This window comes from Gossypium hirsutum, chromosome D07, assembly GCF_007990345.1.
Source record: "Gossypium hirsutum isolate 1008001.06 chromosome D07, Gossypium_hirsutum_v2.1, whole genome shotgun sequence".
Taxonomy (NCBI): domain Eukaryota; kingdom Viridiplantae; phylum Streptophyta; class Magnoliopsida; order Malvales; family Malvaceae; genus Gossypium; species Gossypium hirsutum.
Genome location: NC_053443.1, coordinates 54139983 through 54261878, shown reverse-complemented (window position 1 = coordinate 54261878; position 121896 = coordinate 54139983). Strand labels below are relative to the sequence as shown.

The 121896-nt window shown below is 32.8% G+C and overlaps 9 protein-coding genes, 1 long non-coding RNA gene and 1 pseudogene across 20 annotated transcripts; 8 read left to right on the top strand and 3 right to left on the bottom strand.

Annotated features, from left to right (window-relative positions):
* The first annotated feature begins 5131 nt into the window (after nucleotides 1-5131).
* On the top strand, nucleotides 5132-6457 carry LOC107925721 (uncharacterized). Its single transcript, XR_001692046.2, has 2 exons — nucleotides 5132-5450; nucleotides 6152-6457. It is a non-coding gene; the product is annotated as an uncharacterized lncRNA (long non-coding RNA).
* Nucleotides 6458-14157: 7700 nt separating this feature from the next.
* Nucleotides 14158-16652, top strand: LOC107925937 (RPM1-interacting protein 4). Its single transcript, XM_016856698.2, has 4 exons — nucleotides 14158-14466; nucleotides 15182-15745; nucleotides 15955-16149; nucleotides 16247-16652. Exons 1-4 carry the CDS (start codon nucleotides 14461-14463, stop codon nucleotides 16274-16276), a joined length of 795 nt encoding a protein of 264 aa, XP_016712187.1. The 5' UTR covers nucleotides 14158-14460; the 3' UTR covers nucleotides 16277-16652.
* A 2083-nt stretch (nucleotides 16653-18735) lies between these two features.
* Nucleotides 18736-21149, top strand: LOC121219556 (cell division control protein 45 homolog). 2 transcript variants are annotated; one of them, XM_041097869.1, is made up of 2 exons: nucleotides 18736-18927; nucleotides 19212-21149. In XM_041097869.1, the coding sequence occupies exon 2, from the start codon at nucleotides 19270-19272 to the stop codon at nucleotides 21067-21069; it is 1800 nt and encodes a 599-aa protein (XP_040953803.1). In that variant the 5' UTR covers nucleotides 18736-18927; nucleotides 19212-19269; the 3' UTR covers nucleotides 21070-21149. The 2 variants fall into 2 exon arrangements, with proteins under 2 accessions (XP_040953803.1, XP_040953802.1); XM_041097868.1 differs by having other exon boundaries at nucleotides 19094-21149.
* Nucleotides 21150-29764: 8615 nt separating this feature from the next.
* LOC121219557 (cell division control protein 45 homolog) lies at nucleotides 29765-32132 on the top strand (annotated as a pseudogene).
* Nucleotides 32133-36937: 4805 nt separating this feature from the next.
* LOC107925753 (uncharacterized) lies at nucleotides 36938-49601 on the top strand. Its single transcript, XM_016856476.2, has 2 exons — nucleotides 36938-38186; nucleotides 49077-49601. The coding sequence occupies exon 1, from the start codon at nucleotides 37107-37109 to the stop codon at nucleotides 37626-37628; it is 522 nt and encodes a 173-aa protein (XP_016711965.1). The 5' UTR covers nucleotides 36938-37106; the 3' UTR covers nucleotides 37629-38186; nucleotides 49077-49601.
* A 1682-nt stretch (nucleotides 49602-51283) lies between these two features.
* On the top strand, nucleotides 51284-54620 carry LOC121219555 (E3 ubiquitin-protein ligase RNF4). 6 transcript variants are annotated; one of them, XM_041097865.1, is made up of 6 exons: nucleotides 51284-51475; nucleotides 52143-52425; nucleotides 52542-52596; nucleotides 53522-53637; nucleotides 53851-54083; nucleotides 54385-54620. In XM_041097865.1, the coding sequence occupies exons 2-5, from the start codon at nucleotides 52195-52197 to the stop codon at nucleotides 54061-54063; spliced, it is 615 nt and encodes a 204-aa protein (XP_040953799.1). In that variant the 5' UTR covers nucleotides 51284-51475; nucleotides 52143-52194; the 3' UTR covers nucleotides 54064-54083; nucleotides 54385-54620. The 6 variants fall into 6 exon arrangements, 3 of the variants coding, with proteins under 3 accessions (XP_040953799.1, XP_040953801.1, XP_040953800.1); XM_041097867.1 differs by having other exon boundaries at nucleotides 51287-51475; nucleotides 52132-52425; XM_041097866.1 differs by having other exon boundaries at nucleotides 51288-51475; nucleotides 52168-52425.
* Nucleotides 54621-55040: 420 nt separating this feature from the next.
* On the bottom strand, nucleotides 55041-59061 carry LOC121219554 (uncharacterized). Its single transcript, XM_041097864.1, has 2 exons — nucleotides 58308-59061; nucleotides 55041-56601 (listed from the first exon to the last, which is right to left on the bottom strand). Exons 1-2 carry the CDS (start codon nucleotides 58565-58567, stop codon nucleotides 55203-55205), a joined length of 1659 nt encoding a protein of 552 aa, XP_040953798.1. The 5' UTR covers nucleotides 58568-59061; the 3' UTR covers nucleotides 55041-55202.
* Nucleotides 59062-64681: 5620 nt separating this feature from the next.
* LOC107925718 (dolichol-phosphate mannose synthase subunit 3) lies at nucleotides 64682-67065 on the bottom strand. Of its 2 annotated transcripts, none has more exons than XM_016856437.2 (4): nucleotides 66780-67065; nucleotides 65584-65716; nucleotides 65385-65492; nucleotides 64682-65089 (listed from the first exon to the last, which is right to left on the bottom strand). In XM_016856437.2, the coding sequence occupies exons 2-4, from the start codon at nucleotides 65683-65685 to the stop codon at nucleotides 65030-65032; spliced, it is 270 nt and encodes an 89-aa protein (XP_016711926.1). In that variant the 5' UTR covers nucleotides 65686-65716; nucleotides 66780-67065; the 3' UTR covers nucleotides 64682-65029. The 2 variants fall into 2 exon arrangements, with proteins under 2 accessions (XP_016711926.1, XP_016711927.1); XM_016856438.2 differs by having other exon boundaries at nucleotides 65584-65719; nucleotides 66780-66955.
* Nucleotides 67066-73480: 6415 nt separating this feature from the next.
* Nucleotides 73481-77041, top strand: LOC121219553 (FHA domain-containing protein FHA2). The gene is made up of 3 exons (XM_041097863.1): nucleotides 73481-74264; nucleotides 75688-75854; nucleotides 76612-77041. The coding sequence occupies exons 1-3, from the start codon at nucleotides 73601-73603 to the stop codon at nucleotides 76819-76821; spliced, it is 1041 nt and encodes a 346-aa protein (XP_040953797.1). The 5' UTR covers nucleotides 73481-73600; the 3' UTR covers nucleotides 76822-77041.
* A 1367-nt stretch (nucleotides 77042-78408) lies between these two features.
* Nucleotides 78409-80320, top strand: LOC107925717 (NAC domain-containing protein 83). Its single transcript, XM_016856436.2, has 5 exons — nucleotides 78409-78673; nucleotides 78765-79051; nucleotides 79136-79348; nucleotides 79425-79658; nucleotides 79745-80320. The coding sequence occupies exons 1-5, from the start codon at nucleotides 78520-78522 to the stop codon at nucleotides 80063-80065; spliced, it is 1209 nt and encodes a 402-aa protein (XP_016711925.1). The 5' UTR covers nucleotides 78409-78519; the 3' UTR covers nucleotides 80066-80320.
* A 14375-nt stretch (nucleotides 80321-94695) lies between these two features.
* LOC107925707 (ethylene-responsive transcription factor-like protein At4g13040) lies at nucleotides 94696-100750 on the bottom strand. 4 transcript variants are annotated; one of them, XM_016856424.2, is made up of 7 exons: nucleotides 100361-100750; nucleotides 99219-99332; nucleotides 98890-99020; nucleotides 97529-97613; nucleotides 95909-96089; nucleotides 95215-95336; nucleotides 94696-95123 (listed from the first exon to the last, which is right to left on the bottom strand). In XM_016856424.2, exons 2-7 carry the CDS (start codon nucleotides 99259-99261, stop codon nucleotides 95056-95058), a joined length of 630 nt encoding a protein of 209 aa, XP_016711913.1. In that variant the 5' UTR covers nucleotides 99262-99332; nucleotides 100361-100750; the 3' UTR covers nucleotides 94696-95055. The 4 variants fall into 4 exon arrangements, with proteins under 4 accessions (XP_016711913.1, XP_016711914.1, XP_040953796.1 ...); XM_016856425.2 differs by having other exon boundaries at nucleotides 99219-99325; nucleotides 100361-100748; XM_041097862.1 differs by lacking the exon at nucleotides 100361-100750 and adding an exon at nucleotides 99826-100227.
* Between the last annotated feature and the right edge of the window lie 21146 nt (nucleotides 100751-121896).

The window sequence follows — 121896 nt, the reverse complement described above, 5'->3', positions numbered from 1 at the left end:
AAAAAAGAATTACCTTCACCCGTGGAGTTTATAAGTATAGCCATAGGTCTCAACAAGTAATATAGAATAATTTTATTCCTTTTATTTAGATAAAATTCTTTAATTTTCAAAGAAAATTTGGATATAATATTTGTTTGGTTAAAATATGTCACTTTTTTATTATTTAAAATTTAAATCTCATATTTTTATTTTTAAGAACTTAGTCTTTTTATTTTTTAGATTTTAAATTTTAGGTCCAGTTATTAACATTGTAATATTTTTTGTTAAATTTGTTGGGGTGATATCTTGTAAAAGTACACTCACTTGGTAGCTGTGTAATTAAAAATTGATGTTATAATGAACTTAAATTTAACTAAAAAAATTAACAGTATTAAAAGTTGAACATAAATTTTAAAATTTAAAAAGTACAAGGGTTAAATTCCTAAAAATATATATAAACTAAATTTTAAATTTTTGAAAAGTATAAAAATTTACTATATATTTTAACTTATTTATCATTCGAAAATGCTGGGTGGAAAAGTACTTTTCATACCCATAAGTCATGCCAAATACGCCCCTGAAAGTTTAGTGGAAAACCACTTTTTCACCCAAACACAAAAGTTTTTGAGTCTTGCGTTTTGAACGGTAAATAATTAAAATATCCTTATTTGTATTAATTTTTTAAAATATATTTAAAAATTAAGATTAATTTAAATATTTTATGTATCATTATATTATATTATTTAAATATTATTTATAAATATAATTATATTAATTTGTTTAAATATGATTTATCATCATATTTAAAATTTTAATATATTTCATATATAATTAAATTTACAAATAGCTTATTAATTATTGGAAAGTATTTAAAATGTATATTTTATATATAATTATATTAAATTATTTAAGTATGGTTTAAATTAATTTTTTAAATTCTTAACATCACGTCTAAAATGAAAATTTTAACTTTCCATCGCAATTTTTTACAACAATGTCAAACATCTTAAATTACAAACTACACATTTTCACATCCATTTTCCATAACACTTTCTAAAAGCACTTATTTTAAATTGAACTTTTCAAAAACACTTCTCAATTACAATAGTAATGTCAAACTAGCCATAATACTCACTAATGTCGAGATCCACCGTATTGTATTTTGAAGTACTTTTATTTTGAGTATTGAATTGTAATTTTTTTATAAATATCTTTTAGAATACATATTTTGATAATAAATTAAAATTTTTACTACATTCAAGTGAAATTTTGACAAATTTAGGTATATATGTCGACTTAAAAGAAAAACTAGGGATTTAGGTCACTTTTTTTAAAAATTAGAGAAATAGGTTGATTTTGGAGAGAGAAGGCAAAAACGTACCTTGTAGGACACCCTTTTAGGTGACGCAAAGGAGAGAGGGTGAAAACGCATCCTATAAGGTGTGTTTTTGCCTTGCCCCATGCCAATTTTAATTCTGAAAAAACTAAGAATCTCGGGATAAGTTTCTAAAACCTGAGAATCTCAGGATAAAATTTACATCCCATCTTTCTGTGGCACAATAGGAATCTTCAGAAAATTTTCAAAAAAACCACTTCTTGTTAGAAGCGTTTTTTTTTTTACTTGTCATGCCCAATCTTTTTCAACAATTTGAAATTATGTTTCATATTCAAGAGTAGAGTTTCCTATAAAATGAATATTGATGTGAAGAGGTTTTCATAGTTAATTTTAAAGCAGAAGATTTGTATAAGGGGAAGATTGTTGATGTTAAAAATCCGAAGTTCAAAAATCGATCCAACAAAATAAATTAGTTCAAGCAAGTGTCATTGTTTGAATTTGGTTAATGAATACTTATTTTTGTGTATAATATTTTTGTTTTAAACATGTGAAACAAGTTTTTTTGGCCAAGATGAGTAGACAAATTAGAGCCGTTATTGATTACGATAGTCAAATTCATGAAATTGACATTAGGGTCATTTTTATATCATCCCAATTTACAGAATTTGCTTTCAATCAATGCATAAAATTGAATGAGCTTCGGTCAAGAATTAGAAGGAAATTATTGACTTCAAGTTAGAGGATAATTTCGAGCTTGAAATATAGATATCTAACGTCAATGAGCCTTGTTAGATATGATACATTTGAGCTCAAAGACGACATGGAAGTCAAAGCAATGCTCGATACGCATTGCTCTAGTGGAAATGTTATACTAGAGTTATATACTCAAGTTGTCAACGTTGTGGAAGGTGGTTCGAGTTCAACAACAATTCAAATAAATTTGTTTTTGGAATAGGAAGCAGAAAGTTCAATCACATGGTTGTGCGGCGATTTCACAGCGTTATTACAAAGCTCGTATCGGGAAATACTAGAATCATCAACGGGAAGGCATTCATCCATTTCAGCCATCGATTACAACTTTGGCATACAGTCAGGGTTAGTTGGTAACCCAAACTTGGAGACCCCAACTCGACACCCTGTGATTGCCTTTGATTTCAACTTCGGGACATTGAAGTTCTATGTTGGAAACACTTATGTGGGCATGCTATCAAGTTACACTAGTGGGCAATCCACAAGTAATATTGAGTTTTAACATATGATTGTTAATAAATGATGGTATACTCCCTACAACTTGCACTGGTGGCCTTATAAAACGCATTTTCACCCTTTCTTCTCCACGTCACTTGAAAGTGCATCCTATAAGGTGCATTTTTTACCGGACTTATGCCGCTTCACTTGAGAAAGTATCCTACAAGATGCATTTATACGTTCTCTCTTCAGAATCGATCTATTTCATTATTTTTCAAGAAAAAACCCTACTTTTTCTTTTAAACCGAGACATACGCTTAATTTTGGCCAAAACACCTTATGTTGATATTAAATGAATAAGAATTGAACTAGTACAAAGGAAAAAGTCTGGCAATGCGGACAAGTCACATCAACCACCCTTTCTCTAAAACAGCTTGCAACATAAATGAAGATTACTAAGCTTTTTTAAAACAGTTACGTCTCTCTCTCTCTCTCTTTTAATTTAATAACATAAAAACTTCAATACTAACATAAATTAATGTTTGATAGATAAAAATGTGAATTAAGTAAAATTAATGTATTGTTTTATAAAATATATATATTGAATTATAAAGGAGGATAATGTCCTAACAACAATGCGATTAATGTGACCCGAATTCAAGCCACACTTGAGGTAATGAACACCCTGATCATCAGATTTACAAGGGCGAAGCCAAAAAAACTTTTTTAGGAGGGCCGAAATGAAATTTTAATTTTTAATAGTCTATGTCTTTATAATTTTTAAAGGGTTAAATTAAATTTTCATAATTTTAAGGGAGCCAAAGTGCAATTTTATCTTTATTAATTTAAAATTTTAAAACTTTCTAAAAGATAAAAATAACAAAATTTCATTTTAGGGGGGCCGGGCCCTACAAGCCCATTAGATTCGCCTCTGCAGATCAATACAAAGGGATCACATTATTTTTATTTCTATTAAAAAAATTATAAGTCAAATATTTTTCTTTCCATGACTAAACTTAGTCATATTTTCAATGTCTTAAATATATATTTATTAAATACAGTCCTTTTATAAAATTACATGTTAAAAATTTTAATAAAATTTCTCAACGTTCTTGATATAAAATTAGGGCAAAGTACAAGAATAATCATTGAACTATCTGATTTGTTCTATTTTGTTCATCTAATTATTCATTTTTCAATTTAGTCATTTAACTTTTTGAAATTAAATATTTTGTCACTCTGGCTGATAACTTAGTAATGAAAATCTAAAGTGAGCTTTTTTTATTGGCATAATATAAATTTATACCTCCAATGTTTAGATAATTCTATCAATTTGATCATAAATTTAAAAAATCAACAACTTTAGCTCTTAATTTTTTCAAAATTTGTCAATCTAGTTCAAATTAAAACCCCAGAAGAAGCTCAAAATTAACAAATTTATAAACCTAAAAAAATGATTGGGTTGATGACACAAACTCCAACGGCCTTACTCTTTATTGAAGAGATAATATCAGCTCCAAGCTTAAGTGTTCTTGTGTCTTTATCATTTCTACCTAAAGTATTGGGGAGATTGTAAGTCAAGGTAATGACATTTGATATTTCTAACTTCGTCAATTGAACGAAAGAAATAACAAAGTAGAAGATATTGTTGAAAATCATTTTAGGTACAAAAGTCTTTAAAATATTTTTATATTTACCTTCTAAAAATTTAAGATTTTTTTTAAAATTTATAAATAGGACCAAAATGATAAATCTTGTAAATATTGAGGGTTAAATTTGTTAATTTTTTATATTTAGGATCAAATTGATAGAATATGTAAACATTAGAGGGTTACATTTCTTATTAGGTCAATAAAGCAAAGCCCGTGTTAGAGTTTTGTTAGGAAACTAACAGAAGAGTGACTGAAATGAAAAAATTAATAGTTCGATGGCCAAAATAGAATAGATTAAATAGTTGGGTGACTATTCTTATACTTTTTCCATAAAATTAATTCAACATTATTTCTCAAGTGAAAATATTTCATAAAGTAAAATCCAAACAAACTTTGCGGTATGGTTTTATCTATACTATATATAAAACGGTTGATTAAGTTGGTGTCACGAACCAACTTGACACCAGCCTAGTTATGAAAACACTAAAATAAAATATTTGGAAAACATTAACTAAGAATTAAACAGAGAACAACAAATTTATATAATTAATAATTATTTGTTTAAATGTTTTTATAAATATACTTTTAATATAAAAAATTTTTGTTCACTCACATCGTGGGTGTATAAAATCTAATATAAATAATATATTTGAAAAAAGACGAATTAAAATTAATTATTTAAAAAATAAATTTTATAAATTGGAAAATTATATAGTTTTAAAAAATAGAAAACAAATAAAATAGATTAATTAAAATTTTATGACGAGGCAGATTACAATATTAATTTGTCTAGAAAATAATTTGAAGGCCGAAATACCAAAACATGTCATTTAAAAAAATTATGGAAATAGATCGAAATTTTGAAAATTTAAGAAAATGGGTCGATTTTGATAAACGCTATTAGCCCATTCTCGTAAATTTTTAAAATTTCAGCCTATTTTTATAATTTTAAAAAAATGGTATTTTTTGAAATTTTAGGGTGCGTTTGTTTGCTATAAAATGGTTTCCCGAAAATATTTTACATCATTTCCGGTGTTTGTTTGGGCGAAAATGAATTCCTTTAGGAAACCATTTTCCAAAACACGGTAAAATCAAGCCCATTCCTCCGGAAATTGTCTTACGGCTTCAAAATTGGTAAGACATTTTCCATTCTTCTCTAAGCAGACATTTTCTGTTCTCTTCTAAGCAGCAGACATTTTCCATTCCTCAAAGCTTCCGCCTCTCCTCATCTCTGCCTTGCCATCTCTGTCTCTCAGCATCTTCCTTCTCCATCTTTCTGCTCCATAGATCTGTCGGTGAGTCAGCCAAAAGCTTCAAGTTTTTTATGAAATTGGTGGTTTTTTGCTGGATTTTCCAGAAATCGGAAGAAGGATGAAAACTCATCCTCTTCTTCCCTACACCACTCGACCCCCAATTCTTCACTACAGGGAAGCTTTCCCTTTTAATTTTCTTGCTATTTTCTGTATAAAAATCTCAACATTTCTACCTTCAAAGCTTCAGTTAGTAGATGCGATTGACCCGATTCATTTCTTATCTCTTATCGTTTTTTTATTTGTTTATTCCTTAGTTGGAATTTTAACTTTATTTTATCGCATTTTGTTGTGTAATTTTAGGGTTGCTGAATTTCTTAAACGAATTAAGCTTAATACTCTAATGTTCACTTCTTTTTGTATAGTTAATGATTATCATCATTTACGTTACCGTGGATTTTAGAAACCCCATAACTATTCTTACTATTGTTGTATTGTGTTTCCATTGTCGATTTTATTAGGCATTCATGGATGTCTGTTAACTTGCTTGGGGCGTTTTTGAGCTTTCATATAGGATAGCAGATTAGTAGCGTCCCATGTGGAGATTTTAGCTTCACCAGTGGTTAAATAATCCTTTTTTTTCATGGAGACAGTAGATGTTGAGCTGAAGTGGACTAAGAGCATTTCCAGTTCCTCTAATTTTTAAGTAGTTTCTGAGTACAATGATGTTCCTCTAATTTTTGCAGGGCTATTGAGCACCCAACTTTTTCAGCACTTACAAGACCATTGTGTGATCTGTATTCAACTTATTCCTCCCCTTCTAGTTGCAACGATAAAAGAAACTCAGGGTATATAGATGTTGTTGTAGTTCTGAATGCCGTGGGTCTTCTTTACTGGAGTAAATTGTTAATGCTTTTATTCCTTTGCATTATAATTGATTCCATGGTTTAGTTTTAGCATTGAGTTAATGGATTAAAAGGAAGTGTTGAGGTGATTATCCTTACTGTTAAGTTTTTGTTTAAAAATGTCAAATAGAGAGACTTTATGCTTGAGATTTGATCTTTTATTTCTTGAATATTAAAAATTGTTAGCAACTCATATATATAAAGTTTATGCTTGAGAAACAAACCAATCAAAAATACCAATAAGACTTTCAGTTCAATCCAAATTTCCTTAGAAAATTCAATGTTAAAATGACTACTAGAAGATCTCTGCCATAACCAGTTTTATTGTTTAGTTCAAAACTTAAAAAGTTGATAATTTTTTAACTTTTTCTTTAATTTTCTATTTTACTGATTTTTTTTAAATACTACATATAGGGTCTGTTTGTTTGGCAGTATCTCCTTTCTGTGCAACAAGCCAATATGCATGGCACTGTCTAATAAAGATATTTGTGACAGTCCCCTACTTTCTCAAATGATCTGAGAAGCAAAATTTTCCCCCATTTGAATCTAATTTAACCATCTTGATTGGAAGAAAGGAAGGAATAACTTTTAGTCTAATGGCTCTGCCTTAAAAACATGAAGTTATTATGAATTTTGGCCACTAGATTGAGAATTTTCCATCCTCCCCCTGTTTCATTTTCCCAACCTAGCATTAGCAAATCTTAATCCTTGTTGTGATCCCATTGTTGTTTTTAACATTTATCTTTCAAGCATTTTGGATACTGTCGTTTTGTGCAAATTTCTTGCTGATTTCTCTATCAATTAAGAGGAGCTCATCTCTTGTGTTTGGGGTCTTGTTTAGAAGATTTTTGCCCCTCATGATGTCTTTCTTCCTTATGAGCTGTTGTAAATAACCTGCTTTTTGTCATTTCTTTCTTCCTTACTATTTAAGCATACGTAAAACATTCAGGAATTGTTCTTCCAAAAGTTCAGTTTTTTAAAAAAAAAAATTAAAAACCAATGAACTAAACCAGGCAAAATTTAATTTCAGTCATGAAACTTCTCATAGTGTACTGGTTAATGGGCTTACAAGTAGAGAAAAATGTATCGCAATTCGCGACCCCGTATATTATAAATGGCAAAGAAAATCTGAACACAAAAAAAATTTGGCAGAAATAAAATATAGGCTTGAAGTAGCCATCTTCAGTCGACTATGGTGGCCCTTTACATTCTATTTTTATTCAAGTCACATTTGAATATATAAACTAAATAAAAATTTGGTATAACATTATTTAATTGTATTGTAAATGCCAATATTAGCATTATCCATACAACAATAGCAAAAGCAGCTTTTTTGCGTTTTCTTCTTTAACTAAGGCCGCTTTATGGACAAGCTTAGTCCAATTTTTAGCCTTAGAAATTGAAGTGACAGGACCGATTTTTTCATTTTTGAACTTTCAATGCTTTCATTTTTCATGCTTTCATTTTAAGTGGTACTTTCAATTATAATTAGCTTGATATGTATGTATGCACTCTTAGTCATGGTAACTTTATGTGATCTTATGAAAATCTTGCATCTTTTTGTAGTGATCATATATTTGTGTGGCATTATTTTGTGTAGATGGATCGTAATCAACATCAAACTGCAATTGTCGGAGTCGTGGCTTCAGTTTTAGCTTTTGGGGCTCTTTGGATTAAAAAATTAGAAACTAGGAAGAAAATTGCTTCTCGCTCTCGTGTGAATCGAGATTATGAAAGAGAAAATTATATTAATAGTATTTTATATAGTGGTGACCAGCATTGTATTGATGTGATAAGGATGAGACCGATCGCTTTTTTTAATTTGTGTGATATTCTTAGTATGAATCATTTGTTACAATCAACAAAATCTGTGAATATTAGGGAGCAAGTAATTATATTTTTACATATAATTGGTCATAATGTAAGGTTTCGAGTGATTGGATCTAGATATTATAGATCAACTGAGACAGTTCACCGTTACTTTAGGGTTGTAATGAGAGCTATTTTGAAATTGTATAGACTAGTTATTAGATTACCTGATGAGTCAACTCCTAGTGAAATTAGAAACAATCCAAGGTTTTATCCTTATTTTAAAGATTGTATTGGAGCATTAGATGGAACTCATATTCGTGCATCCGTTCCACTTAGCATGCAAGGAAGATTTCGTAGCCGTAAAGGGGGGACGACACAAAATGTATTGGCTGCCATTACATTTGATTTGAAATTTTCCTATGTTCTAGTTGGTTGGGAAGGTAGTGCACATGATTCTCGTATTTTAAGTGATGCACTTTCACGTCTAAGAGGATTAAGAATTCCGGAAGGTAATATTTATCATAAAATAGCAAATAGTTCTAATAAGCTCATAATTTATTAGTATTAATTATGTATTGTAAAATTGTAGGTAAATATTATCTTGCTGATGCTGGATATGGCATCCGAAATGGATGTATTACCCCATATCGTGGTGTCCGATATCATTTAAAAGAGTTCGGTGCTGAAGGGCCTGAAAATGCAAAGGAACTCTTTAATCTTTGTCATTCATAATTACGAATCACTGTTGAACGTGTTTTTGGGATTTTGAAGAAACGGTTTCGTGTATTAGATGCTGAACCATTTTGGAATTTTCAAACTCAAGTAGATATAGTTTTGGCTTGTTGTATCATTCATAATCATATAATGGGAGTTGATCCTAGTGATTTACTTAATCAAGGATTATACGAGGGGTCTGAGTCTGATTTGATAATATCAACTCTCACGGAGCGCGAAGAAAGACAAGAAGCAAGAGAATGGTCTGCTAAGAGAGATTGAATTGCACAAACTATGTGGACTGATTATATGGCTAGAAATATTTAGGTTTGGGCTTAAGGTTGTTATTTCTATGTTATGTATGTTTTAGTATTAAATTTTTTGAATGTTGTTTTGTAAATGTTGGTTGGATAATGATATTGAAATTTTAGTTTGTTGGATTTTGATATATGTCTTGAATTTGTTAGATATTGATTATATTTTAAGCTTGTTGGATATTGAATTTATTATTATGTTTTAAGCTTGTTGGATATTGAAATGGTTGAATTTATTTTGTAGAATGGGTAAGGGCAACAAAGAAGGGACCTCCAAGCAATTCAGGTGGACAAAACCGATGGAACATGTTTTCCTTGAAATTCTAGCAGAGGAGGCTCGAAAAAGAAATAAACCTTATAATACTTTCAGAGCAGTTTCTATTAATCGAGTTGTTGACGCCATTTTAGAAAGATTCCAAGTCCAATGCGATGCGAAGCATGTGGAAAATCATTTGAGGACAGTAAAAAACCAGTGGCAGATTATATGCAAAATTCGAGCTGAAAGTGGTTTTGGATGGGATGATAACATGAAAATGATCACATGTGATAGAGTGACATATGATGCAGCAGTGATGGTAATATATGTATCTATATATGTTAAGTATATTTCAATTGTTTTTTACTTGCTATTCTAATTGTGTATAATATCCAACAGGCACACAAGAAGTATGAACCATTTTTGAATAAAAGCATTGGTCATTATGATGAAATGGCTGTGGTTGTTGGCAAAGATATGGCAACAGTGAGTTTTGCCAGAACATTTGCTGACATAGATTTGGATGATGGTAATGAAGATTCAATGCCTGTAGACTGCAACAATGAAGAGGCTGAAGAGGTAAGAACAAATGTATCTTCATCTGGCACATCCAAACGTAAAAGAAAAAGTGGTCAAGAAAGTATCGTTGATGAACAAATTAAATTTGTGGGTGAACAACTTGGCAAAATTGCTAATACTTTGGAAAAATTTACTGCCGATAATACATCACAGCTTTACGAACAAGTGATGTCGATGGAGGAAAAAGGATTTGATGAAGACTTCTTGTGTTCTGCGCTTGATTATCTAGGGAGTCATGAATCAGAGGCCAAAATTTTTTTGGTTAAAAATAAGAAGCATAAAAAAATTTGGCTTCAAAAATTTTCTCAGGGTTGAAGATATTGATACATTTATGTGGTATAATATTATGCACTTGGACAATGTTCTTACTATGTGGTGTACCATTAATTATGTATTTGGATATATGTGGAGTAATATTATGCACTAGACAATGTTGTTACTATGTGGTGTACCATTAATTATGTATTTGAATAATATTATTATTTCTAGTACTCATTGTGGTTTCGTAGCAATTTATAATTATTCAATACTTGTTTTTTTAACACAATTACAAATAATTTATTTGATATTAGTTTTTTTCAATTTATAACGATTAATACTGTAGCTTAATAATTGAGTATTATTATAATTAAATCATTGCAACATATGTAAAAACAATTTATTAATATATATTAATAAATATATATTAATATATGTAAAAATAACTTTTCCAGAAAATGTTTTCAGGAAATCTGCCAAACAGTAAAAAATATTTTACACAGATTTACCAAACACCAGAAAATATTTTCCAGTAAATCATTTTACAGAAAAGTAAAACATTTTCCAGAAATCATTTTACGGAAAACATTTTACTGCCAAACAAACAGACCCTTAGTCTAATTTTAATTCTTACCATTATTTTTTTTTCAGGAAACTGAAATTTTACCTATAATGGAGTTTATATAATAATCGCATTGATTAATTTAATTTCCATTATTCTCAAATGCAGGGGTAGTTAGGGGATGACAAGCACCATGCACCTCGGTCCTTTTTAAGTAAATTAAAATTTTTAAAATTTTAAATTAATAAAGATAAATTCGTATTTTGACATTTCTAAAAATGATAAAAAATTAATTTAATTGTTTAAAAATTGTAAATAAATAGACTATTAAAATGATGAAATTAAAATTTTATTATTATAAAAATTACAATTTAATTTTAGCCCTATTTTTTTTTTTACTTCTCCCCTTCTCAAATGGCTGAAGAAAGTGTCAAAGATAAAAAAAAAAGTTAAAATATAATTTTTTTTGTAAAAATTTTAACTTCCAATTGCAAAGAAAATTTTGTTTTAAGTTCACATTAAAATCTAATCTATGATATCTATACAATTATATATAAAAGGTAGGCTCTAACACCTTCACTAAATTTCAATTTCAATCCCTTTATTTTTTAGATTATAATTTCAATCCCTTTATTTTTTAAATTATAAGAATGGTTAAATTTCAATTTGATCATTATACTTTATTTAAATTTGAGTTTTAATATTTAATATTAGCTTTTATAATGCTATTAGTTAGTCTAAATACTTTATTCTAATTAAAACGATGATATGAAATTTTAAAAATTGTTAGTACCGTTAAAATTCTTTATTAAATTCAAGTTCGTTACATTGCTATTTTTTCCTACATGGGGTACGAAGTTTTTTCTTCTTCTCAAAATGCCACACCAACGCGAAATTTTTTTAACAATGTTAACAAATAGACCTAAATTTTTAAACTCGATAAGTAGAGAGACTAATTTTTTTTCCTAGATGGCATTCTGTTTGTTTTATTGTTCATATGATCAAGTACCGGTACCTAGTTCCAAAGTTTTAAAATTTTTCAGATTGGTCCCTAATCATGCTCGAATCTATTAAACTATGTTTGTATGCTTGATTTAGTCCCTAGTTTACTAATAACTTCTATTATGCATGAATTTGGATTAATTTAATGAATTTAATTTAATTAAATTCAATGTTATAATTTGTGTGTGAATATTTTGGTGTTTGTTGTAGCATTCCGTAATTTGGGTCCGACAACCGAGCTGGGTGAGGGGTGTTACAATTAGTTAGTCTAAATACTTTATTCTAATTAAAATGATGATATGAAATTTAAATTTTTTTTAGTACTGTTAAATTTCTTTATTAAATTCAAGTTCGTCACAATGTTATTTTTTTCCTACATGGGTACGAAGTTTATTTCTTCTTCTCAAAATGCCACACCAACGCAATTGTTTTTAACAGTGTTAACAAATAGAATTAACTTTTTAAATTCGAAAAGTAGAGAGATTAAATTCTCAAATATACGAAGAGTATAAAATTTTAGAACAATTTGTAACATTTTAAAAGTTACACTATAATTTAATTAATAAATAAATAATTATGAAATAATAATCTAGAAGGGGACAACATGTGCTTATTTTAAGAAATATATAAAAAAGATGAAGGCTTAAGCCTTAAACAAGGATTAAATTGAAAATTTAGTTTAAAAAAGCAAAAAAAAAAAACTAAATTAAGCAATATTTTGAAAAGGTCTAAATACTTAGAAGAGAAATAGAGAATCTGGAATGTCAGTCTGGACATAAGCCGACAAATGAAATTAAAAAAGAAACGTTATTAACCGTAGCGAAAGGCGAACTCCCAGCTGTTATTATGAACAAGTCAGCCGCCACTAACAGTAACGGCGTTAAATATAAGACTCAGTTTGGGATTAATTTGAATTTCTTCGCGTTAATTTTAATACATTGGGGAATTTTTCCACTTACCCCTTCGGAGTTCGGATTACGAATAATTTGCTCCTATCTTGTTTTACTCAATCTTTTAAATGAAAAGATTGAGGGAGAAAATTTTAAATAAAATGGAGTTCAAGATGGTGTTGGAGCAGAATGTATAAAAATTAGGACGAGATTAGGGTAAGAAAAAACTGCCTCTTTTTTATTGTCATTTTTAGGCTTAGTTTGGATGCACGATGTGTTTAAAAAGAACGGCGACGATGAGATTAGATATTGTAGTAATGAGATTAGAAACAATGATAGAGTGTGTGTTTGGATTCAAACACAGCTGTAGCGGTAAGGTGAGAACATGAAATGACTATTATAAGGATATTAATTTAAAATATGTATTTAAATATAATAGATAACTAAATTTTATTTACACTGATTAATAAAAAATATATTAAATAAATATTAAGTATATATATATATATCAAAATTATATTTATGTTAAATAATAGCCATTAAAACTTATTAACTAATATTTATATTTAAGAAAACATATTTATTTTAAATAATAATCATTAAAATTTATGTTAAAATAAATATTAAAAATAAATGCAAATGAAACGGGTAAAGTGATTTTTTTTTACTCTAACTGGGTTTCAGGTTTTCTAGTAAAATTTAGGACTTCAATGCAATTAGAATTTCAACTACAGTGTTATCTAAATATATCTCCAATGGAAGCCAAATTGAGTCACGTTCTAGTTGAAGTAAATTTTGGCTTGAAATCTAAACGCGCTTAAGGATCAATTGTATCCAAAGGGGGAATTAGTACGAAGGAGAGAATTTTCTTTTATTAATTAAATTATAATATAAATAAAATTAAATTTAGAATAAGAGTTAATTGAATTATATGTCTTTAAATTATGATTTAAAATTTACATTAGTCTTCAAATTTTAAAATATTTTAATTTAGCCCATAAAATATAAATATCATACAAATTAAGTTCTTCTTCAACCTAATTATTTGCTTAGAAATTAAAAATAATCTCAAATATACATGTATTTATAATCTAGTTAACAAGTTTTAAACATACATTTGAACTACAAAAGAATATTATTGATAGGATAGGGATACTTTGAAGAATTAATTAAAACTTTTAAAGGATCAATTTAAAATTTATGCGATAGTTGGATGGTGTTTAATGGAATTAACCCTTTAAAGAATCATTACATAAAGAGTGCCATCTGCAGCACCAAATTTATACCTTCCCGTCTCGAATGACAGCAGTGATCTGGGAATCTTTGTTACATTTGGCGTGGAAGGAGTGAAAAATAATTTAAATATTGTTAAAAAAAAAAGGGAAATCGAAATTGGAAGATAGTGAACCCACGGCGACTTGGTTTTTAGAGACTTTGAGAGAGACAACTGAAAATGAGAGGAAGCATAGATTTTTACAGAGAGAGAGGGGGGGGGGGAAGAATGGTCAAACATTACCGGTGGCGCCGGTCAATGGTTGATATTCCCCCCCTCTCTCTCTCTTTAAAGCTCTCTTCATCTCTCTCCCTTATTTCTCTCTCTTTTTGTCTTTGAATTTGTGTTGAAAGGTTCTTTTGGTCGTAGAACTTTTTTTGGTTTTTGTTTGTAATTCGTTTGATTACCAAAAGAAACTGATTTTTTTTTTATTTTTTGGGTTATTTTGTGGATTTCTGGGTTTTCTTTCTCAAGTTTGCTCGAGAGATAAATGGCAGTAAGTTTTTTTTTCTCCTTTTAATCTCCTTTTCTTTCTCTGTCGTTTGTTGTTTTTGCTTTGGTTTAGTTTTCGCTATGCTTCTGTTTGTTTCCTGAGAAAATTTGCCAAAGACAAAATGAACGCCGAGAATTATGGAGTTTGTGGTTTTAACTTTTAGGCCATGTTACTGTTCACTTTTCTTATTCTCGATCTCCCCCGATCTTCTATAATTTGTTTGTGACTAAAACTCTTTTGGAATCGTATGAAGAAGCATGATTAGATTACTTAATTCTCATGCCTACTAAGCTCATGTTGGAATGTTAGCTTTCTTTAGTGTTCATTTGGTTTCCTCAATTATATTGAATTCCCCCATGGAAGATGAATTGGTTGACCTTGTATTTCTGTTCAACCTAAGGTTCCATGAATTGGCCGGCTTGATTCGAAAATTGATTGAATTAAAAAAAAAACCCCAATAATTGTAATACAATTGATTACATTCATCAGTTAAGAAACAATTTTTGTCTGATTTCTTTAAAGCAATAATATTATTGTTTCCAGCCTTCCTTTTCAATTGAACAACTTCACTATTTCCTTGTTTGATTCGTTTGAAGGTGATAAAGTGTAAATATTTTGTTTTTGCCTCATCTCTGATCTGCTACACTTAGTCCTCATTGTTGATGGAGGGGAATTTTGTTTGTGTTTTATCTGTAACGAGCTTTTGTTGCCATTTCAGCAACGTTCTCATGTACCCCAGTTTGGCAATTGGGAGAGTGAAGGTAATGTTCCTTACACAGCTTATTTTGATAAGGCACGTCAGGGTCGCAGTGGAGGAAAGATTGTGAATCCGAACGATCCCCAAGAGAGTCCGGAATTACATCAAGATTATGGAGCTCCAACTAGAGCTCCCCCTGCTTCACGACCAAAACCAGAATCGGATGAACCAATAGGACATGGACCTGCAAGAAGGGGACACGAACGAGGAAGGAGCAGGGAAGAAGGTGACCTCAGGCAATATGCTAACTCTCCAGCACGTAACGAGAATGTCAACCGCAGAGCTGCTGGAGACTCTACACCTTCTCGTTATGGTCGTGGAGTAAGTTCTGGTGAATCCCAGAAACGTTCCATGAGAACAAGTATTGGATCTGAAAACAGCATAGATAAATCACCACTCCACCCTGCACGGGGAACAGGGAGGGGTAGCATGGCATCACCTGCGTGGGAAGGAAAGACTTTGAATGATAGCAGCCATGGTACTCCTGGGAGATCCAAATTGAGGCCAAGTAAAGGCGATGAAAGTGTAATCATCTTTCTTATTCCCATCATATGCATAGCTTATCAACAACTTGAAAGTCTTCATGATTGGCAGCCTTCATGGCACTTCCTTCATGAAAGCCTTCCCTATCTTAGATCATGATTACATGTTCCTTGGAATTGATAATGCATTATGTCTGTCTCGCTCTTTGTGCCTTAGGCTTGTTGCTAATAATCTGGTATCTGGTGTGACAGCCTGATAAAGCTGCTGCTGTTCCAAAATTCGGTGACTGGGATGAGAATAACCCGTCATCCGCTGATGGCTACACTCACATTTTTAATCAGGTGCGAGAAGAGCGGAACAACGGAGGCAGGGTACCAGGCATGCCTGGTCAGCAATCTCCATACAACACTGGCCGCAATCGGAAACCAACTAACAACAGTGCAAAGGTACGTTGTTCGGGAACCTCATCAAGCAGTTCAATCGTCGTTTCTGAAAATGTCACATATATAAACGTTTAATTCTGTATTTCTTCATTTCCCCCAGGGCTGTTGCTTCCCATTTTGGAGGAAATAAGATCTGTGAATTCGCAGATTCCTTATCAGTTCGCGTGGAACACTGTAAATACATTGAAGGCTCCTTCAGAGAGAGTAATTTCACTGCAGTTGCGGATTATCATTGCTATGTATGTGTGTGTGTGTGTGTTTCTTGTAATGACAAACATAGTATTATGTTTGTTGCATATGTTTTGTTATGTTTTTGCTCTTTCCCCTTTCTCTCTTAGATTATCTTTTTTTGTATACCACTTCACATCGCAATTATGTTTTGGTTAGAGGAAAAAAAAAACAAAAACAAACAGCAGACGCATATTCTTTTATTTGTATTCTAAATGTATGGTGTCCATTGTTGAGCTTTCAAAACTGTCTGGCTAATGATAGTTGATGATTTTTAACTCGTTTGTCTGGTCAGAATTGTTAAGATTCTATGTTGTGCATACATTATAACTATTTAATGATTAGCCGATTGAGTCTTAGCTTAATTGGTATGAACATTGTTAGGACGTGAGTTCGAGTGCGCTGAAACGTATTATTTTACTATTTATAGGTTGGTGAGGGAAAAAAGAACAGATATGATAGATTTGATGAGATGGAATTTTAAATAAATCATTGTAGTTTAAGGCTTTTTAAATATATAAGTCATATACTTTTTATTTTTTATATACTAAATATAATTATAATATAACACATTCATGATATGAATGGGATGGCGGGAGGGAGTTGACGGGCTCCTGTGTCCCTAAAATGTGAAATTTAATTTTTAATCTTTTAAGTTTTATATAATTTTATGTTAGTAAATGGAAAAAGTATACACTGCCCTCTCCTAAAATGATAAATTTCAATTTAATCTTTTGAAGAATTGTAAGTATATAAGCTACTAAAATGGTGAAATTGCATTTTAAGTCTTATAAAATATACAATTTAATTTTTACTCCTTACAAAAATTTTCTAGTTTCGCCATTGTTTAAATATTTTTTTTTATAGAAAATTGATATAAAAAATAAACAAGATCTTAGTTCCAATGGTAAAGTATAAATGTTGAAGATTATGTATGTACAATTTTCTTTTTTAATTTTCTTATATAAAATATATAAATAGATAAAAAAAATATCTTCAATATAATAAGATTTACATAGTAAAGTAAATGTATTTTAATCATTAACTAATTGAGTTGGATTCGGTTGAATAGAATTTGAGAAATATATTCTTGAATTAGACTTAATTATGTATATATAATTTTAGTATTATATTAATCAGATCAAAATTTGATCTTGCCTGAACGCTTACCATATAAATATCTTTTTATCGAGATTTGAATATACTTAAATAACATTTTGAGTTTTATAAATGAAGAAAATAACATTAAAAATGTTTTATCTCTTGTATAAAGATCGATCAAATTTAATTTTAAATTCAGTTGAAATCTAATATGATTATTCAATATTGCAGGAGCTAAAAAAGGAAAAAATAAATATATTTATATTTTTCTAACTTAGGAAAACCTAATTTCTCTCCCAAAAAATTTCAAGCAGATTTAGCAAGATTAAGCTTTGAATCCCATTTCCAAAGCTTTTGACCTGCCGATGTATGATGAATTATGTACATTCCTAGAACAGATGCTTGGAAGTTTGAAATTATTGACTGGTCAACCAGAAAAAAAAAAGCTACAATTGACCAAATGACTTATTTTAAAAATTATATAAATAAATGATTCATTTTAAAACCCTAAATTTTAGTGTGGTTATTGTTATTGGAGACACTACTCGTCATAATCAATTAATGATTGGTTTGTGGAAATAAAATTTTTTTGTTGGAGTGTCGTTGTTGACATTGACGGTATCAATATAAGTACACATATACCTACCCATTTAAAATACCCGTATTCCTTAAAAAAAATTTTAATAGGTGCCGCCAATGTCAACGACAACACCAGTGTTTTTTTTAAAAACTTTTTTGGTGGTGTCGTTGCCATTGACAACACCTATTAAAAAATATTATCTTTTTCAACAAATACATGTATTTTAAACAAATGGGTATATGTGTACTTAAACTAATGTCGCCAATGTCAACGGCAACACTTAAAGAAATCATTTTTTATTCCAAGAGGCAAATCATTAAGTGATTATGATGGGTGATGCCGCCAATATCAATGGCGACACCGGGATTTATTATTCAACGGGTCATTTGCGCACATAATTTTCGAGATGTGTCATTTTTGTAAATAATAAAATTTTTTAGATATTTTTATAAAAAAGACATGTTACTAGTTATAGACAATCGAAACTCTATCACGTTACTGCCCTTTTATATTTTGCTGTTTTAAACTAATCATGTTGGACGCGAAGACAAATAAATCCTGACCGTTGAATTTTTTTTACAAAACAAACAAAAACCGATCGAAAAGAAAAAAATAATCCTACGGCGTCAGTGAAACTGAAGAGCGCCAAAATTTCGCGGTCGCTAAAAACAATTCAAAATTTCAACGAAAAAGTTCCACCAAAATTCAAAAACCAAATGAACATCACAAGCTAAAGCAAAAAGATAGCGCTTCCCCCTTCCGTTTCTCACTCTCTTTTCTTTTGCTCTCTCAGATCTGAATTTCAAAATAAGCAAAAAAGAGAAGAAAAACGCTGAGAAATTTCACCATTCCCTCTTCTTCTTCGATCCCAGGTACTTCAAAAGCAATATTTAATTTCAGGTTTATTTGTATTAGATCACCAATTGTATTGTTGGTTTTCATTTTATTGTTTGTTTGGAATTGCGTCTATTTTATGAAATTTTGATACTCAATTAAGCTTAATATGTATCAAATTATACTACGCGTTGTTTCTTTTAGATCTTGGATTTAGGATGCAATCTAGCGAAATAACGTGAAAAAAGAGAGGGAATTTTCTTTCTGGGTCTTAAGGGTTTTTTTTTTCACCATCGAAGCCTCAGTTTTTGTTACTTTCCAGAGAAAGTTTCAATACTTTCATCCAATTTCAGTACCGAAATTGAGGGGAACGAAAGAAAATGGTGAGGGAGGAAAGAGTGGAGTCATTTTACGCGAGGCTTAGGGAATCGGCTAGGGCATCGTCTCTCTCGCCTTTACTCATATTCCCGTCAACGTCCGATGTTGACTCTCTATGTGCTCTCAAAATCATTTTCCACATTCTTGAATCTGATTCAGTCCGGTACTCGTGTTATCCGGTGTCTTCTTTTCAAGAAATCAGAGAATACGCTGCTTCTGAGTTGAGCTCTTCATCTGAGGAGCCCGTTACTATGCTTTTGATAAACTGGGGGTGCCACCGTGACCTACAGGAGGATCTTAAGTTAGGGTCAGCTGCCAGGGTTTTTGTTGTTGATAGTCATAGGCCGATTCATTTGCATAATTTGAGTGATCAGAATGATCAGGTGGTTGTTCTTTATACTAATGATGATGAGCGGTTGGCTGACCTCGCATATGATTTTGAAGTTATGGAGTTGGCAAATGCTAGCTATTGTTTGCATAATTCGGAGTTGGATGGCGAAGAAGATGAAGATAGTGAAAGTGAGGATGATGATGAGGATGAAGAGGTGGAAGGGAGAGCCAGGGATGGTTCTAGGAAAAGAAGAAGACTGTCTTCAGAAGGTGAAGAAGAGCCACCGGCCCGGCGTTTAAAGAAACTGAAAAGGGAGTATTATCGGATGGGAACATTCCATGGGAAGCCATCAGGTTGTTTGATGTATGATTTGTCGCATTGTTTGAGGAAAAACACAAATGAGTTGCTGTGGCTGGCTTGTGTTTCACTCACAGATCAGTTTGTTCATGAGAGGCTAACAGATGAGAGGTATGAAGCAGGGGTTATGGAGCTTCAGCAGCATATTAACAGTTTAGGGAATCTGGATGCGGTTACTTCGGTGACACTTAAAGATGGTACCAAGGTTCGAGCACCTGATTCCTCTAGAATTGCCTATGAAGAAGAACCAAGACTTATGCTGTTAAGAGAGTGGAATTTATTTGATTCAATGCTGTGTTCCTCATACATTGCCCCAAAGTTGAAGACCTGGAGTGATAATGGCATGAAAAAGCTTAAGCTTCTCCTTGCAAGGATGGGATTTGCACTTGTGGATTGCCAGCAGAAGTTTCAGTACATGAATCATGAAGTAAAACAGAAGATGAAAGATCAATTCGAACAAATTTTGCCTGAATATGGACTTGATGATTTCTACTACAAAAGTTTCTTGCGTCTTCATGGTTATACTTCGAGGGTTTCAGCTGCAGACATGGTTTATGGGGTCACTGCACTGCTTGAATCTTTTGTGCAATCAGATGGCTCGTGTGCATTGAAGCAGTTTGGGGTGGCATACGATGCGCTGTCCCTAAGCAATCTTGATAAGCTGAAATCCGGAATGCAACAGGCGATCAAGATACAAAGGGCTATTCTTAGGCAAGGGAGTGCTGCAATAACAAAGAGTGGGTGCATCAGGAGTGGGAGAAAGTTTAGGTGGGTGAAGCTTGAAGATTCAGTAGATACAAAGCTGTTGGGTCACCCCCAGGCCCTCACCAAGTTCTGTTACTTTCTAATGGATGCCTTGAAGGAGAAAGGAGCTAAGTTGAAGCCTTTGCTTTGTGCTTGCATGTTGCAAGAGCCATCTAAGGTGTTGATTGTTGGGGTCTGCGGAAAGCCTCGTCTTGGAGCACTTCAAGGGAATGCGTTCGGTCTTGCATTCAGGAATGCTGCCGAGGAAACCGGAGCTGAATTCTTCCATGAGCTTTTCGAATCTTCATGGATTGTGTTGGATGCTGGCGTTGTTAATTCCTTCATGGTCAAACTAACTGAAAGGCTTTGATGTAAAGCTTTGGATTATGAGTGACGGTAATTGTAACTTTGTTTTTTCTTTTCTTTTTAAATGAAAACATTTGTTCATTACTTTGAAGTAATTTTTTTAGTTTGTTTAAAATGATTCAATAAATAAAAATCTAATTTGCTGCAAATGTAAATGATATGAAAATTTGTTGGAAATGTTGACTAACACTGTCAATATTGAGAGCGAACATTTCTCTGTCCATTTTTATTTATATTACTAACCCTTTTTGTGGGTAAAAAAGAATTTGCTATATCAACTTACAAACTAAATACGGGTTTCTACAAGAAACAAATGAACGAATGAATAAAGAAGTTAGGCACTAAACAGAGTCGTCATCTATCTGTTAAATGAGTCGGCATCTCGAATCGACAAATAGGGCAGTAATGGCTTTGGTGCAACCATTTTCCGATGCAATCGCCATGAAAAATATGAGAACAAGGCATCCGAGACGCTTCAAATCCAACCCCTAGTTCCTCCAAGCACACCATGCAGTCTTGCTGCTCACCATCTTATACTTTGAACCTCCTGAGCATCTCTTTAACAGAGGACTCAGTAGCGGCTACCATGCCGTAGTTATCGCTTTCGAACTCCGACTCAGATATGGCCAAAGCAGCTGCGGTCATCAAAGATTCCTGGTTGGTCGTCCTGGGTCCCACAAGTATCACAGACTGAAGATGCAAGGCTTTACAGTGATATCTTATGCTCAATGTCCCATTCACAAATCTGAGTCCGCGTTCCATGATTTCTTGAAGTACCCTTTGGCAATCCGTAGAGGATGGGTTGATTCCGAGCCCCGCGAGCGTGGGAGCAAGAACTTGGCGAAGCATGCCGCGGTGTTGCAGATGGGTGAGACTCAAACAAAGGGTTCGTTGTGAGAAGAAAGGATGAGTGGGGGTGAAAGTGGAACAATAGCCAACGTTGATGGTTAACACGATTTCCATCAAAGGGGGAGATACTGAACGGCACCGGGCTTGGGATATGATGTCGACTAAATAAACACGATGGGATCTAACGTAGAGTGAAGCCATTGAAGAAAAACTTTGGAAGCAAGTATGAGTGGGGTGATCTCAATTTCAACGAGGGAAGTGAAACTCAGACAGGGAATTCAAGAACGAACTCTTCTGCTTTTATAAACGCCCCCCGCCCCCCAACGGCTCTTTAGTTAAACCGACTTAGAGAGAATAGAATGGCGCCCTTTTTTGGTTTAAATTTGCTAGAGATTCCTCTACTCTTTTTAAAATTTAAAATTTAGTCCCTATAATTAAATTGCGACACATTGATTTCTCTTACTTTTTCTGATTTGAAATATTGACCCGTCGGCTAAATTTTTCATTAAAATTATTAATTTAACATTTACAAATGGTAAAATAATTTTTTAGCCTTCAATGTTTATAATTTTTTGTTAATTTGATCCTATGCTTTAAAACAACATAAAAAATTTTAAAAATCAAAATTTTCATATTTTATATAAAAGTTCTTTTAAAAAGAATAAAAATTATGAAAAAACAATATTTAAAATTCAAATTTAAAAAATAAAAATACATTCTAAAACTATCATTTAAAAAATTAAAATTATTTAAAATGCAAAAATGTTTCAATTTTTCAAAAAAAGAAATATGTTATTTACTCCTTGAATGGTTAAAAAAGGTGTTCATGGGCTATGTAACCCAGCATGTCCCATTGGCCTGACTCTTTTAGGCTTATATTTTAAAATAATTTAGACTTAAGGCCGTAAGTATCTTTTTGTTATTACACAAGTCTTGACATAGATCATCTTCAGACCCATACATCACCTTCAGACTCACAACTCAACTTTAGTATTATTGCAAGTTTTTTATAGAGCTGTAAATCTTCCTCAAGTTATTGTTACATCTCGTTAGCCATAATTATTTATGTGAGGTCTTCATAAGGCAACTTATATTATGCATAAATCCCTTGAGGGATACAATTAAATCTCTAACGTTGCCTACAAACTTGATCACAAACTAATGCTTCTATAGAATTAATTGAGTACAAACCTCAATGGGATACAATTAAATTTATGACATCTTTTACATCCTCAATTTGCTCATTTAAAGGTATATTTTGTTTGTTTTGGTCTTTATTGTAACGACTCGATTTTAGTCAGTGTCGAAAAATGTAATTTTGAGAATTAATTTTGCAAATCGAGTTACTGAAATGATGAATAAAAGAATTTATGTGTTTAAATTGAAAATATATTAGCAGTTGATCTAGTAATTAAATTCAGAAAATAGTTAATTATAGTACAGGGACTAAATTATAGTTCAAAGCCCGCATCCAATGGAGGTCTATTGCTTAGATGGGGATCATTTGGCCTACGAGAACTGGCCCGATTCAAAGAGCTATTGGAAAAGCCTGTTAGATTGAAGCCTAGTTGGCCTGATAATGAAGAGATGGCAACTTAAGCTAATATGGTAACTAATCTTAGAAGATAGAGGGAATCATATCTTGTAAAGATTAGATTAGATTTGATAAGGCTTATCTTGTAAATACCTAAAATTAAGGGATATGGTTAAATCTCATCCGTCAATGTAAATGTATCTTTACCGTCGGTTTTGGGGGAGTTCAACTATAAATAGAGAGCCTCTCCCTCAGTTGTACTCACTCCATTAATTGTTTCATTATTCTTTGTGAATAAGAGAATTGAGAGCATTTACTCAAATACTTTGCGAGCGTTCTTTCTGTTGTTCTTTGTTGTTCTTCTTTTGGCACAATCGCTTCCACTTTACAAATGGGTGCCTTGGAGGAGTTCTAAAGAATCCTCATTTTTGGGTGTAAAGGCTGACTTAGGCGAGTTTAGAGCAAACGGATCGTCTAAGGCCGCACGGTTTGCGAAATGAAAGGTCTAGCCCCGTGACAAGTGGTATTCGAGCCATGTTTTAAACCAAGTGATATTCGAGTTGGTTCGAAGGCACCGTTGGGATGTCAAAAGAAGAGTTCGAACAAAGGTGGGCGAGGAAGTCTTTGAGGGAGATGTTGTCGGCTGTTGAGGAACGCGTGGGTAAACTTGAGGAGTCCATGAAGGATGCAAAAGAGTTAGGCAATGCGCTTGGGGAAAGCATTGATGACTTGAGGGAGCAGTCCAGGGAATTTGTTACCACGTGTCTCACTTCCCAAAGGGATAACGTGCGAGAGTTGCTAGATTACCAAAGGAAGAAGCTAACGGAGAGAAACGATGCTCTCGAGGCCATGATGATGGCTTTGAAGGAGGAAACAATGGCCACAACGAGGGCTTTGAGCACAAGAATAGATGAGCTTGAGGGAGAGCTGGCCTTGTGCCAAGAAGCCGTGGGGAAAGGAGTGTCAAGTGCAGCACTCAGTAACGAGGATGTCCCAAAGTTGAAAGAGTTTGTGGGGACAAGGTCTGCATGCGATGTGGATAATTTCTTATGGAGAATGGAACGCTACTTTCGTGCCAAAGGCATCGTGGATGATGCGACTAAGGTAAACACTACTTCAATGTTTCTTACCGACATTGCGCTTTTATGGTGGCGAGGCAGGACCACAGATAAAAGACAATGTGAGATTGGGACGTGGCAAGAGTTTCAATACAAGTTGAAGGGACAGTTTTACCCAGAGTTTGCCGGGGAAAAAGCTTGGGCAAAGTTGCAAGGTATATCGTAACAGGGCATAGTAGGGGAGTATGTTCAAGAGTTCAAGGAACTCATGCTCCAAGTTTTAGATGTGACCGAGGAAGAAGCATTGCTTGCTTTTCAGAATGGATTGAAGCCGTAGGTCAAACAGGAGGTGGAACAAAGAGGTGTCCAAAAGCTGTCGAAAGCCATGACGGTAATTGAGTCAATGGTCAAGCTTGGTCTAAGAAAAGACAAGCTTGGGTCTTCCAAGTCTGAGGAAAGGGGCGTATGTGAAATGGATCACAAGGAAAATATTGTTGATGGCAATGGCAACGGCGACAATGGTGGTAATGGGAAACCACGAGTTGGGAAGAAGAAACCCAAGAGGAAAAGGGACAAGCTGAAATGCTTTCTTTGCGATGGTCTACAAATGTTAAAGAAATGTCTAAAGAAATCCGCGCTTAAGGAGAAGCCGGTGGGTAAGGCCTTGATACTTGGTTCGAGCGCAAAGGGGTGTCGAAGCCAAGGAGGCCGAAAGCGAGAAAAAGCCAATGGAGTGCTTCTTGTGTCATGGTTCGCCTAGGTTGCGAAAGTATCCGAGAAAGTCTGTCATCGTGGGGAACGATGGAGCAGACAAGGAGCCCAAGAAGTTTGTTCGAGCAAGGGAAAAGCCAAAGCCAAGATGGCAAAGAGGAGCAAAAAGAAGCGAGTAAAGTGCTTCTTGTGCCATGGTTCGCATGAGTTGCGAAACTGTCCAAAGCAAGCCGGAGTCAAAAGAAAGGCAACGTCTGAGCTTGGTGAGTCATCGGAGGGACTTCCACCCAAGGAAGAGGTGAGTTTGTCATCGGACTTAGAGGAAAGAGTTGCGATGAAAATAGTGAAGTTGGGACCAATGAGGCTCAAGTTGAGTAAAGCGTCGGAGTTGGCCGAGTCATCGACAAGGCTTCCACCTATGGGAGAGGTGGGTTGTGCATCGGACTTTAAGGAAAAGGAAGTGATGCATGTGAGACAGTTGACCAGAGTAAATGCGAAGGTACATTCCGAACACTGTGATAGTGTTTTGCATTCTAACTTGTTAACTTGGCAAGAACGTAGGGGCCCTTTCGAAGTTCTTGAGCAAAGAGGCCGAGAGACTATGGGCAAAGCGAAGCCAAGTGTGGTGAATCAAGAGGATTCTGTTCGAGTAAAGTTAGAATGTGGACAAGAGAGCGACATAGCTTCTTGTCATCGAGATGTACAAACGAGTAGGACGGTTCAAGTGAAGAAGCGACGTAAGCCAAGGCAAAAGTCCCGAAGGAAGGGAAAGGCTAAGGCGTCGAGATGAGACCGAGGTGAATCAAGTCAGTGCCATTCGAAAGTCGTAACGAGAACGTTGCGAGAATGGGTGGGGGAGAATGTCACGGGCCGCAGTTCAAAGCCCGTGACCATCGCACCAAATGCATCCAATGGAGGTCTATTGCTTAGATGGGGATCATTTGGCCTACAAGAACTGGCCCGATTCAAAGAGTTATTGGAAAAGCCTGTCAGATTGAATCCTAGTTGGCCCGATAATGAAGAGATGAAAACTTAGGCTAATATGGTAACTAATATTAGAAGATAGAGGGAATCATATCTTGTAAAGATTAGATTAGATTTGATAAGGCTTATCTTGTAAATCCCTAAAATTAAGGGATATGGTTAAATCTCATCCGTCGATGTAAATGTATCTTTACCGTCGGTTTTGGGGGAGCTCAACTATAAATAGAGAGCCTCTCCCTCAGTTGTACTCACTCCATTCATTGTTTTATTATTCTTTGTGAATAAGAGAATTGAGAGCATTTACTCAAATACTTTGCGAGCGTTCTTTCTGTTGTTCTTCTTTTGGCACAATCGCTTCCGCTTTACAAATGGGTGCCTTGGAGGAGTTCTAAAGAATCCTCACTTTTGGGTGTAAAGGCTGACTTAGGCGAGTTTGGAGCCAACGAATCGCCTAAGGTCGCACGGTTTGCGAGACGAAAGGTCTAGCCCCGTGACACTTACACCTAATTACTCTTAAATTAAGCAAATTCACCTAATCAAAATCTAATTAACCACACAATTACTATTAAATATTTACGAATCTATTTTTCAAAAACATAGACCTGAAAATACACTTTTCGATACCCGTGACTATCGGGTCGTTACACATATCATGAAATGAATTTCAATACACAACAATTCATCACATGTTCAACTAGTTCCCTTTGTGCTCCATATTTTTCCTTTTCATATGTTTATTAACATGAACCAATGCATACATACATCTTTCCATTAAATACCTTAATTTCTATTCAATTACACATATTACATTTCCATTCCATATTATCAATAAAATAGCTCTTTTCATATACTCATCCATTCATTAAAACTCAAATCGTTCGTTGAATCATATAAAAAACATCGAATACTTGAAAATTACTCATATAACCATTTAATTTCCTAAACATACCACAACATCACGAGTTAACATATTTATAGATGTATGAAGAATATAATCACTCCAAGGCATTAACATTCATTATCAAACTATACTAGTCAAATGTTTAACTCGTATTCATACTTACAATACATACCTTACTTGAAACGTCTTACTTGAATAACAAATGATCGAAGGGTGCCATGGTGTCTTTCAACCATGGTCTTATTTATTCTCGACTTGATGACATAGTGTCTTTCCACCATGGTCTTATTCATTTTTTCTTTTGTTGCCATAGTGTCTTTCAACTATAGTCTTATTCGTTTGGTTCATGATGCCACAGCATCTTTCAGCTATGGTCTTACTCGATAGAATCGTGATGCCATAACGTCTTTCAGCTATGGTCTTACTCAATAGAATCATGGTGCCATAACGTCTTTTAGCTATAGTCTTACTCGTTTCTGGTATGGTGCCATAATGTCTTTCAACTATGGTCTTATTTATTTCCGGTATAGTGTCATAGTGTCTTTCAACTATGGTCTTAATCATTTCCTTCAAACCAACGAACTCAATTCATATATAAACAATTAGATATTAAACAACTGAAACAACTACTAATTAATTTAATCAAGTTGTGAACTTACCTAGATAAAAACTGTTACAAAAACAAGGCCGACAACTAATCCGTTAATTTAGTTTTTCTACGATTCGAATCCAATTGCTTCGTTTCTTGATCTAAATAATAGTTTTCATTCAATTAATCCATTTGAACATAACAAATAATTAAACTTAAGCTTATAAGCCCTTTAATGAAAATTTACAAAATTATCCCTAAACTTTACGCTTTTTATAATTTAGTCTCTAAACCTGAAATTTACAAATTAATCACATTTAATCAAAACCTATGCTAGCCAAATTTTATATAATCCCCACTCAGCCCACATTTATCACAATTTCACAATAATTCCAAGAAGTTTTACTATTTTAACAATTTAATCTTTTAACAATAAATTACGAAAAATCACTTTACAAAATAGTCCTATTTAACAATTAAGCTTAATAATCTACCATTTTCTATAAAAAAAATCTAAGATTGATCAATGATAAATTTTAAAATCTTTAACAGTTTTGAAAATAAAGGTATGGGTTAACTGGATCTAACTGCAACAATCTCAAAAATATAAAATTATAAGAAACCAATAAAAAACGGCTTTCAAATTGAAGCTTGAAGCTAGACGTGAGCTAGGTCTTCTTCTCCGCTTTTTGATTCGATTATAAGATGATGAAGATGAATGAATTATCTTTTTTCATTTCTTTTCTTATTTTATTAACTACTATAACATATAATATAATGTTTTATAATAAACATTACTTTCTAACTAAATAATCCCGTCCAACACTTTTAAAAATGGTATATTTACCGTTTAAAACCTTTAAAAATCTTTAATTATGCTTTTTAGTTAATAGAAATCCTTAATTAATTATCCAAACGTCAAAATTTCTAAACCAAATTTCAATACCCTATATAATCACTCTGTAAATATTTAATAAAATATTTACGGGCTTGCTTTATAGAAGTGAGGTCCCGATATCTTATTTTCTAAAACCACTTGACTTTATGGACAAACCACTTGAACTTGACTATTCACTCAAATAGCAAAAATTATCAAATTAAAATTTAATATAATACTATAGTTGACTCATAAATATTAAATAATAATATTTACGGACTCACTCGTTAGAATTTTTTATGGCCGTGAAACCACTATTTTCGACACCACTGAAAAACGGGTTGTTACAGTCATATTCCATTTTTATTTTTCTCTTCACCATTTGCATAAAAGAACCAAGGGAAGCCATTTTTTTATCTACAAGCATTCATTCCATGCATGTAAGTGATTTCTAGGTCGATTTTTCCTAAATTTTATATTTTTGAAATCGTTGTAACTCGATTTAGTTAAACTGTACCTTCGTTTTCAAAATTGTTAAAAATCTTAAATGTTAACATTAATGATTTTGGAGTTTTTGATGCTATTATGTTAGTTGTTAAGCTTGGAGATGAAATAGGGACTAAATTGTAGAGTAAAATTTATTAAATTTGAGTTTAGGGACTAAAGTGTAAATATTTCAAAATTTACATAAAATTTCTATAAATATTGAATTTAGATGGCTGTACAAGGGTGAAATTGAAATCGAATTGAAAAACAAAGCTTAAATTTGAAAGATATATCTATTTCAATTTTAGAGACTAAATTGAATAAAATGTAAAATTTTAGGAAACTTTTATAAAATCAAAATAGAATTGATATGTTGTTGTAATAAGCTGTTAAAAGATGTTTAGAATTGATAATTTAAAATTAATTATTATAGATCGAAATTTGGATCAATCGGATGAAAATAGAGAGATAGGAGAAATTAGAGAAAAAATCTGATTTGTCATTCTCCTATTGTAAAGAAATAAGAATAACGTGAAATTACAGTTTCATACCATCATTTCTCGCATTATACTAATTTAACTATTTTAGTTACTAAATGTTTTCGCTTAGACTAATTGTAAAAAAAGAAATATAAATGGTATTCGTGATCAAATTATGATATGACATCATATAATTTTAACTTCGATGTAAAGCTTTGATTATGAGTGAAGGTAATACTTTACGGCCGATGACGATACCCTAGCCGATTCCCTAAGCTTTGATATAATTTAGTTTGTTTAAAATGATTCATAAACAAAAATCTAATTTGCTGCAAATGCAAATGATATGAAAATTTGTTGGAAATGTTGGCTAACACTGTCAAAAACAATATTCATTTTCACCATTTCCTTTTCTTCTTCGATCTCAGGTACTTCAAAAACAATAGTCATTGTATTGTTTGTTTGAAATGGCGTCTATTTTATGAAATTTTGGTACTCAATTAAGCTTAATATGTATCAAATTATACTGCGAGTTGTTTGTTTTAGATCATGGATTTAGGATGCAATCTAGCGAAATTACGTGAAAAAATAGAGGGAATTTTCTTTCTGGTTCTTAAGGGGTTTTTTTTCCCCAACAAAGCCTCAGTTTTTGTTACTTTCCAGAGAAAAGTTTCAATATTTTCATCCAATCTCAGTACCGAAATTGAGGGGAACGAAAGAAAATGGTGAGGGAGGAAAGAGTGGAGTCATTTTGCGCAAGGCTTAGGGCATCGTCTCTCTCGCCTTTACTCATATTCCCGTCAACGTCTGATGTTGACTCTCTATGTGCTCTCAAAATCATTTTCCACATTCTTGAATCTGATTCAGTCCGGTACTCGTGTTATCCGGTGTCTTCTTTTCAAGAAATCAGAGAATACGCTGCTTCTGAATTGAGCTCTTCATCTGAGGAGCCCGTTTCTATGCTTTTGATAAACTGGGGGTGCCACCGTGACCTCCAGGAGGATTAAGTTAGGGTCAGCTGCCAGGGTTTTTGTTGTTGATAGTCATAGGCCGATTCATTTGCATAATTTGAGTGATCAGAATGATCAGGTGGTTGTTCTTTGTACTAAAGATGATGAGCGGTTGGCTGATCTCGCCTATGATTTTGAAGTTATGGAGTTGGCAAATGCTAGCTATTGTTTGCATAATTCGGAGTTGGATGGCGAAGAAGATGAAGATAGTGAAAGTGAGGATGATGATGAGGATGAAGAGGTGGAAGGGAGAGCCAGGGATGGTTCTAGGAAAAGAAGAAGACTGTCTTCAGAAGGTGAAGAAGAGCCACCGGCCCGGCGTTTAAAGAAACTGAAAAGGGAGTATTATCGGATGGGAACATTCCATGGGAAGCCATCAGGTTGTTTGATGTATGATTTGTCGCATTGTTTGAGGAAAAACACAAATGAGTTGCTGTGGCTGGCTTGTGTTTCACTTACAGATCAGTTTGTTCATGAGAGGCTAACAGATGAGAGGTATGAAGCAGGGGTTATGGAGCTTCAGCAGCATATTAACAGTTTAGGGAATCTGGATGCGGTTACTTCGGTGACACTTAAAGATGGTACCAAGGTTCGAGCACCTGATTCCTCTAGAATTGCCTATGAAGAAGAACCAAGACTAATGCTGTTAAGAGAGTGGAATTTATTTGATTCAATGCTGTGTTCCTCATACATTGCCCCAAAGTTCAAGACCTGGAGTGATAATGGCTTGAGAAAGCTTAAGCTTCTCCTTGCAAGGATGGGATTTGCACTTGTGGATTGCCAGCAGAAGTTTGAGTACATGAATCATGAAGTAACACAGAAGATAAAAAATCAATTCGAACAAATTTTGCCTGAATATGGACTTAATGATTTCTACTACAAAAGTTTCTTGCGTCTTCATGGTTATACTTCGAGGGTTTCAGCTGCAGACATGGTATATGGGGTCACTGCACTGCTTGAATCATTCGTGCAATCAGATGGCTCGTGTGCAGTGAAGCAGTTTAGGGTGGCATATGATGCGCTGTCCCTAAGCAATCTTGATAAGCTGAAATCCGGAATGCAACAGGCGATCAAGATACAAAGGGCTATTCTTAGACAAGGGAGTGCTGCAATAACAAATAGTGGGTGAAAGTTTAGGTGGGTGAAGCTTGAAGATTCAGTAGATACAAAGCTGCTGGGTCACCCCAAGGCCCGCACCAAGTTCTGTTACTTTCTAATGGATGCCTTGAAGGAGAAAGGAGCTGAGTTGAATCCTTTGCTTTGTGCTTGCATGTTGCAAGAGCCATCTAAGGTGTTGATTGTTGGGGTCTGCGGAAAGCCTCGTCTTGGAGCACTTCAAGGGAATGCGTTCGGTCTTGCATTCAGGAAAGCTGCCGAGGAAACCGGGGCTCAATTCTTCCATGAGCTTTTTGAAACTTCATGGATTGTGTTGGATGCTGGCGTTGTTAATTCCTTCATGATCAAACTAACTGAAAGGCTTTGACGTAAAGCTTTCGATTATGAGTGACGGTAATTGTAACTTTGTTTTTTCTTTTTAAATGAAAACATTTGTTGATTACTTTGAAGTAATATATTTTAGCTTGTTTAAAATGATTCAATAAATAAAAATCTAATTTGCTGCAAATGCAAATTTGTTGGAAATGTTGACGAACACTGTCAACATTGAGAATGAATATTTCTCTGTCCATTTATATTACTAACCCTTTTGTGGGTAAAAAGAATTTGGTATATCAACTTACAAACTAAATACGGGTTTCTACAAGAAACAAATGAACGAATGAATAAAGAAGTTAGGCACCAAACAGAGTCGTCATCTATCTGTTTAATGAGTTGGCATCTCAAATCGACAAATAGGGCAGTAATGGCTTTGCTGCAGCCATTTTCCGATGCAATCGCCATGGAAAATATGAGAACAAGGCATCCGAGACGCTTCAAATCCAACCCCTAGTTCCTCCAAACACACCATGCAGTCTTGTTGCTCACCATCTTCTACTTTGAACCTCTTCAGCATCTCTTTAACAGAGGACTCAGTAGCGGCTACCATGCCGTAGTTATTGCTTTCGAACTCCGACTCTGATATGGCCAAAGCAGCTGTGGTCATCAAAGACTCCTGGTTGGTCGTCCTGGGTCCCACAAGTATCACAGACTGAAGATGCAAGGCTTTACAGTGATATCCCCTGCTCAACGTCCCATTCACAAATCTGAGTCCACGTTCCATGATTTCTTGAAGGACCCTTTGACAAGCTGTAGAGGATGGATTGATTCCGAGCTCCGCGAGGGTGGGAGCAAGAACTTGGCGAAGCATGCCGCGGTGTTGCAGATGGGTGAGACGGAAACAAAGGGTTCGCTGTGAGAAGAAAGGATGAGTGGGGGTGAAATTGGAACAGTAGCCAACGCTGATGGTTAACACGATTTCCATCAAACGGGGAGGTACTGTACGGTACCGGGCTTGGGTTATGATGTCGACTAAATCAACACGATGGGATCTAACGTAGAGTGAAGCCATTGAAGAAAAACTTTGGAAGCAAGTATGAGTGGGGGTGATCTCAATTTCAACTAGGGAAGTGTGAAACTCAGACAGGGAATTCAAGAACGAACTCTTCTGCTTTTATAAACGTCCCCCGCCCCCCAACGGCTCTTTGGTTAAACCGACTTGGAGAGAATCGAATGGCGCCCTTTTTTTGGTTTAAATTTTCTAGAGACCCCTCTATTCTTTTGCAATTTAAGATTTAGTCCCTATAATTAAATTTCAACACATTGATTCCCTGTACTTTTTCTGATTTGAAAATATTGACCCTTCGCCTAAATTTTCCGTTAAATTATTAATTTAACCTTTTCAAATGGTATAATAATTTTTTAGCCTTCAATATTTATAATTTTTTGTTAATTTGATCCTATGCTTTAAAACAACATAAAAAAGTTTAAAAATAAAAAAATTCATATTTTATATAAAAATTATTTTAAAAAGAATAAAAAATTATAAAAAAATAAAAAATGCAAAAATGTTCCAATTTTTCAAAAAGAAAATGCTATTTACCCATTGAATGGTAAAAAAGGTGTTCATGGCTATGTAATCCAACCTACCCCATTGGCCTGACTCTTTTGGGCTTATATTTTAAAATCATTTAGACTCAAGGCCATAAGTATCTTTTTGTTATTACACAAGTCACAACATAGATCATCTTCAAACCCATACATCACCTTGAGACTCACAAGTCAACTTTAGTGTAATTGCAAGTCTTCTACAGAGTTGTAAGTTTTCCTCAAGTATTTATGTGAGGCCTTCATAAGGCAACTTGTATTATGCATAAATCCCTTGAGTACAAACCTCAATGGGATACAACTAAATGTAGGACATCTTCCACATCCTCAATTTTCTCATTTAAAGGTATGTTTTGTTTGTTTTGATCTTCACTGCAACGACTCAAATTTAGCCAATGTTGAAAAATGTAATTTTGAGATCTAATCTAGTAAATCGAGTTATTGAAATGATAAATAGAATAATTTACAAGTTTAACTTGAAAATATATTAGTGGTTGGTCTAGTAATTAAATTGAGAAAACAATTAATTATAGTACAAGGATTAAATTGTAAAGTTTAATCATTATTGAGTTTTAATTTAAAAATACAAGTAGGTTTACTTGGCAATTTGACCAAGGACTATATTGATATTTGACCACAAAAGAAACATGTTAAGTATTTAATTAATATAAACAAAATGCCTAGATCATAGAGGTCTTTAGATAGGACAAAAAATTGGATCCGGGGGAGTGATTAGGAACGATTAGGAACGATCAAGGGAGGTGGATTCTTGGATTTAACAAAAGGTTGGGTCAATACTTTGTTTTCAATGCTGGATTATGGGGTATTATAGATGGTCTACTTCTATTAAAAAATAGGCATTGTGATAAGTTGTTGATCCGGATGAATAGTCGGAGGTTCTTCTGGCCATCCATGAAGCATCCTCATTGACATTTTTTTCAGCTCTTATCAGACGTATTCACAATCTGTTTCAGGAAGTAGGACACTAGGAGCTTGAGTATATTCCCAAAGAAGAGAACTTAGAAGCCAACTCTACCAAGATAGAGTTTGTAAGAAATGAAGGTTTACAACTATTTACAGAAAATCCTCTGGATATTACTAGATAATTGTATTTATCTAGTTTTTTTTATCACAAAAATATAAATATATATATATATATAGAGAGAGAGAGAGAGAGTGGGGAGTGAAAGATCATCTTCTTTCTTTCGCACATTGCGGTCTAACATTATAAAAGAAAGATAGAAATTTGGTAAAGCTACCATAGCCATTAGGTTAAGTTACCATTAATTGATGTTGGTGAAATCAAGCATGGTAATGATGGGTTTATGAGTGATAAGCCTAGATCATGTTAGAAGAATGTTAGAAAGTAGTGAATTTAGCTTAAATTTAAAGTTAAGTTAAAGAGTTAATGTTATGATATTAGAGACTAAATTGAATAAATTGAAAGTTATTAAAAAATATTATACTACAGGTTAAAAATACAAAGTCTCTAGTCAAAGAATATAAAATTGAATTTTAATTCGATACTAAATATCAAAAGATATGAGCATTTTGGATATAGGGACTAAAATGAATAAAATAAAAAAACTATGTTTATGTAACAACCCAATTCTAGTAGTATTGAGACCCCAATTTCGACAAGTGAGTCCATAAATATTATTATTTAATATTTACGAGTCAATATTAGGATTATATATATTGAATTTTGATCTGATAAATTTACTAATTGGACATTTAGTTAAAGTATAGTGGTTCAACCCTAAAATTAGTTGTTTTGAAAAATGAGGTTTCGAGACCTCATTTTTTCAAACTGAGCCCAGAGTTGTTAAATAGGTGAATTGAATTCTTGTCCAAAAGTTTTAGTGATTTGATAGTTAATTAGGGTATAAGGACTATATCATAAAAACTGTAAAAGTTAAACGGTATTGATTTTTATTAATTAAAATGTTTGATTAATAAATATTTGAGGGTTTAAGTGGCAATTTAACGACTTTAAAGATTTAGTGGACGGTTAGTGCATTATTTCATTGATTTTATATGTTAAATTATAAATTTTAATTATTATAATTATATGTTAAAATAAGCAAACCAAAGTCGTCATCTTCCATTTTTATTTTTCTCTTCACCGTTTGCAGAAAAGAACCAAGGGACGAAATTGATCTTCAAGTATTCATCTCATACATGTAAGTGATTTCTACGTCGATTTTTCGTAAATTTTATATTTTTGAGGTCGTTGTAACTCGATTTAGCTAAACCATTCCTTCATTTTCAAAACTGTAAAAGATCTTAAATGTTAACATTAATGAATTTTGGAGTTTTTGATGTTATTATGTTAGTTGATAAGCATGGAGATGAAATAGGGACGAAATTATAGAGTAAAATTTATTAATTTTGAGTTTAGGGACTAAAATATAAATATTTCAAATTTTACATGAAATTTCTGTAAGTATTGAATTTAGAGGGCTGTACAGGGATGAAATTGAAATCGGATTGAAAAACAAAGCCTAAAATTGAGAGATATAGCTATTTCGATTGTAGGGGCTAAATTGAATAAAATATAAAATTTTAGAGAACTTTTGTAAAATCAAAATAGAATTGATATATTATTGTAATAAGCGATGTTTAGAATTGATAAATTAAAATAAATTGTTATAGACCGAAATTTGGATCAATAGGATGAAAATCGAGAAATAGGAGAAATTATATATTAGTCTTTAACTTCTCATTAGTTGCTGTTTTTGACAGGTAAGTTCGTATGTGACTTAATCTCTTAATTCTAAATTTGTGTACATTATACGACTTTGTTTTTAGTTTGTAATGATAAGTATAAGATGTTTTGGCATCGATAAGACTAATTGTAAAATAAGAAATATAAATGATAATTGTTAATAAATGCCTCGTATTAACTAGGGGCAAAATTGGGGGGAGTGGTGGCAGGAGCCCTGCCCCTGAAATAGAAAATTTTTTATTTAGACCCTTTGAAATTTTAAAAATTTTAAATTAGTAAAGGTAAAATTGTACTTCGGCCCCTTAAAAATAATAAAAAAATTGATTTAATCTTTTAAAGTTATAGAGATATAGGCTATTAAAATGGTGAAATTATATTTTTATTATCATAAAAGTTACAATTTAATTTCAATTCCCTAAAAAGAAATTTCTGGCTTGGCCACTAGTATTAACCGATTGAAGTTATGGTATGATAGAATAATGTAAAGCTTTGGATTACTTTGATGTAAAAGCTTAGGATTATGAGTGACGGTATTTCTTCATTACTTTGATGAAGTAACTTGCTGCAAATGCAAATGATATGAAAATTTGTTGGAAATGTTGACTAACACTGTCAACATTGAGAATGAATATTTCTCTGTCCATTTTTATTTATATTACTAACCCTTTTTGTGGGTAAAAAAGAATTTGCTATATCAATTTACAGACCAAATACGAGTTTCCACAAGAAACAAACAAATGAATGAATGAATAAAGAAGCTAGACACTAAACAGTCTCGTCATCTATCTGTTTAATGAGTCGGCATCTGGAATCGACAAATAGGGCAGTAATGGCTTTGCTGCAACCATTTTCCGATGCAATCGCCATGGAAAATATGAAAGCAAGGCATCCGAGACGCTTCAAATCCAACCCCTTGTTCCTCCAAGCACACCATGCAGTCTTGTTGCTCACCATCTTCTACTTTGAACCTCTTCAGCATCTCTCTAACAGAGGACTCAGTAGCGGCTACCATGCCGTAGTTATTGCTTTCGAACTCCGACTCAGATATGGCCAAAGCAGCTGCGGTCATCAAAGACTCCTGGTTGGTCTTCCTGGGTCCCACAAGTATCACAGGCTGAAGATGCAAGGCTTTACAGTGATATCCTCTGCTCAACGTCCCATTCACAAATCTGAGTCCACGTTCCATGATTTCTTGAAGGACCCTTTGACAATCTGTATAGGATGGGTTGATTCCGAGCCCCGCGAGCGTGGGAGCAAGAACTTGGCGAAGCATGCCGCGGTGTTGCAGATGGGTGAGACGGAAACAAAGGGTTGAGTGGGGGTGAAAGTGGAACAGTAGATAACTTTGATGGTTAACATGATTTCCATCAAACGGGGAGATACTAAACGGCACCGGGCTTGGGATATGATGTCGACTAAATAAACAGGATGGGATCTAACGTAGAGTGAAGCCATTGAAGAAAAACTTTGGAAGCAAGTATGAGTGGGGTGATCTCAATTTCAACTAGGGAAGTGAAACTCAGACACGGAATTCAAGAACGAACTCTTCTGCTTTTATAAACGCCCCCCGTCCCCCAACGGCTCTTTAGTTAAACCGTCTTAGACCCCGTTCTCCTTAGCTTTTTAGATCGACTTTTGCAATAAAAAGTCATTTTCTCTTAAAAGCAATGAAGAACGGCCACCATTCAGAATAATTTTCACCATCTAAAAAGTTCTTTTTGGCCAAAAGCACTTGGCTGATAATTTCCATTTTTAACCTGTCTTCTCCCCAAAAAAACGTTCTTTCCTTTAGTTCTTTGGAGCTCTATACCCATTTTTTTCACATTTTCGCTTTCAAAGTTCTTTCCTCTGGTTTTTTTTTCCTCTTCCGCCGGTGAGTTTTTTTTCTTCTTCTTCTCTTTAATTATTCATTATGTTTTGTTTTTAGTTGTTTTTTGATTGTTTGATTTTTACAGAAATTTTACAGAAATTAATTGACTGATTTTACAGAAATTCTATCTCCTTAAAATCATTTTAGAAAGTTTCAGAAGATTACAAGAAACAAAGAAGCAAAAGAAACACAAAACAAAATATCATTATCAGTAATGCATGTGATTAGAATAATGAAAAGTAACTCTTCTAAAAGAAAAAAAAAGAGGGAAAATTCTGGCTTAGTTGTGCCTCTTTTGCTTTACTACTTTGCCCTGCTTTGTGCCTCTGTTGTTTTGCTCTACTTTGCTTTACTGATTGCTAGATTCCCAGGAGTGTTTAGAGTTAAACCTGCAGGCCCAAACTATTTTAGTTGATGAAAACATAAGAAATATAGACTAAATATTTGAATATTTAATAGATTAAATACTGATTGCTTTACTGATTAAATACTATTTTAGAGTTTACTGATTGCTTTACTGATTGCTAGATCCTCAGGAGTGCATATCAATTTTGTTGCCGATACATATTACACTCTATTCACTTCTATGTGATAGATTGAATATTTGAAGGAGAGAATAATACTAAATTTAACTATAGACTTTAAGTGCATATTGAGAGGAGACTGTTGTAAACATGTATTAGGGGTTGATTAGAAAACTAGAGCAATTTTGAGTAGTGGAGATCTAAGTCACTTAGAGAATTCAATTAATAATAGATGAAGAGAGTCATAGAGAGAATGGAATGGCGCCCCCTTTTTGGTTTAAATTTGCTAGAGACCCTTTTACTCTTTTAAAAATTAAAATTTAGTCCCTATAATTAAATTTCAACACATTGATTCCTATAATTTTTCTGATTTGAAAATATTGACTCTGGCCTAAATTTTTCGTTAAAATTATTAATTTAACATTTACAAATGGTAAAATAATTTTTTAGCCGTCAATGTTTACAATTTTTGTTAATTTGGTCCTATGCTTTTAAATAACATAAAAAAATCAAAATCAAAATTTTCATATTTTATATAAGTTTTTTTTAAAAAGAATAAAAAATTATGAAAAAAAATCTTTAAAATTCAAATTTAAAAAATAAAAATACTTTCTAAAATAATCATTTAAAAATTTTGAAATTATTTAAAATGCAAAAACATTCCAATTTTTCAAAAAAATATGTTATTTACTCATTGAATGATTAAAAAAGGTGTTCATGAGCTATGTAACCCAGCCTACCCCATTGGCACGACTCTTTTGGGCTTATATTTTAAAATAATTTAGACTCTAGGCCGTAAGTTTCTTTTTGTTATTACACAAGTCTCGACATAGTTCATCTTCAGACCCATATATTACCTTTAGACTCACAACTCAACTTCAGTAATATTGCAAGTTTTTTACGAAGTTGTAAGTCTTCCTCAAGTTATTGATACATCTCGTTAGCCATAAGTATTTATGTGAGGTCTTCATAAGGCTACTTGTATTATGCATAAATCCCTTGAGGGATACAATTAAGTCTCTAACGTTGCCTACAAACTTGATCACAAACTTCTGGTCCTATATATAATTGAGTACAAACCTCAATGGGATACAACTAAATTTATGACATCTTCCACATCCTTAATTTGCTCATTTAAAGGTGTGTTTTGTTTGTTTTGGTCTTCACTGTAACGACTCAATTTTAGCCAGTGTTGAAAAATACAATTTTGAGATCCAATTTCATAAACTGAGTTATTGAAATGATGAATAGAAGAATTTATGCGTTTAAATTTAAAATATATTAGCAGTTGATCTAGTAACTAAATTGAAATTAATTAATTATAGTAAAGAGATTAAATTGTAAAATTTTAATCATTATGGATTTTTAATTTAAAATATGCAAGTAGGTTTACTTGTCAATTTGACCAAGGACTATATTAATACTTGACCACATAAGAAACATGTTAAGTATAATGCCTAGTTCATAGAGCTCTTTACATCGGAATGAAAATTGGACTCACCTTTATTTAGATGGTACAGTTAAGGTTGACTCAGGAGATGTTGCTGCCGGAGGAGTGATTAGGGACGATCAAGGGAGGTGAATTCTTGGATTTAACAGAAGATTGAGTCAATGCTCTGTTTTCAATGCTGAATTATGGGGTATTTTAGATAGTCTGCTTCTATTACAAAATAGGCATTGTGATAAAGTGTTGATCCGAACAGACAGTACAAAGGTTCTTCAGGCCATCCATGAAGCACACTCATTCACATATTTTTTAGCTCTTATCAGACATATACACAAGTTTTTGTAGGAAGTAGGACACTAGGAGCTTGACTATATTCCCAGAGAAGAGAACTTAGAAGCTGACTCCATTACCAAGATGACCTTTGTAAGAAATGAAGGTTTACATCTATTTACAGAAAATCCTTTGGATATTACTAGATAATTGTACTTAACTTATCTAGTTTTTTTATCACAAAAAGATAAATATATATATAGAGAGAGAGTGTGTGGGGGGCGGGGAGTGAAAGATCATCTTCTTTCTTTCGTACATTGTGGTCTAACATTATAAAAGAAAGAAAGAAATTTGGTGAAGCTACCATAGCCATTAGGTTAAGTTACCATTAATGGATGTTGGTGAAAGCAAGCATGGTAATGATGGGTTTATGAGTGATAAGCCTAGATCATGTTAGAAGAATATTAGAAAGTAGTGAATTTAGCTTAAATTTAAAGTTAAGTTAAATAGTTAATGTTATGACATTAGAGACTAAATTGAATAAATTGAAAGTTATTAAAATATTATACTATAGTTTAAAAATACAAGGTCTCTAGTTAAAGAATAAAAAATTGAATTTTGATTCGATACTAAATATCGAATGGTATGAACATTTTGGATATATGGGCTAAAACGAATAAAATAAAAACTATGTTTAATTAATGTAGTTACATGTGATTGTGTGAAAACTAATATTGTTTCTATAATCGAATTATCAAACGTAGTTAAAGATAACGTCGAGCATTGCAGAATAAAGGAAAGGCAAAGGCCATAGACAAGTAGCCTATCCCACTTTATGCTTTCATGACTTGTTTAGTTCATAGTTTGACTAAGGATTAAATTGAGTAAGATGACATTGGTGCTTTGTCTCATAAAAAATAAGTTTTACCTATGATTTGTTATTTAATTGAAATTGTTACTTGATGAAAGATGTTATGATAAATAAATGATGATATGAATATGATGACTTGATATAAATATGTCAACATATGATAATGAGATGCATGAGGTAATTGAAATTAAATGTATGGGCTCATATGTAAATGACATATAGAAGATCAACTAAAACATTAATGTGTAAGATTACCAAGTAGATTGTACATGAAATAGAAATATAGTAATGATATGTAATGCTAAACAAATGATTGAGTATGAAATGAATTTACTATGTAATGGCTTATGAGATGTGAATCTCATATGCTTTGAAACATTGAATACCTATTAGCGGTCTCAAATAGAGTTGGGTATAGTTGGTATACCATAAGATTAGTGTACGGGATTTTACTTCGGTTTATATCGATGAGGTGTAGAGAGCATATTATACTTTGGACGTACTAATGAGGTGCTAGTAAACTTGATCATGGGTTGAGCCGGGTTGAGTTCGGGTCGGGCTAATGCAAAATTTTAGGCCCATTTTCTAGGCTTGGGCCCGACACAAAAATGGGTCTAAAATTTTGCCCAATCCCGACCTAGATAAAAAAATGCTAAACCCGAGTCCGACAAGACCCGCCAGTACTAATTTTTTTATATAAAAATAAATTAACAACATATAAGACATCAAATACACTAAAAACATAAAAATAAATGTTTCCCAACAATTTGAAAATACATTAAAAAAGTCTTTATACTTAAATAACACTAATATAGCTGCAACCTAGCAAGCAAATGTCTCTAAAATAGTAGTAAAATTAACAATAAAACAAGAGTTATACAATATCCATACAATAATAATAAAATAGTAGCAATATAATGATGAAATGGTAGCAAAACAACATAATGGTAATAGAAAAAAAAGTCAAATTTGGGCCTAGGCCAAAAAAATCTTGCTCGATGCTTGACCCATTTAGAAAATGAGACTTATTTTTTGTCCAAGCTCATTTTTTGGCCTATATTTTTTTCTCAAACCCTCCCACTTTTTGGGCAAGCCTTTAGTCCTGGGCAGGTGGCCTGATCCATGGTCAGGTCTAGGTGCTAAGCATATTTATAATATACTTCGGTTTATACTGATGAGGTGTGGAACACATATTATACTTCAAACATACGATGAGACACTAAGTGTTAGATATGATGGATGGATGATCCGTGTATACATCTTGAGTCCGTGTCCAGTTAATAGGGATTAAAACATACACTTTGCTTATTGATAATTGATATGGAATCTAATGATGAAATTGTTGGAAAATCAAGTTTGAAAAACGCTACGGAAAATAAGAAAATAAGTAAAAAACAAAGTTTTACTTACCAATGGAATAATTTCATAATTTCTTTAAACTTTTGGGCCAAGTTGTGAATAAGAAAAATATCTCTAGAAATCTATTGAAATAATTTCTTCAGCGAATTTTTTCTCTACTACTTTATCTTGAATTCAAGTGTGTAAAAAATAATGATTCATAACTCTCTTTATATAGGGAGAGCTTAGAGAGTTTAACTATGATTAAACTTAATCACTTTAATATTAAATTTATTAAATTAATAGATATTTATCTACAGGATAAATATTAAATTAAATTTAACATTAAGATAATCACTTTAATATTAAATTACTAAAATACTATTAAGAAAATTATTAAATTAAATTTAATATTAAAATTATTAAATTAAAATTATTTTTGAAATAGTTAATCTGAAATCAAATTATCTGGAAGAGTCCCAGTAGCAGTATAATTCTTCCACTACTCAACCACCAAAAAACCACCGTCGGCCACCGGAATGTCGTCGTCGCCACCGTTGTGTCCAATGGTGCCATCGCAGGTGCGACACCCTCACGGCACCCCGAGCTGGTTCGACTGTTGCCAGTTCGATCCGAGCCAATAATGGCCCAACTGGTTCGGTCCAGCCATCAATTGGACTGTCGGTCCAATTTCACATATCAGGCCCAATTCGACCAATTTTGGGTCTCAGTCTCGATTTTTAGGTTCTTGGTTTCAACTTTCGATCTCAGGTCCAAATTTCAAGTTCAATTACCTATTGAGTCAATTGTTTGACTTGAAAATTAATTTTCAAAATATCATATTTATTTTAATTAATTTGATTAATTTAATTTTGCTTGATCAAAATTAATTTTTCCAAAAATCACTGAGATTTTCCAAAATTAATTTTTCAAGAAAATTCTTTAATCAAATTCTCTAATTATTCTCACAACAGCCCAATTTAATTCCACATCGAATAAATCGACTCAATTAAATTATTTCCAAAGTTGTAGAATTTTCTTCTGATTCAAATGCAGTCTGATCAAGCTTTTGTTGCGGCAGAGGGACCAATCAAAAATATATAATTAGGCTCTAGTAATTGCAATTATGTCCAGAAGTATTGTTCCAATAATTCATAATTTACTTAATCATGGAGTCAATCCACAAGAAGTACCATGATTGAAAACTCCTTATTGTATACTATTTACAAAAGCAATTCATCCAACTGTTTTGTCTAATAACCTCGTTATGTGTTTTATCTTTATATAATATATTTTATTCTTTTGAGTTAAACCCATTCACTCAATACAATCATATTTTATCTTATTGTCACCATTGTGTATTCTTAATGATTAATATGATCACCATCTGTAACACCCTTAACCCGTATTCTTCTCTAGAATAGGGTTATAGAGCATTACCGGAGTTTACAAATTAATTTTCAGACATTTCATTTCATCAAGCATTCATATTTATAATCAATCAAAATCAAAACATTTATGAGCTAACATTAACCAATTTAACTTATACAAGTCATTATAACCAGAATCAAATCATCCAAAATTACCAATAGAACCAATGGATAATGTGATATATCTCCAACAAGCTTCCAACTCAATCGAGCTTCCGATAATCATTTCAAAACATCTGATAATTATACCTATTACCAATAATAATTCAATTCCAATAATAAAACACACATATATATAATATTCATTACCAAATAGCATTCATTTCTATTAAAATTATACAAAATATAGTTCATACGAACTTACCAGACTAAATTGTAGAAATAGCAAAATTCAAGGACATTTTGGAAAATTTCTATTTTTCTCGAATTTCCACCCAATTTTGATCTAAATTAATATTTCATTCAATTTACTAATTTAAATAATAAAACAATTCATTTCATACAATTTGGTCATTTTTTGACATTTTTACAAATTTACCCTTAAAGTTTCACATTTGTTCAATTTAGTCCTTGAACCTAAAACATGTAAATTGGTCATTTTTAATGAAAACTCATGCTAGTTTAATAATCATATATTTTTCTCCTCCTCCTCTCCATTCCACATCCTTAATGTATATAACATGCTTATATGTAACATTATCTATAATTTCACCATTTATTTATATATTCATTCAAAGTTGTCCACTTGAGTCATAGTCACTAAATTATTTATATCTTGAGATACAGAACTCCAAATTGAGATCAATTAATTTTATCTAAAACTAGACTCACATATCTTCTTACCATAAAATTTTCAGAATTTTTGGTTTAGCCAATAAGTACATTTTATTCTTTAAAGTCACCTATATTCTGCTGTCTGATAGTTCCGACCCTTCTTCACTAAAACTTAATTATCTCCTTGTAAAAAATTTAGATGATATCCCTGTTTATTTATATTGAAAATATACTCTTTAAGGATTTTAAACATATAAATTATAACCCATAATTATTTTTTTAAAATTTTTTATGATTTTCCAAATTCAGAACAGGGGAACCCAAAATCATTCTGACCTTATCCCACAAAATCTATTATATCTCATGATTTACAATTTCATTACTTACACCGTTTCTTCTATGAGAAACTAGACTCAGTAATCTTTAATTCCATATTGTGTTAATCCTCTAATTTCATTTCTACAATTTATGATGATTTTTCAAAGTTAACCTACTGCTGCTGTCCAAAACTGTTTTAGTTCAAAATATTAATTACTAAGTTTATAACTTCCTTATTCCCTTTCTCTATAATACTTCCCATCACTTTCACTTATTTCTCTTCACTAATATATCAAGAACATAAGACTTTATATAAGAAAACTCTACTATAACATCTTTTCCATGCAATGTCAATAATATCAAACTTAAAAAGCTATTGAAATCTCAATGTTCTTATCTTGTCCTATTGATTTCAATCTTTAACTTGATTTTCTCTCTCCTCCAGCTTCAATTTCTTGAATCCAACTTGATATTCTACCTCCCCATAGTTTCCTTGTTATCTTTCTCTCTTAATGGATATGGAAATTCTTTTGATTTCTAGGTGAAAATGGTAAGTTTTTGGAGGAAGGACCAAATTGTAAAGAAAGCAAAACTTTCCTTCTTCCTCTCTTCTCCTCACGTTGGATGCATGGAAGATGATGGGTTGGTTGCTTTTCATCTTTCTTTCCACATATATATACTAATGAAAATTAATAATAAAATAATAAAATATAATTTAAAAATCAAATTAAAATATTAATAAACTAATATTTATTTATTTAATTATTCTAAAATATCACCAACATCATCATTGCCTTCTAGATTTCTCTCTCTTATTAATTGACCATTTGCCCTTTATGTTCTTTTAAAATTCCATCCTTGAGTCATCACTTAATTTGATAAATTATGATTTAGTCCCTCAAAATTCTTCACCTTTTCAATTTGGTCCTAATTCATCCATTTTCCTTGGTTTCTAGATTATTCTACCCTTAAAATATTTTCACTATTGGTCCTTCAACTTTTTCATATTTACACTTCAAGTCTTAAATTTTGAGTATTTACTCTTAGGCCACTAAAATTTTCTCACTTTTGCGATTTAATCCTTTCTGGAATTAATATGTCATAATATACTTCTCAATGTTGACATAACTCAAAATTACCCTTTTTATCACTTTATTTCCTTATTTTACTATATCGGGAATATTATCTTACTTTTTACTGTAGTAATTTTTTTGGGGGTATTACACCGTCAACAAATGATTGTGATAAATTGCTCGTTCGAGAATGAGCAACCCGTGGCCACGTTTCATATTTATCAATCCACACAATGCCTACGAGAAAATATCGTTAACTCTTTAATCAAGCTATGAATTCCATTGTTGCTAGTAAAACCATGTCATACACAAGTCATGTACCCAACATACCGGTTATGGGCTCGATCATCTTTAGAGCATAAGCTTCCACTTTTATCAAAACACATGAGTTACATACGCATGGTCAGTGACTAACTCAATATTTAGGTAAATCACACCATGAACGTCACAAGTGAATTAATTCACAAACGGGTTTAGAATTAATTCAACTTGGGTCCAGTCCAATGTATCATTATTTCAATGAGTACATCTATGTCTCTACCCATGGAGTCAAGTGCTCCAATAGCCAAAACTAGCCATCTCCCCGATTGGAATTGTAGACGGCATAATAATCCTTCTAAGTATTTGAATCAAATGCTCACTTTGATTCTTTTACAAGATTACAGACTCGTTTAAATTATCTACTGAAGTAAGTTATCTTTCTCGCAATGTAAACGTTCTTATAGTGCCACTTATAATTTGTTTGAACTTAAATAATCAATGAGCTAATATTTGCTTGTCACAATTTCGCTACACGTGCAAAACATGAAAGACAAAAACACAAAAGACATAATAGTGAAATGTGAAATTAAATTTATTTATTCGTCGTTCAAATATATATAAAATAGTTACATGTTTACTACAATATGACACATTTCTCAATAGAAATGTGTATCATGCATACAAATGTTTAAAGTAAGTAAATGACGTTATGTGAAAGATCATATGACTTAGTTATTACAAGCCTTGAGGACCGATTCAGTTGTAAAACAAATCAGTAGATTTGATATAGTAATGAGAAAATAGAATGAATTTTATGATATGCTATGACTTATATGTAATAGAGATATAATGATATAAAAGATTAGATGTTCATGTATGAATTGTTAAATGACATAGTATGAGATTATGCACATGAGACAATAAATGCAAACTTGATTTAGTTGATAGTTGGATCACATATTGGTTGCATTTGATATCTTGCTTTTATGTGATTAATGTTTTAATCATGTTAGCACCATTGAGCTCTATTGCTCAGTGTACGATTTTTGTTTATTTTCGTACACAAGTACCGTTAGATCTCGAGGTCTCGAGGAGTGTGACAACATCTAGGATTCAACTCTTGACTTAGTAAAGTTTGTATAGTTTTTGTTATGTTTATAGCAAGTGGTATGCACCTAATGTATAAGTTGGTCATTAGGTTCAAATTGTCATTTTGGTACATAAGATAGGAAATGTTTACATTTTGAACATAACCATATATGTTTGGTGATATGTGTATATAATCATCTAGTGAGTTACTGGTTTGTTTGCCTAATTGGTCATGTTATGCTTGTGATTGAGTTGTTTCTTACTTGCTAAGTAAATGAAAATGTATAAGTATTGTGATCATGTATTGTTAGGTGGTGATATGTCAAGGGTGGTAACTTTGCATTTTTGTTAATTCCTATAATGTAGTAAGTTGAATTTTTGGGTCATTTGGATAAAATGGAATGGTTACATGGTAGGGTTGAGGAAAAAGATCCAAAAATTTAGGGAACTACCTTTAATGTCGCGACGTTCCCCTGTTGAAGTCGCGACATTGAGTTATTGTCTTCATGGTCGCGACTTATCCCAATTGAAGTCGCGACATCAAGCTATTGTTCTCAATGTCGCGACACTCATTCTTTGATGTCACGACAACACTCTTGTATTAGTTTTTTTTACGTTTTGGTTTCTAATTTGTTATTAGAGTTTCATAAAAGCTTTCGTAAGCCTACTTATGACCCGATTTGAATAAATAATAGTTTTTAGAAGATTTAAAACTTAATTGTTTATATTATTTGTCTCGATGGATATTGCGATGAAATCATAATTGCTTCGGCAACGAATGTGGCATCTCGCAACTCAAATCCGACAATCAGATTAGGATTGGGGTATTGATGCGAACCTGGTCGCATCATGTTTCGATACATCTCGACGACATCGGGATTGGCCTAAACTTGAAGGGCCCAAGTGCAAGATGAAACATCTAGGCCTGATTGATTATTGGGCCAATGTTTTTAAAGACTTTTTTTTTAATTCAATATAGTTTTATTTAAATTAATAAGTTTGCATATTTTTAATTTTAGACTTGCTTTTGTGTGTTCTGCATTTAATAAAGTTATGCATTATGTAACTTCCATGCTAGTTAAGTATGCATCATAAATAATGACATGCATTATGTAACTCTCATGTTAGTTTAAGTCTGCATCATTAAATTAAGTCTTGCATTAAGTAACTCATTTGTTCATTTAGTTTGCATTTCAAACCATGCATTTAAGCATATTAGTTTAATAAATGAGTTGCTGGATATTTATTCAACTCATCTAAGTTTAATTAATAAGTGTTCTTGTTGAACTTTATTTAATAAGTGCTGCTCTTAATTAATCTAGTTAGTAGGATTATTTATTGATGCATGAGTTTAGTTCATTTAATTATGCTTCTTTAATTATCTAGTTGCTGGAATAATTGATGCATATGTTTTATTTCATTTACTTAAGTTAAGTATTAATGTGTGTTATGTTTAATAAGTGCTTACATGTGTTTAATAAGCTTGTGTTTATTGCAGGAGTCTTTTCAATTCATTTCAAGTACAATTCAAGGCTGTTACAAATTAAATAAAGTGGTTGTTCAAGTCATTTTCGGTTACAAGGTAAAAGGGCTGTTACAAAAAAAGTTTACATTTAAGGAGGTTTTAAGGAGCATTATATCATCTATTTAATTTTGGCAGCAACCTTTTAAGCTACCAGCCCGTTTTTGCCATTTCAAAGGTTAATTCAAGCATTCAGATACCATTAAGGAGCTGGTTAATAAGTTGGTGTCTATTCGGCTGGCCAAGGGCTAACTCAAGAGTCATTTTTCAAGCAATTAAAGTCATTCATTCGGCTGAATTGAAGTGAATTCAAGAATGAAGTTATTTGGCTCAAGAATGTGAAAATACTTGAGTTTTATTTCAGTTTTTTAAATGGCACATTAAGTTGAATATTTGTAACCTTTTGGCTAGCCTATTTTAACACTATAAATTGATGAAATCAGCCTTTGTAAAGGGACTTTTGCAAAACTTTTGCCAATTTATTTAATGAAACTTTGTTTCTGGGAGGTTAACTTCCTCTACAATTTCATACAAGTCTCAAGTGACTTATCTAGCGAGCTAGTGGCCTCATCCTGAACTTGTTTTTGAACTTATCACCAACCCTGGTGTGGCGTTCATCCATCTAAATATACCTTCGGTTCCTACTTTGCTAAGTAACGGGTCGAGGTCCATCAACCTATTCCCAACTGTCACCTTAAACCATATAAGATTTGGGGCGATACTCGTTATAGTATCGAATCTTTCTTGATGTTTAAGTTCTATTATTCATCTCCATCACTTACTCTTTCTATCCTACTTTTTTGTTAAACTAAGCCCATCCAAAGTTATTCCATCTAAAATCCATCTATCTTTTAGCCACCATGAACTTATTCCAACATACAATTCCATACTTAACCAAAATTCATCCATTTTCGAAACCGAACGAAACTTCCTCGCCGACGATCGGGCAACTCAAATACGACTCGACTCAACACTGAGGCAGATCGTATCAGGTGTTACATTCACCTAGTCAATTAATAACCAACTTCAAACCTGAGGGGAAATTGTTGTTAATCCATTATATGAATAAGGACAAAATAGGCTAGTTTTCACTTGTCTAAGTACTACCAACTCTACTTGATACAATATGAGACCACTCCTTATACCAACAACCAATAAGAAGCAAGCTTGGAGGCCAAATATAGGGGCATGGGTTATTAGTCATCTCTTATCTCCATCTTCTTGACCAATCTTGTACACATTATTATTCTCTCCATGACTTTGAATCCTTCACTCACTTAAGCATTAGAAAGTAATTAAAGTGTCAACTCCAACACCCTCATAGCTCATTTTTTTTCTTGGAGATCAAACCTTTTTCCAATATCCCGATTCAAAATTGCATTAACAAGGATATTTTTCTTTTTATATAAAACTTTTAAAAACACACATATAAATGAATGGATTTGAACGTAAAACGTTATTTTTTACTCCTACCTCCTCACCATCTGATTCAAGATTATTTTTAAGGTTTTTATTAATATTTTATAAATTTATTATATAATTATTTTTGCCATATTTAATTTTTTTATTACTTTTGAAAATTGATTTATATTTTTTTGTAGACACAAAAAAATGATTTTTTTATATTTAAGGTAAACTACACAATTGGTCATCCAACTTTAATAAATTTTTAAAAAGATAAAATAGTGTTTCCATATAAAAACCCCCAAAGCAATTTTATGTAAAACTCTAGATTTGCTCTAATAAATTATTTTTCCTATAAAAACTCAGAAAGTTAATTTTGAAAAAGGAAAATTAAAGAAAATTAAAAAGATAAAAAAAAATCCATATAAAACTCAAGTAATTCCTTATAAAACCTCAAGTTTTTCTCTTTTACATAATAGCCTAAAATTAATTTTAAAAATAATAATAAAATTAATTTTTTAAAAGATAAAATGAGAAACCAAAATAAAAATTTATTAAAGTTGGGTAACTAAAATGAGTGTACAATAACATTGAATTAACGACGGGTGACCAAAATGAAAACTTATTGAAGTTGGGTGACTAAAATGAAAACAGTTGTTAATGGCAATGCTTAATTTGCGAATTTTTTATTTTTGATACCCAAAATGAAAAATTATGAAAGTTGAGTGACTAACCGTCTAGTTTACCCTTTTATTTAAATAATTAACTGTGTAGTGTATCCCTGGAATACAAACATGATGTCAACTCTATTCGTGCGTTGCGGTTTCTCTCAAATTTACTTGAGATTAACAACTTCAACAGGGAGACCTTCCGAAGCTTTCTGAGATTAACTCGTTTTCTGAGATTTTCATTTTTTGTTTGTGTTGACTGGAAAATTTTGAAAGCGATTGTATTTCGCCCTGGATTTCAAGGTAAGATTTTGACCTCTCAACTCTCTTTCTTTCTCTTATCAATTTGTTTTCTTATTCCTATTAGCTTTGATTTAAGGATCGGAATTACTATCGATTCATGCTCCATTGTTTTTAGGGTTTCTTAAAGCTTGCATTTTGCCTATTCGATTGATGTGTGTTCTATCTGTTTTTTAATGTTGCTGTTTTTTTTTTCTTTCTTGCCAGTGGTTCGAGTTTGAATTTTGATTAGATTTATCCCCGTTCTAGAATAATGGTTTTCATGTCAAGTGTTTTTTCATTATATCCTGTAGTTTTTCATATTTCTTTTAATAAACAAAATTCAACTGGAAACATTTCAATCAATAGTTCAACTCATTTGTTGCTATTTAGACTTTGAGGGTAGCAAAGTTTGGCTAAAATATCTCAGTCCCTTTTTAAATTTATTTTTCTTAATTGAAGAATGAAGTGTCGGCCTGTGCATTTTCTGGATTTTTTTTCTTTTGTTTACTTTGGAGGTGTTATTATTCAGATTGAACTCTTTATGTGTAAATGCTAGAAAGATTCTTAGACCGTCCATTGTTATTTTTCTCGTGAAACAACCGAGAAAAAGAATTTATATGTGTTTAGATTTTATTTTATATATATGGTGAAACATATCTGAGAAAGTTGTTTTTTAGCTGTCTTTTAGGTTTTACTGAGGCTGTGATATTTAGGTAGTGCATAGAAAACCATAAACAGACATGAACACTATTGAATCGAGGGGTCCTTCTCTTAGAGGATATCAATGGAGGAAGGTAGTGCTGGATCTAAATGCTCCTCCCTGTGAAATCATAGAACAGGAGGGTACTTCAGAACAGGTTGGCCTCAAGGAAGTGGCCTGCCAACCCGTACATCCTGCATCACCTGCTACAATTGATGTTGAAGTTATTGATGATGATGTAACTGAAAGTTCTGCTACAGCATTTGCAGAGGTATGCTTCTCTTGTTAATAATTTTTGCCTTTCTTCACTTTTACAGCTCGTGAAATCTGTTTTGTAGATTCATTTCAATCACGAGTGTCACTAATTTTCTTGAGATTTTATGTCAGGCTAAAAACAACTCAAGGAGGAGCAGTGGAAGGATTGTTGTTGATCTAGATTCAGGTAGTTTTATTTATTAGCGAAAGACATTTATAATATTTCCTTTTCTATGTCGTGCTACCGAGATTGCTGTATGCTTGTTGCATAACAAAGCTTATTTTGATGCACCACCTTGTAAATTCATTCCATTTATCTGCATGAAGTCAAAATATTCCTTGTTAATTACATTGTTGAGGCCCCTTGTTTGTTAACTTGAGAATATGGAGGTATATGTCCTGTTAATTTCAATCCGTGGCTTAGTTCAGGTACTTTGTATTGTTTAGTTATCAAATGATTTACAAGAGTAGGAAAGGAACCTGTGTGCACTTTCTGCAAATGAATTTCCGGAAGGGTACAAATTAGAACAGAATAATCAATTAACCAAACACACTTAATCCAGGTGAAAATCTAGGTGACATCATCTGCCGTGTAAGTGATTAGAAGAAGCTGATGGATCAAAATTATGTACTTCTGTGAATTGCACTAAAAAAATGCAAATAAACTTCAAGCGCCGTTGAATTTATTTTGTGTTATGACATCCTCTGTTTGGAACTGATGGTTTGTACTAAGAACTCGTGAGCACTGAGCTTTAAACTCTTGCAGTCTACTGATGTAGTTGATAACTCTGTGGTCTGTACTAGTTTATTGAGGGGACTATAGTAGATATACGCATTTTTCTGGTTTTTGCAGCTAGCTGCTTGCCCTTATGCGGGGCTTCTAAAGCGGGGTTTACTGATAGTCGATGGCTCAAGCAGTAGAATAAAACAAATATGACCTTAACTGAAGTAGATGCTATTGCTTGGGGTCTGGTCCAATCTTATGCTACTTATGTGATTGCCCAGGTCAACCAGTTTAGGAAATGGTGGTTCTTTGTTTACTTCATTTATCTTTCCAACCCTAGATTACTCTATGTCTGAAGTTGGTGTATCTCACATCTCTCTCCTTCCAGGATGGCTGACTAGGTCAGCTAATAATAATCAGAACAAACATAGAAGACCTCCTTCAAGCCAAACAGTTATCAATTGTGATCATTACATTAATTTGGAAAGCACGCCGCAATTTACTGTAAGAGCTCTTGCATTAGTTCATTAGTCAAATTCAGAAGATGTAATTTAAAATATTTTTCGGGAAAGACATGTTTGGCTGGTCATCAGATCTAAGACATTGTGACTGGACATCTCTTGTTATTTTGTCCATACAGTGTTTTCACGCAGGTGCATCTCTGTGTTTTGTTATATCTATGAATGTTTTAAGTCTCATTAACTATTCTATTGGAAGGTCAAGGAAATTCTAAAGCCGCAACCACCTCCAACCTTCAATTGTCCAATTTGTATGGGTCCATTAACCGAGGAGATGTCGACAAGGTGTGGACACATATTCTGCAAGGCATGCATTAAAGCTGCAATAGCTGTCCAGAGAAAATGCCCAACTTGCAGGAAAAAAGTCACTGTGAAGGAACTATTTAGGGTCTTCCTTCCATCTGCCTGTTAAATATGAGCTCTGCTCAAACTGTAAGTTCACTATTACATAATCGTAGGTTGTTAAACTTAATGTTGTTTGTACAAGAAATATGTGCATTTTTGTTCTTTCTCATGTGCTTGGAATTGGATGCTGTATTTTCTTGAATGAGGGTTGTTTCCAAATCAATGTCTGATATGTTGCTCTGCTATTTTCCTAAAGTATTTTACTCACTGTAGTGGTATGGACCTTGATGGTATTCCTTGTATTCTGTTGATATACGGCAGCTTTGTGAATGCTATTATTTGTTCTTTTAAATTATGTTCTGATGATATGATTGTTGTTTTATTTCAGGGACAGTACAAACTGCCTTGAAAAGAAGCAGAATCAATGGAGTTTGCATGTCAATGGAACAATTTCTTGAAGGGAATGTTTACTAGTGCTTAATTTGCACATGGCCTAACCAAAAAAAGATTAAAAAACAGCTTGATTAATGCCTAGAGGCACGGGTTAAGCAAATTATTTTCTGAATATTGGAACTTGACATGTGTAGTTTTATAGTATATTTGAGTGGATAATTTTTTTGATTAGATACCTCAGCAGGCCTTTTTGGTTTTTACCCCTAAGCCCTAATCCTTAATTATAATCTAACATGGCATGAAACTACTCCAGCTTTAACAACAGGACTTCAAATTGTAAGGATGCTACTTAAAGAGACCTGCTTTGACCATTTGAAATCCTGGAGATGGATATAAGGGAAAGGTGGAACATTCAAGTCCAAATTCACTTAACTAGAGATCGATCCCCCTAATTTACACTCCATGAAGTTCTATAATGAATCCTATAACCGCATAACCCATCCAACTTATCATTGATTTATGAGGCAATAACTGCAGGGATAATGCAGTCTCTATTTATGCTTAAAATAGTTGTCAAAGCACTTACCCTGAAAATGCAATTGTATAAGCAATGTGGTTACTTGGATCAATGATAAGAACTACATGGTACGGTAGCTGAATCTTTTCTTTTTCATCTTGAATCAGTCTGCACAGTGTCATGACAAATTAGTTTGCACTATATGCAAATAATAAAAGGCATTTTCTTTTATAGAGGAGTGTAAACATCTATATATTTGTTGTTAGCTTGGTGGCCTCATTTCCGTATCATACTCATCAATGCCATCTTGGGGATGAATGAACGATGCTTTGGCGTGGTTTGCTTGGTGGCTGCTCTGGGTTGTTTCTTTTCTTCATGATTGAGGAAACTGTTGGGCTGAAGTAGTCGTTACTTCTTTGAGAAGTTGCCCCTTGTGAGTAAGTCTTCTTTCCATGTATAAAGCTCCTCTGCTTTTCTAGCAATGCCCTGCGAGCCACCGGATTTCTTTGAACTGCTCCCCATCTTGTGTAACCCACACAGCTCTGGCTCCTTCCCACTTGCTGTAACTTCCCTTCTCTAGGACTTGTGTAGTTTCGACTCTCAGCAGTTTCGGCAGAGTACATTGTCTCCCCCTCACTGCTGTAACCATGATACATCTCCAGACGTTGTTCAACTGGAGATGAACTAGACTGGACCTCACTCTGGGCCCCATTTACAGATGCCATCGAGGCAACATCAGCATCCTCACTAGGACTTATCTGTACTCTATTCTTGATTTGATCTTCTTCAATCAATGGGCTTTCTGGTGGAAGCTCGTTCAAAGCATTCTCATCTGAATTCAGAAGCTGTTGTTTGGCAGGCTCCAAAACGATAGCAGTTTTCACAACCCTCGGAGGAAAATTTATATTCAAAAGCTGGACTGGGGTGGTCTCTTTCTTCCTAAGAGGGACTGATGTCAGCTTTGGGGATTCATATATTTCAGGAGTTGGAATTCCTTGCACATGCGCAGCATGTGGATCAGAACATGGCGTCTCTTCTTCAATAGTGTTCACTGCAGCAGAAGAGCTGGGTCCTGGTTGATCCCTAGTTTTCGTGATTACATTTGATGAAGATGGTGTTATGTCATTATCGTCTCCTGTTGACTTGAAAACCTGGCGCATTGTAAAGGATGCAGAAGAATGCTCACTCTTCTGGCCTGAAGACATCAATCTAATAATTGGTAGCTTGGGTTTGGTAACTTCATCAAGACTTCCTTCCCAATGTTGGTTTAACCAATCGCAAATGACGGGTATGGGAATACCGAACTGCATAGGTGTATCTTTCTTCCATGACGATGAGGATGAAGAAGAAGTCCCAGATGACTTGGTATTAGGAGAGGTAGCTAGCTTCATAGGATCACAGATCATGAATGCAAGGTTCCCATGTGAATCAAATCCGGCGGAGCCAGGGTTCCATGTTATTCCGTCGGTTGACAGTTTTATGAGATTGTCCGTGGCAATCACCACCTTTCCTTCACCTACTGTCACTTCTTGTTTCTCGGTGTAACCTAGAAGGTAAACGGCACTTCCTAGATATAAATTCGGTTTAGAACACGTCTTCAAGTAATGAGGTTGGTGCCCCTGGGTATTTGATTCTCCATCCACGGCATCTAAGCCCACTATTGTTAGATCTAAAACAGAACTGGTAATGAAAAACCTGCAACCAGATTAAAGACGGGAATTAAACTCGAAGCATGCTAAATAAAAGAAAGAAATATTTCAGGAGTTCTGCCACCTTGCCCTTAGACCATACATAAAATCAGTAAATTACAAGAGGAATCTCAATCATGAAACTCTTAAACCACAAAACGGGCCAGCCTAGAGAACAATCATAACATCAAATTAACTAGGACAAGCCAATTAGACCGAAGGCATTAGACTATCTTTCCAATTTCTAATCAATTTTAAAGAGTTTCCAACGTCTCTGCAACTGAGTGAACTAATGAGCATATCACCTATAGTCACCACTACCCGACGACTTCCAAAGGGAAAGAACTTGCCTTCAATATCGAAACATGGAGTTCAAAGGCAAGACACCATATGCAAAGGAAATATTAAAATGTCCAGGTGCATCAATGGTTAGGTTTAGAGATAGAAAGAGAACTTCCCGCTCCAATCCATACAAAGGGTCAAAACCCCTAAAGGAAGTAACTATCTAGAAGAAATCCAAATTATCATATAAGTTTTCCAAAAAGTACCATTAGAGCAAGCACCAAAAACAACTACGAACAATCTAAGAAATAAAACTAATAATTCAATAATCAAGAGATAGAAATTATCAATACTACACCAATCCAAGATTATTGTTTCATCAGTGTACGTGTTAAAAGTCAAAGGAGAGAATAGTCCCACAGACCATAATCAATAAACTTCCATTTTATTTATCAAAAAAATAAATAAACTTCCATTTTAGATAGGATTGATAAATTAAGAAACATCACCACTGCATTGAGACAATGAAAATGCTAGTTAAAAGTATGTTATTGATCACAGTATCAAGACGCACAGATGACAATATATACATATATACACATACATTTATATTTCCTCTGTAGAAAAACATGTTATCACTGAATACTTGTAATACCTTTTTATATATTATCTAACATATAGGTGAACAAATCAAAGGATAATGTCGTGTCATGTGTGACACATATGGAAAAGAAAGAGTAAGGCTTTAGGACTAGCTTGGGAGTGACACCTAATTATGCAGATGTGCTACAGCATTGAAACCCCATTGTCTATTGGCCAAGGGCGTTCACCTCGTACCCACGTTGTGGGATCGAGATACTCAAGAGTTATCACACATTTGTACCCACAGGGATAAAAATTTCAAAATTAAATAAATTAAACAAAACCATCAGCACCTTATACTAATCCATCAAAATCCAATAACGAAGCCTAGGCTGCATATCTTCTAGTTAAGGTGAAGTATTATGACACTTTAAAGAGCTAAAAATTTAACTACTAGGTGAAATGAAGCATAAATAGCACTGTGAAGAGAATCAAAGTAAAGTTATGACGGTGAAATGTCCAAAAAAGAAAGAAATAAATAAAGAAAAAGCTTGAAAATGATAACAAAGATCAACAAAGAATGTTCTTTTAATAATGTAAACTTTACAACTAAGAAGTTTTGACATGTCATGAAATATAAGCAGAAAAGGTAAAGCCAAATTACTTTCCTCAATCAAATCTCAAAGTTGAGAATTCTACCAATTCTAGAGCTATCAATCTTGACCCAAGTTCCTTTAATCAATTTATCATAATTCAATACCATTTCCATAATAGTAATTCATAGCAACATAAAGTAAATGGCATTATAATCCCTCGTTTTTTCCCTTATTATAAACCAAAAAAACATACCTTTGAGGTACGAGAGTGGCAGCAACGCCGTTTTGGAGCCGGATCTCGGAGCTCTCAGCAGCAGCTACGGAAGGGAGGTTAACGTGAGTAGTTAAGAGAAGATTCCGGTGGATGAGGAATCCGGTGACAGAGATTCCATCAGCGGCGGCGCCAGTGATTCTGGCCATTGCCGGAGCTTTATTTGAGAAAATGGTGCCCTTCATTCTTTCCGTCTTGCTTACTCCTTTGCAAAAACACCATGACTCCCTCAAACCACCCATTTTTCTTTTGTTCGTGTTTTAAATTCTCACGAGTCCAGAGAAATTGGATTTGGGTTCTTCTTCTTTTTTATCAAAGGGCTGGATCTAGAATGAGTGACATTGAAACTATTGAAGAATGTAAACTGTTTGAAAGTATGCTTCACTGAGAAACATAAAATAAAAGATAAAAATAGAGCGGGAGGAAGTGAAGGGAGAGACGAGATGGACGTGAAATGAGTAAAGGGAAAAGGGGGCTCTCTTCTTTTAGCTGGAATCTCTCTACTGTCGGGCTAAAGAAAATGAAAATTTGAAGGAAAATGGAGAGCCGGAATGTTGAATTATTTGACTTGTGCTGTAAGTTTTTGCATTAACGCCGATGGTTCACAAAATTCGAGCTTAATATTTTACTTAAATATTAATGAGTTGTGTTTAAAGCTTAAACATTATTATTATCAATTTTAATCACAACCTAATTTGTTATTACTTAAATCAAATATGTAGAGACAAATGTCGCCGTAACAAAGCTACGATTCAAGGTTTATGTTGTAATGATAAAAAAGAAAAGGGAAAATTGCAGCGATAGTCCCTTAACTTTGGTTAAAATAATATTTCAGTCATTAAACTTTCAAAAGTGATAACTCGATCACTAGACTTACAATCCTAAACAATTTATTGTTACAACTTAAACCTTGAATTTTCGTAAAGTTTAGTCACTGAGTTGTCATTTTTGAAAATTTAGTGACTGAAATGTTATTTTAACCAAATTTGAGTGATCGCTAGCGTAATTTTTCCAAAGGAAAAATATGAAAAAGACAATTAAGATCATGCAAATGACAGCTACTTGCTAGGGGACCATTCAGTCTTTTTCGGACAATTCATTTTATTACTAGTTTCTTTGTTTTGTTTTTCTTTGGGGGGGAATTGTAAAGGAAATTGATGTTTGCTTCCTATTTCTAATTGTAAGTTGTTTCATAAATTTAACAAAATTTAACGAGAAAAACATTTTATTTGAATATTTTAAATTTTTCTCGAACGAAAAAAATTCAGTGAAAGAATATGACCCATTCTTATAAGTAGGATCGAATCTGTTTGATTAAGGGATGTGGTAAGCAACTATCACGACATGCCTTGTGATTTCAAAATATTATTACTATATTTAAGTGTTTTAATGGGTTGGTGTCACCTTTAATCGATTCAATAATGAATTTACTAAATGCTCCTCAATTTTACTAAATGATAGATATTATTTTGAGGATAATTTTGTCTTTTCATAAAAAATTTGTACATAATTAAGCTTGAACCCAAAACATTGTGATATATCTTTTAATTTTACCATTTCAACCAAAACAATTTTTTCTTATTATGGTATTTTTAAAATTTTTGTTTCATACGTTTTTCACCCACATTATAGGTGTGACAAAATCTAATATATATTTATTGATTTATATAACACAATGTTAAATTTAAAAATAGTTTTTTTTTTAAAAAAAAAGAGTAGAAAGGCTCATTTAATTTCACATTTTTTTTGCCGAAAAGGGATTTAAATTCAAATCACTTCAAAAGAGTTAAGTTCGATACATAATACATCATTATTTATTAGTTAATAATAAAAGCTCTAAGCTATAAGAATGAGTTAAAGGATGTTTAAATTTCGGCTAAAACTGAATTAACTGGCCGAATCAATCTAATTTGGTTAATCCGTCGATGGTCGAACTCAGTTCGATTGGAGGTCGATTAATGGTTTTTTGGAATTTCAGTTATCGATTAATTCAGTTCGAAATAGGATAATTAACCGAATTAACCAAACTTAATAATTATATAGTGTTTCAAGACTTAAATTTTCAGTTAATTCTGTTAACTTTCAAGACAAATAAACATTATCAATGTATTTTTTTATATGTTTTATACTTGTTTTAACCAAAAGACAAAAACATATAAATATTTCGGTTCGATTAATGTTTCTTGAAAAAATTTTAATTCGATTGACGGTTAAAAGATTATACAGGTCGATTACTTTAATTAATGCTAATTCAATTCGGTTATTTGTTTCAACAACCCTAAAAGTAAGTGCTACAAACATTAAATAAAATAGAAAAAGAAAAACCATTCGATAGAGAACTAGATTGAAAATTACTCTTTAACCGTACTAGTGCATCCGCGCATTTGTTGACTCTCATATTCTTTTACATTAATTTTATGGTTTAATCATATGCAAATATACTGTAGGGTAAACTATCAAAATAGTCACTTTTGTTTACCTTAAGTTACATTTTAGTCACTTATGTTTGAAATGTTACGTTTTAGTCACTTACGTTATCACGTTGTAACATTTTAATCGCTGAGCCGTTAATTGTCGTTAATGGTGTAACGGTAAGTTGACATGGCATGTTAAATCATCATTTCAAACAAAAATTTTAGGTTAATTTATACAATCAATCCCCATATTTTTTCGTTTTGAGCAATTTAATTTTTTTCTTCTATGTTCTTTTAACTTTCTTTTTTCTTCTTTATTTTCCATTCTCTTCTGCTTCTCTCTCTGTTTTCGTCCATTCTCCATTTCTTTTAACGTAGTTTTTCTATGTTTTCCATTTGTTAAAACTAATCTCTATACTTTTATTTTTTTGAACAATTTAAATTTTTTCGAGTGAGGCGAGCTTGTGGACTAGTTTTAACAAATGAAAAACATAGAAAAACTACGTTAAAAGAAATGGAGAAGGGAGGAAAACAGAGGGAGAAGCAGAAGAGAATGGAAAAGAAAGAAAGAAAGAAAGTTAAAAGAATATAAAAGAAAAAAAATGAAATTGCTCAGTGACTAAAATGTTACAACATGATAACGTAAGTGACTACAACGTAATATTTCAAACATAAGTGACTAAAATGTAACTTGAGGCAAATAAAAGTGATTATTTTAGTAGTTTACCCTATATTGTATCCAATTTATTATATTATTTTCGTGTTTATTTATTGTGTTTAAAACCATATATATATAATATAACAGAATACATATTTTATATTTGCGTCAAGTGACGGTATCTCAGTTTTTTATCTTTATCTAATATATATAGATAGGAATAATAAAATTGCAATTTGGACTTTTTTATCTAATAATACTAACTTTTAATTATCATAATAAAAGATGCTAATGGTAATTAGAACTTAATCTCCACCAATATTTTCAACTTTTTCATTTTTTTTTCTTTTATTCAGTTTGCTCTTTTCTTAAAATTTTAGATATTTTTAAAAATATCTTTTTTCATATTATAATTTTATAAAAAAATTATGAATTTTTCAGTTTTATAAAATAAATTTTCTATAATTTTTATTATCCATTAAATTCTAAAGATTTAATCAATTAGATAAACAAACCTTTAAATATATATTGCTTTTTAACAACAAAAAAAATTAGAGGATCCTAGTGCCAAAGTCATGGAATGGGTAAGTCAACAATTCCTAAAATGGACTATGTAATGCACTTTATCCGCTGGATTACTTAGGGGCGCTGGATTACCGAGGGGGAGGGGGCATTTTACCAGAGGTTTATATTGTATCAATCTACCCTTGTGTGCGTGATTCCTGTTGAAGCATATACTCGAGGGTTGGTGCAGGGCGAACGATTTCAAGTGGACTCCCCATCCATTAGGTAGAGAAGATCACCAAGATCTCGTGATCCACTGCTGAACTTATTCCAATTCAATGAGCATTCTCAATATTATGCCTTGAAGAGGACTCGAACCTCCACGCTCTTTAGCACGAGATTTTGAGTCTCGCATGTCTACCATTTCACCACCAAGGCATCTTGAAAGTGAATCGTGTTTCACGAATATGGGTACATTAATTTTTAAGGCACATTGCATTCCTAAATAGAGCAAATATGTTCGAATCTTGAAAACAATATTGTTGAGAGAGACAACTGCAAATTCAGAATATGGATTGTAAAACAGACTTGCATAATATATATATATATATATATAATCATTATTTATCAGTATAACATTCATTTGAACATTGTAATTCAACCAAATTTTCTTTTCTTTTTATCAAATACTTCCACATGGTGAAGTAATTCTTAGATTATTTAAATTTTATCTTCAAAAATGGCATCATTATTAATCTTTTCTTTCTTTCTTTTGGTTAGGCACTCCATCGTTAATAAAATGAATTAATATTTATTACATTTTTTAATATTAATCTCATTATAATTTTTTATCATATCTGTTTTTTTTATATAACACTTAGTCCTTCCCCAATCTTTAAATAGGAGGATAATGCACTTCAGCGCACTAAAACTCACGTCCTCCTACACTGACAACAATGTCAATACCAATCAATTTGAAACTAATCGACAATATTTATTACACTTTTAAACTGTACATTCTTAGAATGCAAATTTATGAACTATACTAATATTAAAAAAAAGATTAAAATAGTCAATAAGTATAAGTATAGACATACAAGTATACATATTTATTATAAAGCATTTTGGTCAAAATTACAAATTAAATAAACACATTTATGAGTAGCAAGTGAAAAAAAATATAGTTATTGATATATGCTTAATATATTCAATACTCGTCATTAAAAAGTTTTTATATTAGTTAGTAACAGTAAAAGTAAAATAAAAGTTAACGCTTGGTAATTTGTATATTCAATTGACATGAATAACCTATTGTCTTGCTACTTGATATATCTATTGTGATAATATATGGTAATTTTTTAATGATATTGCATATAAATTTTCATAATATTAATTTTAACTTTTTAATGATATTTCTTATAATTTATTACTAAAAATATTTCATTATCTGTTTATATATTTTTAAAAAAAATTATAAACATAAATTTAATCATTTATATATATAAAGAAACCGAATCTAGTTTAACATTTAAATGATCTTAGTAATATTATGTTATTTATTCCTCAACATAAAATGCTTTTAACATTTAATTTTTTTGTACGACATTAATATCAGTTTTTAATGTTATGAATATTTTTTATTTTAAATAAATATTATTTCACTAAAATAACATTCCGCTTAAATGTTAATGTAAAAATAAAACAAATATATGAAATATTTCAAATTTTATATTATATGAATGCCTCATGAATGTATAAATTCTCAAGAGAAAATGGTAGCTATGAGTATGATTACTTTGTTGCCAGAAAAGTGAAATATCTTCACGGAATCGATCGGCTTGCTGAAGATATTTAATTCTATTTTATTAAGCACATGAAAGAACATGTACCATGAAAGAGATTTTCCTTTCTTATTTATATATATATATTATTTTCTCAGGCATGAATAAGCTGTCAGTGGAACAAAACATGTGATATGTAATAATTGCATGGAAACATGTTGGGGTTTATATACAATTGCTGTACCAAAGAACAAAGATGTTTGAATATCCATTTTTTAATATTTATGCATTAAGAAAAATAAACCATGAAAACAATTTATTTTCCTTTTTTTTTTCCCCCATAAACAAATGGGATTTATCACAAATTCAACAAAGCCAATGGCAAGTAACATGGAAATGGGCCATAAAAACCTTGAAATTTTGACTTGCAACTAAAGACAATGACCTTTGTTCAAAACTTATGCACCTCAAAGCAACAAATTTTCCACCTCATGATGGGCAAGGAAATGGCTAAAATCAAATCATTTCTTTGAGCATTAAGGGTCAAAGAACCAAAACAAAGATTGTAATAAAATAAACAATGAGGAAGGATATTCCTTCTCTTATCATGGATAGCGAAGGGGTTGTCTAGGTTTGAACCCGAGACTTAATAAGAACTTAAGCATTCCAAGTCATTTGTCGCTACACTAGTGGCTAGTTGACGAGGAAGGATATTCTTGATGGAGAAACGAGAAGTTAGAATTTGGTGAGGAAAAGCAGACTATCGAAGTGGGTACTTCAAGATGGGTTTCGGTTTCTAAATCAACAAATATGAGTTCAAGAGAAAATGAAGTTATCAATGTATCAAAATGTAACTTAAAGTTCAGTGCCTCTACAAATTCCCTGCTTTAATCCCACCATTTTTGTACCTGAAATCTAGTGTAACCCGTAATCATAAAGACAACACTGATGAAGACCCAAAACCCCAATCCATTGAGACATTAAGCACTTCTGAGATCATGAAACTAAACCCTTGAAATAAGATATATGCCAAAGTATGATGGACACTGAAGCTTTGTTCCAGACTTTCAATGTGTTATAGTGAGGGAAAATTTTAATCAAGTATGGTAAAAAAAATGTCATATGCAGACAATCTATGAGAGCTGAAAAAATTGGTAACTCAATTCTTTTACCAAAAGTACTCCTCAATGTTAGACACAAAGGCAATATGATTCTTCTATGAAAGTTTTCCGGACTTGGAAGTTAGTTCCCAATCTGTACCTTTTTCTCTCCAAGACAGGTCCATTGGTAAAGCTTGCAGAAATTTGTTCTCACTAGGGTCCACGAAGAGATGTTATGGAGCAACCATCAATCGGACCCAACATCAACCCCCTTTTGTTTCAGAAAATCCTTGGCTTCAGCAATGTCCTATAAACATACAGCATATGGAGCCGAAAAAACAAATCAGACCAGTAAATTATAATGAGTGTCACAATCGAACTTGTTCAAACTTTTCAAAAGATGTTAAGAAGAAAACTCATGTCCCAACCGCAGTAGATATTACCGCACTGCTTAAGCACATGGTGGAAAAACAAAAGGAAAGGAAAAGGGGAAGGGGAAGAGATTCATCACTAATTAGTCATATATGATTTCAATGCTTATACTAATGAACAATTTAAAACGTACATGAGAAAAAGGGAAGAGAGAGAGAGAAATAAAATACCTTCTGCAGCAGCAATGCTTCTTGAGGGCAAGTAGGGAATCGCATTAGTCCAACTCCAACCATTAATAAGCCATAGCATCCAAGTGACACAATAAAATAGATTGGCAGCTGAAAATTGTTATAGCGCAACATTTAGTGACAATGCATTGGAATAATTGGACATGAATAACAGAACATCAAAGCAAAGAAAGAAACTCACCAACCAAGTATGGCTTTGTGGTATTACGGATGCCTGCAAAAGGCCAATCCAAAGTGCAGAGATGACCACCAACAGAGAGATAAGCTTTAAAACATGCTTCATCGGATTGGCAATGCTAATTAGCTCAGAAGTCCTGCTTTTATATCAAACAACTTAAATCTTTAAACAAATAAGGAAAATGGCGTATAGCTGAAAAACGAAATGTATAAGCAATGAGAAGCTTAAACTGCAAAATGAAGTAGAAAAAAATCACCAAGAAAGGGATTCTAGATATAAACAGAAACAACAATCCATTTGTCAACTCTTCACTATCAGTAGGGAAAAAAAACGAAAAACACTAGTACAGAAGCAACAACTAACATGCTTAAGAAATAAACAAAGAAGGTCTTACTGAAATCTTTAACAGATTGTGCTAACAAGTGCCCTACTGACATCATACAATGCATTGGAAATGGTAAGTTATATACTACTACATTCAATACAATGTTATGACTATAAATAGTATATTAACTAAGTTTAAAGAGTCCCTTAAGGGGACTTGTTAGCAAACCCGTCTTTAATATCTAATTCACTCTAATCTAACCAAAAATCAGCAGTACTAGAGTTTAGATTGTCCCTTTGTACAATTATTAGGTCCATCCTTCAAAGCTGAAGAGAACACATACATACACACACACACAAAAAGAAAAAAAAAAAACTGTTTGACATGGCAAATCCAGGAAAACTAGAAACACAGACATATAAAGAAAAACAAATGAAGTTTTATTGCCATTGAAAGAGATGGTGCTGATATTATATGCTAATTATTATTCCAAGATCAAGGAACTCAAAGCCCTTGTCCAAAAAATAAGTTAAGGAATCAGCCATTTCTCAGATATAAGTTACTTAGCTAAACGCCTAAAAACAATTCAATTGATGAAAAAAATAAACACAGACAAAAGAGAAGAAAAGAAAAAGGAACTCAAACAGATCACCAACTATAAACTGTCATTAGATAGAATACCTAATTGAAAAATCCTTCGTTAATTTCAAAGTCAAAATCTGATTTTCGCATCAGATGAACTGAAAGCCTAGCGAAAATTGTCCCAATCAAAAAAATCACTTGGTCGTTTCAATTTAAGATTTCTTTTATCCACAAGGAATTGAACAATCAGATAAAATAACGAGTAAATCGAGTGAAGAAATAATATATATACCTTGAGGGGAAGAGTCAAGTCGGGACGGCAGCCGAAGAAAATCAAACAGGAAAGCAAGAACAAAAGGCAGAGAGAGAGAGAGAGACTGAGAGAGAGGGGTGGTTTCGACTGGTCTGGTTACCTCGTATGTTCAGCCACGAAACTTGGGTCAATTGGGCTGCTTCCAGATTTTGAAGAAGGCAAATGAACAAAGTTGGGCTTTTGTCAAATAAAGAACGCTTAATTTACGATTTGCCCACTAAAGTATACCTGTTTTTTCATTTTGGTACTTTTAACTTTTTTGTCCAATTTGACATCTAAAGTTCACTCGTTTTCAACGGAGTTAAAAAAACTGATTACCAATCACATAGCGCCATGTGGCATATTTTTATAAAAATAAGTATTTTTATCAAATGTAAACATTAAAAATAAATATATAAAAAATATATAAAAAATTCGTGAAAATATATATAATCTAGAAAAAAACATATAAATTATAAAATATATATACAAATTAAAAAAATAAGATAAATGTAAAAATAGTTGAAATTAATAATATCATTATAAAAAATGTAAAAAAAAACTTATAAAAATTTGAAAAAAATAAAACTATTTAAAATATTAAAAAATTGTGAAAATCATTAATTTTTTAAAAATATTAAAAATTGTCAAAAAAATGTTTAGAAAATGTTTAGAAAATGTGAAAAATATCAGAATTTTATTCTTTTTTTTTAAATATAATACTTCTTCACAATTTTTTCTTAAAGAGAGAAATTAGAAGACGCCAAAATAGTAATAAACTACTAAATTATTATGCCAAGATAACCTACATAAACGGATTATGACGAGAGAAATGATTAACGTAACATTAAAATAAATTCCATAAATAACCTGATCAACCACAAGCTATAATTCTTGATTTCAAAATGGTCGCTCCATTTCAAGTGACATAATGATAAATTATACTTGCTTACAAATAAATCATAGATAAATATCAGCTCAAAGTAATTGTATTTCAGTAATGTATTAGTCTAAAATAATTTCTGAACAATTAATAAAAAAGCAGATAATCGCACAATTAATTAAGAAAATATAATATTAATAATATGTTTTTTAAAATATTTTTTTATGAAAATATAAATTATTGACTGATTGATAAAATAATTTCAGCTTGATCCAAGAAGACATTTAGAATCAGCAAGGAGAGAGAAAAAATTTAGATTTTATAGATTTTTTTCTGTTTTTATTTAATTATTTCATATATATATTGAGAGTTTAAATATGATTTCTATAATTTTTAATTATTTATAAATTTTTAAATACTTGTTTGCAAATTTTTATAATTTTTACAAGTTTTTTTTTTACATTTTTACAGTAATATTACTAATTTCAACTAATTTCTTTTGATTTATCATATTTTTAATTTTAATTTTTATAATTTTTTGTAATTTAGATTTTTTTTCTAAATTATATATTTTTTTATTTTTTATATATTTATTTCCATATATATTTAATATTTATATACATTTGATAAAAGAAAATGCTTTTTTAATATATATTTTTTTAAGATTTTTCTAGATTTCATATGTATTTTCATATATTTAATGTTTTATATATTTTTTAAATGTTTATATACACTTGATAAAAAATAATATTTATTTTTTACAAAAGAACGCCACATGGCTCTATATGATTGGCCGTCAACTTTTTTTAACGTCAACTAAAAAATAACTAAAAAATTCAGAGAAAGAAATGTACTTTATGTACCAAATTAGGTCAAAAAAATTTTAAGTATCAAAATAAAAAATCGAATATATTTTAAGAGTCAAATTTTATGAGCTCTAATTTTAATTTAAAGAATAAAAATTGGGTTTTCCTTTATCCACAATATTTAATTATGAGTTTATCTAAAAAAGGCAATGGTTAATTGATAAATCTTAGAAAACATATAGCCAAGCATGAGGCCATACTTCCTTTTAGGAGTTTACAACTATTATCACAAGTATAAATACATTGTTCATATAAACATGGTAGCCTCATTAATTTTCTCTCCCTTCACTTTAGAAATTAATTTTCCCTCTATTCTAAACTCGAATTTTGGCTTGATCAGACGTTATTGTTGTAAGAATCGTAAAACAATATTTGATATAAAACTTAACAAACCATAAATCAAGATCTGTCGTGTCAAATTATCTAGAATAAGTTACGAACAAAATTAGATGCGAAAGCGTACATGAATTTATCGATTTCTTTAAATTTCGGCTCTTATGATTTTGATCTTTCAAATTAGGACACAAGTAATTCAGAGAAAGTGACTCTCTCTTTTCTAAAAATGGGATATTAGAAAAAAATATATATATATGTATAATTTGAAGACTATAATACTAATATATAACTTTTGCATATTACCTATAATTTCTAATCAGGCCATCATCAATTAAAAATTAATTATTAGAGTATTTACATATATTTAGCTCATACTTTATTTAACTTTCAATTTGGGTTAATCTTTTATGATAGTAAATAATAATATGTAATTACTATTATAATATATGTGATGTCCATATTTTCCAACAATTGTGATATTAACGCTTTTTCTGTAACATTTCACATTTGTTTTGGTCGTTGGATTCAAACATGTGATGTCACATTACGTTGCCGAAACAACTCAGACTAACTTGATACATATTCATAAATTTAGTTTCCTCATTATAATTAAGATACAATTAGTCATCCATCATAATCACACACGTACATTCATACTGTCAATGGTTCTAATTCATCAAGTTACATGGTTATGCAAAGTTAAATTCAGAGTTAGAATTCGAATCCAAACTCAATTATCAATTTTCAATGTTATGTCTCGAGACAGAGAACTTCATGTCTGAAGATAGGCCTCATTTTAATTTAGAAAAATTTTGCTTCGAAGTTAATATGTTTTGAGACACTATAAGTTGTGTCTTAAGGCACAACCCCTTATTCCTTGAGACTAGATCTCAAGACCAAACTCCTCTGTTTTCTTAATCTGCACAATCACTACATGACTTAAAACAAATAATTTAAATTTAAATTATGCTAACCTTAAGATGTGTGAAAAATAAATGTAATGAAAAATAAATGTATAATAAGTTTATATTTATAACATATATATAAAAGGAAAAATATTTGATACATTGCCAATAGAGTTTTTAAACTCCACGAACATGGTTAGAAAGTTGATAAGTGTCCTATAGGAGTATAATAATTTTTTAAAAAAAAAAAGAGACACATGTCAATTTTTTAAAGTTGCTTGTGAAATAAAAAATAGTCTGCTAGTTTATTAAATACTCTCCCTATATAAAACACGAGTTTAAAAAAAACTTTTGAAATAAGTAACGTACATTTTATTTTTCACCATATTATTAAATTGACATTAAAAATAATTTATTAATATATTAATAAATAATCATGTCACAGTAGCAAAGTAGTATTAGATAACTATTAATTAACATGGTAATATATATTTTTAAATTCTAATTTTTTATTTATTTTTTAATAAATTTATATTCAATCAACCTATTACGCTAAAATCAAAAGTTATCAGCTTAATATATCATTAATATTGCATAATATATTATGAATGACACAATTTTTTAGCATTATTATCTTTTGTTGAAATGAAATTATAATTTATATTAATTTTTGTTCTGTGTGATATATGAGTTGATTATATTTATTATTTTATTTTTAAAAATTGTAACGGTCCGAAAGAAATTACAAAAAGATTAACCTAAATAATTAATTAACAAATATGTTTATATATTAAGCAATAAATTAAATATTATGATTTGCATTAGAGTTATGCTGTGGGTTCGGTTGGACTTCAATAAAAATTTAAGCCTGAGCCTGGTTCGGTTTAAAAAATAGGTCTAAAATTTTGTCCAAACCCAACTCGAATTATAAAAGTCAAATCTAAGCTCGGCCCGTATTAATTTTTTTAGATTATTTTATTATATACAACAAATTTAAAAATATATAATATATCAAATACACTTAAAAACATTAAAATAATAAACAAATTGAAAATACATTAAAAATTCTTTATACTCGTATAGTTAAAACTAAAATAGTAGTGAAATTAATAATAAAATATAAGTTCTACAATATCTAAATAATATTAAAATGATAACGAAACAACATTAAAAATGACAGTAAAACAACACCAGCAAAAATAATAGAAAAACAACATCAAAACACCAAGAAAATAAATAAATTTTTATTAAAAAATAGTTAATTCATTCGGCTCGGGCGAGCTTGGGCATGGCATTTGTTAATTCACTTTTAATAATACCGATGGTAAGAAAAACCTTATTAATTCATATGTCTATATATGGGTAATTTGGAGGGGCAATTTCAAGGCATGGCCCTTATTTGTCTATATTCATATAATTGGATCAAATTCAAGAAGACCCGAAGCCTTATTATAATACATACATGGGGAGACACGTCCTATTAGTTGTCTCTCTCTCCTATTTCAATTAGGAAATTGTTTTCTATTGAATATGTATTAAATTCACAACTTTGAGATATTATTATTCTACTCAAAAATAGTGAGCATTTATTTCTAGGTATAAAATCTATTTTTTTGGAATAACAATTCTATCAGTTTTTATAAGGGAGATATTTACTTTCTTACTGAAAGTAATAAAATTATTTTTGGTTCTATGTTTGATTCGAAATTGTTCGAGCCCACACTCGAAGCAGTTTGTGGTACGAGAATAGCGAAGAAGGTCGTTCTGTTGAAAGCCGGGAACGTTTAGGATCTGTCTTGCTCAAAGCACATATATTATTCTGGGAAAAGGTTTGTTGCTATAAATATAACCAGCTGGCTTGGTTTTCAAAATTTTTATTTTTCCGCTGTACAAGAAAATCACTTTCGAACCGAATTTTTTACTACAATACTCCTGAACTATGCCTTATTATGTAAGCCGACGGAACTTAGCTCAAGCCTCCTTATTGGCATATTGCGGGTAAAATTGTTTCCTAAATTCATTTTGAAACTCCATCCAAGTCCCAATAGTGGTACCACATTGTCTCTCATCCGTGAATTTACGACGCCACCATAAAAGAATGACATTAGTAAAATAAACTGGACCAATGTTTACCTTAGTGGCATTATCTTCAGTTCCCATCGCACAAAAGTATCGTTCCATCCCCCATAGAAAATTGTCCACATCCCTCGCGGACCTCGTCCTTTTAAACTATTTCAATTTGTGAACATTCATTTTACATTGTTTAGGAACTGAAGCCAACATCCTATTATCCAAAATAACTTTATAGATAGTGAGCTCCACAACTTGATCCTTCAAAGTTGTTACCATGACTTTGAGCATTATTCTTTTACATCTAATCATCCATGGCGGCATTGAGGCCTTTTTCGTTGTATCCAAATTGGAATTGAGAACCTCCAACACATAGTTTTTGAGCTGCTCTTTCATTGAGTCCTACTCATCGATGCATCCCTCAACTACCTTGAGTGTTTCTTTCACACCACCCATGGATTCCTCCAGATTTACCACTTGACTTTCCAAAGCTGACACAATATCCCTTAATCTACTATTTTTCCTACCCCTCCCACGGGTCTCTATCGAGACATTTTGCTTGTCTACTATTTTCGTCATCTCAACTGCCGCTTTCAAACACTAACTCTAATATCAACTGTCACGGGGCTAAAACTTTAGTTTGGCAAACAGTGCGACCTTAGGAGTTTCCTTTGCTTAATTCTCTAAGGCACCGAGATAAAGCGGAAGCAACTCAAGACAAAAGAACTCGAATTGAACAAAAAAGTCATAAGAAAACAATAGCAAGTCAAGTGTTTGAGTAAATGCTTTCAAAGTATATTTAATAACTATGAATGGAGTGATCCATTAGACCACTAAAGCTTTAAGTAGATGAGCTTCTCCATATATTCCACGAAATGGGCCAGTTCAAATGGATCAAATGAGCTCCATTTAATTAATTGACATTCATGGAACGTTTTGTGTGCATTCGTCACAAGTTTTGATCTACTGATTGTGACATTAGAATCAGGTAGTGTAAAAAGCATAATCAAACTAAAAATTAAAATATATCCGAATTTATATTAAAATAAATTTGGATGAAAGTTATATTTAACATGACTTAAAACCAGAATAAAGCTGAGAGAGAACCTAGAGACGATACATACGATAACACTCAAAACTTGGAACATCAAGATTTCAACTTCAATCTTGCCATTTCAGCTGTTTTAGAAAATCAAAAGTCTAAATTAGGTTTTAGTCTTTTAATTGTGTTAAAATTAAAGATTTAATCTTTTTATTTTAAATTTGACATAATTTGATGATTTATTTTTATAATTTTATTAGCATGTCTTTTGATGACTCTTTTAGTCGTTGTCTTTAAAATGATAATGTAAAACTTATTAAAAAAAATCATTTTATACATTTATTGATATATAAAAATATTATTAGTTTAACATGATTACTTATTTTTGTAGGTATCCCTACTTATATGATCAAATAATGTTTAAAGAAAAATCAATCTAATCACTTTATCTACAACAATTAACGATCCCACTAATTACATTATAAAAGCAAAGGACCAAATTTTATCATATTAAAGTAGAAGGATCTATATATGAATTTTAGAACAGTAAAGGGACTAAAAGCACATTTAAACCAAAATTAGAAAAGGGTATCAGGGGAAAAAAAAAAGGAAGGGGCTAAAGCCGGAAGGGGAAACCATCCTGGAAACTCCGACACCCTTTTGATTATTGGAACAAGGCATTGGATCAATCAATAATTCAATCGAAACCGAAATCGGCAATGGGGACGACGGGTGGGAGCGACGTGGAGGCGGGATTCGCCAAGCTACAAGGCGAAGACTTCGAATACTACATGCAAACCTACTCCATAATGCTCGGCCGCAACTCCAAGAAATCCACCGTCGACGTCGACTTAGCCAGCCTCGGGGGCGGTATGAACATTTCCCGCCACCATGCTCGCATCTTCTACGACTTCACCCGACGTCGTTTCGCGCTTGAAGTCCTCGGAAAAAACGGCTGCCTCGTCGAAGGCGTTCTCCACCTTCCTGGTAACCCTCCCGTCAAGCTGGATTCACAAGACCTCCTCCAAATTGGAGATAAACAATTTTACTTTCTTCTCCCCGTGAGGAGTATTCTCGGGGGAGCCCTTGCGCCTAGGCACCATGTTTCGATTTACCAGACGGCGGGTGCTGGGTCAGCGGCTGGAGGTGTACCGCACTATGGTCACCATGGCGGGGCGGAGATGGGGAGGACGGTAGGGTCCGTGGCGGGTTCTGCTGTGGTGGCTGCGGGAGCAAAGAAAGGGAGAGGAAGAGAGTATTATGAGGATGAGTACGGGGAGGAAGAGGATGTAGGGAGTGGTGGGAAGAAGGTTAGAAGGGAAGATTGGTATAGTGGAACCGAGGCCGGTTCCGGAGGAAAGGTGGGGTTGGCCGGAGCATTAGGTTAGTATAATTGACTATTGGTTTTTTATTAAAATTTATCATTTATTCGATCGTTTGATCAAATTTTGTCTGTTGTTATTTGCTCCTAGTTATTATGGAATTGTAGGAGGAAAATTTGCCATTCTTCAACCATTGCTTTTTAAAGTTTATTGTTTTGTAAATATTTAGTTTTTGACGATGTAGAATTGAATTTGCTTGATGTTTTAGGATACTGATGTTTTGGGATTATTTCTACCCTTTTTGTATTTAGAATATTGTGACATTTGTTAGATGGCAAACGACATTTATCGTTTTAGTTGAGAAGAATGATAGATCTTGTTTTCTGAGAATAGCTATGTTTGAGTTTGCTACACTTGCCTGAACTATTTAGCTCCTTGGTTCATTCTTTCCAATGCTATTTGTCGTGGTTTTTCTGGCTATTAGAAACTTGCTTTGTTAATTAATTGTGGTTGCACGCATGCAGCATTCAAAATACTTTGCTAAATTGAACCTGGATCCTTTTTTCCTGGTGGTATTTTGCTTGCCTAGCTTTGTTCTTGTCGATTTCCTGGTCAAGGAGTTTCCCATTGCATTCCATAATTCATCACCGGTCCTTACCATTTTTCCTCATTCTGCCTCACCTAGCGAATTTGATCTGGTTTTGGAGAACCACCCTAGTACATTTGATTATCCTGGCTTTGAGTTACCTTTATTTCTTTGGTAGTTGTTGAGGATACCCCTCTGCATTTTCTGAAGAACATCCAATGTAGTCATCTTGAAGCCTTTAATGAAACTAGTGACAAAGCCTTGTTGAAGAGAGAAGATGAAGGATGATGTTTGGAAGTACTAACTGACACTGGTTTAATACTTTATAGATGTTAAAATTTGCCATACTTGGTTAGTCATGGATGGGCGTAATTTTGGTTTTGTGGCACTTGTTATTCTTTTCTGCATTTGCTCAACCAGGACTTGCATGCTCATCGTTCATTTCCCTGTCTCAGACTACTATTGGCCGTTCCTTCTTCCTTTTCGTCTGACTCTTTGTTATTAAGCCTATTACTTGGTATCCATCAGATTATGTCTAGGTAACATGTCCTGCCCTCTCAACCTGAAAATAAGCAATCCTCTAGTAGCCAAAGTATATTTTTCAGTTTCCATGTTATCTATGAGGTTTTAGGTATATAATTTATGATAAGTCAGCTACGTATTACTGTCTCTATCATTTCAAAAAGTTACTTTTGATTTTTATGGCACCAAAATGATATTTAGGATTTCATCAACCAGTTTTTCATCCTTGAGCATGAACTTTCGTTCCCTAATGCTGTTCTCATTCAATTCATCAATATTTTTTTTCAATATTTTACCTGAACAGGAACTAAAAGTTCCTCCTTTATTTACTTAATGGACAATAAATTCTGTTTCATTGCCATGGTATCATCTACAGTTCCTGTAGAGAAGAAGGGAGAGGGAAGATCTAGAGTTGACCGAGAATCTGATAATCAACAACTTATGCAGTTGGAAGAGAAGGATGTGGTTTCTTCTGTAGCTACTGTGCTTTCAGATCTTTGTGGTCCTGGAGAATGGATGGCCATGGAGAAACTCCACGCTGAGGTTAGTTTTAAGCTTATAGTGATCTAAATCTTATGTTAGTTCCATTTTGGGCTTTTGACATTTGCATAGATATAATTATTTTTTGCTGATGACATCCCTGACCAGTTGACAGTAGCACTGATGCTTTATTTTGATTCTTCCTTTATTAATGTGCTTTACCATGCTTTCTAGATTTTGGCATGGAAATGGTTCTTCTATATTTTGCTCCGAAATTTTGATAGAGTAGGAGTGTACTTAGTAGCTAAGACTTTTCTTGCTCGATTGATGTCACACTTTCAAAGAGCCACAAAATCAATGTACATGTATTGGAGAAAGGAAAAGGAAGAGTCCTTGTAAGCGAATGATAATGACAACAACCTACACTAATAGTTCTACTTATTTTTCTTCTCCTCGCGTGCCTTTCTTTTTAACTCCTGCAATTTAGGGGGGTGAACAAGATCTAGTCAGTTTGTAATTCTGATTTATTGATTTCAAATTTCACAGATTATTTCCACGCCTAACTTTCCTTTGTTCAAAGTGGCTACAAATTCAATGAATTAGTGGTTGTAGGATCGCCTTAGCATATTTGTATTTGATGTCTGGAAATTTTACAGAAATTTAGAAAAGAACAAATAGTCCATTGGCTAATGTTTGCTTAAAGAGTTCTGATTACTCTTGCCTGCATTTTTTCTGCTCTCATTTGGTTTATCCCATTCTTTGATTCTTGAACCTTAATATTTTACAAGATTGCTTACTTTCCTTGCCTTCCTTGTTACAGTTAGTTGAACAGTTTAGTAACGTCTGGCATCACAGCCGAGTTAGAAGATACCTTACATCCGAGGACTGGCCTGGTCCTGAATCCAAGGGGAAACCATGGTACGGTCTGCTTATGTTGTTGAGAAAATATCCTGAACACTTTGTCATCAACACAAGATCCAAGGGTCGGATAACATTGGAGTTCGTCTCTCTTGTATCTTTGCTTTCGTAGAAGAATGCTAATGAAGCACCAAACGACACTTCCCCTTGCATGGTCATCTTACATATGCCATGTTTGGGAGGACAAAGAAGTTGCAAAGTGTAGAATATCATGATACTAATGTTGTTCTTATCTTTTAGATCTACCCACTTTGAGCTCTGAACTGGCTTTGCTGGCTAAATGTACCTGGATTTTATGGATTTTAAGATATATTGACATCAATTTTCATTTATTATTTTGCTTTTCTTTAGATGAATTGCTCTGCACATTTTATGCTGGGAATGAAACTTCCCTTTCCAGGATATCTATTTGAAATCTAGTAGCAGTTTTTACAAGTTTTAAGGTCCTGCGATGAGATGGAGAAGCTGATGATTAAACCTATAATAAAATTCAACTAGTACAAAGTTGACCAAAAGTGTTTCCTTGGTGACCAAGTGTATTGATAATTCCTTGGCTTGATCTCTGAGTCAAGCACTTTGGGAAGGGGTCAACGTCAAGTTCAAGTTCCTAGCAAATGCAAGGATAATATTGATCGATTTTCTTTTTATCAACAGGGAAGTGGATGACAGGGTTTGGATCTGTATTATTTCATTGATATTAAGCACTGATTTTTTTACACGATATTGAAAGTGGGGATGAGGGTCGCACAATTTAAATCCGTATCAAATAGGTATATGACAAAAGTCTATATAAATTAAAACTACTATAATGAAAGAAGGAAAATAATATTGATAATTATTAGGTTAGCAGAATAAAATAATATAGGCCATGAATTGGGTTAAGAATGAAAATTAAAAATTAAAAATAGAAAAAAAATATAAGGTTAGTGAAATTACAAACTTAGGAAGGTGAAGAATTATAGTAATCCTTGTAGCATCCGAAGAGGAACTGACACGTGTATCCACTTGAAAGTATTTGTGCTACAACTTAGCAAGCAAGGAGAGTGTAAATACTGCCTCACTTCTCCACTGTATATTTATATACATGGAGAGGATGTTTCCTTGGTGATCAAGTGAATTGATGATTCCTTGCCTTGATTCCATGCAAACAAAGGGAGCTCTGAGTCAAGCACTTTGGGAAGGGGTCAACGTCAAGTTCCTACCAAATGCAAGGAAAATATTTTTCGATTTTCTTTTTATCAACAGGGAAGTGGATAACAGGGTTTGGATTTGTATTATTTCAAAGCAATTATTGATATTAAGCACTGATTTTTTACACGATATTGAAAGTGGGGATGAGAGTCGCACAATTTGAATCCGCGTCAAATAGGTATATGACAAAAGTCTATATAAATTAAAACTACTATAATGAAATAAGGAAAATAATATTGATAATTATCAGATTAGCATAATAAAATAATATAGGCCATGAATTGGGTTAAGAAGAAAAATATATAAGGTTAGTGAAATTACAAACTTAGCCAGGAAGGTCAAGAATTATAGTTATTCTGTAGCAAAGAAAAAGAATAATTGTGATCCGAAGAGGAACAGACACGTATAGTGGGATCCACTTGAAGTATTTGTACTACAACTTAGCAAGCAAGGGGAGTGTAATTACTGCCTCACTCCGCCACTCTTTATATTTATATACATGGAAAGGATGTTTACATTTTGGCACAAACTTCCCTATGCTCCCTTGGTTCATTTCAACTCCTTCAGCCAATTTTTTTTTTGTACTTCTAGTTTCCTTAAGCAATCTCTTTGAAACCAAATGAACACAGTTAAAGGTTTTAGATTTCACCCAACCGAAGAAGAACTCATCGAGTATCTGCTCCTCGAAACCTTCGGCGTCGACCGTGATTCTCTCGTCCAAGTTATTGATCAAGTACCGGACATCTGCCAGTGGGAGCCTTGGCAACTAGCTGGTAATCTTTTATATATGCATGGTGAACTTGTTGGGACTTTTTTTTATACCGATTTTGGTGAAATATATGTATGTATGTTTTGGTTTTTCAGAGAGTTCCCAATTGCAAACCGGGGATCGATTATGGTACTTCATATATGCACCGACATATAAGTACCGGAATAGTAAACGAATTAACCGGACCACCCGGGAAGGTTATTGGAAACCTACGGGCAATGCTCGGAAAATAATAGACCCTAAAACAGGGGAGGTGATTGGCACCAAGAAGACTTTGGTTTTCTATAAAGGCCAATGTAATGATAAATACAAAATCAAGACTTGCTGGGTTATGCATGAGTATGAACTCGTGGCTGCCCCTAACTCAATTGACATTGATCAGGTAAGTCAATATGTCATTTCAATGAATATATTTTAGCTTTTATTATGTTCGATGTTTTTGTTTATTTGCTTTGATTTGTTGTAGAAAACATTCAACCTTTGTAAATTGAAGAAAAGGGTTGATATTTCCTGCACTGATGCTGGGCAATCAAGTCAGCATAAGGACTGTGATGATGTTGTACATAATCAATCCGGCATTAAGAGTTATGCCGGAGATGGAAGCAATCAACATAATATAGCCAATGATGGTGTAGTCTCTAATTTATCGTCTCATGATCTGGATGATGCGATTCCGAAGGTAAGATGCTTAATGCAGAATTTCTTAATCATTTATCTGTTAAGATGATGACTGAATGCTCATTTCTTTGATTCAGGAAAATTTACATGAGAGGTCAAAAGAATGCAATGAACCCGAAGGCAACAGTGGGGTTCAAAAACTTAATAGCATCATTGAAAAGGATGATAAGTCCTGTAGTTCGGTTCTTACTAATGGTGATGAAACCATCACCGTCGAAAGAAGCGATCAACATAATGTAGTTGTTGCAGCTGAGGGATTCGGAATACCTTCTAGTTTCGAGTATCTTGCCGATGAGGTTTTAATTCCGGAGGTAAAAATCTGTTTCTCTTAGTTATTATTTATTCCTGCAGATTATGATGAAGATAAAAAGTAAAGCTGTTTTTGTATATGTTTCAGGAATTTTTCTACAATGACGGGTTCTGGCTTGATGAGTTATTAGAAGTACCAGAGGCAACTAATAACTCTAATTGGATTCAAGATCAATCTATCAACAACACAGAAGATGTTGAGTTCTTGAATTCAATTATTGTTGACAATGATGAAGCCTACCTCCTAGAAGAAAACAGACCGCATCCGTCTGCTGCTGATAATGAAGTCTTAGGTGCAGTGGGATCATCTGATTCGATGGAGAAACCTAGTAAAAGGCTGCGTCTTTCACATGATGATCATGTAGAGACCACAGAGGCTCGAGCTGGAGGAAGTATCACCTACCAGTAGTAGCAAAGAGCAAGAGACGCTCAAATGTTATTAGCATACATAGCAGAAAGTAAAAGAATGTTCCCTTTTTTTTTTTGCTCTTTTGATGTTTGAAAGGTTTTTGGACTGTAAAATAAGAATTACAATTGATGTTATATGTAACCTAATGTAAGAGAGTGTATTAAGGGTTGACCATCATCTACTTGAATGATGCCATTCCAAATTACAGCTTAACAGAGAAAGTTGTCTGAAATATTACAGCTTGAATTCAAACTATGTTGCTGCTGTCTGTTCTTTAGACTTCGCGGATGAAATATTAGCTGCCCAGAAGCTGAATTAACATTATCCAAAAGCTTTACCATGTTTGATAATTACACAAGCACTAAAGATTAAGCTAAATGAGCCATGTATGTAAATACATACATATATATATTTGTTGATACAAGAATTAAGCGAAATGAATCACACACATATATATATATACAAGGATTAGGTTGTAGTGGTTTGAGACAGATCATTCGGAGTGTGAAAAGTTGTAGGTAAGTTAAAACGACCTAAATATGGGTATCAAAAGAAGATAAGAGAGAGGACGAGAGTATGGATAGTTGAAGGTTTAGTTATTAGAGGGGTCTTGTGTGACACCCCTAAAGTGACCCTAGTCGGAAAGCGGTCTCGGGACCGCTAGACCGAGTCACCAAATTATTTGAATGTGATAATTATTGCCTAAAATATGTGAATATAAATGTGTGAAAGTTTTAAGCTTCGATTTAGTTAATTGCATGTGAATTTAGTTGATAGGACTTATGTGAGAAAATTTAGAAATGTGCTAGGCAAATGCAAGTGGCCTAATAGTGCATGTAATCAAAGGGGTGGACTTGCATGTCAATTTCCCCCCATTTAAGTACTAGTGGCCGGCCATGACAAGGGATGATGGGCAAAACATGTCATGAAACGTGTTGTGTTAATGGAAAAATAAAATAAGAAGCATGGGCAAAACATGTCATGAAACATCATGTGTTAATGGAAGAATAAAATAAGAAGCATGGGCAATAAACTAATAAGAAATTGAAGGAAGAAAACAAAGAGAAAAAAATGTGTTCATCATTCTCATGCATGACCAAAAAAAAAAAAGAAGAGAAAAGCTCTCATGTTGTTCTTGGCCGAATAGGAGAAAGAAAAAGAAGGAAAAAGAGCTTTGAGGAAATCGGCTATGGTGGTTTGATAGACTAAGGTATGTTTGATGATGTTCCATGAGATGCATGCATGTTTTAGTAGTTAGCTTGAGTTCTAAATAGCCCACGGTTCAAATCTTTACTATGTCATGGAGATGATATTCGGCCAAGGTGGATTGGTGTTGATATCATTTGCATGCTAAAAGGTGGCCATATGACCTATCAAACTCCTTGTCATATTCAGCCATAAGCTAGCAAAATGAGACTTTAATAAGTTAAATTTGTTTGAATTAAGCTCAAGAGCAAAGGGGAACTAAATCCGATAAAGGGAAGGAAAAAGTGGTCGAATAGCCGCCGAAATCGTTCGACAACATCCGAGGTAAGTTTTAAGTGATTAAACGTTGAGTAAATTCAATCATAATAGAACATAATGAGTTGATTTAATAAGATATGATGTGGCTATGATATGTCTTAAACTCAAATGGTAAGTTCATATGTGTTTGGACTTGGAAATTTAAGAGCAAATTGTAATAATTTGCTTTGGACAGCAGCAGTAACGTGATTTTAGAAAATCACTATAAATTGTTGGTGTGGAATTATAGGCTGAATAAAATATGTAATCAAGGCTTAATTAGTCTAGTTTCTTATAAAAGAGACCTTGTGAGCAAAGAAATTTCCTATAAAGAGATATTTAGAGTTGTGTGAGACGGTGTCAGAATGACTCCGAAATCCCCTGTTTTGTTTTTAGAAAATCATTATAAATGTACAAAAATGGTTATAAGATAAAATTTATATGCTTAGACTCCTTAATGAGTCTAGTTTCAAATGAAATCAAATACAACACATTTTGAATTCTGTAAAATGAGAAATTTGATTCGTAGTGAAGAGTGGTCAGATTAGTCAAACAGTGAAACAGGGGAAACTTTAAGAAAAATATGGTATTGATTGGACAAACCTAAAATTCTGGAAATTTTATGGATGGAAGATATACGAGTCTATATTCAGGAAAAATTAACGGCAAGTGATTTGGAGTTTTGTAGCTCCGGTTATAAATAATTTAGTGACCATTGCTCAGGAAAACAGCTCGTAGTGAATATGTGATTTTGTTGTAAACATGGATAAAACTTGTTTTAGTTGCTCATAAGCTATTGATTAAACCCATACTTGAATTCTAAATCGTGATATTGTAAGCTTATGAGTATTCGAATATGAAATGATAGTATGGCGTAAAATTGAATTATTCATTGGAAAGTGATGGATGTAGATTCGGCCAAGACCAAGTCTGTACATGATAGTATATGTGGTATGTGAAGTATATTTGAATAAATGTGAAAGTGTATATATGTGATAAGGCCTAATGGCCAATGTGATGAATGTGAAAGTGTATATATATGTGATAAGGCCTAATGGCCGATGTGATGAATGTGAAAGTGTATATATATGTGATAAGGCCTAATGGCCGATGTGATGAATGTGAAAGTGTATATATGTGATAAGGCCTAATGGCCGATGTGATGAATGTGAAAGTGTATATATATGTGATAAGGCCTAATGGCCGATGTGATGAATGTGAAAGTGTATATATGTGATAAGGCCGAATGGCCAATGTGATGAATGTGAACATGTGTATGTGTGATAAGGCCGAATGGCCAATGTGATGAATGTGAACATGCATATATGAGATAAGGCCGAATGGCCAATGTGATGAATGTGAACATGTGTATGTGTGATAAGGCCGAATGGCCAATGTGATGAATGTGAACATGCATATATGAGATAAGGCCGAATGGCCAATGTGATGAATGTGAAAGTGTATATATGTGATAAGGCCGAATGGCCAATGTGATGGATGTGGAAGTGTATAAATGTGATAAGTCCCGAAGGGCAATTGTGTCAGTACTATATCCGGGTTAAAACCCCGCAGGCTTTATGCGAGAATATTATCCTGATTAATGTCCGTAGGCTTCGTGCTCGTACTATATCCGAGCTTTAAAGACCCGACGGCTAAATGCTAGGATTCAAGTAAGACTTTGATATTGAGTATCTGCATTAAGTTACCATCAAATAAGTATTATGTATTCAAGATGTTCAGGTACGTATTACTTACTCATCGGTGGAGTGATTTCGAGGTGAATTATCAGTATCAAAGAGGTAGGTAAATGTGATTAATATTATAACTCCAAATGTGAGAATGATCTAATTGGTAATGGTATGTTTGTATAATAAAGTATGCGATGAAATATTCTTATGTATTAGTGCATATTCTGCCCAAAAGCCTTATGATCTGAGTATGGGTTGGGTTGAGCTAGATGTGCCAGTACAAGGTAAGGATTATGATTTGTAAGCTTACATATATGTGATAAGGAATATGTTGGTTCTTTATGTGCCTATGGTAATTTAGTACTTGTCATGTTGAAATACTTAAAAGTATGGATGTGATTATGAACAAGTGGAAAGGATTATTGAAAGCTGAAAATCGATGAAGAATGTGCTTTGGAAATATTTGACCATCTAGGTCATTATTATTCGAAAGTATATATGTGGCAGCCAAGTGTTGCGTTTAATGATATTATAGATCGAGATGAAGCTCTAGATTAACTTCATCGAACAGTTGAAATGAATGACCAATGATAGTGATTGAGAACACTTTGTTTTGCTTAAAACTTACTAAGCATTAAATGCTTACTCCGTTCTTTGAATCTCTGTTTTATAGATTTTGGCTCGTCAGCTATCGGACTCGGGATTATTGAAGTCGAAGTCGCCCACACTATCAAAACCCTTTTAGTATACTTTTGGTTGAACTCTAAAAATGGCATGTATAGGACTACCCTTTTGTTGTTGGTCATGTACCCTTCGGTTTTGTATAATTTTGGATAGCCATGCGAAAATGGCTTATATATGTTTGAGCATAATGTTATAATCATTTGGTATGGATATGGTTATTGAGAGGTGTGGATATGCTTAACAAGGATTGGACATGGGAATGGTTAATCATTATCATAATTTGTGCTATTTATGCTAAAAGGGCTAGTTGAATCATGGAAACTATGAAATAGGTAAAGTCTACCTTAAAGGCAGATGCTGACAGCAGCAGTGATGTAGATTTGGAAAATCACTAAAAATAGTAGGAATGGAATTAAATAGTGAATAAATTATTTAAATTAACCTTGATGAATCCACTTTCATATGGAAGAAACAAAACGGTCATATGAGTGGTATGTTAAGAGATAATTAGGTTTTCGTGAAACAGGGCCAGAACAGTTTCTGGATTTCCTGTTCCGACTTCGGAAATTCATTATAAATTAACCAGAGATAATTAGGAGTCATTCCATATATGTATAGATTTATTTTTGAGTCTAGTTTCTATAGAAACAAACGGCATCAGTATTGAAGCCCTGTACAGGGAGATATCCAAATTGTAATGCATGAAGGTCAGTGTAGTCGCACCCTGTAACAGGGGAGACTTTAACTAATAAACTGTACTAATTGGCCCGACCAAAAATTCTAGAAAACAATATGTAGATGAAAATATGAGTCTAGTTTCAGGGAAAAATCACGAAACTGATTTTCGAGTTGTGAAACTCAAGATATGATTTTTAAGGTGACAGCGACACAGTTAGCCAGCTGTCTGGAAATTTTTAAAATGGACTGCGATAGTAAGTGAATTTAGTCTGTGAACCCCTCGTGTCCGACTCCGGCAACGGTCTCGGGTACAGGGCGTTACAATTTTATTGGTATCAGAGCTACGGTTTAGTCAATTCTAGGACTACCGTAATACGTTTGGGTCTAGCTATACATGCCATTATGTGAATATTTGATAGTGTGCTGATTTCTGACAATTGAAAATGTGTTTATTTATTGTAATGAATTCCGATCCCGATCGAGCTGTAGCAGATGGTATTGAGAGGACTGAGACATGCTTATGATGTGTCAATATTGAGAAGGGTATAACATAAGTAAGTTCTTGAGTAATAGAGCTTAAATTATGATTTGATTAGATCATGTTTTAAGCAAATCAAAATCATGCTCTTTGTGTGTGGCTATTGAGCCGAAATTGCAAGAGTGATAAGTGTCTTGTGTTTGAGTTTTGCTAATGAAAATGAAATACGAATGTGTCATGATTTATTGTTAAATGTGCATGGTTATTCGAATGATGTCCGGGCTAAGTCCCGAAGGCTTTGTGCTAAGTGACCATATCCGGACTAAGATCCGAAGGCATTTGTGCGAGTTACTAATTCCGGGCTAAGCCCGAAGGCATTGGTGCGAGTTACTAAATCCGGGTTAAGTCCTGAAGGCATTTGTGCGAGTTACTATAACCGGGCTAAGTCCCGAAGAGCATTCATGCTAGTGATGTATCCGGGCTAAGTTCCGAAGAGCATTCGTGCTAGTGATGTATCTGGGCTAAGTCCCGAAGAGCATTCATGCTAGTGATGTATCCGGGCTAAGTCCCGAAGAGCATTCATGCTAGTGATGTATCCGGGCTAAGTTCCGAAGAGCATTCGTGCTAGTGATATATCCGTGCTAAACCCCGAAGAGCATTCGTGCTGGTGTTATATCCGGGCTAGGTCCCGAAGAGCAATCATGCTGGTGACGTGTATTCGGGCCTTCGTGCCTAGTAGGCTTCGTGCCGGTAATTTGAGCAAAGTTTAAGTATTCATTACTATACGAATTCAAATTTAAATGAGATGATATGTTTAAAAGTGTACATACATGATGTTTATAGACTTGGTTAAGTCATTTCAATGTGTAATAACGAATGAATAAGAGCACTATGTGTGTGAATGATTAGAGGCACTGTGTGTGTGCGAATTCCTTTAATCGAGCACTATGAGTGCGAGATCGGTCAGTGGGAACTAAGTGTGTGAAGTGGAATCCATGTAAGACCTCGTCTGGGACGAAGACATTGATTTGAGATAGTGTGTAAGACCATGTCTGGGACATGGCATCAGCTCGATATGTGAGCATATGTAAGACCATATCTAGGATATGGCATTGTAAGAGCTATATGTGCTTAATGAGTATCCGTAATGATTTCAAATGATTCAACGGGTATCGTTAACAGTGATTAAATGTGCTAAATGAATTCAATGTTCAGGTATGTGGAAGTTGATTTTCTTTTGGAAATGAGTTAAGTTGAATATTGAGATGTGATAAAGTTATAAAGGATATTTATTGGGATGTTTGAGTATATGTGTACTTTCGGTTAGGTTACAGCTTATACATGAATGAAAATGTGGGTTACAAATATGTGGGTTGATGATGTGAATTATACATGTTAATATGTGCTTAATATGTGTTTGAAATGCATTTGTGAATTAAATTAAGTGATTATTGCTTATGAAATCAAGAAAATGAGATATATGTGCATACTTGTAGAAATGTTTATGTATTTGTTTTAAGATAAGAAAATGATTTTATAGATCGATGAGAAATCAATAATGAATTACAATTGCTATCGATGAGCTAATGTTTATATGAATATAATTCAATAAGAGGACGTTATCCTAAACTATGCATCGGTAGAAATTTTCGGGGACGAAAATCCCTAAAGGGGGAAAGAGTTGTGACACCCCTAAAGTGACCCTAGTCGGAAAGCGGTCTCGGGACCGCTAGACCTAGTCACCAAATTATTTGAATGTGATAATTATTGCCTAAAATATGTGAATATAAATGTGTGAAAGTTTTAAGCTTCGATTTAGTTAATTGCATGTGAATTTAGTTGATAGGACTTATGTGAGAAAATTTAGAAATGTGCTAGGCAAATGCAAGTGGCCTAATAGTGCATGTAATCAAAGGGGTGGACTTGCATGTCAATTTCCCCCCATTTAAGTACTAGTGGCCGGCCATGACAAGGGATGATGGGCAAAACATGTCATGAAACATGTTGTGTTAATAGAAAAATAAAATAAGAAGCATGGGCAAAACATGTCATGAAACATGTTGTGTTAATGGAAGAATAAAATAAGAAGCATGGGCAATAAACTAATAAGAAATTGAAGGAAGAAAACAAAGAGAAAAAATGTGTTCATCATTCTCATGCATGACCAAAAAAAAAAAAGAAGAGAAAAGCTCTCATGTTGTTCTTGGCCGAATAGGAGAAAGAAAAAGAAGGAAAAAGAGCTTTGAGGAAATCGGCTATGGTGGTTTGATAGACTAAGGTATGTTTGATGATGTTCCATGAGATGCATGCATGTTTTAGTAGTTAGCTTGAGTTCTAAATAGCCCACGGTTCAAATCTTTACTATGTCATGGAGATGATATTCGGCCAAGGTGGATTGGTATTGATATCATTTGCATGCTAAAAGGTGGCCATATGACCTATCAAACTCCTTGTCATATTCGGCCATAAGCTAGCAAAATGAGACTTTAATGAGTTAAATTTGTTTGAATTAAGCTCAAGAGCAAAGGGGAACTAAATCCGATAAAGGGAAGGAAAAAGTGGTCGAATAGCCGCCGAAATCGTTCGACAACATCCGAGGTAAGTTTTAAGTGATTAAACGTTGAGTAAATTCAATCATAATAGAACATAATGAGTTGATTTAATAAGATATGATGTGGCTATGATATGTCTTAAACTCAAATGGTAAGTTCATATGTGTTTGGACTTGGAAATTTAAGAGCAAATTGTAATAATTTGCTTTGGACAGCAGCAGTAACGTGATTTTAGAAAATCACTATAAATTGTTGGTGTGGAATTATAGGCTGAATAAAATATGTAATCAAGGCTTAATTAGTCTAGTTTCTTATAAAAGAGACCTTGTGAGCAAAGAAATTTCCTATAAAGAGATATTTAAAGTTGTGTGAGACGGTGTCAGAATGACTCCGAAATCCCCTGTTCTGTTTTTAGAAAATCATTATAAATTGTACAAAAATGGTTATAAGATAAAATTTATATGCTTAGACTCCTTAATGAGTCTAGTTTCAAATGAAATCAAATACAACACATTTTGAATTCTGTAAAATGAGAAATTTGATTCGTAGTGAAGAGTGGTCAGATTAGTCAAACAGTGAAACAGGGGAAACTTTAAGAAAAATCTGGTATTTATTGGACAAACCTAAAATTCTGGAAATTTTATGGATGGAAGATATACGAGTCTATATTAAGGAAAAATTAACGGCAAGTGATTTGGAGTTTTGTAGCTCCGGTTATAAATAATTTAGTGACCATTGCTCAGGAAAACAGCTCGTAGTGAATATGTGATTTTGTTGTAAACATGGATAAAACTTGTTTTAGTTGCTCATAAGCTATTGATTAAACCCATACTTGAATTCTAAATCGTGATATTGTAAGCTTATGAGTATTCGAATATGAAATGATAGTATGGCGTAAAATTGAATTATTCATTGGAAAGTGATGGATGTAGATTCGGCCAAGACCAAGTCTGTACATGATAGTATATGTGGTATGTAAAGTATATTTGAATAAATGTGAAAGTGTATATATGTGATAAGGCCTAATGGCCAATGTGATGAATGTGAAAGTGTATATATATGTGATAAGGCCTAATGGCCGATGTGATGAATGTGAAAGTGTATATATGTGATAAGGCCTAATGGCCGATGTGATGAATGTGAAAGTGTATATATATGTGATAAGGCCTAATGGCCGATGTGATGAATGTGAAAGTGTATATATGTGATAAGGCCGAATGGCCAATGTGATGAATGTGAAAGTGTATATATATGTGATAAGGCCGAATGGCCAATGTGATGAATGTGAACATGTGTATGTGTGATAAGGCCGAATGGCCAATGTGATGAATGTGAACATGCATATATGAGATAAGGCCGAATGGCCAATGTGATGAATGTGAACATGTGTATGTATGATAAGGCCGAATGGCCAATGTGATGAATGTGAACATGTGTATGTGTGATAAGGCCGAATGGCCAATGTGATGAATGTGAACATGCATATATGAGATAAGGCCGAATGGCCAATGTGATGAATGTGAAAGTGTATATATGTGATAAGGCCGAATGGCCAATGTGATGGATGTGGAAGTGTATAAATGTGATAAGTCCCGAAGGGCAATTGTGTCAGTACTATATCCGGGTTAAAACCCCGCAGGCTTTATGCGAGAATATTATCCTGATTAATGTCCGTAGGCTTCGTGCTCGTACTATATCCGAGCTTTAAAGACCCGACGGCTAAATGCTAGGATTCAAGTAAGACTTTGATATTGAGTATCTGCATTAAGTTACCATCAAATAAGTATTATGTATTCAAGATGTTCAGGTACGTATTACTTACTCATCGGTGGAGTGATTTCGAGGTGAATTATCAGTATCAAAGAGGTAGGTAAATGTGATTAATATTATAACTCCAAATGTGAGAATAATCTAATTGGTAATGGTATGTTTGTATAATAAAGTATGCGATGAAATATTCTTATGTATTAGTGCATATTCTGCCCAAAAGCCTTATGATCTGAGTATGGGTTGGGTTGAGCTAGATGTGCTAGTACAAGGTAAGGATTATGATTTGTAAGCTTATATATATGTGATAAGGAATATGTTGGTTCTTTATGTGCCTATGGTAATTTAGTACTTGTCATGTTGAAATACTTAAAAGTATGGATGTGATTATGAACAAGTGGAAAGGATTATTGAAAGCTGAAAATCGATGAAGAATGTGCTTTGGAAATATTTGACCATCTAGGTTATTATTATTCGAAAGTATATATGTGGCAGCCAAGTGTTGCGTTTAATGATATTATAGATCGAGATGAAGCTCTAGATTAACTTCATCGAACAGTTGAAATGAATGACCAATGATAGTGATTGAGAACACTTTGTTTTGCTTAAAACTTACTAAGCATTAAATGCTTACTCCGTTCTTTGAATCTCTGTTTTATAGATTTTGGTTCGTCAGCTATCGGACTCGGGATTATTGAAGTCGAAGTTGCCCACACTATCAAAACTCTTTTGGTACACTTTTGGTTGAACTCTGAAAATGGCATGTATAGGACTACCCTTTTGTTGTTGGTCATGTACCATTCGGTTTTGTATAATTTTGGATAGCCATGCGAAAATGGCTTATATATGTTTGAGCATAATGTTATAATCATTTGGTATGGATATGGTTATTGAGAGGTGTGGATATGCTTAACAAGGATTGGCCATGGGAATGGTTAATCATTATCATAATTTGTGCTATTTATGCTAAAAGGGCTAGTTGAATCATGAAAACTATGAAATAGGTAAAGTCTACCTTAAAGGCAGATGCTGACAGCAGTAGTGATGTAGATTTGGAAAATCACTAAAAATAGTAGGAATGGAATTAAATAGTGAATAAATTATTTAAATGAACCTTGATGAATCCACTTTCATATGGAAGAAACGAAACGGTCATATGAGTGGTATTTAAGAGATAATTAGGTTTTCGTGAAACAGGGCCAGAACAGTTTCTGGATTCCCTGTTCCGACTTTGGAAATTCATTATAAATTAACCAGAGATAATTAGGAGTCATGCCATATATGTATAGATTCCTCTCTGAGTCTAGTTTCTATAGAAACAAACGGAATCAGTATTGAAGCCCTGTACAGGGAGATATCCAAATTGTAATGCATGAAGGTCAGTGTAGTCGCACCCTGTAACAGGGGAGACTTTAACTAATAAACTGTACTAATTGGCCCGACCAAAAATTCTAGAAAACAATATGTATATGGACATATGAGTCTAGTTTCAGGGAAAAATCACGAAACTGATTTTCGAGTTGTGAAACTCAAGATATGATTTTTAAGGTGACAGCGACACAGTTAGACAGCTGTCTGGAAATTTTTAAAATGGACTGCGATAGTAAGCGAATTTAGTCTGTGAACCCCTCGTGTCCGACTCCGGCAACGGTCTCGGGTACGGGGCGTTACATCTTGACCTCTTTTCCTAGGGTCCAAGGCGTTAAAGGGTGTTTTCTCTTATAATTCCTGAGGTGTCACTTGTTACCCTCATATTGGTTCCTGATTCCTTGCAAATTAGTTGGTTTATTATCTCATTATTATAGGTTGTCTTGAGCATGTTAATGTTTAGGTTGTTAGGTTTGCAGAATGAATATACGTGATATATGAATGACAAGTGTCTTGTCCATGTCATTCAGGTATGCAGTCCTAATGGATAGGCTTGTGAGGTTTTAGACTTGCAAGATGGTCCTCTTTAGTTAAAGACATTGACCTACTAGATCATAGGGACTCGAAGTGAGCTAATGAGGTATAGGTATAACAATTGCCTATAAATTTGCATTCCCTGAGGCATTAAACTTTTACAACCTGCTATTTGGATGTTGAGTATTTCTTTGGGTATTGTATGGTGACTTGGTACTTCTTGGTGTGAGGTGTATTTTCTATTGGGAGGCCACATGCTCATAAGGATTGTGGATATTTGGAGTTAGAAATATTTGAAGGACATTTTAGGAGCTTTAAAGTTTTAAAAATATTTGAAATAAATGCTATTTTGATAAGAGTGATTTAAGGTGAGATGTGCACTACAGTTGACATAATTGATGTGAGAGGAGATTGTACTAAGTGGTAGGCTACATGTCACTCTTTTACTAGTATGAGCGGTGACTTATTTGATAGCGTTTACCACATTCTCATAAGACGTCTTTATGCTTGTCCACTTTTCTAAACCTTTTTAAACTTACATTGACAAATCAAAGGAAAGATCGAAGTATGCAAGAGATGTTACATTTCACAAAGTAGGGTAAGGATGGGATGGTGATCAAACACATCCTAAATACCCATACATCCAATCTTTGCTTAGACAAGAAGAAGTTTATTTTAATTCGTCACCAATTTTCCAAAGAGTTCCCTTTTCCTATGAGATAGAAACTCCCCGACAATGATACCTACGGTCACATACTGCCTTTGACTGATGAATTTGTGATGAGGCAATTTTACAAGCTACGGTAAGGTAGCCATTTGGAGATGGAGAAGGTGATTAGCTTAAGGAATGCTTATATGCATTGCTTGTGGTGAAAGAGTCCCGATGGTTATACAGATAAGAACTTGGAGAGGAGACTTGGAGGCTCACACAATAGCATGTGGCCAAACTATCTTGACAAAGATGATAGGGTGAAGAGGATTTTGATAGGACAAATGAAGAGTCGGCTAGATTCTTGGTGTTGTACGCCCTTTTCCCCGAACAAAAATGGATGTTTAGTTCTTAGAATTGTGGTGGGATAGAGTTCTAGTTTGGGACTCAGTGTCTCGAAGCTAGAGAGTACTTAGGGCAAGACCATAATATTCTAGGGAATGGTTGTACTGAGGGTAATACTGTTGTTGATTGAACATACTATAGGGATAATGGTATTGTTGGCTAAGATTGTTGTTTCCCTAGGGGACTTGACCTTTCTGGTCAGCTTGGTTTTGAAAGTTGGGAAAGTTTTGGTTGCTAGGGAAGCTTGAAAAATTTTGGTTGTTGAGGTTGTTTAGGAAGTTTGTTATTGGGAAAGTTGATATTGGGAGAAGTCATCTTTCAACTAAATCTGAAGGTCGAGAATGAGCCCATACTCATGATACTAATTGTTGATATAATAATTAATTTGTGATAGTTTGTGATGGTTCACCAAGAGAGCGGAGAACCATAGATAAATTAGAACAACTAGAACGTGAGTATCAATAGAATATTAGAGAGAAGATGAGAATAGGAGTGAGTTGAAAGTTTAGTTAGGAGAGGTGTCTTGCCCCCTTTTCTCAAGGTCCAAAGGCTTTTAAATGGATTCTCTTTCATAGCTCCCAAGATGCCACGTGTGGTCCTCATATTACTTCTAGACTCCCTCCGAATTATTTAGTCTACTAATATCTTATCATCAGGTTATCCTAGACATGTTTTAATGTCTGGGCTGTCATGTCTAAGGCATGAATATATACGACGTGTAAGTAATAGATTTCTTATTTAAGTTAGGTATGTGGTCTCAATGAATGGGCCCGCTGGTGCTTCAAGTCGCAAGATGATGCTCCTTAGTCAAAGGTGTTGACCTACCAGATTATAGGCACGGAAAGTGGATTTGCAAGATATAAGTATAGCAATATTCAGTCCTCTTGATTCCAAGAGCAACTATGAGTGAATAGTGATAAAGCACCAAATTTTGGTCTCACTTTAAGTGCAGCAAAATCAACTGTAGTCCCAGTAACAGCAAATGAGTGAATGGTGATAAGCACCAAATTAGCAGGAGGGATAATAAAGGAGACAATCAAGCAAGTTATGCACTTTTAAGTGCTTAAACAACACCTGGAGTGGCAATGCAGATTGCAGTGCCACTCCCTGCCAGATTATCAAAGGCGTTATTTACAGTTCCCAGTTCAAGTAATCAGTTCACAAGAAATACGGTGATGTTGATGCCAATTACCAAAGCCTTAAAATGTAAAACACATGCAATAAAAAACCAGACCATTGCAAGCAAGATCTGTTGGAGACAGTGTTCATCTAGTTGATATGGTAAAGACTGATGCTTATAGATGAAAACCCAGTCTTCATCAAGTTAGGTTTGTTCAGCCAAACATCGTAGTCCTTTCTAATCCAGTGCTATACATAGAATTGGTGTTACTTGAACTGGACAAGAACTAATTCAACTGATAGTAAGGCAGGAGAAAACTTGGGAGAAAAAAGAAAATAAATTTTCTCCAAAAGTACATATGCATAGACATGAAAACATCTATGTACAACAAATACTTGTATCCTATACTCACCCCGAATAGCGGCTAAGATGGAACACAGGGCCATATAAGCCAAGGGACCTGTTAGTTCTCCCCAAAAATATAGCAGATATAGTGATGGCAACGGGACAGGGCAGGTCAGATTTTTGCCCGCTCTGACTCTGACCCGATATTCTACTGTTATGCTTCGACACCAACCCAACTTTGACTTTAAAAAAATTTAACTTGCCCCAAACCCAAAAATTAATTGTATACTAGACTTCAATCCAACACAACCCGAGTTCAAACTTTTTTATTTGAAATTGTGATTACTTAAATTAAAAAATATTTTAAAAAAAAATCATGCTTGAGATGACTAAGTAAAAATATATATATTACATCATAAAAAAAAAGGAAGGGAAATGAGAAGGGAGACTTGAAAAAATAAATTAAAATGAGAGGAAAGAAACTAGCGTGAAATGAGTAAAATTAGCAAAATGATATTGAAGTGATAAAGTTCAAGGATTTTTTAACCTAAATAATATTTAATAGAACATACAAGGGTAATTTCATAAATATCTTGGGGCAGGGCGGGCTCATACTAAACCTAACCCCAACCTGACCATTCTCTAAAGCTAACCTGCCCCGCCCTGAAACCCGATTTGAAGAGAAAAAACTGACCTTATCGGGTTGGATCAGCTCGGAACCCATAGGTTTCAGGCTTTTTTGGCATCCCTAAGCATATACAATTGGCTTAACTGTATGTGACTAAGGATCAATGCTAGTAAAGGCATTTTGAGCAAAATTCTGCATTTTTTCCTCTACTTGGGCAGAACAAATGACATGAAAACAAGTTCAGAGTTCTGCAATTATCTTTATGCATGCCTTTCATCTGTCTTAATAACAATGGTGATTCGTTGTCAGGCTGATGATGCAACTAATATTTACCACTTATTTCGGTTTCAGTTTAAACACTATTGATATCTGCTTACCAGAAAATGATAATAATGGGATTTATCATTGCTTCTTGCCCTAACAGGGGCCCTTTATACACCCAAAAATGGAGACTCAGCAACTAGAGTTCAATAACTAAAACCAGATTATTCAGCCTTCCTCTGGAACCATCATCTTTTCATGAGGCTCAAGAGTCTAGTGCCGCCTGTTTTGAAGCTAAGAAGCTATTGACTCTTTGTCTGCTTTGCCCTGTCACTGACCATTCTCTATTGCTGGTTCAGAGCTTTTCTGTGGTCTGATGCCGAGCCTTCGCTTGGATTCTGTAATCAACATTCAAAATAAACACATTGATTATTTAAGTTATAGCAGCTGAGATAATAAGAATAGAAAAGCAATAAACTGAGGGTTTACTTTTATTGGTAATTGAATGGCGAGTATATGCCAAAAACTCATCCCACTTGAAATTCCTAAGCTCTTGTTTTTCCTCCTTTGAAAGCTCGAAGTTAGGCTCCCTTCCACACATGAAAGCAGCTCTACATATAAAAAATATTATCTATCAACATAACTACTCAGTAAGACAGTAAGTTATATCACCTAAAAATCAACACTAGGAAACCGTCTTAGCAAAATACGAAATGGTAGAAACCAGGCATTGTTTACTTATAGTCGATGAAGAAATAAAAAAGAAAAACAAACAAATGAGAACACTTTACTAATCCTTTATAAAGACGCTAGGAATTGCATATGACTTCAACGCTTTTTCATACATACCATCCCATATTCTTGTGGAACTTGCATATGAATAGCGCTTCTTTGTATTTATCATCACTATACATGAATACTTTCAAAGAAATTCATTAATACCAATGAGAACGTACAATTATCCCTCATACCACCAAGTTAAGAGTGAAAACAAATGAATATATGGCTTCTTCATATCAGACATTGATATATAAAGCTTAAAGGTTATTTTGCATCCATATCAAACTATCCAACCTTCTTACTTTGTGCTACTGAAAAACAATATTTGTATAGGTAGTGATAAGAATTTCTGAAGTAATTCTAGTAGTAGTCATTACAAGCAAGATAAAAGTCAACTTATTACCTGTCATATAAGCGGGCAGCTTCTTCTTGCGAACCAACAGTGCCTAAGTGAATCTGTTTCTTGTCGACTTTTATTGCAGCTTGCCATTTCATGTTTTTGAAGTATACACCCCTCATCAGACAAGGTTCTTGGTTTTGAACATGCTTCCTTCGGTGCCGCTTCCTCCGTTTGATCAGTTGCCCTACAGACGATAACATTGTCCACAGACATCAGTCGTAACGTAGATGCTAAGAAGTAATTACATGTTTAATATGGAAGCAGCATGGAATGGACTCAGTTCTGAGATATGTAATTTCTTCTTTATTCTAACTAACGAAAGGGGTAAAAGTTAAAACACCGACACTTCCTCAAAATACTTCTCTATTTATATCAAACATGCAATTTATCAGAAGCAGCACCCTGAGCGAGCCCAAAGGGAGATAAAAGTCCAAAACTTGCTTGTCACAAGGATTCTACTACATAATACAGAACAGTACCAATTTTGGACATTAAACATTGGCAGAGCAAGGCATTTTATAACATCATTTCACAATGCGAATTCACCATACAGTAATTTCCGATACTGCAATACTGGAAATAGTTGTCCATACTACCAAACTTTGAAGAATGAATTGTGAAATAATCTTATTTTTCTTCTTTGGCATAAAGAAGCTTCTATGCTGGTGTCAAATCAGGGGTTCACAACAAGTGAGAGGCAAGAACAGTTTGCAGGAGTAAAGGGGAATGAGAGAAGGAAGCTTTTGATCTTGGGAGAGTTTTAGCCTAATCAGTGGAACATGGACCATTGCAAGGTTAATTTAGACTTCCATCATAAATGCAAATACAGCAAGGATGTAAATATTTCAAGCCATTTAAATCTGAAGGTACTTCTTTCTAGCCACTTAAATCTGATATGGAGGAACAGTAAACAAGTCTGACATAAGTAATTAGAAGCTAGTATCTCAAAATGCTTTGGTTCCATTAATCCCAAAGAGCACGTATAGCCAGACAAACTATCTTTTTAAACAGCTGCGTATGGACTTGGCTGTAAACCCACCAATATCATTTTAAAACACATGAATTTTCACTGTAATCCTCATTGAACAAATTCCAAGATATGCTTTCTTGTGGAATAAGAACAAGGAAACTTCAGTTTATAGGTAAACACCAGAGAGAAACTTCCAACAGAACTATTAGTTGAACTTCACAACCCAAAACTTGAATACAACACAGCCAGCAAAAATAGCTTTTCCCATAGGATCGGAGTGGGCAAAGAAAAGGTCCCAAACAAAGATCATGCAAAATGTGATTGGTTTAACATCAATTGATTCCCCGTTCTTTATGTTGTAATAGCATCTTTTTATGTTAGTACTTCCACATATGCCTGAGTTCCTTGTAGAATACAATATCCCATCATTTTATTATCTAATTTATATGTGGTCGTACATGTATATTAAACAGAAAGTGAGAGGCACTATTTTATTGTTCATTCTCTATGAAAGAGAAAAGAGTTAAGAAAAAGAATGAGAGGAGAGGGTGGAGAAAGGAAGGGAAGACCAAGACCAAGCCGTAAACAAGTAAAATTTTCTAGTCTTAACAATATTAACTAAACATGTGGAACGTGTTTCCTGAGAGACAAACCTGGAAAAGGTTGATTATGATGCTCTTTTGATGATCCAGAGCCAGAAACATTTGGGGATCCACAGCTAACCATAGGAATGCTTTTCTGAGAGAGCATCAAATAGTTGCATTTTAAGTGTAAGAATTGGACAGTACACGTCACTTGGTATTTATCTATCATGAAATTAAGAATCTATATCACTTGTATATTTATTATGAAGTTGCATTTAATGCATGCCAATTAAATAAATATGGGGGCACTTAAATATCATTTTAATTGACAGCCAAGTATTTTATCCTGTGAGTCTAGATCAACAAGGAAACATGAGGCATTAAATGACTATTTAGTAAGAATATTTCCCCAAGATGCATTCAACTGATCAGGCATTATCAGTTAATGGATTCATCATATTCTTTTTATTTCTCCAAAATGGCAGAGGAACCCCGGAATCCTTAGGATCACATATACGGAAAAGCTGCAAACACACAGGAAAAGATACTATACAACCAATTGCATATTTCCTATCAATTATGAGTAAAGAAATAATTCATTCTATTCAGTGGTTCTCATACAGCTCTGTTAAAGAAGTCAAAACAAGTAGCACATAGCCACATACCATGTCCTATGTTTTCTCATAGAAAAACCTTTAGCTCACTACTGTAAGACATGACCACACATGCCACCAAATAAATGGCTTGGATGTTCATATAACTAAAATTTACTACCCCTACTGTGGATATCAACCGATCACATGAAAAGATAAAGTTGTGACCACCTACAATGCAAGTATAGATAGAAATGCAATGGTGAAGGTAAAATGTAATCTCTGTCAGTAATCATCAACTACGAACACAGCTAAATTGCATATTACCAAACCTTCCTAAAATATGGAAATAAAGAAGGTTCATCACGGGGAAGAAAAATTCTTCCACAATGATGGATGGTCTTTCTTTTCTTCTCTTAATTTAGATGATGACTGATGAAATGAATCATTCCTAGAATTATTATAGTGGGAAAAAAAAACAGCAAATATATAATTGTGGACAAGGCTAAGTTACAACACCAGTTTAAGATTAGTAGAGCTTTAAAATATTGCAGAAATGAACAATGATTCATGATCCATACCAATATATTCTCTTTCCTCTCTTTTTTTCTTTTCAGTTTTCAAGAATACTAGTGAGACATTATTTAGGGAAGCATCCCTAGCCCCAGAAGAAGTGGGGAGGGAGGGATCAGCAAGCTGCCAAGTTCATACAATATGGTAAAAGAAACAGGAATACAAACAATACATGCAAACACAACTAAGAAGTAAGAAGAGAAATTAAAACAGTGAAACCATTTAATACTAAACTTGATCAATTGATTCATAATGCACTCTTACCCCATGCATACGGTTGATGGAATCTAAGGGCATAGGATGCACACTAACTGATTTTGCATTCTGGCTTGAAGTTTCAAGGGCATTTCCATTACCAAAAAATCTAGGAAGTGGAGTCAAAACAGAATTCTTCCCTACAAAAGGTCACTAAACTTGGTGAATGAAATTATTCAATCATAATTTAGAACTTGATTACAATTCAATCATGGTTAAACAAAATGGCAGATTGAAGGACACACTTTATGTAACACAATATAGTAATTTTCCTATTCATTGCTATCAATGGATGCAATTAGTTATACACGATAAAGTACATATCAACTAAAGTTTACCAGAGCAGAGTCCCAAGAGCTTGCGTCTGCGTAAGCTCACCATGTTGGCAACCTTTTACTCAGTAAACGATGGCTTAATTGATCGTCCTTTGCATCTGTCCTTGTGCCTGTGGCCTTATAAGTGGATTAAACAATTAGAAAATCATGAGCATTAAAGAAGAAAGAACCTGTTAGAAAATAAACAAGATGGCAGGTAAAAACAAAAGGCTATAGGAAACAGCTTCGTAAGATAAGTGGATCTAAGATATCACCTATTCAAGTTACTTATATAGCAAAATAAGAAAAAAAAGGTCAAGAGATGCAAGGAACGCCATCAGAACTACGAGTCAAAGCAAGTAATCTGATAATGAACCTAAGCAAAATAGAAGTGCCTGGTGAAACTCCCAAATGTTGATCCTCTTTTGTTATAAAATACTAATATCAAACCCTCATACTCCTTACGGAAATCGTTTGGCTGAAAACCAACTAGTTTGTCATTACACGTACGTTAGATTTTGATTTCAGTAATGCTACATAGAAAAGCAGGGGGTTAAATCTAAATCCCATGCACGGATTAGTCATCTAAGAAAAAACAACAAGGTTGAATCAGAGAAAAATATGAACAAACCAATCCAAATCGCACGAAACGTTTCCAGTCAACTCTTATTAAGATGGAATGGTATTCAGTTCTAAAAGTTAACCAGGCTTCGGATAAGGGGGCAGGATGACATGAAGCTCAACCATAGTTTTACTTTCTTTCTTTTTTTAATCAAGAAAAAAAGAGATAAATTCATCATAATTTGCATAAAGTAAAGCCAAAACTTTCATCATGTGCAGCTAACAAAGATGTCCAATGAGCCTGCCCAATAAAAATCCCAATTATCTCTCCCTGGAAAACAAGTCAAACCCACCAACCTACCACCTTTCATGGAAGTGAAGGCAGTTGAAAAACAAGAAAAACACAAAAAACCCAACCCCCAAAACACACAAAAATCAAAGTTCAAAAAAGAAACCCATACAAAGCCAAAGCCTATATGCCTAAAAAAAAAACTGGTCACGAGTCCATAACCAGGAAAAGCAAAAACAGCCCATTACAGCGAAGAACATAAATAAACAAAAAAGAAAGAAAGAAAAAGTCATTGTTCGTATCAATCGTTTGGTACCTGAGAAAGGGAAAGCAAAGGTGGTGGTTGAGACAGCGTAGAAACCGAGGAGAAACAGATAGAGAGAGAAGAAAAAAGGGATTAAAAACCAAAATCAGGTAAAAGAAAATTCAGGATTGATTGTTGCTAAAAGGAAATGAAGGAAAAGATGGTGAAAGAAGTAGAAGAGTGATTTGAAGAAGTTGGTAGTGGCGCATGCATCTACCACCTTTTGTTTGTTTGTTTTTGTTAAATCTTTCCGAGTTTTCAGTGAAAACCCATATTTATGAAAGGGTCGTGAGGCTGCTGAGATAAATTAAAGATAAAAATCAAAATCAAACAAAGCCAACAGCCAAGGCAAAGGCCAAGTCTTTGTGAGAAAATAAAGAGAGAATGTAGAATGTGAATAAGAACTTGCGAAGGGGAACGTTTACTTGTATTTTGTGAAACTTTATCTTTCCTATTTTGCCCCTCTTTTCTTTAGCCTTTGCCTTAGATTTCCCTTATTACACTTTAGCCTTATTACTAGATTATATTAATATTTTATATATATAAAAAGACCCAACATGTATATAAAAAATTTTAATTATCTAAATTTTTTATTATTGGATTTAGTTTAAATTATTTATTTTTTAAAAAATTATATTTTTTTAGTTAATTTATAATACCAACATAATAAAAAAATATTAATATAAACATTAATTAATTTTCAAGTAAAGTTTTATCTTTTATTTACATTCAAATACTTTTTTTTTTAAATTTTAAATATAAATTAAAGGATAATATTTTGGGGTTCAAATTATGATGTTAAATTTTATTTTGAAGTATAATATTTATCTAAATAAAATGATAAAATTTATAGGTTTTTTTCATTATTTAAACTTTTTTTATACTACCAATTATCTTTTAAATTTGGAAATTCGCTCGTTCATTGTTTGAATATTTTGATCTCATTAATTGATTTTATTATTTATAATACTTAATTTTATAATATTCAAATATAATTCTATTTTTTCTTGTTATTTCATTAGAAAAAAAAAACTCAAAAATGCAATCACTCCACACACAGGGTAAAACCAGAAAAATGTTTTAGGGTTGAAATTAAATTATAATTTTTATGATAGAATAGTATAATTTTTAAATGATTAAATTAAAATTTTATCATTTTTAGGGGTAAAGTGTAATTTTACCTTTACTAATTTAAAATTTTAAAAATTTTAAAAGTTCCCGACTCCACACAAGATGTGTGATAATATTTTATTAACATTTTTTAAAGTTTTTAATATTTATATTTTTTTTGTCAATTTGACCATTATTTTTTTTAGAGTTAAATTTACTCATTAACTTTTTGAAAAGAGTTAAATCATTTTGTTTAATGGAAAGTTTGACTAAAATATTTTTTTTTCAACAATGCTAGCTTGACAATCGACATAGCGGTCTGCGTGCACTTCATGCTGACATGAAATTATTTGTCTTATATATCACATCAATAAATAATTTAAAAATTATAAAAAAGTTAAAAGTTAGAAAATATAAAAAGTTCATAAAATTTAAAAAAAACACAGTACACGTGAATTACCATACAAGCTATTATGTTTAAATATTTAATGTTTTAGTTAATATTGCTATTAAAAACAACAATTCAAATTTTTTTTTTGAAAGATTGATGATCAGGGGTGAAGCCAAAATTTTTTTTTAGAGATGGTCAAAATGAAATTTTAATTTTTAATAGTCTATATCTTTATAATTTTTAAAGGATTAAATTATTTTTTTATAATTTTAGGGGGGCCAAAATGTAATTTTAATTTTACTAATTTAAAATTTTAAAATTTTCTAAAGGATAAAAACAACAATTCCGGGGGGCTAGCACCTCTATTAATGATCAAATTTAATTTTTTTTTAAAAATAAAAGTCAAATTTAACTTAAAAAGGAAAAAAATCAAATTAACAAAATAGATAAACGCTAAAAAGCTAATTTTATCATTATTTTTTAAAATAATAAAAATTATTTAAAAATCAAGTTCAAAATTGATATTAATCGATTTTTTTTAAATAATGGAGAGAACACAACTACATGGGTATCAAACGTTGAATCCCTCCTCAACCCATACATAGGAAGACAATGCGTTCAACGCACTTGAATCTACGTCCTTCTACATTTATAACAATATCAATGTCAATCGAGTTAAGACTCAATCGACAAAAACTTCTTTATTAGTCTGTGTGAAATTCAAAGACGAGCATTCTTCAAAACACAATAGATTAATCAAACTATTATTAATTTTATTAAATATTTTTTATATAAAACAAGATATTATTATATGGATAAATTTGAACAAATTACACATGTCACGTAATTATTTGTTAAGCATGATAAGTACATTCAAAGTACTAAAAGTAGTGACTATTATAAATCTATAAGCTAAGGGTGGGTAAAAAAATAAACTAAAAGGAAAGAAAAGGGATAGAGAAATAATTAAAAGTGGGCTGGTTGGTAGTGATCGAAGCCCACCAACGATGCGGTGATTGGTCTGTCAATGCCACGCCATATAAGCAGCTGGTGTTGTGTGGATGATGTCCCGCCAACCTCAACCTATACCTCTTTATTACTTATTATCTGAGGGCAGGCACACCCCTATTGGACCCAAAGTCTAAATATTGAAATTTGAAGGATTTTTTAGTTTAATTTGGTTTTTAAAGTTGCAAATCATTATTTCTATTAGTTAAACCCCATATTTAGAAGGATTTTTTTAGTTTAATTTGGTTCTTAAAGCTGCAAACCATTATTTTTATTAGTTAAATCCCTTTTTTTCTGTTATTGAAAAAGTAGTTACGAGTTTTTTTATTATTTGAGAAATTATAAAATGGTCATTCAATTATTAGTAATTTTTTTTAAATTATTTAACTATAAAAAATTACTAAATGGTCACTCAACAGTTTAAGTTTATCTTTTTTGAGTCATTCGATTATCTTAACGCGAAAAAAAACAGTAAATTTTCTTTAACAATTATATATATTATTTTTTATATTTTTTGCTCAATATATTTTTATTCTTAATAATGGGATTTGTAGATTGGATTTTAATGTGAATTCAATGTATTGTTTTTATTCGAGATATATCTAAAATTAATTGCAACTTTAAAATTACCAATTTCTTAAACAAAATAAAAAAAAAGGTTAAAGTACTAAAAATGTCACTTTTGTTTATCTCAGGTTACATTTTAGTTATTTATGTTTAAAATGTTACGTTTTAGTCACTTACGTTAACTTGTTGTAATATTTTAGTCACTGAGCCGTTAATTGGCGTTAATAGTACAACGGTAAGTTGACGTGACACGCTAAATCATCGTTTCAAACAAAAATTTTAGGTTAAATTATACATTCGGTCCCCATATTTTTTTCGTTTTGAGCAATTTAATTTTTTCTTTTATATTCTTTTAACTTTATTTTTTTCCTCTTTATTTTTCATTTTCTTTTGCTTCTCCCTTTGTTTTCCTCCCTTCTCCATCTCTATTTTCCACATAATTAATTCAAAGAAATGAGATTTCAAACATGAGGCATCTGCAAATTATGTCAAACAGTCAACTAAATGTTACTTGTTAATGTGTAGCATTTAACCATATAATAGATTAAGGGCTTGGTTGCATGAAAATCATTTGAGTCAGCTCTTGAAATTGCCATTGGAATATGGGGAAGGGAGAAGGGAACATATATATATAAAAAAAAAACTAAAAGAACATAAAAGGGATGGAGAAGGGCGAAAAACAGAGGGAGAAGTAGAAGAGAATGAAAAATAAAGAAAAAAAGTTAAAAGAACATAAAAGAAAAAAATAAATTGCTAGATATGAAAAAATATGGGGACCAATTGTATAATTTAACCTAAAATTTTTGTTTGAAATGATAGTTTAATGTGTCATGTCAGCTTACCGTTACACTGTTAACAACAATTAACAGCTCAGTAACTAAAATGTTACAACACGATAACAAAAGTGACTAAAATGTAACAATTCAAACATAAGCGACTAAAATGTAACCTGAAACAAAAAAAAGTGACTATTTTAATAATTTACCCTAAAAAATCAATAATTTGTGTTTAAAATATATAAAAATAAATAAATGTATTTCATAATACATTACATATTTTTTTCTCTAGTTTTTGGATTAATCAAAGATCACAACGTCTTCAGGAATCTTATTTTTTCTTTCTATTTTTAAAATTTTCATTTCCTTTTTATTTTTCAATTTTATATATTTTTAATATATATTTTATTTTTTTATGATTTTAACCCCAAAATATTATATAATTTTACAAAAAAAATTAAAAAATTATTTTTATTTTTAATTTGAATTTACATCCAACCAATGGAAAAAACAGTTATTCTATCCAAAGCTTGGCCATGGATAGGTCTGTGCGGGGCCTATGGACCATTTAACTTTTTTTTCAAGCTATTTTGTGGTTTAAATGGTAAATATATGACACCTAATTTTAAAGGTATAATTTAGAAAAGAAATTCAATGAGTGAAAGAAAGTATACTTGAGAGAAAGAAAATCTAGATGACCATTTTTCTAGCACCTATGTAAATAAACATGCCTTAATATTTTAGTTTTACATGAATTGTGTAAAAAGAATATTTATTATTCGTCATATTTTTATATTTTATATATATTTGATTATAAATTAATATTTTGTATAAAAATAAAATATTTAATGAAATGTCCAATATTTTAAGATAATATTTACCATTATTCAAATTTATTATTCTTTTGTTTCTATTTGAAATCGTATGTGAGTTTGTTTTATTTGGCTTCGCATAACCATTGTTACTCCTACCAATATCACTACTAGAATTAACTTAATTCCTATGATAAATCACTTTCACTTCAAATCATGGAAGGAGTGTTGGGATTTAGTGCCCTTAGTGTAATATTTTCGTCTAAGTATACATGTATTTTTTCAACAAATTGGTTTAATAAAACTATCCATTAATTATATTAATATCCTTTTTTTATTGTCTTCAACGTTTTTGAACACAAAACAAAACGAAAGTAAATATTGACTCACTGATTATCTAACGTTTAACTAATACTAAACAATATTACGTGGTTACATCGTAATACAGAAAGACAACTTGTATTGGTAAATGAATCAAAACATGTCCTTAGTCTAATCGGAAATGAGTAAACTGGTTGAAAGACTAATATGTTGTTTATTAAGTCCAATTGGATAGATGTTTTGTCTTGAGTATCGGAGCGGATAACTCTTAGAAGATAGATACATGGATGTAATTGACTAGACTGACAGTACATCGGACATGACCTAAGTAGAATAGATCCTAGATTCGTTTATAGATGTATTCACTTGTAATGTCCATAGTGTGACATACTTTAATCCTGAATGGGTGATAGATTATGTATGCCTAACAAGTATACTTTGATGTAAGTAAAAGTCCGAGTTCAAATAAATAAGGAACCGAAAGTTGGTGTGTCGGGTATACGCTTCTGTAGTATGTAGCATCATTCACAATAGTGGAATTCATAACTCAAATAATAGGTAAATGGTATCCTCTCATCGGCATTACATGATATGAAAAGCAAACGTGGCCATGGGTCATTTGTGTTGGATCCGATGCCCCCTAAGTGTAGTATTTTCATCTATATACACTTGTATTTTTTTCCGAACAGATTGATTTAATAAAACTACCCATAAATTACATTAATGCTCTTTGTATATTATCCTCAATGGTTTTAGAACGCAAAGCAAAATGAAAAAAATTATTGGCTCATTGGTTATCTAACGTTTAACTAATACTAAGCGGTATTACGTGGTTGGATCGTAAAACAAAAAGACAACTTATATTAGTAGATGAACCTAAACATGTCCTTTGTCTAATCGGAAATTAGCAAGCTGTAACATCCCAAATTTTTGGTTTAATGTTTGTAAAACTTTTTCAAGGTTGAATGATTGGCTTAGTGGTTAAAAGGAAACAATTAGACAATGCAATTTGCTTATGAGCCCGAGTTCAATTCCCTTCCCATGCAAATTGGCTTAATTTTTGCTAAATTTTCCCCTATCCTATTTTTACAGCCCAAGCCTAGTTAACCTAGGTAAAAATACATTTTTATTCATTTTTTAGCCTTTATTCATCTTTTCTCAACCCTAGTCATTCCACTCTTCCTCCTCTCTCAAAAATTTCTTCTTTTTCTTCCTTGTGTTGTTTAAACTATGGTGATCTTCACCATTTTTGTGCCTAATACTTTGCTATTGATTTCCACCCACCTTCCTGAGTATTTTAACCTCTTAAACGATCCTTGTTTCTACTCGTAAACCCTTCTTATTACCATTTATATTAGCCATCTTTATTACCCATTGCCGCCCCCTCTCCTCCACTCGAGGTGGTGATGGTAAATACTCTTTTTTTTTCCTTTTTTCCTTCTGTTTTTGGTGTTGATTTTGAGGTTGTATTTATAGCCAATGAAACTTATTTTTCCAGCCCTAAAAATCATATTTTTGGATGCCCCTAACCAGCCCTTAAATTTCTCATTTGTGTTAGGAAATATGCTCATATTGTAGTAAACATGTAATTATTTTCTATATATTTGAATAATGAATAAATAAATTTCACATTTCATGTAATGTCTTTTTTATTTCTGTCTTTCATATTTTGCATGCATAGCGAAATTGTGACAAGCAAATATTAGCTCATTGATTGTCTAAGTTCAAACTGATGATAAGTGGCATTGTAAGAAAGTTTAAATTACGAGAAAGACAACTTACTTCTATAGATAATCTAAACGAGTCCATAGTCCCGTAAAAGAATCAAAGTGAGCATTTGATTCAAATACTGAGAAGAATTATTATGTCGTCTACAATTCCATGATGAGATGGTTAATCTTGGCTATCGGAGTAGTTGACTCAATGGGTAGAGATATAGATGTATTCATTGGTAGAATGATATATTGGACTGGGCCCAAGATGAATTAATTCTGAATTCATTTGTGAATTAATTCACTTATGACATTCATAGTGTGATTTACCTAAATCTTGATTTAGTCACTAACCAAGAGTATGTAACTCATGTACTTTGGTATAAGTGGAGGCTTATACTCTAAAGATGATCGAGCCAATAGCTAGTATGTTGGATACATAACTTATGTATGGCATGTCTTTACTAGCAATAATGAAATTCATAGCTTAACTAAAGAGTTAATGGTATCTTCTCATTAGCATTGTGTGGATTAATACATATGGAACGTGGCCACGGGTTGCTTATTCTTGAACGAGCAATTTATCAAAGTCATTTGTTGATAGTGATCATATTAATCATTAAGAAGACACAATGGTGACAATGAGATAAAATAGGATTATATTGAGTTAAAGAATTTAACTCAAATGAATCAAGGATATCATATGAGGGTAACACACACATCACGAGGTCATTGGACAAAGCAGATGGATGAATTACTTTTGTAAAGAGTATAAAATAAGGAGTTTTCAATCTTGGTACTTCTTGTGGACTGATCCATGATTAAGTATTTGCGAAGTATCAGAACAATGCTTCTAGACATAATTGCAATTACTAAAGCCTATTTGCATATGTCCAATTGGTCCCTTCGCTAGCTCAACAAAAGCTCAATCAGACTGCATTTGAATTAGAAGAAAATTCTATGACTTTAAAAATAATTTAGTTGAGTCGATTTATTCGATGTGGAATTAAATTGAGCAGTCGTAATAATTATTCAACTAGGAAATTTGATTAAAAAATTTCTTGAAAAATGAATTTGGAAAATCTAATTGGTTTTTGAAAAAATTAATTTTGATAATGTAAAATTAAATTAATCAAATTAATTAAAATTAAAATGATATTTTTGGAAATTAATTTTTAAGTTAGACAATTAGCCTAATGAATAATTGAACTTGAAAATTGGACTTAAGATCGTAAATTGAGTCTGAAAGCTCAAAACCTAGATCAAGACCCAAAAACTGGTCAAATCAGACCTAGTATGTGAAATCAGACCAACGATCCAATCGGTGGCTGGACCAGACCGGTTGAGCCGTTACTATCTCAGACCAAACCGATAGAAATCACACCATGAATTTCACAAGTGAATTAATTCACAAATGGATTTAGAATCAATTCATCTTGGGTCCAGTCCAATGTATCATTCTGCCAATGAATACATCTATGTCTTTACCCGTGGAGTTAACTACTCCGATAGCCAAGACTAGTCATCTCTTCAATTGGAATTGTAGACAACATAATAATCATTCTCAGTATTTGAATAAATGTTCACTTTAATTCTTTTACGGGATTATGAACTCGTTTAGATTATCTACTGAAGTAAGTTATCTTTCTCGCAATGTAAACATTCTTACAATGCCACTTATCATCAGTTTGAACTTAGGCAATTAATGAGCTAATATTTGTTTGTCACAATTTTGCTATGCATGCAAAAAATGAAAGACAAAAATACAAAAGACATACCAATGAAATGTGAAATTTATCTATTCATTGTTCAAATACATAGAAAACAATTACAAGTTTAATACAATATGGACACATTTCCCAACATCCTTCACAACCTAAGCTCTAATACCAACTGTCATGGGGCCAGAACTTTAATCTCGCAATTCGTGCAGTATTAGGCGATACTTTCATTTCAAACATGACCAAACAGTTGAGGATTCATAAAGAATTCATCCAATGCACCAATTTATGTAGCGGAAATAAAAAATAGCCGCAAAAAACAATGCACGAGAAGTGTTTGAGTAAATGCTCTCAAAGAATTCTATTACTCTTAAGAATTTAAGATACAACATATAGTTTACAAGTGAGGGGGAGGCTTTCTATTTATAGTTGAGCTCCTCCAAAACCGACGATTTAAATCAAGTTACATTGACGAAGGAGATAAAGTCTATCCCTACAATCAAGGGATCTACAAGATTTACAATATCGAATCAAATATAAGCTTATCAGATATGATTCCCCTCAATCTTCTAAGATTCGTTTTTTCTATTTACCAAGGTAGTCTAACTTTCCATATTCGCATCATTGGGCCACCCATGCTTCAAATGGACATGCTTCTCTAACAGTTCTTTGAATCGGGTCAATTCTTGTGAGTCAAATGATCTCCATCTAAATAATAGACCTCCATGAAGTGCATTTTGTGCGATGGTCACAGACTTTGAACTGCGGTCTGTGACATTAGAATGATGATTGAGAGATTTGTATCCAACAATATTCTTAGTCCCTTAAATATTTAAAATTTGAGTGCGCATGTAAATTGTACCAAGTGTGAGATTTTTGGACTATGAAACAATATATTTAATATATTTACCGTAACAATATATAAACATGAAACACTATATTTAATATATATGTATTAAATTTAGTAAAAATATTTAATGTAATGTCGGTGTATGAATTTAATGGACCGTCAGTGAATCTCATCGTTAGATAAAATTAAAAATAGTAGACGACTTATAAATAAATACTAATAACTTTATTTAAATAAAATTAATATTACTTATAATTATTATATTTTTCTTGGGTTATAATTTAGAGTTTATGATTTAAGATTTAAGGTTTATATCATGCTTTAGGTTTCAAATTTTAGATTTCGAGTTTCGGGTTTATGTTTAAATAAAGTTTTAATATTTATTTTGATGTCTTCTACTATTTCTTATTTCAACAATGATGAAATATCGTGCTATTATTTACTAACGGTACATGAAAATTATGCAGTAACAATATATCAATTATTCGTTTATTATTTTTATATTATTAAACATGTATATTAATCTCCTTCTTCTTTTTTCTTTTTTTGCAAACCAAACATAACTATTCATATTTCACACTTTTTTTTTCTTTTTCTTTTAACTCTAAAAATAAGACTTACGTTATGAGAGTGAGGTAAAAGTAATTTGAAGTTGGGACGATCATAAGAATTTTATTATGGGGTAGATGGTTGTGAAACGAGAGTGCTACCATATTATCTTATTAGTTTTGGAAAATATGTAATCTTGGATATAAGAAAAAATATAAGTTAAAATATGTCATAAGTCTTTGTACTTTTTAAAAATTTAAAATCTAGTCCTTATATTTTCATTTTTAGGGATTTAGTCTCTATTTTCAAATTTCAAAATTCAGGTCAAACTGTTAATATTATTAAATTTTTTTGTGTGACATTTTGAAAAAAAAAACACTCACTTGATAGTCATGTAATTAAAAATGGCATTGTTATGAGCTTGAATTTAACAAAAAATATTTAACATTGTTAATAGTTGGACTCAAATTTTTTAATCTGAAAAACAGATAGATAAATTATTGGAAATGTAAGTATATGAACTAAATTCCAAATTTTTGAATAGTATTAAGACTTATGATATATTTAAGTACTTGATTTCTTAATTGACAATTAGACAAATCGACCCCCTAGACTTAAATTTTCTTTAAACTTTGAGCTTATTTTTGCTTCACCTTGGCTTGACCCATAGATGGCTTTATTCATGTAATTATATCTTTTTTTTTCCGATGAATGATGAAATTCATTAATCCAAGAATGCAATTAAACTGCTACAAAAGAACAAAAAAACCCTTATATAATAACTTTAAGCTATACAAACAAATTAATCAATGATAACCCAAGAAGCACAAAGTGAATAATTAACATGATCAGTTCTATTGATTAGTCTTCCTCCTAAACGAGCCCGCACAATCTCTTTAATTTGCACCAAGATAGCATCTTCAACCAAGAAAATGCACCAAAATACCTCTTGCTCCCCTATCTTCATATCACATACAAATATGCCCTCCAAGCTAACTCTTGCCTCCATGTAATACCCCGAAAATTTTTACAGTAAGATATTATCTTTGATATAGTAAGGAAGTAAAGTGACAAAAAGGAGAATTTTTAGTTATGACAACATTGGGAAGTATATTATGACATATTAATTAAAGAAAGGATTAAATTGCAAAAGTGAGAAAAGTTTTGTTATCCAAGAGTAAATACTCAAAATTTGAGGGGTTAAAGTGTAAATATGAAAAATTTGAAGGACCAATAGTGTAAATATTTTAAGGGTGGAATAATCTAGAAAATAAGGAAAATGGATGAATTGGGACCAAATTGAATAGATGAAGAATTATGAGGGACTAAATCGTAATTTTACCAAATTAAGTGATGACTCAAGGATGGAATTTTAAAAGATCTAAAGGGCAAAATGGTCAATTAGAAGAAAGAGAAATCTAGAAAATAATGATGATGTTGGAGATATTTTAGATTAAATAAATAAATATTAGTTTATTAATATTTTAATTTGATTTTTAAATGACATTTTATCATTTTATTATTTTATTTAGTAGATATATATATGTGGAAGAAAAGATGAAGAATCATCTTCCTTTCTCATGCATTTCACGTTAGAAGAGAAGGGAAGAAATAAAGTTTTAAGAAAGTTTTGCTTTCTTTACAATTTGGTCCTTCCACAAAAAATTTACCATTTTCACCTAGAAATCAAAAGAATTTCCATAGCTACCAAGAGAGAAAAATGTTAATGAGACTATGGGGACCTAGAATATCAAGTTAGATTCGATAAATAGAAGCCGAAGGAGAGAGAAAATCAAGTTAAAGATTGAAATCAATAGAGCAAGGTAAGAACATCAAGGTTTCAATATATTTTTAAGTTTGATATTATTGACAAAGTATGAAATTGATGTTAATGTAGGGTTTTATTATATAAGGTTCTATGTTCTTGATATGTTAGTGAAGGGAAACAAGAGGAATTGATAGAAAATATTGTAGAGAAAGGAAAGGAGGGTGTTATAAATTTGATTATCAACATCTTGCACTAAAACAGTTTTGGATAGCAGTAGTAGGTTAAATTTGAAAAATCACCATAAATCGTAGAAATTTAATTATAGGATGAAAAAAACATGGAATTAAATCTTGTAGAGTCTAGTTTCTCATAGAAGAAATGGTGTAAGTAATGGAATTGTAAATCATGAGATATAATAAATTTTGTTAGATAAGGTCAGAATAAATTCGGGTTCCCCTGTTCTGACTTGGAAAAATCATTAAAAATTGTATAAAAATAATTATGGGTTATAATTTATATATTTAAAATCCTTAATGAGTATGTATTCAATAAAAACAAATGAGGACATCATCCGAATTCTTTACAAAGAGATAATTAATTTTTAGTGAAGAGGGGTCGGAACTGTTAAACAGTGAAACAGGGGAAACTTTAAAGAATAAACTGTACTTATTGGATGAACCAAAAATTCTGAAAATTTTATGGTAAGAATATATGTGAGTCTAGTTTCAGAAAAAATTAACAGATCTTAATTTGTATCTCTGTAGCTCAAGATATAAATAAATTAGTGACTCTGACTCAGACAAACAGCTTAAATTTACATACAGGAAAACTAGTGATAGTATGGATAATGTTGTTTAAATGTGCTATATACATTAAGAATGTGGACTGGAGAGGAGGAGGAGGAAAATTGGGAAATATATGAATGATTTGTGTATAATTGGTCATATGCTTGATTATAATTGATAAAAGATGAAATAGAAATGATGCTTATATTTGTGCATTATTGGTCATGGTCTAAGCTCATGTGTGAAAATAAAGTTTCATAGAATGTGTGTATGGTGCATTCGGTATATGATTTGGCATGAAGTAATGTTATGAATGGTTTATGAGTTAACACATGTTGGTAAGTGTGATACATGAATAAATGTTGTGCTCATCCATGCTTATAATGTTTATGCTATATGTGTATTTGGCTAACATATTTGGCGTACATGCTTAGGCTTTGGCCAAGTAGTGGTTGAAATGGTAACATATTTAGTTGTGATCATGTAATCTCTAGTGAAATGGTTTATCATGTGGTTAGTTCCAAAAAGAGTTATGTTTAAATACACTAGCTTGCGACTATGGTTGAATGATATGTTTATACCTTGTGTGATGTGCATAGGAAACGAGTGTGGAAAGATAATGAAATAGTAAGTTCATATGGCTGAAATTTAACGATTAAATGTTAATTTCATGAATTATATAGTGTATGATGATATATATTTATTGATGGACTGAAAATAAAATAACAATGCGAAAACCAAATAAATGATCAAATTGAGCGGAATGTCGGATTTGAGTACTTCTGATCAGTGACAAGTGATAAGTAGTAGCTTCAGCTACACTTATCTGATCAGTGACAAGTGGCAAGTGATAAGTGATAGCTTCAGCTACACTTATCTGATCAATGAAAAGTGACAAGTGATAAGTGGTAGCTTTAGCTACACTTATCTGATCAGTGACAAGTGACAACACTTATCTGATCAGTGACAAGTGACAAGTGATAAGTGGTAGCTTTAGCTACACTTATCTGATCAGTGACAAGTGGCAAGTGATAAGTGGTAGTTTAGCTACAATTATCTGATCAGGGACAAGTGATAAGTGATCATTCGTAAGACCATAGTTATACTATGGCAAAATGGAAGTGAAGTACTCAATTTTCCGTAACCGTTCCCTAATTTGATTAAGGATGGTAAGTGACAAATGGACCCAAAAGAATTATAGTAAATGGATAAGTGGTAGTGAATTTATACCAGGATGATGAGTTGAATTGATGTTGTTATATAAGCTAAAGTGATATTTTCATTGCAAAAATTGAGAATTTCATAAATATGTTAGTGAATGGTATAATCAATAAACGTTGAGTTAAATGATAAATACGTATTAGTATTGAACTTAATGATTTGAATTGTGAACATGAGAAATTTGGGAATTGAATGAAATGGAAATGAAGCATTGAATTATTAAGACTTGTGAATTGCATGAATATGTATCGGGTCTCGTAGGTCCTATTTATTATGAATATAATATTTTGAGGATATATTATGAAGAATTATAAAATTTGAAAGTTTTAATTTAGATGAAGTTTTATAACTCGGTTAAATACGTTTACAAGTGTATGTGTTCTAGTAATACTTCGTACCCTATTTTGGTGTCGAATACGGGTAAGGGGTGTTACACTCCAAGTTCCTACAGCCCTATAATGGACCAAAGGCGTAAAACTGACTGCCACACCTTCCTTGAAAAATTGCACTTAAATAAAATGTGATCACTTCTCTCTGCAGCATCCATACAGAAAAAGCAACAAGTATCAATCGAAATCCCAAAAGCAAGCAAGCGATCCCAAGTTGAGAGCCTATTAAGAATGACCATTCATGCAATAAGAGAATGCTTGGGAATATGTAAACTGAACCATAGCAAATAGTTTCATTCCACCTTCTAATTGAGAGCCTATTAAGAATGACCACGAGTTCTAATTGCCTTCCACAATCGAGAAGTACTCACTTTAGCATTAGCAAATTGTTAAGAAGTGGCAGCAACCAAAGGCTTCAACTTAAGTATCATTCACCAATTCCAGCTACTCATTGAAGTAGGAGTCACATCCAGAAAACTCCTACCCTTTAACACATATTCACTAACCCAAGCGATCCAAAGAAACCCCTATTCTACAAGTAAGGCACGGATAAGCTGTAAAATACAAGCTTGATTCCATTCTACCACATTTTTTAGTCCCAAACCCTCCTCATATTTAGGCAAACAAATCGCCTTCCAACAAACACAAGCCCTTCGACTCGAGCCAACCTTCCCTTTCCAAAAGAAGCTAAGATAGAATTGACAAACCCTCTTTGTTGACACCATTTTTTTGATGAAAAACGGGGTCAACTTGGGTTTTGACGAAAACGAAAAAAACGGGAGTTGCCACCGATCCTTTTTGATGAGGTGTGATCGGATCACATCAAAAAGTGGTTATTTTTAATAAACAATTTAATTTTTATTAAAACAACGATTTTGGTCCACGAAATTCATAAAAACGGGTTCGGGAGTCGGTTACGCACGAGGAAGGATTAGCACCCTCGATACGCCCAAAATTGGTACCTAGTTGATTACTTAATGTCTTAGTGTCGAAAAATTGAAAACTTTAGAGAAATTTAAAATACGATCCTTAAAAAAACTCGGATGACATGGATTGAAATTCGAGAGGATATTTGGCTATTTGGTTAAACAAGAAATCGAAACCCAGCACCTTAGGGAACGTTCCTCAAATTTCCAAACGCAAAACATTGCCTTATTTTGAAATTTTTAAAAGGATATTTAGCCATTTGGTTGAATGAGAAAAATCGACACCCAGCACTTTAGGGCATGTTTTCTCGAATTTCCAAACGCAAAACATTGCCTTATTTTAAAATTTTTTAAAAGGATATTAAGCCATTTGGTTGAACGAGAAAAATCGACACCTAGCACCTTAGGGCATTATTTTCTCGAATTTCCCAAACGCTAAATATTGCCTCAATTAGAAATATTTTCCTTTTTTTTTGAAATATGATATTTATATGCATAATGGAATAATAAACATGATAATGTGAATAAAAAATGAACAAAAACGAATAATAAAATAAATCAATCATGCATATACCATAGCAAATAAATAAATAAATAAACTAAAGCATAAAAATGGGCATAAAAATAAATACATAAATGAACATAAAAATAAAGGAAGATATATGAAAATTATAAATTATGAAAAATATATATGTACATATAAGGGAAAAATATATGTATATGTGCATTATAAAATATATATATAAGTAAATATGTACATATATACGTATATAACTATCATAAAATATAAAAAGTATGTATATAAGTATATATATAAAAATATAAAAGATATACTCCTATATATATAAAAGCAATAATAATAATAATAATAATAATATGAAATTTATTAAGAAAATAAACAAAATAACAAAAGGATTAGATTAAACGTTAAAACAAGATTCGGGGCTCAAAACGCAAATAAACAAAAGAGGATGGACTACTCTAAAAACGCGCGAGACATGGAAGGACTAAAAAGGAAATTTGTCCTTCTCCTTTAAAACGACGTAGTTTCAAAAGGGACTAATATTGAAAACGCAATAAATTAACGGGGTAAAATTAAAATATAAAAAACCTGATTTAGAAGAATTAAAAAGCGGAAGGACCAATTATGCAATTATCCCCTCCAACGAAAACACGCGGACCCTCTGGGTCGGGTCAGGTCGACGCGCGGGTCAGAGGAACCTTAAACGGCGCCGTTTGGAGGGCCTTATATAAGCCAAAGCTCTTAAAAAAAACCATTTCTCTTTTTTTTTTAAAAAAAAGGGTTCTGTTCTCTGTTTTCTTTCTGGGTATTCCCAGAATCCGGCCAGGAGACCGTCGCATCGTCGTCGCGCCGATAGCACGCCGGCCACCGTGTACGGTGGCCGGAAAGGCTAAAAGGTAAATTTTTTATTTTCGTTTTTTGGCAAATGTATATTTTTTTATATATATGTAAATATATGTATATATATAAAAAGAACAGATGCAAAAAAAAGAGATGAAAAAAAGAAACCTTGAAACTTGCTTTTTTATTTCTCTTAAAGTTCTTGTACCAAAATCTAAAAAAAACCCGATTACAGTGAAAAAAAACCCTCTTTTTACAAAAACAAAAAGATCGGTTCTCCCCCTCTTTACAAAAATGGTTTTCAGTGGCTTAATATAGCCATTTACAATTTCTATTATTTTTGTTTTCTGTCTTTTCTTCTTCAATTTTGCAGGTGCAAGTGGAGCGGCGACGGTGACTGACGTGTGGTGGTGGCAGTGGCTAGGGGTAGGGTGCGGCGCCAGAAGACCAAGAGTCAAAGCATGCGGCGCTAGGGTTTCAGAGACTGAAACCCTAGTCTGAATTTGGTATTTAGGCCTAAGTCTATTGGGCTGTTTGGGTTTGGGGCTTAATTGTGCTGAGGGTTAGTGGGTTAGGCTAGTTGGGTCTGGTTCTGTTTGGATTTGTTTTTGGGTTTGCTTGAGCCCCGGGCAAATTAGGCTGTACACTCTTGAGAACACTCTTAGGCATTAGAAATTGACGACTCCAATAGGTTTGAACACTAAAGATCACAGCTTTAATGAGTTGTAATCTACCAGCATAACTCAAGTGCTTAGTAGACCACCATTGAATCCTGTCCAGAATCTTATTGGTTAAAGCAACATAGTCAAACCAAGACAACTTTCAAGAAACAAGAAGAACACCAAGGTACCTTACTGGCAACCTACCAACTTTAAACCTTGTGCAAGTAGTCATGAGAGCCAACTCCTATTGAGGCACCCCAACAATAAAAAATTCACTTTTGGAGGCGTTAAGTTGTAACCCAGAAAGTAAGTAAAACTGTAGAAGAACATAATAAACACCAGCTACTGAATCAGCAGTACCCTTAGAAAAAATAAGAAGATCATCGGTAAACATGAGATGAGTCAACCGCACTCGAAGGCACTTAGGATGATACTTGAAGAGAGCATTTATGGCAACAACATCTAATAACTCAGATAACACATTCATTGCAAGCACAAAGAGGTAAGGAAAGACAGGATCTCCCTGCCTAATACCTCTCCTCCCTCAAAAGAACTCCACAAGACTTTTATTAAGGAAGATAGAGAACCGAGGAGTAGTTAAGCAAACTTCAATCCATTTCAAGAACTTTTCAAGGAACCCTTGAATTCTAAGTACTGAAAGCAAAAAGCCCCAGTGCAAGGTACATCTAGGAGAAATATGTCTTCTATCATACCCTCGCATTAGCTCATTAGCCAACATGGAATTATCAATGATACTACGCCTTCTAACAAAGGCACTCTGACTATTAGAAATCAAATTAGGTAGAAAATGAGTCATTCTATTAACCCAAACCTTGGTTATGCACTTATAAACTGCGTTGCAACAAAAAATAGGCCAAAAATCCTTTGCATAGCTAGGATTATCACACTTGGGAACCAAGGAAATTGAAGTAGCATTAAAGGCAGCCAAGAAAGTGAAAGATGCAAAAAATATATATATATACTAAATAGCCTCAAGAAAATCAAACTCCACTATACCCCATGCAAATTTGAAGAAGAAAGTTGTGAAATCGTCAAGACCAGGGGCTTTCTCATTCCCCTATCCAAAAATAGTTGTCTTTATCTCCTCACTAGTAATAGGGCTAGTCAACACACGATGAGCATTGTTAGACATTCTAGGCAGTAACTCTTGAAGTAAAGAATCTGGGCACTCAACAACATTGGAATCAACTGCACCAAGAAGATTATGATAAAACCCCAAAATATTTGCAGAAATTTGATCAAAAGATTCCAATCGATTACTAGCTACATCAAAAAAGAGAAGTAACAGTGTGCTTATTCCTTTTAACTACAACAGTACTATGAAAAAAATTTAGTGTTTTGATCGCCCTTCCTGATCCACTACACCTGAGCTTTTTGCCGATAAAAAACATGCTTTGGCCTTTTGCAAAACCAAAAGAATAGCTCTCACAGGATTAATATGACCATTTCTAACTAGATCACCTCGCAATAAAGCAAGCTACAAGCTCTCTAGCTCCTCAGCCTTAGCCTTAACTCAAGCAAAAATATTACTAAAAGCCTCAGTATTGAGCATCTTCAAGACATGCTTAAGGCTCTTAAGCTTGCTAAATAACTTCAACATAGGATTACCTACCACAGTAGGCTGCCAAGATTTTGCAACAAGTTGCAAAAATCTATCATGCTTAGCCCAAAAATTAAAGAACTGAAAAGGCTTTGGTAAGGATTGCACAAGCCGCTACAACCAAACAATAGAAGGATAATAATCCAAACAACCAGGAGCAGCAAACTCAACCTGTGAATGAGGCAAAAACAACAACCAAGCTACATTAACAATAACTCTGCCAAGCTTCTTTGCAATCGACCTTCCAATTGATGATTAGACCAAGTGAAAACATGACCAAAATAAGTATGATCAAATACTTCAATCTCCCTAACCAAAGTTTGAAAATCCTTCATATCAACAGTAAAAGACTGAGAACTATCAAAAGAAAAACTCTCATCAGGCTAAAGTCTGACATTAAAGTCACCACCCAACAACCATGGAACATCACCAACCTGGCCACTCATAGAACACAGGTGAGATCATAGCTCTTGACGAGAAACACCATCATTATAAGCATAAACAGCTGAAACGAAGACTTTCTAATGTTGCACTTACACAATGCGTGTAATTCAACTTTGCCTCTATTAATTATTTGGGATAAATCTCAAAATTATATATCAACTTTGGTCTGATGTGCAATTTTTATACATGAACTCTAATTTTGTCCAATTTTATAAATGAAAATTTGATTTGATAAAATTCTCACAAATTATTAACACAATTATTGATATAGCTTCATTTTATGTTTATATATTTGCATACACAAATAATTATATTTATCTAATATAAAAATAAATTGATATATTTATTTAAATGTATGTGATTGAGTCAAAATTAAAGTTTTATGTCTACATTTGAATCACAATAAAAGTTTCATGTGTATAATTACAACTAATTAAAATTCCTATATCAAATTACATATTAAATCAAAGTTGAGATTTATCCTAAATATTTCTGGTAAAAAACCAAATCACATTTCAGAAAAAGGAAGACGAATCAGATTTTGACATGTGTATTTTATGGTATTTAGGTTTAATAAACAAAATTTTAAATAACAAATAAAAATTATTTTAATTTTTTTTATCATTTTTCAATCAAACCCCCTCACTCTCTCAACTCTCACCTCCCATCGTCATCACAACCATCATTTACCATTTTCAATCTCCCTCAACCTTAACAGCTCCTTCTCCCACATTCATTCTGTGACAGCCCAAAGTTGACCCTAGTCGGGAAGTGGTTTCGGGACCGCTAAACCGAGTCACTGAAATGTTTGAATGTGATACTTATTGTGTAGAATATGTAATTATGAATGTGTGAAAATTTCAAGCTTCAATTTGGTTGATTTCATGTGAATTTAGTCAATAGGACTTATGTGAGAAAATTCTAAAATGTGATAGGTCAATGTGTGAGGACCTACTAGTGCATGTGGACAAAGGGGGACTTGCATGTCAAATTCCCCCCCCTAATGAGTAGTGGCCGGCCATGACAAGGAAGGATGGGCAAAACATGTCATGAAACATGTTTTGTTAGTGGAAGAATAAAATAAGGAGTATGGGTAATAAAGAAATGGAAAACAAAAGAAAAAAAAATGTGTGTGTGGTGTTTGTCCCCCCATTGCCGTGAGCTAAACAAGAGAAAGGGGGAATTTTGTTCATCCTTTTCTCATCTTCATGCTTGCCAAAAACTAGAAAGAAAAACAAAGAAAAATTTTCTCATCCTTTGGTTCATCCTTGGCCAAAAATTTTAAGGAGGAAAGAAGAAGAAAGGTGAAGAGATTCGGCCATGCATGTAGCTAGGCTAAGCTCAAGAGCAAAGGGGAAATAAAACCGATAAAGGGAAGGAAAAAGTGGTTGAATAGCTAGCGGAATCGTTCGACAACACCCGAGGTAAGTTCTTGAGTAAGAGAGCTTAAATTTCGATGTGATTAAATCATGCTCTATGTGTGGCTATTGAGCCGAATGTGCAAGGACAATATGTGCCTTGTGTTTGAGTTTCGTAAACGAAAATGAAATATGAATGTGCTATGAATTATTGTTAGATGTGGATGATTAATTGAATGCTGTCCGGGCTAAGTCCCGAAGGCTTTGTGCTAAGTGAATATATCCGGATTAAGATCCGAAGGCCTTTGTGCGAGATACTAAATCCGGGTTAAGTCCCGAAGGCATTCGTGCGAGTTATTAAATCCGGGTTAAGTCCCGAAGGCATTCGTGCGAGTTATTAAATCCGGGTTAAGTCCCGAAGGCATTCGTGCGAGTTATTAAATCCGGGTTAAGTCCCGAAGGCATTCGTGCGAGTTGTTAAATCCGGGTTATGTCCCGAAGGCATTGTGTGAGTTACTAAAACCGGGCTATGTCCCAAAGGCATTTGAACGAGGAGCTCTATCCGGTTAAATCCCGAAGGTACGTGATTTGGTAATGAATGAGCTTGCTGTAAAATTCCAGCGAATACTCGAAAAACATCCCAATATGGGGATATGTTACGTATGTGTTGAATTTAATCGAGCCCTTACAAATAAATGTTCGCTCAGTTGATAAACGAGCTACCGGCCTTCGGCCAAGTTAGTTTATTGTGTATGTACATAAGGGTTGTTAATGTTGTGAAGCAAGTTTGATATCGGTAAATTGCGTATTATGAAATATTCCGTTTAGCTAAATGTGTGCTATTCTTTGTGCATGCTGGAATTCCTTGCTCAAACTTACTAAGCATAAATTGCTTACTCGTTACATTGCTCCTCTGTTTTATAGATTTTTGGTTCTCCAGCTATCGGACTCGGGATCTTGAAGTCGAAGTCGCCCACACTATCAAAGGCTCTTTTGGGTACTATTTTGGTTGAATTTTGTTATGGCATGTATAGGACTACCCATTGTTGTCTTTCGAGTACTTTATGAAATGTATAAGTGTACAGCCATGCGAAGATGGCTTGTAGAAGTGGAGTATGGCATTAGACCATTCGTATTTATGAATGTATAGATGGTTTCATGATGTAACTATGTTGGAATGGAAGTGTTGAGCAA

What these genes read in the sequence shown, in the direction of transcription:
- LOC121219556 (XM_041097869.1), top strand. Translation starts at nt 19,270, where the DNA reads ATGGTGAGGGAGGAAAGAGTGGAGTCATTTTACGCGAGGCTTAGGGAA.
- LOC121219553 (XM_041097863.1), top strand. Translation starts at nt 73,601, where the DNA reads ATGGGGACGACGGGTGGGAGCGACGTGGAGGCGGGATTCGCCAAGCTA. An exon ending in GGGGTTGGCCGGAGCATTAG is followed by an intron (nt 74,265 to 75,687) that starts GTTAGTATAATT and finishes TATCATCTACAG; the next exon opens with TTCCTGTAGAGAAGAAGGGA. An exon ending in TGGAGAAACTCCACGCTGAG is followed by an intron (nt 75,855 to 76,611) that starts GTTAGTTTTAAG and finishes TCCTTGTTACAG; the next exon opens with TTAGTTGAACAGTTTAGTAA.
- LOC121219554 (XM_041097864.1), bottom strand. Translation starts at nt 58,567, where the DNA reads ATGGGTGGTTTGAGGGAGTCATGGTGTTTTTGCAAAGGAGTAAGCAAG. An exon ending in GCCACTCTCGTACCTCAAAG is followed by an intron (nt 56,602 to 58,307) that starts GTATGTTTTTTT and finishes ATCTGGTTGCAG; the next exon opens with GTTTTTCATTACCAGTTCTG.
- LOC107925937 (XM_016856698.2), top strand. An exon ending in CAAGTAAAGGCGATGAAAGT is followed by an intron (nt 15,746 to 15,954) that starts GTAATCATCTTT and finishes CTGGTGTGACAG; the next exon opens with CCTGATAAAGCTGCTGCTGT. An exon ending in CAACTAACAACAGTGCAAAG is followed by an intron (nt 16,150 to 16,246) that starts GTACGTTGTTCG and finishes CATTTCCCCCAG; the next exon opens with GGCTGTTGCTTCCCATTTTG.
- LOC107925717 (XM_016856436.2), top strand. Translation starts at nt 78,520, where the DNA reads ATGAACACAGTTAAAGGTTTTAGATTTCACCCAACCGAAGAAGAACTC. An exon ending in ACTCAATTGACATTGATCAG is followed by an intron (nt 79,052 to 79,135) that starts GTAAGTCAATAT and finishes GATTTGTTGTAG; the next exon opens with AAAACATTCAACCTTTGTAA. An exon ending in ATGAGGTTTTAATTCCGGAG is followed by an intron (nt 79,659 to 79,744) that starts GTAAAAATCTGT and finishes TATATGTTTCAG; the next exon opens with GAATTTTTCTACAATGACGG.
- LOC121219555 (XM_041097865.1), top strand. Translation starts at nt 52,195, where the DNA reads ATGAACACTATTGAATCGAGGGGTCCTTCTCTTAGAGGATATCAATGG. An exon ending in TGTTGTTGATCTAGATTCAG is followed by an intron (nt 52,597 to 53,521) that starts GTAGTTTTATTT and finishes CTCTCCTTCCAG; the next exon opens with GATGGCTGACTAGGTCAGCT. An exon ending in AAAGCACGCCGCAATTTACT is followed by an intron (nt 53,638 to 53,850) that starts GTAAGAGCTCTT and finishes TTCTATTGGAAG; the next exon opens with GTCAAGGAAATTCTAAAGCC.
- LOC107925718 (XM_016856437.2), bottom strand. Translation starts at nt 65,685, where the DNA reads ATGAAGCATGTTTTAAAGCTTATCTCTCTGTTGGTGGTCATCTCTGCA. An exon ending in CACAAAGCCATACTTGGTTG is followed by an intron (nt 65,493 to 65,583) that starts GTGAGTTTCTTT and finishes AACAATTTTCAG; the next exon opens with CTGCCAATCTATTTTATTGT. An exon ending in AAGCATTGCTGCTGCAGAAG is followed by an intron (nt 65,090 to 65,384) that starts GTATTTTATTTC and finishes GTATGTTTATAG; the next exon opens with GACATTGCTGAAGCCAAGGA.
- LOC107925753 (XM_016856476.2), top strand. Translation starts at nt 37,107, where the DNA reads ATGAGTCGGCATCTGGAATCGACAAATAGGGCAGTAATGGCTTTGCTG.
- LOC107925707 (XM_016856424.2), bottom strand. Translation starts at nt 99,261, where the DNA reads ATGGTGAGCTTACGCAGACGCAAGCTCTTGGGACTCTGCTCTG. An exon ending in TCATAATCAACCTTTTCCAG is followed by an intron (nt 96,090 to 97,528) that starts GTTTGTCTCTCA and finishes TATCGTCTGTAG; the next exon opens with GGCAACTGATCAAACGGAGG. An exon ending in CCATTCAATTACCAATAAAA is followed by an intron (nt 95,124 to 95,214) that starts GTAAACCCTCAG and finishes TGTTGATTACAG; the next exon opens with AATCCAAGCGAAGGCTCGGC.